The 127,770-nt window shown below is 43.7% G+C and overlaps 3 protein-coding genes across 15 annotated transcripts; 2 read left to right on the top strand and 1 right to left on the bottom strand.

The window, feature by feature from the left end:
• Window positions 1-8,061: 8,061 nt before the first annotated feature.
• nSMase (neutral sphingomyelinase) lies at window positions 8,062-47,947 on the top strand. Of its 4 annotated transcripts, XR_011222179.1 has the most exons (10): window positions 8,062-8,163; window positions 9,927-10,014; window positions 12,667-12,808; window positions 20,820-21,041; window positions 22,451-22,549; window positions 24,464-24,676; window positions 28,498-28,626; window positions 31,227-31,338; window positions 32,657-38,306; window positions 38,350-47,947. XR_011222179.1 is itself a non-coding variant. In XM_069301772.1 (9 exons), the coding sequence occupies exons 2-9, from the start codon at window positions 9,941-9,943 to the stop codon at window positions 33,052-33,054; spliced, it is 1,389 nt and encodes a 462-aa protein (XP_069157873.1). In that variant the 5' UTR covers window positions 8,062-8,163; window positions 9,927-9,940; the 3' UTR covers window positions 33,055-47,947. The 4 variants fall into 4 exon arrangements, 3 of the variants coding, with proteins under 3 accessions (XP_069157873.1, XP_045618331.1, XP_045618332.1); XM_069301772.1 differs by having other exon boundaries at window positions 32,657-47,947; XM_045762375.2 differs by lacking the exon at window positions 22,451-22,549 and having other exon boundaries at window positions 32,657-47,947.
• A 2,270-nt stretch (window positions 47,948-50,217) lies between these two features.
• LOC123770484 (apolipoprotein D) lies at window positions 50,218-82,708 on the top strand. Of its 4 annotated transcripts, none has more exons than XM_045762381.2 (8): window positions 50,218-50,411; window positions 63,869-64,002; window positions 70,501-70,589; window positions 72,579-72,671; window positions 76,138-76,364; window positions 78,366-78,580; window positions 80,502-80,594; window positions 81,351-82,708. In XM_045762381.2, the coding sequence occupies exons 1-8, from the start codon at window positions 50,298-50,300 to the stop codon at window positions 81,454-81,456; spliced, it is 1,071 nt and encodes a 356-aa protein (XP_045618337.2). In that variant the 5' UTR covers window positions 50,218-50,297; the 3' UTR covers window positions 81,457-82,708. The 4 variants fall into 4 exon arrangements, with proteins under 4 accessions (XP_045618337.2, XP_045618336.2, XP_045618339.2 ...); XM_045762380.2 differs by having other exon boundaries at window positions 78,354-78,580; XM_045762383.2 differs by having other exon boundaries at window positions 78,354-78,580; window positions 80,502-80,603.
• Window positions 82,709-93,540: 10,832 nt separating this feature from the next.
• Window positions 93,541-127,215, bottom strand: LOC123770485 (ataxin-2 homolog). 7 transcript variants are annotated; one of them, XM_045762384.2, is made up of 11 exons: window positions 126,935-127,215; window positions 106,567-106,672; window positions 105,739-105,946; window positions 103,945-104,066; window positions 102,296-102,519; window positions 100,931-101,325; window positions 98,362-99,659; window positions 96,894-97,050; window positions 95,496-95,677; window positions 94,735-95,371; window positions 93,541-94,477 (listed from the first exon to the last, which is right to left on the bottom strand). In XM_045762384.2, the coding sequence occupies exons 1-11, from the start codon at window positions 126,973-126,975 to the stop codon at window positions 94,425-94,427; spliced, it is 3,423 nt and encodes a 1,140-aa protein (XP_045618340.2). In that variant the 5' UTR covers window positions 126,976-127,215; the 3' UTR covers window positions 93,541-94,424. The 7 variants fall into 7 exon arrangements, with proteins under 7 accessions (XP_045618340.2, XP_045618341.2, XP_045618342.2 ...); XM_045762385.2 differs by having other exon boundaries at window positions 94,735-95,368; XM_045762386.2 differs by having other exon boundaries at window positions 95,496-95,659.
• Window positions 127,216-127,770: the final 555 nt, after the last annotated feature.

The following is a 127,770-nucleotide window of genomic DNA, read 5'->3' as shown; positions in this document are numbered from 1 at the left end:
CGCCTGGCAAGGAATAAATTGATTAACTGAGGATACGATTAATACAGATAACAGCCAGATAATTGTTGAGGAAGTGCCTTACCTTGAGGTTACCTTGAGGTGCTTCCGGGGCTTAGCGTCCCCGCGGCCCGGTCGTCGACCAGGCCTCCTGGTTGCAGGACTGATCAACCAGTGCAAAACATGTGTTCCTGTGTGAAAAATTGGGACCTCTTTACTTCATCGCTGTTTTATTAACTAACCTATTACCCAACCTAATCCATCCCAACCTATCCCAGCCCATTTAGGGGACTGGCGGCTGAGTGGACAGCGCTCGGTGTTCGTAGTCCTAAGGGTCCGGGTTCGATCCCCGGCAGAGGCAGAACAAAAATGGGTAGAGTTTCCTTCCACCCGATGCCCCTGTTCACCTAGCAGTAAATAGGTACCTGGGAGTTAGACAGCTGCTACGGGCTGCTTCCTGGGGATGTGTGTATGGGAATATTAGGATTAAGGCCCTGCCCAAAACGCTTCGCGTCCTAGAGGCTGTACAAGAATGTAAAAACTCTCGTATATATAAATAACTAAATAAATCCCAACGAAAATAAGAGATAAACGCCATGCGTACTAGTGGCTTTAAAATAAGAGATAAACGCTATGCGTACTAGTGGCTTTAAAATAAGAGATAAACGCCATGCGTACTAGTGGCTTTAGGTATTGTATGTACTAGGCTCTATCTATAAATCCAACATAATGTTTGTAAAATATCTATGTGTGTACTTTCCTGAATAAAATTAACTTTACTAGAAATGATGCGCTTCGTTAGTGTATGTAATTTTTACATTTATTTATATACAAGAAGGTACATTGGGTTTATCATATCTTGAGGTTATTTTGAGATGATTTCGGGGCTTAGCGTCCCCGCGGCCCGGTCCTCGACCAGGCCTCCATTCTGTTACACACCCCAGGAAGCAGCCCGTAGCAGCTGTCTATCTCACAGGTACCTATTTACTGCTAGGTGAACAGGCGCATCAGAGAGGGAAAGAAACTGCCCATTTGTTTCCGCCTTCACCGGGGATCGAACCCAAAGGCCCCTTAGGACTACGAACCCCGAAAGCTGTCCACTCAGCTATCAAGCCCCTATATCTGCCCCTGTCAGACCCCACATTAAAACATTGCCTAAATAGAGTAGGCCTACATGAGGCAGGGTTCATGGCGGGTACTTACCTATCCTCACTTACCTACCATTACCTTTACTTACAGAAGGGGCCTCGTAGCCTGGTGGATAGCGCGCAGGACTCGTAATTCTGTGGCGCGGGTTCGATTCCCGCACGAGGCAGAAACAAATGGGCAAAGTTTCTTTTACCCTGAATGCCCCTGTTACCTAGCAGTAAATAGGTACCTGGGAGTTAGTCAGCTGTCACGGGCTGCTTCCTGGGGGTGGAGGCCTGGTCGAGGACCGGGCCGCGGGGACACTAAAGCCCCGAAATCATCTCAAGATAACCTCAAGATAACCTAAAGGACTACACGGAAGTGAGATCTAGCTCCGTTCCCCCGCCTCCTGGCTGCGGGTCTTAGGTAGAAATACACGAGAACATTGTCATTGATGAATCAGTACGACCTCCACGTCAACAGAGATTTGTGATAACATTCAAGCAGAGTTCCTGGCTACTGACCAGCAGAAAATAACTTAAATATTTATATAATTCCAAGGTTTCCTTGCTGTCATTCTGCGTCATTGCCAATGTTCTTTTAGTTAATTTTATACGTAATGCTGGAATGATATAGTCGTAGATAATGACTAAAAGCAGTTCCTCAATATGCCCCCCTGGAGATATCTCTCATACCCTCTTCCAAATTATGAAATTAAACAAGTTAAAATTAAAATAATATATAAAGAATTGGCCACTCTAATGGCCGTGACTTGGGATGACTTTCTTGCTCGCAAGTGCAGAAACACTGAGTGCAACGCTTGCATTTATTTATATACCTGCTATTCATATGTCTTCAATGGGCAGCTAAAACAGTAGGTGTAACAACATTCTACTTAATGTATATACAGTAGTGTTTATTTTAGTAAGGCGACATTTGACAAGTCGCCGGCTTCCTGTCCTCTTCGTGGCCACTAGACTATTAGTGGCCCCTCACGTAAATACAGAGAATTGGAATACTCTTTTCACCCTAATATAATCGGTCCGAGTCCTTACAACCACCACCACAGTGAAGGTCAACTCATCAACATGGAGCGAAGAATTACATGCGGGGTCCCGCAGGGTTCAACACGAGGACCCGCAGCGTATTGCGATTCATATAAATCATCTCCCAGATGCTATGGACGTCATCATATCATCTAATATATATTTGGATTATCAAATTCTCTGGCTAGGTACCGATCGGAGGCTAATGTACACATTGTGGTCGTGTACATCTTTCCTCAATTTTTGACGGCTTTGGTTACATTTATTAAACACTTTACAAGCATGAAAACTTGTCAATCAACTGTTGTTATTGTTATAAACAGCCTCCTGGTGCTTCGGAGCTCATTAACTGTTTAATAATTGTAAACAAAGCCGCCAAAGATTGAGTAAAGATGTACAGGTTCGTAAGTGCTGGCGTAAGTGCTTTCGTGAACCTGACCCCAGGTTTGTGCCAGGGAAATTAAAGAGATACCAATAACAGTAATTATCTATAAAATACACATATGAATATGTAATTACTATGTTTAATTTGCACGCACGGATATTGCATACATTTATCACACTTATTATGCCGCCCGAGACACATACAACCGGCAACAGCTTCACAAATAATGTCTATATCCACAATTTATGGAACTGCCTACCCGCCGAAGCCGTAAATGCTAAGACATTATTGCTTCGGTTCAAAATCCAGGTAATCCCCATGACAAATGAGGACGGAATTTTGACAACCTGCCGGCTTCCTGCCCCTGTCGAGGCCACTACAGACAGATAGAGACCCTCAGGTAAATTCGGGTAAATAAATACGCCAAGGAAGAGACATATGAGGCTCAAGATATTAATTATATCAGGGGGATAGGCTATCCTATCTATAGATAGGCTATTCCTACTAATCTAAATTAATTATATCAGGGGGATAGGCTATCCTATCTATAGATAGGCTATTCCTACTAATCTAAATTAACTATATCAGGAAGATAGGCTATCCTATCTATAGATAGACTATTCGTATCCTCTTGTAGAGGAGTGCCTGTGCCTGGGAAGTCCATGGTTATCTTGAGGTTATCTTGAGATGATTTCCCAACCACTTGGGCTAGACGGTAGAGCGACGGTCACGCGTCATGCAGGTCGGCGTTCAATCCCCGACCGTCTAAGTGGTTGGGCACCATTCCTTCCCTCCGTCCCATCCCAAATCCTTATCCTGACCCCTTCCCAGTGCTATATAGTCGTGGTGGCTTGGCGCTTTCCCCTGAAAGTTCCCTTCCCTTGAGATGATTTCGGGGCTTAGCGTCCCCGTGGCCCGGTCCTCGACCAGGCCTCCTTTTTGTTACACACCCCCAGGAAGCAGCCCGTAGCAGCTGTCTAACTCCCAGGTACCTATTTACTGCTAGGTGAGCAGGGGCATCAGGGGTGAAAGAAACATTTTGCCCATTTGTCTCCGCCTCCACCGGAGATCGAACTCGGAATCGATTCTGTCTTATGGACTTAATCTTGTGATTTCATTGTGCAAGACTGAAGGAAGTTATACACGAGGATCTGGACAGACTAAGAATGATCTATGTGGCTACTAGAGTTAAACAGAAGTAAGTGTAATGATCAATTATTATTAATTATTAAGTGTAAAGTAAGGAGAGCTGGGAACAGGTGGCAGGATATCAGATAAGTTATCACATGTGAGGGATAACCCATCCTGAAGTAGGCCAGAAAGTCCTGATAGAGATTAATGAAACTAAATTTATCTGAGGACCAACATCTCTAGCAGCCTAAACGGACACGGAGTCTGTTGACCAGACCACACACTAGAAGGTGAAGGGACGACCACGTTTCGGTCCGTCCTGGACCATTCTCACAATCGACTTGAAAATGGTCCAGGACGGACCGAAACGTCGTCGTCCCTTCACCTTCTAGTGTGTGGTCTGGTCAACATACTTCAGCCACGTTATTGTGACTCATCGCCTGCACAGAGTCTATCACAGATTAAGAAAGTAGTTAGAAACAGAGCAATGCAGATGATGTACAGTGACCACAACACAGCAGTTGCTACATCAGGATCTGCGGGTTGGTACAAGAATTCAACCAACTACGAACCACTTAGTTTGATGAAAGTGAGCAGTAGAGCAACAGAAGTACACTTACATCAGACTGGGATACCCATGTGCATGGAGAATAGGCTTACAGGTTCCGGAAGATGAGAGGAAATGTCAGCACTGTGGAGAAATGCCCGACAGACCACTGGAACATTATCTAACACAGTGCACAGTTACAACCACAACAGACCACTGGAACACTAACACAGTACACAGTTACAACCACAACACACCACTGGAACATTATCTAACACAGTGCACAGTTACAAACCCATTAAGATTTCAACTTAGATTCAACGGAGCAGAAGAAGTTGTTAAACACACGGGGCAAAATCTTGCTGAAGCGACCATACGAGTTATAAATACTCATACTCCGCCCAAGTAAAACAGAAACAAGCAACATTTAGTGGGCCAGCCAGAGGCTTAGGACCCGCCCAGTGGGCCAGCCAGAGGCTTAGGGCCCGCCCAGTGGGCCAGCCAGAGGCTTAGGGCCCGCCCAGTGGGCCAGCCAGAGGCTTAGGGCCCGCCCAGTGGGCCAGCCAGAGGCTTAGGGCCCGCCCAGTGGGCCAGCCAGAGGCTTAAGGGCCGCCCAGTAGGCCAGCCAGAGGCTTAGGGCCCGCCCAGTGGGCCAGCCAGAGGCTTAGGGCCCGCCCAGTGGGCTAGCCAGAGGCTTAGGGCCCGCCCAGTGGACCAGCCAGAGGCTTAGGGCCCGCCCAGTGGGCCAGCCAGAGGCTTAGGGCCCGCCCAGTGGGCCAGCCAGAGGCTTAGGGCCCGCCCAGTGGGCCAGCCAGAGGCTTAGGGCCCGCCCAGTGGACCAGCCAGAGGCTTAGGGTCCGCCCAGTGGGCCAGCCAGAGGCTTAGGGCCCGCCCAGTGGGCCAGCCAGAGGCTTAGGGCCCGCCCAGTGGGCCAGCCAGAGGCTTAGGGCCCGCCCAGTGGGCCAGCCAGAGGCTTAGGGCCCGCCCAGTGGGCCAGCCAGAGGCTTAGGGCCCGCCCAGTGGGCCAGCCAGAGGATTAGGGCCCGCCCAGTGGGCCAGCCAGAGGCTTAGGGTCCGCCCAGTGGGCCAGCCAGAGGCTTAGGGCCCGCCCAGTGGACCAGCCAGAGGCTTAGGGCCCGCCCAGTGGGCCAGCCAGAGGCTTAGGGCCCGCCCAGTGGGCCAGCCAGAGGCTTAGGGCCCGCCCAGTGGGCCAGCCAGAGGCTTAGGGCCCGCCCAGTGGGCCAGCCAGAGGCTTAGGGTCCGCCCAGTGGGCCAGCCAGAGGCTTAGGGTCCGCCCAGTGGGCCAGCCAGAGGCTTAGGGCCCGCCCAGTGGGCCAGCCAGAGGCTTAGGGTCCGCCCAGTGGGCCAGCCAGAGGCTTAGGGCCCGCCCAGTGGGCCAGCCAGAGGCTTAGGGCCCGCCCAGTGGGCCAGCCAGAGGCTTAGGGCCCGCCCAGTGGGCCAGCCAGAGGCTTAGGGCCCGCCCAGTGGGCCAGCCAGAGGCTTAGGGCCCGCCCAGTGGGCCAGCCAGAGGCTTAGGGCCCGCCCAGTGGGCCAGCCAGAGGCTTAGGGCCCGCCCAGTGGGCCAGCCAGAGGCTTAGGGCCCGCGCAGGAATATCCCTGCAAACAAACAAAAAAATGCCTTGACGGGGATAGGAAGCCAGCGGCTTGTCAAAGGTCTCCCATTTTTCTTGTGAATTTTAACAGTAAACTAACTCCCAGGCACCTATTTACTGCTAGGTGAACAGAAGCATTAGGTGACCAAAAACTTGCCCAACCATTTCTATCGAGCTCGGGACTCGAACCCGACATTGCCGATTGTGAATCGAGAATGAACTCATCTGTGCTCCCGAGACGCTACGGGTGAAAAAGGATATGCTGTTGTCTGTCCTCGACAAGCCGCCGGCTTCCTGTCCTCGCCGAGGCCACAAGTGTTAGTGGCTCTTTGATAAATCAGGAAAGCATGGCGTGTTCAGAGAGAATTATCAGGGGGGAAAGTGCCAAACCGTCACGACTATATAGCACTTGAAAGGGGCCAGGACAAGGATTTGGGATGGGACGGAGGGAAGGAATGGTGCCCCAACCACTTGTATGGACGGTCGGGGGATTGAACGCCGACCATGCATCAAACAAAACCGTCGCTCTACCGTCCACCCCCAAGTGATTGATACGAAGCTTTGAACCCTTATATTGGCTACATATGACCTTTTAAATAAATAATCTGTCAATGTGTTTAGTATTTTAAACAGGCTTCCTGTCCCTGATAACAGGGCTCGATACTAGAGCAGGCTCTCGACCTTCCAGGAGAGCAACAACAATCAAGTGTAACATCAACCAGGTATCCTGGGGAAGGCCAGTCACTGGAGGAGGTCACTATCGGTTCAGAAGTCCTCTGGGACTCCCAATTACTATAGTCCCCCCTAACACACTGGGACTCCCATCTACTATAGTTCCCCCTAACACACTGGGACTCCCATCTACTATAGTCCCCCCTAACACACTGGGACTCCCATCTACTATAGTTCCCCCTAACACACTGGGACTCCCATCTACTATAGTTCCCCCTAACACACTGGGACTCCCATCTACCATAGTCCCCCCTAACACACTGGGACTCCCATCTACTATAGTTCCCCCTAACACACTGGGACTCCCATCTACTATAGTCCCCCCTAACACACTGGGACTCCCATCTACTATAGTTCCCCCTAACACACTGGGACTCCCATCTACTATAGTTCCCCCTAACACACTGGGACTCCCATCTACCATAGTCCCCCCTAACACACTGGGACTCCCATCTACTATAGTTCCCCCTAACACACTGGGACTCCCATCTACTATAGTCCCCCCTAACACACTGGGACTCCCATCTACCATAGTCCCCCCTAACATACTGGGACTCCCATCTACTATAGTTCCCCCTAACACACTGGGACTCCCATCTACTATAGTCCCCCCTAACACACTGGGACTCCCATCTACTATAGTTCCCCCTAACACACTGGGACTCCCATCTACTATAGTCCCCCCTAACACACTGGGACTCCCATCTACTATAGTCCCCCCTAACACACTGGGACTCCCATCTACCATAGTCCCCCCTAACACACTGGGACTCCCATCTACTATAGTTCCCCCTAACACACTGGGACTCCCATCTACTATAGTCCCCCCTAACACACTGGGACTCCCATCTACCATAGTCCCCCCTAACACACTGGGACTCCCATCTACCATAGTCCCCCCTAACACACTGGTCCTCCCATCTACCATAGTCCCCCCTAACACACTGGGACTCCCATCTACTATAGTCCCCCCTAACACACTGGGACTCCCATCTACCATAGTTCCCCCTAACACACTGGGACTCCCATCTACTATAGTTCCCCCTAACACACTGGGACTCCCATCTACCATAGTCCCCCCTAACACACTGGGACTCCCATCTACTATAGTCCCCCCTAACACACTGGGACTCCCATCTACCATAGTTCCCCCTAACACACTGGGACTCCCATCTACTATAGTCCCCCCTAACACACTGGGACTCCCATCTACTATAGTCCCCCCTAACACACTGGGACTCCCATCTACTATAGTTCCCCCTAACACACTGGGACTCCTATCTACCAGAGGTCCCCCTAACACACTGGGACTCCCATCTACTATAGTCCCCCCTAACACACTGGGACTCCCATGTACGAGAGTCCCCCCTAACACACTGGGACTCCCATCTACTATAGTCCCCCCTAACACACTGGTCCTCCCATCTACCATAGTCCCCCCTGGGCGAGAGCGGCGGGCGCCGTGCTCTGTGGTGCGGGAGGCGGAGGTGGCGCCGTAGCGGCGTGAGAGCGAGCAGGTGTTGTCAAACTGGCCTGGGAGGTGGACCGCTCGGCCTCCCTCCCTCCACTCTCCACTTCTATCCCGTAATTACGCACCTATCCTCTCTATACGCTCGCCTCTGTGTGTGGCCCGGGAGCTGAGGCTCGAGTGTGTGTGTGTGGTTTCAGACTTGGATTTCGAGTGTGATCTTAGACTTCTGATGGATCGAGTGTGATCTTAGACTCCTGATGGATCGGTTGCTCACTTCGACCTTCAAGGAGGACCTTAAGGAGGATCTTATGGGACGTCTCATAAGGAGGACCTTATGAAGACCTATAAGGTCTTCCTTATGGGACGATTGCGTAGTGGAGCGATTGTGTGGGGGTTTTACATATGTTTTTATTGGTTTATACCTTCTAAAATGTGTGTTTTATGGGTAGTTTATTGGAAATACGAGTGTTTGAGTCCTGTTTTGTATTTGGGTTTTATTCAGGGGCCAAAAGGAGTAGTCGTGATAGGTCATTGCTGATCTCTAATCAAACCTAAGCTAGCATAGCTTAGCGTAAGCTAATCTGTTGTATCCTGTCGTAACCTAACAAGAAATAAAAAATAGTCGTTTGTGCGTGCGCTCTGCGACATGTGTGACATCGGTGAGGTAGATCAGGCTGTATTCCCAGCGATTTTTGTATATTACTGCTTAGTTTGGCGATCACTATATATAAATCAAGTTATTTCGTCTACAGGCATTTAATATGATCCTGTGGTCCTGGGATCGATCCCAGGCGCCGGCGAGAAACAATGGGCAGAGTTTCTTTCATCCTATGCCCCCCTGTTACCTAGCAGTAAATAGGTACCTGGGTGTTAGTCAGCTGTCACGGGCTGCTTCCTGGGGGTGGAGGCCTGGTCGAGGACCGGGCCGCGGGGACACTAAAGCCCCGAAATCATCTCAAGATAACCTCAAGAAGATCCCCCCCCCTTCCTCCCCCTGTAATGTCACACTACTGTACACACTTTCCCCAGCGTGCAACCCCCCACAACAGTTGCCTAACTCGCAGGTACTTACCTTGAGGTTACCTTGAGGTGCTTCCGGGGCTTAGCGTCCCCGCGGCCCGGTCGTCGACCAGGCCTCCTGGTTGCTGGACTGATCAACCAGGCTGTTGGACGCGGCTGCTTGCAGCCTGACGTACGAGTCACAGCCTGGTTGATCAGGTATCCTTTGGAGGTGCTTATCCAGTTCTCTCTTGAACACTGTGAGGGGTCGGCCAGTTATGCCCCTTATGTGTAGTCAATGTCACTTGCAGGCAATGAGTCACAATAACGGGGCTAAAGTATGTTGACCAGACCACACACTAGAAGGTGAAGGGACGACGACGTTCCGGTCCGTCCTGGACCATTCTCAAGTCGATCGTCCAGGACCGACCGAAACGTCGTCGTCCCTTCACCTTCTAGTGTGTGGTCTGGTCAACAATCCCAGGTACTTACTGCTGTGAAGAGAGGCATCAGGTGAAAGAAAACGTGCCCTGTCCCATCCGGGGGTCGAACCTTGGATCCCCGATGACGCGTCGAGGACGAAGACTACTGTACCACAGAACCCTTATCTTTGTAATGACTTTACTGGAAGTTAAATTTTTGCTAATCTAACGAGTGGAATAATGACTTTACTGGAAGTTAAATTTTTGCTAATCTAACGAGTGGAATAATGACTTTACTGGAAGTTAAATTTTTGCTAATCTAACGAGTGGAATAATGACTTTACTGGAAGTTAAATTTTTGCTAATCTAACGAGTGGAATAATGACTTTACTGGAAGTTAAATTTTTGCTAATCTAACGAGTGGAATTCATTAGTGAATGTGTGTTTATTTCCAGAGTGAGAGGAGCAGATGACTGTGCCAGAACATGCTCAAAAGGATAACACGATGGCTGTGGAAATCAAGGTTTTGACCATAAATGTGTGGTAAGCCGAATTTTCTAACTTTTATGTCGCTGAATCGGTGTGTGAGAAATCATGCTAAAGGGAATTTTAATTAATAATAATAATAATAATTTTTATTTAGGTAATGTACATACATACATAAAGAGATTTTACAAAGTTTGTTGGCTTTATAGATAGAGCTAGTACATACAATGCCTAAAGCCACTATTACGCAAAGCGTTTCGGGCAGGTTCTCTTCTCTTAAACTATGCTTAAAGTACTATATATGTATCACATATGCTTAAACGTACATAACTATCTACGGGCTCACCATAGCCCGTGTTACTTGGAACTTTTTGTTCCATGTAGCGAATCTTTTAACAACAGCTTAAAAGTACCATACTAAAAGACCATTTATATTTTATTGGTGAATGAGTTTATTTGTATACATTTCATCCCCAGTAATATATACACTTAAGTTTTGTCTCGTCACGCCACCCGTTCTCTCTTCCTATTACCATATCGAAGTTCTGTAGCATTACAACAACCACCACTAATACACCGCAACTATACATCACTACATCATCCCTCCCCCCCCCCCAATTCTACAGCTACGATCACCCTACTGTACAGTCTCAACCTCCCCCCCCCCCCCCCCTCCCCAACACTACACCAGTGCAGCCACATCCACCCAACTCAACAACTACATCCTCTCAATTTCAGAAGTTAAGCAAGTCACTAATGTTAAGGCCACACCTAGGGGAAGAATTACTAGGAGACAATTGGTCAAAGTTGGCCAGCACTGTAGAAGAGCCGATCGGTTGAGCGGACAGCACACTGGACTTGTGGTCCTGGGTTCGATCCCGGGCGCCGGCGGGAAACAATGGGCAGAGTTTCTTTCACCCTATGCCCCTGTTACCTAGCAGTAAAATAGGTACCTGGGTGTTAGTCAACTGTCACGGGCTGCTTCCTGGGGGTGTAGGCCTGGTCGAGGACCGGGCCGCGGGGACACTAAAGCCCCGAAATCATTTCAAGATAACCTCAAGAAGAGATGTGTCAGCATATAAGATGATTGAGCCTTGCAAGAGGGGTTACCATGGTTACATGCTGCAGGGATAGTGAATGTTGCAATGCATGTGGTGTCTCGGTGTCGGAGATGGGAAGCCTGTTAGGTTTACCGAGATCCCACTAGGGCCATTGACTCAAATGTTCCCAGGCTACAACCTATTTAGGCTACACCTATTTAGTGTTATGTGAATAAAGGCATCAGGTGTAAGATGCACCTAGCTCAAGGATTCAAACTTCCCCAGCATGCAAGTCACAACAGTTGCCTAACTCCCGGGTACCCATTTACCGCAAGATGAACTCAGGTATTGGGTGTAAGGTCTCCCCCTAGGCCAACTACTGACCTTCCCCTTCACGCAACCCACAACAGTTTCCTGACTTCCAGTTAGGGAGGAAGTTAGGCAATACTATTTACTATTAGGTGAACAGAGGGGGGGTACGGTTCCTCCCTCCTGAGGAAGGAGGAACTGTACCTAAATGTGTGTGTCCTGCCGTGGGTATCAAGCTCAGGACCTTCCGGTTGTGGGCTGACTTTGCTGATCACAGAGCAGCAGGAACCTAACAGAAAATGGTACATAGCTGTTACCCAAAATGCAAAGCATTTGGCGTTACATAACTATCCTACACCCTGTGTTTTGATCCCAAATACAAGATACAGATATTGTCTGTTACTAATCTTAAGTTTGTGATGAACTATTGTCTTATGTTCTCCCCCTTTTGTTGTACAGCGTTCTACGTTCTGAGCTCGCAGTCGAGGGACAGAAGTGGTTGGGCATGTCCACCTATAGCAGTGAAATAAACCATGTGGGGGTGAAAAGCTTCTGTTTTCTGTCTTACATTGTGGTTTGTTAAGCTTGAAACTGTTGCCTTTTATGCATTATACTTGGCTTGTTAAAGAGGTGGTATGGATGACTATCCTTTGTGAGTGATTAGAGTGTATCGGGTTTTTAGAGTTCTTGTGTGTTTATTTAGTCATTCCCAACCACTTGGGGCGGACGGTAGAAAGATGGTCTCGCGTCATGCAGGTCGGTGTTCAATCCCCCGACCGTCCAACTGGTTGGGCACCATTCCTTTCCCCCGTCCCATCCCTCTTCCTTATCCTGACCCCCCCCTCCCCCTTCTAAGTGCTATAAGTCGTAATGGCTTGGCGCTTTCCCCCTGACAATTCCCTTATTTAGTCATCTTTATATATATTCAGTATCTGGTGTGTGTGTGTATATATGTATATATACATTCATATATACAGTACATACACATTATTGAAAGAAAGGACAATATGAAATAATAATGTTACTTAAATTATTTAGTCATTGACTGAGCAATAGAGAAGTGCTTTTGTCTTGTTTATGCATAGTATAGCAATGTTATGATTTAGAAGACAAGGGATATAAACACACCAGTATGTGCATATTGTGTACGTGTCCACATCCTGGACAATAGGTGCGGAGGCCTGGTCGGGGACCGGGCTGCGGTGACGCTAAGCCCCGAAATCATCGCAAGGTAACCCTCACTGTCATTGATTGCCAAACTGCATATACAATACACTAATACAGTACTCAGTTCTTGGCATATATTTTTTATTTGATTTGTCCATTCCAATAATTTTTATGCAAAGTTTAATTTTTTTAGGGGCATACCTGGCATTTCCAAGAACAGGGAAGCTCGCATGGAAGCAATTGCTAACCAACTCGTAACTGGACCGGATGAATTTGATTTTGTATTTCTCCAAGAGATTTGGTCGAAGGCTGACTATTGCTTTTTAGCTTCTAAGGTAAGTACAGTACTGTAATAAAACCATTATGATTTTGTTGTGAATTCTGTCACGTAACATTTTTCAGGTGAGGTCTCGGTGAATAAACAAATCACAAATTCCTGCATAGGTTGCACAAGGGCTGAACAAACTTAGAGATATAGGCATAGAGATGTGGTTGCCAGAGGAACACACACAGAATATTGTGGTTGAATATTGTGTGTCGCTTTCCAACTTCAGACTTGCTTTTAATTATGGATGGTGAAACACTAAAGAAATTGTTCATGATTTTTGTGAGACCGAAATTGAAATATGCAGCAGTTGTATGGTGTCCAATTCTCAAGAAGCTCATAAATAAACTAGAAAAGATGCAACAACATGCTTTAAGAACTGAAAAACAGGAATTACGAGGAGAGACTAGAGGCGTTAAACATGCCAAAACTCGAAGATAGAAGAGAGGTGATATGATCACCGATTACAAAATACTAACAGGAAATACTAATAGTCTGAATTGACAAAGAGGAATTCCTGAAACCAGCAGTTTCACTAAAAAGAAGACACAGATTCACGCTAAGAAAACAAAGGTGCCAAAAATATATTGGAAAATTCTCTTGTGCAAACAGAGCGGTAGACGGAACAAGTTAACTTTGATTCGTCAGACCAGATAATAGATCATTGATTGTAGTTCGGAATCTTACACATTTTCTATCAAAGACGAGATATTTTACATCATGTCAACATTAGAAAAATGAACAGAAATTAGCTTAGGATTATGGGGTGCACAATACACTAAAACTCACAGGATGAGTATGGGGTGCACAATAAACTACCGCTCACAGGATGAGTATGGGGTGCACAATAAACTACCGCTCACAGGATGAGTATGGGGTGCACAATAACTTCCGCTCACAGGATGAGTATGGGGTGCACAATACACTACCGCTCACAGGATGAGTATGGGGTGCACAATACACTAAAACTCACAGGATGAGTATGGGGTGCACAATAAACTACCGCTCACAGGATGAGTATGGGGTGCACAATAAACTACCGCTCACAGGATGAGTATGGGGTGCACAATAACTTCCGCTCACAGGATGAGTATGGGGTGCACAATAAACTACCGCTCACAGGATGAGTATGGGGTGCACAATAAACTACCACTCATAGGATGAGTATGGGGTGCACAATAAACTACCACTCACAGGATGAGTATGGGGTGCACAATAAACTCCCACTCACAGGATGAGTATGGGGTGCACAATAAACTACCACTCACAGGATGAGTATGGGGTGCACAATAAACTACCACTCACAGGATGAGTATGGGGTGCACAATAAACTACCGCTCACAGGATGAGTATGGGGTGCACAATAAACTACCACTCACAGGATGAGTATGGGGTGCACAATAAACTACCGCTCACAGGATGAGTATGGGGTGCACAATAAACTACCACTCACAGGATGAGTATGGGGTGCACAATAAACTACCACTCACAGGATGAGTATGGGGTGCACAATAAACCACCACTCACAGGATGAGTATGGGGTACACAATAAACTACCGCTCACAGGATGAGTATGGGGTGCACAATACACTACCACTCACAGGATGAGTATGGGGAGCACAATAAACTACCACTCACAGGATGAGTATGGGGTGCACAATAAACCACCACTCACAGGATGAGTATGGGGTGCACAATAAACTACCGCTCACAGGATGAGTATGGGGTGCACAATAAACTACCACTCACAGGATGAGTATGGGGTGCACAATAAACTACCACTCACAGGATGAGTATGGTGTGCACAATAAATCACCACTCACAGGATGAGTATGGGGAGCACAATAAACTACCACTCACAGGATGAGTATGGGGTGCACAATACACTACCACTCACAGGATGAGTATGGGGTGCACAATAAACTACCACTCACAGGATGAGTATGGGGTGCACAATAAACTACCACTCACAGGATGAGTATGGGGTGCACAATAAACTACCACTCACAGGATGAGTATGGGGTGCACAATACACTACCACTCACAGGATGAGTATGGGGTGCACAATAAACTACCACTCACAGGATGAGTATGGGGTGCACAATAAACTACCACTCACAGGATGAGTATGGGGTGCACAATAAACTACCACTCATAGGATGAGTATGGGGTGCACAATACACTACCACTCACAGGATGAGTATGGGGTGCACAATTAACTACCGCTCACAGGATGAGTATGGGGAGCACAATAAACTACCACTCACAGGATGAGTATGGGGTGCACAATAAACTACCACTCACAGGATGAGTATGGGGTGCACAATAAACTACCACTCACAGGATGAGTATGGGGTGCACAATACACTACCACTCACAGGATGAGTATGGGGTGCACAATAAACTACCACTCACAGGATGAGTATGGGGTGCACAATAAACTACCGCTCACAGGATGAGTATGGGGAGCACAATAAACTACCACTCATAGGATGAGTATGGGGTGCACAATAAACTACCACTCACAGGATGAGTATGGGGTGCACAATAAACTACCACTCACAGGATGAGTATGGGGTGCACAATAAACTACCGCTCACAGGATGAGTATGGGGTGCACAATAAACTACCGCTCACAGGATGCGTATGGGGTGCACAATAAACTACCGCTCACAGGATGAGTATGGGGTGCACAATAAACTACCGCTCACAGGATGAGTATGGGGTGCACAATAAACTACCGCTCACAGGATGAGTATGGGGTGCACAATACACTACCACTCACAGGATGAGTATGGGGTGCACAATAAACTACCCCTCACAGGATGAGTATGGGGTGCACAATAAACTATACTCACAGGATGAGTATGGGGTGCACAATAAACTACCACTCACAGGATGAGTATGGGGTGCACAATAAACTACCACTCACAGGATGAGTATGGGGTGCACAATAAACTACCACTGATAGGATGAGTATGGGGTGCACAATAAACTACCACTCACAGGATGAGTATGGGGTGCACAATAAACTACCGCTCACAGGATGAGTATGGGGAGCACAATACACTACCACTCACAGGATGAGTATGGGGTGCACAATACACTACCACTCACAGGATGAGTATGGGGTGCACAATAAACTACCACTCACAGGATGAGTATGGGGTGCACAATAAACTACCGCTCACAGGATGAGTATGGGGTGCACAATAAACTACCACTCACAGGATGAGTATGGGGTGCACAATAAACTACCACTCACAGGATGAGTATGGGGTGCACAATAAACTACCGCTCACAGGATGAGTATGGGGTGCACAATAAACTACCACTCACAGGATGAGTATGGGGTGCACAATAAACTACCACTCACAGGATGAGTATGGGGTGCACAATAAACTACCGCTCACAGGATGAGTATGGGGTGCACAATAAACTACCACTCACAGGATGAGTATGGGGTGCACAATAAACTACCACTCACAGGATGAGTATGGGGTGCACAATAAACTACCGCTCACAGGATGAGTATGGGGTGCACAATAAACTACCACTGATAGGATGAGTATGGGGTGCACAATAAACTACCACTCACAGGATGAGTATGGGGTGCACAATACACTACCACTCACAGGATGAGTATGGGGTGCACAATAAACTACCACTCACAGGATGAGTATGGGGTGCACAATAAACTACCACTCACAGGATGAGTATGGGGTGCACAATAAACTACCGCTCACAGGATGAGTATGGGGTGCACAATAAACTACCGCTCACAGGATGAGTATGGGGTGCACAATAAACTACCGCTCACAGGATGAGTATGGGGTGCACAATAAACTACCACTCACAGGATGAGTATGGGGTGCACAATAAACTACCGCTCACAGGATGAGTATGGGGTGCACAATAAACTACCGCTCACAGGATGAGTATGGGGAGCACAATAAACTACCACTCACAGGATGAGTATGGGGTGCACAATACACTACCACTCACAGGATGAGTATGGGGTGCACAATAAACTACCACTCACAGGATGAGTATGGGGTGCACAATAAACTACCACTCACAGGATGTGTATGGGGTGCACAATAAACTACCGCTCACAGGATGAGTATGGGGTGCACAATAAACTACCGCTCACAGGATGAGTATGGGGTGCACAATAAACTACCGCTCACAGGATGAGTATGGGGTGCACAATAAACTACCACTCACAGGATGAGTATGGGATGCACAATAAACTACCACTCGCAGGATGAGTATGGGGTGCACAATAAACTACTCACTGTCGGTAGTGGTAAACAAATCAGTAATGGAATAGGTTTTTGGAGGCTGGAGATAATTGATAAAAATAAACATTAGACATCTTTTCATTTTGGTTGTGATTGGCGATTAAAAAGTTTTTCTTAAAAAAAAATAATAAAAAATATAATTTTTGGCATGATAACTTTGTAATATAGATAAATGTTGTATGTTAAATCCTGCCTCATTAAGCTAGACAGGATGTTCTCCAATCTCTGCTAGGATAGAACGTTGGTGTTAGACAGGATGTTCTCTAATCTCTGCAAGGATAAAATGTTGCGTGTATGGTACTCGCCTAACTGTGCTCATCTAACTGGATTTACCCGCGAGAGTGAGGGGGGGATTGAACGTCCTAACTTCGTGTACAATTACATGAACTTCATGTAACTTCATGGATAATTATGTGAACTTCATGTAACATATTCATTAATGATGACACAAACCACAAACGACTCCGTTTCTCCATCTTCTGATTTGGGGTTTGGTCATAATATCGGTTCGCAGACAAGACAGAAATATATCTGACTTAGGAGGGGTCCCGGTAGTACAGTCGGGTTCATTCTCGACGCTCAATCGAGAATTCCGGGTTCGAATCCCGGAGCGGGACAGAAATGGTTGGGCACATTTCCTTTCACCTAATGCCGCTGTTCACCTAGCAGCAAGTAGGTAACCAGGAGTTAGTCAGTTTGATGTGGGGTTGGACAAGATGGATGGATTGCATGCATCAGTCTCTTGAGACTGATGGACGTCTCAACATCCGGGATGTCCCAACATTCCCTGTCGACTAGGGATGACCTCGATAAAAGCCTAAAGTCTAACATATATAAATAAACTCTGTCTTCCCATTCCGCGACACAGTGAATTATTAATTATTATTATTATTATTAAGTTTTTGTTAATTAGTGACAGCATACCTGTGAATGCTGCATCAGGCCAAGACTTTTTGCATCAAATAATTGTCAAGAATTACAAAAAGCTCCATCTCACTGTTGACAAATATACTATGGGGATGTAGGCTAAACACCCATGGAATCAACTATCCACCAAAGCCATAAATAGCCAGACATTACTTTAGCTTAAAATTCACCTGGAAGAAAATCTTTAGACATAATGGGTGGGTGGGGGAACTTTTGACAAGCCACAGGTAAATTCAGGTAAATACCCAACACTTAAACCCAGCAGAAATAGCTCTACATGGTGCAGGCGATGAGTCACAATAACGTGGCTAAAGTATGTTGACCAGACGACCACACTAGAAGGTGAAGGAACGACGACGTTTTGGTCCGTCCTGGACCATTCTCAAGTCAATTTTTTGTCGACTTAGCTCTACATTTCACCCTATGCCCCTGTTACCTTGCAGTAAAATAGGTACCTGGGTGTTAGTCAGCTGTCACGGGCTGCTTCCTGGGGGTGGAGGCCTGGTCGAGGACCGGGCCGCGGGGACACTAAAAAGCCTCGAAATCATCTAAAGATAACCTCAAGATACATGGTACACTGTATTGTATTCATGGGACTGTATTGTTGACTTGTATAAAAGTGGCAGCAAAGCCACTTTGGCTGATGGTACGAACATTGCACATAATATAAATCTCTGAAAGCACAATAAAGTAAAATTCATAACTGTTAGAAAACTGATTGACTAGATAGCTGTTTTAGGTGGAATTCTGCAACACATTAACCGCAACATAGAAGGCTGGCACATTTGCTATCCTGGATAATGTGCAGAGAACGTGTACTGCCGAAATTCATTCCGTAAAACTGTGGAGAATTGCATGGTGGGGAAAGGTCAGCTTAGGGGAACCTGGATAAGCATAAGAACAGGCCACCTGTCTCTGACAACAGGATTTAATGATTGGCAATGCTTAAAATCCCTCAAAATGTATTGTGGAATGCAGTTGAGAATCATAATCTACATCTGGAAAATGTTAAGGAGGTCTGGTTCCAAATTTGCTCAGTGTAATAACTACTTATATACAACAAGAGGTATGGCAGAATGAGCAAAATAACTCCACTGATAGATAAGCCTGCGATAAGTACACCATGGGAACTGTAAACAACAACCCAAGACTTTTCATCACACTTTGAAAATATGAAGGAAATTACCTAGTGAAGCTAGGTAAGCCGGTCGGCCGAGCGGACAGCACGCTGGACTTGTGATCCTGTGGTCCTGGGCTCGATCCCAGGCACCGCCGAGAAACAATGGGCAGAGTTTCTTTCACCCTATGCCCCTGTTACCTAGCAGTAAAATAGGTACCTGGGTGTTAGTCAGCTGTCACGGGCTGCTTCCTGGGGGTGGAGGCCTGGTCGAGGACCGGGCTGCGGGGACACTAAAAAGCCCCGAAATCATCTCAAGATAACCTCAAGATAACATCTCAAGAAGCTAAATTGTGTTAAAAAGTAACTTGATAATCACCTACAGAGGATATCTAATCAAACAGGCTGTGTTGTTGAATTCCCAAGTACCTGCAATACGTGGTGGTGCAGCCCTCGTGGCGCAGTCACAACACACTCGCCCGGCGCTTCACGAGCGCTTTGGCCTGGGTTCGTATCCTGGCTGGGGAGGATTGACTAGGTGCCAATTTTTAACTTTATGCCTCTGTTCATCCAGCAGTGAATGGGTACCTGGTTGTTAAATGATTTGGCGGTTCGTATTCCAGGGAAAGTTCGGAATAAAATAAAATAAAATAAAAACCTACTGTAGGCTACAGGTACCAGAAGTTTGGCTCATCAAGCCACTAACCAGAAAGCGTGCACTGACAAGGCTGTAGAGGGTCAGCAACTTCTGGAACCAATGGTAACTACGAACACAACCAGGCGAATGCATTTCAGTTATCTTCAAATGTAGCAAAGACACCATCTTGAGGTTATCTTGAGATGATTTCGGGGCTTTAGTGTCCCCGCGGCCCGGTCCTCAACCAGGCCTCCACCCCTAGGAAGCAGCCCGTGACAGCTGACTAACACCCAGGTACCTATTTTACTGCTAGATAACAGGGGCATAGGGTGAAAGAAACTCTGCCCATTGTTTCTCGCCGGCGCCCGGGATCGATCCCGAGACCACAGGATCACAAGTCCAGCGTGCTGTCCGCTCGGCCGACCGGCGAGGGAGCCAGTCGGCCGAGCGGACCATAGACACGATATTTCAATATGACCTTAGTAAAGTTATCACAGTGCTCTACTTCCTGCAGTAGTTTTCTACAGTGCTTTTCTCACGAGATTGGTAAGCAGGGTAAGGATAAGCAGATGATGAGTCACAATTACGTGGCTGAAGATATGATGACCAAACCACACGCCAGAAGATGAGGAGACGACGATGTCCGTTCTGGATCATTATCAAGTCAGTTGTCACAATTGATTATCACAATCGACTCAATAACGGTCCAGGACGCACCGAAACGTTGCCGTCTCCTCTTCTGGTGTGTGGTTTAGTCATCAGGGTAAGGACAAGTTTCGTCAGCTATATAAAGCATGGAGGTAACTATTTATTTGTATTCCTAAGAACACAAGAATAAAGGAAACTGTTGATGACCTACAGTGCCAGCCAAGGCGGCTCCTACATATAACCACCCAATCTCATTCATGCATGCACATATGTCTAATCTATGCTTGAAACAGTCTAGCGATGGCATGTCTGTTAAGTTACACGGTAATTTGTTCCATAAATCTACAAAGCCTAATTCGGAACTAATTCATTACCGATGTCTTTCCAGGTAAATAAAGTGTTGCCTTTTGCTCACTACTTCTTCAGCGGCGTTATCGGGTCAGGAATGTGCATCTTCTCCCGCTCACCGATCACCGAAGTCTACTTTCACAAATTCACCCTCAACGGCTTCCCTCACAAGATCAACCATGGCGACTGGTGGGGTGGCAAAGGTGTGGCCTTGTGCAAGAGCACGCGCTACGGAATTCCTTTCATCCTAGCTAACACGCACGTAAGTTGAACCTGCACGCCGCTCCCCGCTCCCCCTTCCCTGTTTTATTCTCTCCCACTAGCACCATGAATGTTTGAGTAGCAAAGCCCTTTTTTCTATGATATTTGTTGACTTTATTAACCTTATCCTCCACTGAATTTTTTTAAATGCATTTTATGTCAAATTTCTGTTATTTAAATTTACAGTACAACCCATTTTAGGATATTCCCTGACGATGTTTCACCATACAAGGGATCTTGGCCTGATTACTCGTCCACCAGGTCTTCGATATTAGATTATTTGAACACAGTATTAATTAAATAGGTGGGCTTATTGACCTTGATATTAACCACTAAATGGTACTACAGCAAAGTGCAATGCAACTAAAAAACATTAACAAATCAAATAGGAAATAATTGCATATGATGATTGTAACAGTGTAAAGGCTGAAGGTGAATTCATTCCTCGTATAATATTAGCATTAAGTAGCTGGGAAGGTGATAAGGTACATCTGAAGAAGAAAAACAAATGGCGTTCGCTTGTTGATGGAGGCATAAACAGAGACAGTAGGGAGGGAGGGAATTATCAGGGGATAGCGCCAAGCCATTGTGACTATATAGCACTTGGAAGGGGTCACGATAAGGATTTAGGATGAGACAAATGGGAGAGGAATAGTGCCCAACCATTGGACGGTCGGGGATTGAACGCCGACCTGCATGAATTGAGACTCGTTGCTCTACCGTCCACGCCCAAGTGATTGGGAACAGAGGCTGGAATGGATATGGTTTCCTGTCCCACACAAGCCCTTCCACAGTTAGTCTCATTATAGTCCCTAGTTTCCCATCTCTACTGTTCACCTATGCTAACAGTGAGTGGATGTTATGCTAACAGTGAGTGGATGTTATGCTAACAGTGAGTGGATGTTACGCTAACAGCGAGTGGATGTTACGCTAACAGCGAGTGGATGTTACGCTAGCAGTGTGTGGATGTTACGCTAACAGCGAGTGGATGTTACGCTAACAGCGAGTGGATGTTACGCTAACAGCGAGTGGATGTTACGCTAACAGTGAGTGGATGTACGCCAAAAGATATACACAAAATATGGCGGGGGGGGGGGGGGGGAGATAGCAAAATAGGCAGTCAAGTGACTTGCAGTTGTTAATAGCGTAGAGGGTTTGTTTACCGCAAAGACTCGTATTCTTGGTAGACTGTAGTTTTCCCGCTCGACATCTGGGGAAATTCTTATCGCCAGTGGGTTGTACTGTACCCGAAACATACCCGTTTATGTTGTGCACACACACACACCTCTTGTAATGCTGCATCTTGTTCCAAAAAAAAAAAAAAAGGGTTGGGAAGAAACATTATTTTGTACATAGCGGAAGTGGTTCGTTTTAGTTCTGCATCACAGTTTCTGTTGCTCTTTCCCACAGCTTCTAGGTGTCTACCAAAGTAAAGGTGTCACTGGACACCTATGTTGTTGTTCAAGAGGAAAGGAGAATGATGATGAAGAGCAACCAATAGTAAACAAAGTACCTTTATCTCATCTGCCTGTAGCTGTATTAGAAAGGATATATACTCTCGTATCCTTTTTTTGATTTTTTTTGGATGATTTGATATAATTGCCGCACACGCCTGATGCAAGTACCGCGTCCTGTACTTGTTGGCCATTTTTTCTTTTATTGTGTTTCTCTTTTGTTTTTGTTTTTCCTTTTTTTTTTTTTTGTTCTGGGTTATTTTGCTTTTAACTGGTAGTGTTTTGCCAGCTGTGTTGTCTTTGGGTTTCGTGTATCATTTTGCTCCGCGTAGCAGTGTGGTATCGTAACAACTATCTCAGGCTGTGTATTTTGAATATACTTTTATCCCCCCCCCCCCTATTCATAATCTACATCCAGTATGTATAATCCAGAGAAGAGGAATTTAGATTTGATGAATGCTATACACTTATAAAAATATAATGCTGTAATAATTTTGTTACGCTATATATTAGAATGTTAGTGGTTTATTAGTAGGTACAAATTGTATATTACATAAAGCCACTAGTACATAAAGCATTTCAGGCATAACTTATAATCCACTACTGTATTTTGAAACCATTAAAGAAAGGCTTTATTCACTTCACATGCGAAATGCTGCCACGAACGCGTCACAGTTGCCACATTCTACCGTTTGCCATTTCCATTCATGCTTAAAATCATCTAACATAAAATGCTTCCATAAAGTACTATGCTACCAAATGATGCAGTAAAAAATATTTCTTCAAAAATGTGATTTTTAACACTGTATTTTACGTTAGTTATTCCTGATTTGAGTGCTAATTGCCGTCAACAAATTGCGCTCAACGTAGAGAAAGTATTCACCTTGGCTTCGATGACGAGAAGCATAGTAGTTAGTGTGTGTAGGGAGCCGGTCGGCCGAGCGGACAGCATGCTGGACTTGTGATCCTGTGGTCCCGGGTTCGATCCCGGGCGCCGGCGAGAAACAATGGGCAGAGTTTCTTTCACCCTATGCCTATGTTACCTAGCAGTAAAATAGGTACCTGGGTATTAGTCAGCTGTCACAGGCTGCTTCCTGGGGGCGGAGGCCTGGTCGAGGACCGGGCCGCGGGGACACTAAAAAGCCCCGAAATCATCTCAAGATAACCTCAAGATAGATCGGGGTCTAGAGCCTGGAGCAGGTATACAATACTTATATCTCACTGTTCCTTGACGAGACTTGAATGCCATTTGTAATGGCATTTGTAATTTGTAATGGAATGCCTACTCGTTGTGTAACTCATTCTTCGTTTGAATTGCTGATTTAACATTACTTAAGTGTTTTGTGGTGCACATTAATTGAGAAATAAAATTTTTGTCACTAACAGTCCAATTTTTCAGTGAACAATTACACTGAAGCACCTTTTGCTATGATTACTTGTTTTTTGTGTTAACTGTCTGGTAGGCGATTCAAATTGTTAACTAATAGTTACAAATGGCAGATATTGCACCGCTTTTGCTATGCATGCTCCACTCTGCAGCTATTCTGCCTGATATTCAGTACTGATTTCGTAATGATCTCTATGGGATTTGTAAATGGTGGCCTTGGCCCCCCATTCACAAAGACGAAGCCGCTCCATCTATGGTACAGGACCCACAATTGAGTTTCTAAGAGTCAACCCATTCTTTAGGGAAATAGAAAGCTACACATCATAAATAATTCATTGGGGATAAATGATGATTTATCATTAAAACAAAAAAACATCTATATGACTGATTATCTGTATGTCCGGGAAAGGATTTCTCACATATACCCTCTGTAGAAGTACGATTTCAATTCCTAAGATAAAACAGGCGGATCATAGACAAATCAATAACCAAAAAAAAGTGGGTCATAAAGAAATGAAGAAAACACTTTGATTTTGTTGTATAATTGATAGTACATTGATTTTATTTCTTTGGAATTAACAGCTTCACGCAGAGTACAACAGAAAGAATGATGAATACGTTCACCATCGTGCTGTCCAAGCCTTCGAGACTTCCCAGCTGATCCGCTTGTTCCAAAAAGCCAAGGCGGTTCTCATATTTGCTGGCGACTTCAACTGCACACCCACAGATTTTGCCTACAGGATTGTCAAGTTCTATGGCAACCTGGTCGACACCTATACTGACAGTCCCACTAAGGTTAGTACTATACTTACGGCTACCTGGTCTACCAGGCCTGGTCGACGACCGGGCCGCGGGGTCGCTGAGTCCCGAAATCACCTCAAGGTAACCATAAAGTCTTGCCGAGATTGTCGTAGTGGTGTGTGTGTCAAGTTGTATGAAAACATGAACGACACCTATACTGACAATCCCACTATGGTTAGTACTTGCGGCTATCAAAAATTGCTATAATGATTTGTTTATAATCCCACTACATTGTAAAATAGTTGAGGCAAATTTGTATTATTTCGACTCACTACACACAGAGATCACACTAACGTGATGCATCAAATGAACAAATCCACAAGGGCCGTGACGAGGATTCGAACCTGTGAATCCTCGTAGCTCAGTCGATTAAGGCAGTGTCTGGGATGCTCCCGGACGCAGGTTCGAATCCTCGTCCCGGCCCTTGTGGATTTGTTCATTGTATTATTTTGGTTCATATTCATAAACACTGTAATGTGGCATTAATACTGTACAAAATATGTTGTCCTTCAGTATTGGGAAATGTTATATTTAAATACCAGCATTGAAATTTAGTTTTTCTTTATACTAGGTTAGGTTAGGTTAGGTTAGGTTGTTAGGTTAGGTTAGGTTAGGTTAGGTTGTTAGGTTAGGTTAGGTTAGGTTAGGCTAGGCTGTTACATGCTGTAGTTCTAAAATATTGAAGGACACAATATTTTCTATCGACCAAAAAATAAGGTGATGTCCTCACCTTATTTATCGATGAAGGGCACTTCATCAATAAATAAGGTGAAGAGCACCCTTCCCTCTAAACACCACCACCCTCTACCTCCCTTGCCCCCACAAATGTACCCACTGTCCTATTCTTCCCTATTTCCTCTACACCTCTTGCCTGGGAAAGGTGCATTTATGTAGGGGCAGGAATTTACCAGATCAAAGGGTGAACAGAGGAATGAGATGCAACCCACAGCAGTTGTGGGGGAGGGGGGTTTTGGGAAACAGGGTGCGATTTGGAAACCGGTTTACAACCCACAACAGTGGGAACCTGTTGACCAACTAGGGGTGCTATAAAATAGGATAACTGTTGGAGCCAATGTTTTCTAAAAACCGGTGCCGGACCAACCAGGCTGTGGTGGGTATGTGGGCCGCTCCAAACAACAGCCTGGTGGACCAAACTCTCACAAGTCAAGCCTGGCCTCGGGCCGGGCTTGGACAGTAGAACAACTCCCAGAACCCCATCAACCAGGTATATGTGGGCCTGCGGGCCGCTCCAAGCAACAGCCTGGTGGACCAAACTCTCACAAGTCAAGCCTGGCCTCGGGCCGGGCTTGGACAGTAGAACAACTCCCAGAACCCCATCAACCAGGTATATGTGGGCCTGCGGGCCGCTCCAAGCAACAGCCTGGTGGACCAAACTCTCACAAGTCGAGCCTGGCCTTGAGTCGGGCTTGGGCAGTAGAACAACTCCCAGAACCCCATCAACCAGGTATCAACCAGGTTAATGTATGACAACTTTAGGGATTTTGAAGACGTTCTGTCAAGATGATAGAGCTAACAAGATGGGGTACTGGTAATCGAAAGGTATACTACATGCAACGGTATACTATGATGCCCAAAAGGTATACTACATGCATCGGTATACTGTACCACGAGGCCCAAAAGGTATACTGTACTACATGCGGATGATGAGTCACAATAACGTGGCTGAAGATATGACCAAACCCCACATCAAAGGATGGAGGAACGACGACGTTTCAGTCCATGCTGGCCCATTATCAAATCGTGTGTGCATCGGGTATCAAGCCGGGTATACAACAGAAATAGCGGGATTAGTAGAGATAAAAATGGACAAGCACAGTGCACCTGTGTACACAGAAATGACAAGATATATCGGCTTCTAACTATATATATTGAGGTTTGGTAGAGCCAGCCAGTTTATGCCCACTGTAATAACATACAATAACTGTACAACAGTTTGCTGTTTTACTGGCTTTCAATGCCATTGTGTCCATGTCTCGGCTTTGGTCTCGGTGATTCTGGCAGGTCGGCCGAGCGGACAGCAGGCTGGACTTGTGATCCTGTGGTCTTGGGTTCGATCCCAGGCGCCGGTGAGAAACATTGGGCAGAGTTTCTTTCACCCTATGCCCCTGTTACCTAGCAGTAAAATAGGTACCTGGGTGTTAGTCAGCTGTCACGGGCTGCTTCCTGGGGGTGGAGGCCTGGTCGAGGACCGGGCCGCGGGGACACTAAAAAGCCCTGAAATCATCTCAAGATAACCTCAAGATAAGGTCTAAGCTTATTAATGTAATCCAAATTATATGGGGTCCACGCACATTCCAGTTAGCCTAACATTCTAGTTAGCCAAATTTTTACCTGGAATGTCAAAAAATTAAAACCACTGATGTATTTGTTTTTTTTTTTGTTCAGCAAAAATTTTGGTAACTCAATTTTTTGAGTTGTCAAAAACTTGAACTTGAATTTATTCGGAGTACCCAAAGATTCAGGTTACTGGAATTCAAATTACCGAGCTCTTACAGTTCTTGTGATATTGGCCTCTTGTTTCTTTGTGAATCTTGAGGTTATCTTGAGATGATTTCGGGGCTTTAGTGTCCCGGCGGCCCGGTCCTCGATCCTGTGGTCCCGGGATCGAACCCGGGACCACAGGATCACAAGTCCAGCATGCTGTCGGCTCGGCCGACTGTCTCGAGTCCCTTGAATGTCCCTTGGCATGGGCATTTGGCTGCCATTCTTTACTCTGGGCCTCCCTTTCCTAACGTTCTTCTTTCACTGTTCAACCCAGTTTGAATTTGTTTTGTGGAAGAGCCAAACTCTTCTACTGTATAGAGTAAACTCGGGGAGGTACCGACAAGACAAAATATCCTCGAGAAATAAAATTAGGAATAGAAAAAAATATCAGCCCAAGTTGGAACACAAAACAATGGAATCAAATTGAAGAAATTTAGATTTGGAAAAGAAATGGGTTAACAATGGTATGGAAATGTAGATCTGTGTAGGTTTGTAGATGTGTAGAACAAGCAGGGCGTGCCTTAGGAGCTGCAGGACCCAATTGGGAACGTTTTCACAGCCAGGTTCTATGAAAATTTTCACTGGCAGGTTCACAGCCAGGGTCTGTGTCAGTGAAAAGATTTATTCAAAATATTAATATTATTTTTGTTTAGAAAAACATTAAAAATGAAAGTGAACAAGATTGTTGGAAATTATTTTTGGGGGGTTTCTAAAAATAGACGTTTATTACAAAAAAACAAAGCATACTGTATTGTCTGACTCGTATCTGTATTTTATCATAACAAATTCATCAGACTCAATTGGAAGCCGTGGGTGCAATTGGCTTAAAGCCGGCCTTTGCCGAACAAGTTGCCAAGAAGCAGGCGATGAGTCACAATAACATGGCTAAAGTATGTTGCCCAGACTACACACTAGAAGGTGAAGGGACGACGACGTTTCGGTCCGTCCTGGACCATTCTCAAGTCGATTGAGAATTATCAAATCGACTTGAGAATGGTCCAGGACGGACCGAAACCTCGTCGTCCCTTCACCTTCTAGTGTGTGGTCTGGTCATCAAGTTACCAAGAAATAAATCGACTGGAGAGCATAGTTGGAAATGCACAAGAGTAGCATGGGTTAGATAAACATAGGAGCTGCCGGCTTACTTGGCTCAATAGGCCTTTCCTGATTCTTTTATTATTATGATCTTATTTATTATCATTCCCTTCTTTCCCCTCTCTTCTCTTACACTATTCACTCCCCACCTTGTATTCCTCTGTATGATACTTTTATTGTAAAAGAATATTTACAGTTCTGGACATATTTTCCAGGTACCGGGCTCTAATGGAGAGAGCAATGAAACTCCAGCAAACAGTTACACTAACGTTAAGGCCCTGATCGATAACCCCAGCGGCAACAGGATTGATTATGTATTTTATCAAGCCTCTAAAACTCACAAGGTAAGGGACTTGGGAAACACACACAGAGATCACACTAACGTGATGCATCAAATGAACAAATCCACAAGGGCCGTGATGAGGATTCGAACCTGCGTCCGGGAGCATCCCAGACACTGCCTTAATCGACTGAGCTACGTGTCAGTCTACCTGAGCTACTTTTACCCTGTCGTAGCTCAGTCGATTAAGGCAGTGTCTGGGATGCTCCCGGACGCTGGTTCGAATCCTCGTCACGGCCCTTGTGGATTTGAACTTGGGAAAAGTGAAGTGAGAAGTATTATCTAGCCAGAACTGAAACTGTCGTGTCTACGCTGACCGTTGGACAAAGTCAGACAAGTCGATGATCTAGAATCCTCTCCAGGTATTGCTGCTGCTGCTGCTGTGTAAACTGGTTATCTGTATACTGTATTTCCTCCATCCCCTACGTTTTCGTTCTATTTGTCATGGAATGTGACTTGGTGTAGTTGAAAGGAAAGGGAGGGGGGTGGTTATTGTAATATTGTGTTGCTTCCTGGTTGCAGACAGATACAGTAACCTAGTGGCTTGGTAGTTTGTTAGAGTGCTGCTTGGCTGTCTCTTTGATGCTAAGTTATGCCTGGAAAGGCTTTTGAGTTTATAAGGACACTGTCCATATTCTTTGCGGGATTGAGTATTCTCTAGTGTCTTCTTTTGGTACCAGTTTGATCCCAAGAGGAAAGTGAAGTGTTTTTCTCGGCTCCAGAGCGGAATGTTGACCTACACTATGCCATAACCTAACCAACAGGGAGCAACCAAGTCAGAACCCTGGAAACACAAACCGAAACTGTCTCTATTTTCCGCTTGTTACAACTTGTAATAAAGTTGTTAAATCTTGGCTTAATGTGTTTATGACGTATTAGAATGTTGTTACAACTTGTTATATTGGTTGTTATAACTGGTTAGGAGGTGTTAAAACTTGTTCGAACGTTGTACCAACGTCGTAGTTTCGGTGTGTGTTTGGCGGGAGAGCTCTGAAAGTGTGTTTACTGAGTACTTGTTTCCACCTTGTATTGCATACATTTATATATACTCAAAATATATATATTGCAGTCTAATGATGGCTGTAACAAATATTTAATTACTGTGTAGTACCAATAATGTGCTATGCCAAGGTTTTCTGTAATATGTTAGAACATAATTTCCTGTGTGTGAGAGATTTAACTGTTCATTTGATACCTTTATATACAGTATATATGAAATAAAGTTTTAATCCCTATAGTACAGTAGTACCTGGTTGATGGGGTTCTGGGAGTTGTTCTACTGCCCAAGCCCGGCCCGAGGCCAGGCTTGACTTGTGAGAGTTTGGTCCACCAGGCTGTTGCTTGGAGCGGCCCGCAGGCCCACATATACCTGGTTGATGGGGTTCTGGGAGTTGTTCTACTGCCCAAGCCCGGCCCGAGGCCAGGCTTGACTTGTGAGAGTTTGGTCCACCAGGCTGTTGCTTGGAGCGGCCCGCAGGCCCACATATACCTGGTTGATGGGGTTCTGGGAGTTGTTCTACTGCCCAAGCCCGACCCGAGGCCAGGCTTGACTTGTGAGAGTTTGGTCCACCAGTAGTAGTAGTAGTAGTAGTAATAATAATAATATTTTATTTAGGAAAAGTACATACATAGATGCAGAGTTACAAACATACTGTTGGATTTAGAGATAAAGCTAGTACATACAATACCTAAAGACACCAATACGCATAACGTTTCGGGCAAGTCTGTAATCTCATTAGTGTTTTGAAATTGGAGCGGGTGTAATAACCCTTCATTAAAACGCTTGGTTGAGGTGATGCTGAAGAGCACAGTACTAGTATTAACACTATTGAATATTTTCAATAAATAACAAGTTATCGGTAATTTTTGACACTGAAGCCTTAGCTTGAGGCTGGATACTACAGTACTGTGGAGTAAACAGGACTGTAAGATATAAGGAGCAGCAGGGCCACGGTGCAGGGAGTACCAGGGCCGTGGTGTGGAGAGTAACAGGTCCGTGGTGCGGGGGAGTAACAGGTCCGTGGTGTGGGGGAGTAACAGGTCCGTGGTGCGGGGAGTAACAGGTCCGTGGTGTGGGGGAGTAATAGGTCTGTGGTGCGGGGGAGTAACAGGTCCGTGGTGTGGGGGAGTAACAGGCCCGTGGTGCGGGGGAGTAACAGGTCCGTGGTGCGGGGAGTAACAGGCCCGTGGTGCGGGGGAGTAACAGGTCCGTGGTGCGGGGAGTAACAGGCCCGTGGTGCGGGGAAGTAACAGGCCCGTGGTGCGGGGGAGTAACAGGTCCGTGGTGCGGGGGAGTAACAGGTCCGTGGTGCGGGGGAGTAACAGGTCCGTGGTGCGGGGAGTAACAGGTCCGTGGTGCGGGGGAGTAACAGGTCCGTGGTGCGGGGAGTAACAGGTCCGTGGTGCGGGGGAGTAACAGGTCCATGGTGCGGAGAGTACCAGGTCCGTGGTGCGGGGAGTAACAGGTCCGTGGTGCGGGGGAGTAACAGGTCCGTGGTGCAGGGGAGAGTAATAGGTCCGTGGAATAACCATCGTACGGCTTCGATGTTTTATTCGTTGATTTAATTTGGATTTAATTATACATTTATTGGTTGTTCTTTTCAGGTTAAAACCAAAGTGTGTGATCAGCCTTGGCCACAGAGAGTTCCGCAGCAAGATTTCAGTTTCTCAGACCACGAGGCTGTTCGTTCTATTCTCACAATCACCCCTATCAAAGGTTAGTATGAAAACATCATTAATTCTTAGTATGAAAGCAATCGGTCCAGGATGGACCAAAACGTCGTCTCTTCATCTTCTGGTATGTGGTTTGGTCATCGTATCTTCAGCCATGTTATTGTGTCTCGTCGTCTGCATCATTAAACTCAGGGGCTCCTATTTATCCTTCAAAATTTGCATAGCACTTTAAGATGTTTGACCCTTGATGCACATGACGTCTTAAGATGTTTTCTGTACTTTGCAACATTTAAAACTCCAGCTGGTACACAGTGTACCCAATCGGGATTTGAGGCCTCTAGTAAACATCTACCATCTTGAAAAGTGACTTATAATGTTTGGGACTTTTTCCCCCGTGTTCAGGGTGTGGTTTTAACAATACAGGAAGACTAAGAAACCTTATTATAAATTACTCATTTCCTGTGCATAAGCCAATAATGGTGCATATAATCATCATGCAGAGCAAAAATTAACCCTCCAAGTGTGTAGACCAGACCACACACTAGAAGGTGAAGAGACGACGACGTTTCGGTCCGTCCTGGACCATTCTCAAGTCGATTGTGAATGGTCCACGACGGACCGAAACGTTGTCGTCCCTTCACCTTCTAGTGTGTGGTCTGGTCAACGTAATTTAGCCACGTTATTGTGACTCATCGCCTACATATGGCCTCCAAGTGTGGTTGTCATGTGTAGATCATTTAGTGCGATGCAGTCACCATCAAATGCAGATCTATGGCTTATGTCAATGTTTGAACACCATTGTTACTCATATGACTCGAGTAGCTTTGATTTGGTGTCTTTCAGAAGTCATGGAAGCCACAAAGGGATGTGGAGTCAGATAGGCTTCAGCTCCTGGCCCCCCCTATCTATCGACATGACAATGACTGCAATTATCTGGCCAACATAAAGATATGAACTATATATTGATTTTGGTATGACTTTGGCTTTTGCGTGCAGTTATGTTTGTGAGGGGATTGAAATTGAAATTGAAATTGAAATAAGTTTATTGAGGTAAAATACACACAAAGGGATGAGGTAGCTCAAGCTATTCTCACCCCGTTCAGTACATCGTGTTAATACATACATAGACACACATCACAAACAATAAACATATTACCAAACATTCTGAGAGATAAACATGTACATTTCCTCCTTCACAAGTAGTATGGTATCAGACGTACACACAAATTTGAGGGGATGGTGTTGTTCCAGCTCCTAACAAACTTATATACAGTACTGTAAGTGTTTGTTACACACAGTATGTATGTATGTATGCATGTATATAAGTCCATATATTATGTGACCGGTTTTCATTTTTGCAGAGGATGAGACGACAGAATCGATCACAGAGGTCCAGGCCCAAACTGACGCTCTGCTGGAGAGTTCGGCTGTGTGCGAGCAGGGCCTGAAGAAAGTGGCGATCAGTCGCAGGTTCTACATCACTCTGGCCATTCTTGTCACTGTTTTACAGCTGGGCTACCTTGTTGTGTTGTCTCTGGAGACGTCTCCAGGATTACGGATCTCTCTCGGCATATTGTCAATGATTTTAATGATCTTTCTTGTGTATTTCCTCTTTATGGGAACAGTTTTTTATCATATAGAATATAATGGGGTGAAGTCAACTAGACAGGCAATTAAATGTCATCTTGAAATGCTAACCGTGAAAAATGCTCAGATTTTTGAAGAGGAAAGAAAAAGGTCTGTATCATTCATAAAATGACTATCAATGTTCAAGCATGATAAATCACAGTGATATTACCGAGCTCAAAAGTAGTTCATTAGATGTGAATCAGCCTAAACCTTCTCCCGCAAGGTAGCACGTGCGACAATAATGAAGTGATAACAGTCTGAATGCTTGCTCATTTGGTCTACAATAATATAATTTTGTATCAACTTGTCCTTAGCTTCGTTAGGCCCCACTACAGTGTATTTTGTACCTCACTCCGAGCTTGGTTTTTTCCACCGACATAGGCAAGACTGTGATTGCTATTCTAGTTCAGTAATGTAAATATTGGGCTCTATTTTTGTAGCACCTAGTGTTAAGAACTCTTCTCGGTGTGTCGCAGTACTTGAGCAGCTTATGTTATAAAGACGGCACTTTTGTTTGTGGTTTGTCGACCGTTTCGCAAAATGTGCATAGATCGGCAATAAATATCACGGTATTGGTACAGTCACATGAAGAGGCCGATGTGCTATTCAGGACGTAAGATGCATAATATATGTATACAGTATTTAATTTAAACAAATGGAAAAGGTGGATTGTATAAATTATGTATAGCACACAATAGCTCTTTTTTATATATTGGAAGCATAGTGCTTCATAGATGGAAAATAAGTGATTGTATATTTTTATTGAATTATATACGGAAATGAATAGCAGAAAGTTTATTTTTGGGTAACTAAATCAAGTTGCCAAGTACCTTTAATATCATTAACTCTCTCTTTTCCTGTACAGTATTACTCTCTTGTTTCCAGGCAAATGCCTTTCCCCACCACTCAACAGTGGAAGACGAAATAACAGCGATATGACGTAAACGAAGTAACAATGACAATTTAAGAATAACTATGTACTTGGGGTCAACATTTATGTTGTAGGTGTACACGCAAAGTTGTGAATGTGTTCTAATGCATTGCACCCATTGTTTTCTTTACGTACACTGTTTGTGAGGATTTTTCTTTAAAGAGAGAGGCCAAACAGGATACCGATTTGTAGCACCATCTCGGCTTTTCAAACTTCTTTAGTATAGTCTTTTTTGACAAATAACCACATTAATACCGAAGGATATTATCTCAATGTTGCTGGCGATAATTCCCAACACTGATTTTGACACGTATGGTCGTATTGTTGAATGTTTCTTCTTCAGTTAGACCTAAAGTTATTTAAAGTAACACATTGTGATATAACGTGGCGTAAAAAACTATTTCCAGGATGGCTCTCCGAGGATCCACCAGAAAGTGGCATTTCACTACATTCAACGCTGGATTTCAGTGTTTCCAAACATGAAAAGTACAGTTCTGGTACAGCGTAGGTGTTAAACATTTGTAGCGTACAGTTTATAGCACGACACCCGCTTTCATTCACTCTTATATTGCCAGGCTGTATACAGTACTTTCACTTTAACTAACGATGAAGATTTGTAGATTACAGCCTGTAGTGCTCACTTGGTAGTTTTATTCACATATTAAATTAGTAGAATGTATGTTGTCATTTTATTAGCCAATTCCTAAATGTTAAATGCTGTTGATGTTCATCGTACTGGGCAAGCATTCTCTCGTATATTATTAATTCCTGTGAATAGATAATTTTAAGGGTCCGTGAGATTTTATTCCAAACCAAGTGTAGACAGCACTATCTTGATTATATTGGCCTCATTTTCTTTGCATCTATGTAACCATATTCACAAAAACATGTTCCGATAAATATTTACCTGAGGGGCCACTAATACTAGTGACCTTGACGAGAACAGGAAGCCGGGGGCTTGTCAAAGGTCCCTCTCCCATTTGCCCTGATTTTTTCGAGCTCTTTTTTTTTTTTCCAAATGATCTGATGGGTGTTCGATTGTGCTAACTGAGCAATGAGCTCTATCCATATGCAACACTGATCACAAACAATGATCAAAGAATGCAGAATAACTGTTTCGTTTCTCATTTCATACCTTTTATTTTTCAATGTGGTTATTGTGCACTGTATCATACGTATATATATATATATATATATATATATATATATATATATAGAGGTATAGTGGGTTGCATCTGTACAGATTTTGGCAATTGGTACGTTCTTGCAAAGCTGCTAACACGAAGAGCGTTTTTGGGCAATGATTGCAGAGACTAGAATTTCTCTAATGGGTTTTTGTATATGAAAAAATTTATAATTTGAATTAACATTTATAAGTGTGAAGATGATGGTAAAAAGACCTCACTAAATGTATTCTTTAACTGTAACCACGTTTTGCTCTTTTTGTAATAAGGTCGTTTGAAAACCCCAACAAAAATGCCCCTGTGAATTTAACACATTGTACGTATACAGAAATTGATATTTCTTTTCTCATATATATATATATATATATATATATATATATATATGGTTTATTGTATCAAATTGTGCAATTGTTAGCAATCATATGGACTTAATTAGACCATGTTTAGTGTCATGTTGTGGATGTAAACATGTACAGTACTCTACTGTAGTTTGAAAATTGTGCGATTTGAATGTGTTAATAATGTGACAGACACACACACACACACACACATGTGTAGCATAACAAATTAATAATGGTTAAAGGCGCAGTGTGAAATTTGACTACGTTTTTCAGCATTCTGGTCTAGTGTCCTCCTCATGTACAGCTTGCAAACTAGGTAAAAGATAAAGTTAATAACATTTTCAATATAGTACAGTACTAAAATAAAAATATATATATAAATATATTACAGAAATGCATTTACTAAATCTGGGTTTCATTGCAACACTTACGATGAATTCAGATTACGCAGTAAAACATTGTCCTATTAGTCCCCTGTTGCAAGTCACTCCTTTTGTTTTGTTTCGTATATTATAGCTTTTAATGACTGACCAAACGTAATATATAATATACACATAATATTTCTCCTCTTGTGTACAGTATACAAATATGTATTTAATATTTTGTTTTGTAAGTACTAGAGTTAAGCCTTCATACAATATACTTGCTGTTACCTACATAAATACTATAGCTGTGTGTTGTTAGTATTCTTGAACGGAATAATGTTGTGTTAAGAGGTACTGTTGCACGGTGGTTCGTGCTGCTGGTCCACAACTGTGAGAGGCCTCCAGTTTGATTTCCATGGCGGGGCGGAGGTCTTAGGGGTCTCTCTCTCTTTTCTCCTGTTACCTCCGTTCACCTAGCAGTTGAATAGGTACCTGGGAGTTTGGCACCGGTTGGCCAAGGCGAATTTTGATGAGCCAAGCAGGCTACTTCTTCCTGACAATATGATGCTAAAACTGCTATTTGGGCCCATTTATTTACATTGAGAATATCCACTGGTACTATAGGTGGGCGCAAACCTACGACCCCGGCATTGTCAGTCGCAGTAGTGGGTGTAAGTTCGCGTCCGCCTATAGTCCCAGTGGAATTTCTCGTTTATATATATCACGGTAATGTGATATGTACGTGTGTATATATTCAATGTTGCACTGAAATTGGTTTCGGGCATTGTATATATGTAATAATGTCTATGCAGAAAAGACTGGTGATGGTATACTGTCTTAGGAGAGAAATGGCTTCATTTATTCAGGATGCATTTTTGGTCATTTTTGTTATTGTGGTAAGCAAACCAACGTACAGTGTGACACACACATTCCCACTCATCCTTGTCATGGTTTAATATGGGTCCAGGATGGGCCAAAATATCTATCCCTCCACGTTATTTCCAACGTGTGTGTGTCGGGTGTTTTGTCTCGGCCATGTTATTGTGAATTATTCTCTGCATTATTGTCATAATTTTATAAGACATGTTTAGGTGAAATAAGAGCATTCCGTTTTGACGTTATTGTTCGTCTAGCTTCTCTTTGAGGGTTTGTTAGGGGCCTTCATTATAATTGTTTCATTACGTGGATTAATGGAAAGAGTATAGGCCTAGTCAGATAATAATCATATGAAACTGTGTTCAAATACATTCTTTTTAACACTTTAATGTTGCGACCGCTCCGTGCGTGAAATGTTCGGAGCATCTCAAGGTCCTGCATAGTGATGCCTAACATGTTTACACATTTTGAATTTTCTTATTTTGTGGATTATAGCTATAAATTGTCAAAAGTTTTGTAGATGAATTTGTTAAATTTTAGATGCAGTAAAAAGTGTATTGATGATAGATTATGTTCTGGCACTGAATATATGAATGTTCTTGAACATTTCAACATTCCTCATACAGTTTTGTATATATGTGAAATTATATACAGTATCAACATTCCTCATTTATTTTTCAACATAAACAAAAATTTGAAATGTATACACATGGTCTGTCTATATTGCTGTAAAAGGAAATCAAACATAACTTTCGTACTTTTTTAGTAGGCAATATGCAAAGCACTTAATTATCGGCTTGAGTGAATGTCGCTGATCAAGGTCATCTCTGGATGGTTCCTTAATACGTGTACTAATGTTTGGTCTTCTGATAAGTTCTACCCACAATGTAAAAAAAAAAAACGAGATTGGAACGTGTTTTAGCATTATTATTACTGTCAAAGTGCCGGTGACACGCTTTGACGTCACCAAATCACTAAAGTATTGATATACATAAATTTATTGCTGCCACTTTTCCATAAATTTGGAAATGCTAAATATTACTTGTCATCACTAAATGTAAATGGAATAAGCCATCAAATTTGGTAATGATTCCCAGAACAAAAAAATCCGAAGTTAAGCTTTGTGCTTTGTATATGATAAATAATTGCTCAATATGACATCTTTGATCGAAATGATGACCAAATCACGCATCAGAAAAAGAAGAAACGAAGGTGTTTCAGTCCATCCTGGACCATTATCAAAATTATTACCAGGATGGTTCAAAAGAACATAGATTCTTCATGATGACAAAACCACACACTAGAATATGAAGGGACGACGATGTTTCGGTCCGTCCTGGACCATTCTCAAGTCGACAATCGACTTGAGAATGGTCCAGGACGGACCGAAACGTCGTCGTCCCTTCATATTCTAATGTGTGGTCTTGTCATCATACTTTAGCCACGTTATTGTGACTCATCGCCTGCATAGATTCTTCGTTTTTTGCGGTGTGGATTGGTCGTCATATTTTCTGCCACGTTATTGAGACTCATCATCTGCTCTTAGATTAAAAGCATTTCAGTACTTGAGTAAATCTGAGCTCATACTGCAATATTATCAAGCGTGTAGCATTGAGGGCACTGAAGTCAAAATGTTAATGTATTCTTTGTATTACTGTTTGGTTTGGTTCATTGAGAAGCTTCAGGTGCAAAGAGGGTTAGTTGGTTTGGTTCATTGAGAAGCTTCAGGTGCAAAGAGGGTTAGTTTAGTCGAAGTCCTTGATTGGAAATGTTGTTTTTCTCCACTGTTCTTTGGTGAATCCGATATCTTATACTTTGCTTGTCTTGTGTCTCTTTGCTTTCATATTGATATCTTGCATCTTTTTGCTCTCGTGTTGATACCCTGTGTCTTTTTGCTGCCGAGTTGAGAGCTTGAGTAATTTATATATTGGAATATTTATATAATTTGAGCTACAGCAAGCCAGTTCGCTTGATTTGCCATTATGTCAAAAATCCATACTTTTATCCTAACCCAAGTAACCCATCTAAGCTACTCTATCGAGTCCAATACATAGACAAACATGAATATCTGTGAATAAATCCACAAGGGCCGTGACGAGGATCATCCCAGACGTAAGTTCGAACCCTCATCACGGCCCTTGTGGAATTACTCATTTGATATAATCACGCTGTTGTGATTTCTGTGTGTAATGAATTTTTTTTAGCTGACCAGACCACACACTAGAAGGTGAAGGGACAACGACGTTTCGGTTCGTCCTGGACCATTCTCAAGTCGATTGCGACCGAAGTCGGTCGCAATCGACTTGAGAATGGTCCAGGACGGACCGAAACGTCGTCGTCTCTTCACGTTCTAGTGTGTGGTCTGGTCAGCATACTTTAGCCACGTTATTGTGACTCATCGCCTGCAATTTTTGTTAGCTGTTTTTGTTTTTTTAAAGGGTTGCATTTGTAATGTTGGTTACCATGATGTTAAAAAAAAGTGAGCTGTTAGTCAAGAGGACGGGTTGATTATTGAAGGTTTCAACTTTTCTTCCAAACCTGGCGCCTCCTTCTGAAAATTACTCGTGTGTTGTTCTTACCTTGTGATAATTACTTGTGATTTCTTTTGATAATTACTTACTCTAGAGCCTTAAAAAAAGATGGAGTAGTAGAATCTTTTTAGTCACCATAGACAATAATAATTCCAGCCATGCCTGGTAATTTAGCTAAGTTTTAATACAATTAATACAATTTTCTCATTGTATTATACATAATACAAATTTTCAAATTGTATTATGAAGTGCTGTGGGTACTGTCTCGGTAATTCGAAGGGAGTCGCTTCCAAGAATGTTTGAGCACCTGGTGTGTTGGGCTCTTACCATACTCTTCATGCTTTGGTTGTGTGTGATGCCCCCGCACTGCCAAATGTTTAATGTACTTCCCTAGTTGTGCTTGCGGGGGTTGAGCTGTGGCTCTTTGGTCCAGCCCAATCCAGTGTGTTCGGTTCTTCATGTGTGCACGGAACTTTTTGTGTGTGTATTTTGGTGGATCTGATGCCTTTGACATTGATAAGTTCTTTCCTTTCTGAATTTGCATCTAAACTTGCCTTTCAGCCCATTGTCTTGATTTACAGTGTACAAAATAACGGTTATTCAAATGCACAAACCCAAGCCACACACACACACACACACCTAATTTAAGCAACCTGTGCATAGGAAATGAGGATATTTGTGAGCTGCTACTTGTCATAGTAGCCCTTATTTTGAACGTTTGGGGACCATAGTGTACAAAATGTGGCACGTTAGTTGAAAGCACAGGCTGGATATTTAGCACCTTTTAATATTCCACGACTGATGGTGCTAGATAGTCTCGTATAAAGTTCATGTGGGTAGGCTATAGCTCATTTTTAATAAATATGTAATGTTAATTATTATTATTATACAGAGAGTAATCACACTAACGTGATTGTGATTCATCACAGCTCCTACGGATTTTCTCATTACTGTCTTATTATTATTATTGTTGTTATTATTATTATTATTTCATTTACCGCGTTACAAAGCTGTTAGGTTGCGATCGTAACATTGCCGTGTTTACCTCCGTAACATTCTGGAGGCTGTCATCTGCCAAGTCGCAGATTGTCTAGGAAATGTTTCCCCCAGTGTTGGTTATTTTCAATGGGTTGTACCCAATGAATTCATCTTTAACATGATACAATTTATTTTGTAACTTTTTTTTGACACAATTTTGAATCTCTTATTTCTCTAAGTACAGTACTGTAGTGAGCTGTATTTTAGTTTAAAGTATATTAAGTGTAGGTTCATTGATTTTTTGTTGTTTTTCACTTTAAAATAAATTATGTCATTGGGATTTAATTTTGTTTTATATTGATGCCAAAGTTACAATATGTTCTCTGTTGTATAAACACATTAAAAAGTTCCGGAAAATGTATCGTTTAGACACTTTTCAACATTATCAGTATTTAGTATCAATCGGTATTTATTTTCTTAAAGTATAACTCTTTATTAAAGACTTGGATAAGGGGCCAATGTGGCATTATGCTGTTTATTTCTTTGTGTGTTCTTGTTGACGTTAATGGCATTTCTACGTACATTACACGAGCGTGTGTCTTGCTTTCCGACCGCCCCTCGCGGTCACCTGTCCCTCAATAGAATTCTTGGTGACTCGGATACTTTTGATATCGTTCGCCTTATGCGTTTTTGTTCTCGTATTGGCATCCTTGGTGATATTTAGCGCCCTCTGATTATTCCGCACATTTGATGGTGCTACATAGCCTTCCCGGTTTGGTGCCTTCTTTTGATAATTACTTACTTACTTCACTGCATTACTAAACAGCTAATGAATGACTTTGACATTGCACTCGTCTACAAATTTGCACCAAAAGTCTTATTCGTATTAATAAATAACGCAACCAACACATGTGAAAAGAAATGAAAGTGATGACGTTTGAGTGACGTATTAAGAATGAGAGAGGAACTCCCACTCTTGCTGTGGAATTATTTGATTAGGGGTCTGGGATGGACTGAAATGTCAGCTTAGGGAGCCGGTCGGCCGAGCGGACAGCACGCTGGACATGTGATCCTGAGGTCCTGGGTTCAATCCCGGGCGCCGGCGAGAAACAATGGGCAGAGTTTCTTTCACCCTATGCCCCTGTTACCTAGCAGTAAAATAGGTACCTGGGTGTTAGTCAGCTGTCACGGGCTGCTTCCTGGGGGTGGAGGCCTGGTCGAGGACCGTGCTGCAGGGACACTAACGCCCCGAAATCAAATTAAGATAACCTCAAGATAACCAAGATACTGTTCCACGTTTTCCAGCAGATAAGATGCATTATTACAAAATAACATTTAAGCTCAATGTTGTGTCTTACATGAAAGAACATGGTAATAGGGGAAACCACACTGTAAATTCACTTTCAATAATGAAACATAAACAAAATATTTTTTCCCACAAAATAGCTTTGTAAAATAGGTGTGCATCTTCAGTGGAGTTGTCTTGTATTCCAGAAATTAGAATATTGTATTAGCAAATTGTAGCCAAAAATTTCAAGATGCTCAGTGAACCCGCGTTTAAATTCGTTTGTTTAAAGGAGTTGACACTTTCTGTACTACGAAGAATTACAATTGCAGTAATTACTTAATTGGTTGAAACCGTTGGCTGTATTTTAACTTGGAATGATAGACTGGCAAACCCAGAATATATAAACACTATATTATGTATATAGAAGAGAGTATCTGTTTAAGGTTGGGAGCCAGAAGAGTGAGGCTAGTCTCGGAAAAATTGCAGGGCGATTAGTCTCTGTCCGAGGATGATCATAGATAGGTCGAGTCTCGTGCTCGCTCTTTGCAAGAAATAGCAAATGAAACTTCCATCCTCACTAAACTTCATCTAGCATATTATTTTTGGCATTATTAAATGTTAGTTTCTCGTCTGTAGTTTATTGACAAAGACAATATCTAGTGAAAATAGTCGCAGGGACGAAAGGAAGTGGGAAGAGAGAAGGCGGCAGCAAAGGAGAGGGGATAGTAGAGGCGGCAGCAAAGGATAGGGGGATAGTAGAGGCGGCAGCAAAGGAGAGGGGGATAGTAGAGGCGGCAGCAAAGGAGAGGGGGATAGTAGAGGCGGCAGCAAAGGAGAGGGGGATAGTAGAGGCGGCAGCAAAGGAGAGGGGGATAGTAGAGGCGGCAGCAAAGGATAGGGGGATAGTAGAGATGATGATGGTTGTAGATGGAGTACTTAGCAGTTCCTGGGTAGTGAAAATTGTTATAGCAACAAGGGCAGTATGCAGTGAGGATGATTACGGTGTGAGGAGGGCTGTGTGTGTCGCCAGATGCTTAAAATGATATGATGATGGTGAGTAGGGAGGATGCTTACAGTGATAGTGAAGATGGTTACAATGATGAAGATAGTTTCAGGGTGTCATGAAACAGATTATAGGGAAGACAGGGCACCATTAGTGTAGCTTTCATCCTGTAACTACATTTATGTAATTTCTCTGTCCTCTCTCTTTCTCCTCCCTCTCCTCTCTTCTCTCTTGTGTGTGTGTGTGTTCCAGTCATGTATGAAACATATTCCTCGTACATTTCTGAGAACGTGCTTTAATAGTGTCTCACACTGAATGAATCTGTCACATTAACTTTGGCTTTCACCTTGTATGTTGTATAATTTGAGTACTACATGTGTGAAAGTTTGTTCTTCTATTCAAAGAAGCTAGTACAGTATATTCATACATGTTGTATGTATGTATACTAGCTATTGTATGCCTGCTATTAGGAAGCCCCCTCATGCATTTCTTTATTTTTTACAATTACTGTATCTTTTATTTCAACTTCATTCAAATAAAAGTATATTTAGGTGCCATTTTATTTATTTATTTTTGGGTTTCTACTATCAATTCGAGTTATTTTTTATATACTGTATACCTGTACCATACATGTTACATACCTGGAGAGGATTTTGGGGAAGATTTTAGGCTCTCCTGTTTTAGAATGTTTGTGTTCTGTTATCCCTAAGCAAATATTTCTTCCTGCCACAATATTAACCCTTGCACTGCTCACCTATTTTCGACAAAAACATCTTGGTGCAATTGTCAAGGACATATTTTTGTTATTTTTTATAAATGTTCAGGTAAACTTAATGTCAAAATGTTTCCAAAGTCAACTATTTCCATTTCAAAACACAAGAGTAATGAAAACATTAAAAACACTAAAATATATGTTATACTCAAATTCTGTCAGTTGAAATGTAACCAATCACAGGCGAGTAGGCCTCTGACGTCATGCCAGACAGAGGAGCATCAGCCATGCTCCCAGCAGCCTCAGTTATCCTCACAGACTCAGAGTAGAAGGACCTCGGCTAGGCAGATATATACCTTGCTATCTCAGTCAATAAATATATACAGAAGCGACTACTGAGTCTACCTTCTACCCCGAAAAAGGCAAACGAATATATAGCCTAATTAAAAAAACAAAAAGCACAACTCTCAGAATGCCTAAAGGTCCTTTTCATAAAATGGTTAAGGTCCTTTTGGTTAAGGTCCTTTTCATAAAATGGTTAAGGTCCTTTTGGTTAAGGTCCTTTTCATAAAATGCTGCTTCCTGCTACAGTACATTGCTCCTGTAACTAAGGTACTGTATCTAAGCTGTAAAGTAATAGGGTTATTGTGAAAAGTACAGTTACAAAGTAACTGTACTTTGAGTTCAAGGCTATTTACGGCTTTACCGAGTACAAAAATCTAATTGGAAAGTAGCGCCAAAAATAATAATCTATTTTTATTATTAATCTTGTGACTGTATTATTGAAAAAAATTGTTGCATAATTCAGTATTTTAATTTGAAAAATTTCAAACTTAGTAATTATATATTTGTAAATGTAATGTTTTACATGTTTCTTATTTCCCTGTGCTTCCTATATTTAATTTTGTACTGTATACAGTATCAAGACTTGATCTATACTGAAGGATGAGTTAAAAGTCTTGTTTAATGGTGAATATTTATGCTGTAAAGAAGACTTGAGATGAGTGAGGATTAGTAATCAGCTGTGTGATGAGTGAGGATTAGTAATCAGCTGTGAGATGAGTGAGGATTAGTAATCAGCTGTGAGATGAGTGAGGATTAGTAATCAGCTGTGAGATGAGTGAGGATTAGTAATCAGCTGTGAGATGAGTGAGGATTAGTAATCAGCTGTGAGATGAGTGAGGATTAGTAATCAGCTGTGAGATGAGTGAGGATTAGTAATCAGCTGTGAGATGAGTGAGGATTAGTAATCAGCTGTGAGATGAGTGAGGATTAGTAATCAGCTGTGTGATGAGTGAGGATTAGCAATCAGCTGTGAGATGAGTGAGGATTAGTAATCAGCTGTGAGATGAGTGAGGATTAGTAATCAGCTGTGTGATGAGTGAGGATTAGCAATCAGCTGTGTGATGAGTGAGGATTAGCAATCAGCTGTGAGATGAGTGAGGATTAGTAATCAGCTGTGTGATGAGTGAGGATTAGCAATCAGCTGTGTGATGAGTGAGGATTAGCAATCAGCTGTGTGATGAGTGAGGATTAGCAATCAGCTGTGTAATTAGCGACGATTAATAAACATTCCAGTGCACTCTCCACAGGCAAAATCTGTTGATGTAACATTCTATCAACATGGGGTGATGTTGATCCTCTGTTGAATGGATGTTACTTGAACCTGTTTTGTCCACTAGCATGTTAAAGGGACTTGTGTGTGAGGAAGAGGTTCTGCTGCTGCTAGGTACTAGTGTATGTGGCGCTTGACAGCTGGGTGGACAGCGCTTCGGATTCGTAGTCTTGAGGTTCCGAGTTCGATCCCCGGTGGAGGCGGAGACAAATGGGCATAATTTTTTTCACCTTTATGCCCCCTGTTACCTAGCAGTAAATAGGTACCTGGGAGTTAGACAGCTGTCACGGGCTGCTTCCTGGGGGTGGAGGCGTGGTCGAGGACCGGGCCGCGGGGATGCTAAGCCCCGAAATCATCTCAAGATAACCTGAAGATAACCACAGAAGGGGGGCCTATTGTTACCCTGGGGGATATATACAGGATATTAACCATGTGGCAAGTATATATATTTTAAAATGATTTCATATGTTGGGAAAAGTATTTACCCTTTAATTATATTCCCCCAAAGAATATTTATGGATTAATTAATATTTAATGCAACCCACACATGTGAAATGAAAGTGAAGACATTTTCGGTCTGGCCTGGACCTTTGACACCTAGTTGTGCTTGCGGGGGTTGAGCTCTGGCTCTTTGGTCCCGCCTCTCAACCATCAATTAACAGGTGTACAGGTTCCTGAGCCTATTGGGCTCTATCATATCTACACTTGAAACTGTGTATGGAGTCAGCCTCCACCACATCACTGCCTAATGCATTCCACCTGTTAACTACTCTGACACTGAAAAAGTTCTTTCTAACGTCTCTGTGGCTCATTTAGGTATTCAGTTTCCACCTGTGTCTCCCATTAAGTGCTATCATGTTGGTATGTGTGCGTTGGGTTACTCAGTGTTGTAACTTATTCTGTGTAACAGTATAGTACTCTGTTAACATTCTTGCTTTAGAAACAATTTCGAGGAGCGAGTTGTCTTAATATGTACTTAACATGCACATTAATGTTGTAAATGCTAAATGCATAATCATACATGTCCATTAATAGTGCAGAATCCCATATTTGTAAGCCATGTTAGACTTAGTCACTTGTTAAATATTGAATTATCAGCTGTACTTGTGTGTTAATGAACTTTTCTTGGATTTTAATATCGGTAATCCAAGAAAAGTACATTAATTAACACACAAGTACAGCTGATAATTGATAAATGTTACTGGTATTGAGGGAGTCGTGGTGTGTCATGGCATTACATTATCTGCCTCATATGTAAAGGTTGCATTCATGCAGGTCGGTGTTCAATCCCCGACTGTCTACAAGTGGCTGGGTACCATTCCTGCCCTCCCCCCCCCTGTCCCATCACAAATCCTTATCCTGATCTCCCTTCCCAGTGCTATATAGTCTTAATGGCTTGACGCTTTCCCCCTGATAGTTCCCTTCCATTCTCAAGTGTCTCAGTGTGGAAAGTGTCTCCTCACTTCCAAAGTGTCTCTATTCTCAAGTCCATCTCCATCCTCCATTCTCAAGTGTGTCCATTCTCAATTTATTATGTCATACTTGTCTAGTTTCTCTTCTTCTTAAGCTATCCTTTAAGGCCTCGTCTGGCAGTGGAAATTGATATGGCGAATGAATTAGTATGATAATTAGGCTTGTAAAGATCATTATATCATTCCACAAACATTAAAGAATACTTGTACTGCATCAGGTACTGTAGTTTATCTAGAACACACACACACACACACACACACACACACACACACACACACACACACACACATACACACACACACACACACACACTCACACTCACACTCACACTCACACTCTCACACGCATTCACACTCACTCACATACGGCTTGTCACCTCATAGGGTTCTTTGTAATGATGATGTGTTGATAAACGCACACACGACCCTATGCAACCGGAGTAAACAGCTTATATACAACAACGAATATTCTGTGAGCAGATCTGTTCATTTGGAATAGTGTGATATTGTATGTCGCACCGTGTGTATAATAGTAAGCTATCTCTTGTGTGTACTTGTGTGTTGCTGCCCCTCTTGTCCCTTGTGTGTTGCTGCCCCTCTTGTTCCTTGTGTGTTGCTGCCCCTCTTGTCCCTTGTGTGTTGCTGCCCCTCTTGTTCCTTGTGTGTTGCTGCCCCTCTTGTCCCTTGTGTGTTGCTGCCCCTCTTGTCCCTTGTGTGTGTAATTATATGTTGCCCCTGATGTGTACGTATATGGTGCCCAATGTGTGATATCATGTGCTACCCCCCTTTGAGTGTAATTGTGGGCTACACCTCGTGTGTAATGAGATGCTGCCCCATCTCCCCCCCCCCCTGTGTAATAACATATGCTGCCCCCTTGTGTGATATATGCTTCCTCGTATTTACACTTTACGTATTTACACACACTGGTAAACTTAGCAAGTAGGAATATGACACATGTCAGGGGCACCTTGGATTAATAATCCTCTGGATTCACAACCCATGAACATTGGGTTCGAGCCTCTGGCCATTATCTGGTGGCAACCCACAAAGGCTTACTTCAGGAAGCCATTAAGGGCAGCCACCAGAAAGAGGAATTTCAGGCATTTCATTACATTGAAAGCTGGTTTTGTTTACTAAGTTACTGCGAGTCGGTGCCCCATATTTGACAATATATTACGCTATAAATGCCAATTTACAGTATAGTAGCACATTGTCAAGAATACTATCTTTTTAGTTTTAATGAATGGAATTGTTACAAGTATATCGGATAATAATAATAATGATAAGACGTTTTGTAATGTTGCTAAGCATCGTAGGTTGACTTATCAGCCCCCCACTGTATATATATATATATATATATATATATATATATATATATATATATATATATATATATATATATATATATATATATATATATATATATATATATATATATATATATATATATATATATATATATATATATATATATATATATATATATGGTGTAAAGACAAATTATACAATCTGTTTTATTTCGTGAGGTCATCAAAATGATAAAATAGGGCCTCAGATGTATTCTCTGTAGAATGCCTAACCTGGTAACATTGTTCAATTTGTAACAATGAATAAAAACATATGTTGCATTGCTGTTGTCACCTGTTGATTAATGGATTGCAGTATGCTAATTTGATGTGCACCATTACAGTGTTATGGAAACTAATAAAGGGCTCCATTGTACACCAGCCATGTTTTTTTTTATCAAAAGATATTTTTCCCACTATTTCTATATATTGTTACTTTGTCATTATAGATATATAGATATTATATAGAAAGGCACAAGCAGGCTGACAAGCTGCCCATTTATTTAACAATCATATGACCCCTTTTCTTCATCACAATTAAGTGAAACTTTGTGTATGAAAGGATATCATTATCGCAGGCAAAACACGTACAGTATAAGATATCATTTATCACAAGCAACACACACATTATCTAAGGCTGAAAGGATCACAATTAAACAAGTGTAACTAGTATGTTATCTAGACATGAGAAGATGATAGTTGAAATAAAATAGGCCTAGTGACAGACATTAACATTAATAACAAAAATGTGCCCCCAAAGTACTTCAGTCTGTGCTAGATAATTACTGGACGATCTCATAAGCCAGTTAGGCGCACAAAATATTTTCTGAAATACCCCATAGCAGTAATCTTCACCTATAATAATATGTGAACTACAGATAAACACATTGAACGATTCTTCGCGGCAGGGGATCGTATTCCAGGGACCATAGGATTAAGGACTTGCCCGAAACGCTACGCGTACTAGTGGCTGTACAAGAATGTAACAACTCTTGTATATATCTCAAAAAAAAAAAAAAAAAAAAAAAAAAAAAAAAAAAAAATACTTCATTCCTGGTATAGTCACTTTTAAAACAGAGATGTTATTAATAAATGAAGGTTATTCTCAATATCTTGAGGTTATCTTGAGATGATTTCGGGGCTTTAGTGTCCCCGCGGCCCGGTCCTCGACAAGGCCTCCACCCCCAGGAAGTAGCCCGTGACAGCTGACTAACACCCAGGTACCTATTTTACTGCTAGGTAACTGGGACATAGGGTGAAAGAAACTGTCCATTGTTTCTCGGGATCGAACCCGGAACCACAGGATCACAAGTCCAGTGTGCTGTCCGCTCGGCCGACCGGCTCTCTAATATAATAATAATGGTGACTGAAAGTGAGAACATGTAATATTTGCAAAATAAGGTCAAGAGCATGAATCATTGTCATAATTCTAAGAAAGATATCACTGCAACGAGTCACTGAGACGTTTGGATCTTAAGTACACAAACACAATTAGCTCGTGGCCAGTGAAAAGCAATATTAGCATAAGAGAAAATGGTAGAACAATGGGTGCCTTGGTGGCAGGCGAGCAAGAGGCTGTATACACACACGGGGTGTATATAGACACACACACATTGTATGTGTGTATGTGTGTGAGAAGGGGGTTAACTGTGTGTATAGAAGGGGCGAGAGTGTGGTTGTGTTTGGAATGGGGAGTTATGGGGTGGGGGGGGGGGGATGGGATGGAAGAGTGTGTGTATTCACCTAGTTGTGCTTGCGGGGGTTGAGCTCTGGCTCTTTGGGCCCGCCTCTCAACTGTCAATCAACTGTTACTAACTACTATCCCCTCCCCCCCCCCCCCCACACTCACACATCCCCAGGAAACAGCCCGTAACAGCTGTCTAACTTCCAGAGGTAACAGGGGGCATGAGGGTGAAAGAAACTCTGCCCATTTTGTTTCTGCCATCACCGGGGATCGAACCCAACCCCTAGGATTATGAATGCAGAGCGCTGTTCACTCAGCTATCAGGCCACCTAATTTAGATACGCTGAAATGAATGTATAATATGGACACGTTTATACAAGCAGTTGATTCTTAAGAGAGAGAGAGAGAGAGAGAGAGAGAGAGAGAGAGAGAGAGAGAGAGAGAGAGAGAGAGAGAGAGAGAGAGAGAGAGAGAGAGAGAGAGAGAGAGAGAGTGAGAGTGAGTGAGTGAGTGAGTGAGTGCACGGGCCAGATTCACGAAGCAGTTACGCAAGCACTTACGAACGTGTACAGCTTTCCTCAATCTTTGACGGCTTTGGTTACATTTATTAAACAGTTTACAAGCATGAAAACTTGCCAATCAACTGTTGTTATTGTTATAAACAGCCTCCTGGTGCTTCGGAGCCCATTATAACTGTTTAATAATTGTAAACAAACCCGCCAAAGATTGAGAAAAGATGTACAGGTTCGTAAGTGTTTGCGTAACTGCTTTCGTGAATCTGGCCCCTCAGCCACTTAAAATACTCTCACAATATCGAATAAAAACAAATATATTCGACGAGGCTTACAAGAAGGTCCAGCAGAACCGGAATGTACAAATTTCTCCCCTGAGGCGGAGCGGGAGACGGAGGAAAAAAGAATAAGAAAGAGGAAGAGGTCAAGGAGGCGCCAACCACCATTACTAGTCTTCAGTTGCTAGCTGGACTGCACGGCGAGAGGTTGTGTGTCTTGCTGCTGTCTTTAAGGACCTTGTTATACACCCAAGACGATGGTGGTGTGGTTGGTGATGGTGGTAGTGGTGGTGGTGGCCGTGTGTGGTGGTGGTGTCCAGGCCGGCTCCTGCCCCAAGTACCCCATTATCCGCGACTTTGACTTCCACAGGGTGAGTGTAATATACTAACTTACAAGGTGTGTTGACTTCCACAGGGGGGTTGGGTTGACTTCCACCGGGGGGGGGAGTGTTTTGACTTCCACTCGGGGTGGGGGCGAGTGTTTTGACTTCCACAGGGAGGGAGGGGCGGGTGTTCTGACTTCCACGGGGGGGGGGGAGAGTGTTTTGACTTCCACAGTGGGGAGGGGAAGTGTTTTGACTTCCACAGGGGGAGGGAGAGGCAAGTGTTTTGACTTCCACAGTGGGGAGGGCAAGTGTTTTGACTTCCACAGGGGGAATGAGTGTTTTGACTTCCACAGGGAGGAAGGGGGCGCGAGTGTTTTGACTTCCACACGCGGGCCTTGGGGGCGAGTGTTTTGACTTCCACGGGATGAATGTGTCTGGCCGCCTACTTAAGGTGCGTTGACTTCCACGGGGCCATGATAATGTGCTGACCTCAAGTGTTAATATTGGGGTCACGGGTCAATAACCTGGGGCCAGATTCACGAAGCAGTTACGCAAGTACTTACGAACCTGGGGCCAGATTCACGAAGCAGTTACGCAAGTACTTACGAACCTGGGGCCAGATTCACGAAGCAGTTACGCAAGCACTTACGAACCTGGGGCCAGATTCACGAAGCAGTTACGCAAGCACTTACGAACCTGGGGCCAGATTCACGAAGCAGTTACGCCAGCACTTACGGACCAGATTCACGAAGTAGTTACGTCAGTACTTACGAACCTGGGGCCAGATTCACGAAGCAGTTACGCCAGCACTTACGAACCTGTCCATCTTTTCTCAAACTTTGGCGGCTTTGTTTACAATTATTAAACAGTTAATGAGCTCCGAAGCACCAGGAGGCTGTTTATAACAATAACAACAGTTGATTGGCAAGTTTTCCTGCTTGTAAACTATTTAATAAATGTAACCAAAGCCGCCAAAGATTGAGGAAAGATGTACACGTTCGTAAGTGCTTGCGTAACTGCTTCGTGAATCTGGCCCCAGGTTCGTAAGTGCTTGCGTAACTGCTTCGTGAATCTGGCCCCAGGTTCGTAAGTACTTGCGTAACTGCTTCGTGAATCTGGCCCCAGGTTCGTAAGTACTTGCGTAACTGCTTCGTGAATCTGGCCCCAGGTTCGTAAGTACTTGCGTAACTGCTTCGTGAATCTGGCCCCTGGTTCGTAAGTGCTTGCGTAACTGCTTCCTGAATCTGGCCCCAGGTTCGTAAGTGCTTGCGTAACTGCTTCCTGAATCTGGCCCCTGGTTCGTAAGTGCTTGCGTAACTGCTTCGTGAATCTGGCCCCTGGTTCGTAAGTGCTTGCGTAACTGCTTCGTGAATCTGGCCCCTGGTTCGTAAGTGCTTGCGTAACTGCTTCGTGAATCTGGCCCCAGGTTCGTAAGTACTTGCGTAACTGCTTCGTGAATCTGGCCCCAGGTTCGTAAGTACTTGCGTAACTGCTTCGTGAATCTGGCCCCTGGTTCGTAAGTGCTTGCGTAACTGCTTCGTGAATCTGGCCCCAGGGTATTATTACATTCCATTCCCCCTGAAATTATAATAATAATAATAATTAAATAATTCATTGTGTTAGAGGGAGGGGGAGGGTGGGACAGGAAGCCATGTTGTATATAAAGTACATGTTAGACTTATACCTAAGTTATATAGTGGTTTAGGCTACCCAGAAGCGTCTGAACCTGAGCTAACCAACCTGACCTGATAGACTCATTAATAACTAATTATTTAGATAATTGTTAGACCCATATTATTTAGAATAATTAGACCCATTAAGCGTCAATATTGCAGTGGTTTTTATTTTGGTTAAACCGTCGTAATTTCGACGTAGTACATGCATTGAGAGGATAGGTTGAAATTGTTGGTCTTGATGGCATAATTGATGATTAGTGATGTAGTTACCTGAATTTACTTAACACTTTAGCGGCCTCGACGAGTACAGGAAGCCGGCGGCTTGTCACGGGTCCTTTGCCCTGTTTAAATTTCAAAATCCAACTGGAAGAGTCTTTGTCAACTCGGCTTCGGCGGGTAGGCGGTTCCACAGGTTTATAACTCTGTGAAGAAGCATCTTAGCCACTTGGGCTGGACGGTAGAGCGACTGTCTCGCATCATGCAGGTCGGGGTTCGATCCCCTGACCGTCCATACAAGTGGATAGGGCACCATTCCTTCCCCTCCGTCCCATCCCCTAATCCTGAACCCCTTCCCAGGGCTATAAAATCGTAATAGGTTTTATCGCTTTCCTCTTTTACGGGCTATTCATGCCCGTGCCGCCTCTTGGGTGGCTTAATCTTTATCAATCGCTTTCCCCTCATACTTCCCTTCTCAGTCCTACAAAACAATACTTATAAGTAATATTTTTTCTGGATAACAAAGCCTAACATTTAAAGTAACGGCAGTTAACAGCAGTAATTCAATGGGGTAGTTACATGTAGTTTGGCGGGACAGCTTATAACAGTGAAGTAGAATAACGGGGGGGGGGAAGTTTTAGTCAATTTCCTGTCACTGTTACAACGGCACTGTGACCGCACCGTCGCGCCATATGTCACAGTGGTTGGCCCTCTGGGTGTGTAGCTGTGGCCGGCGCCAGGTGTTCGAACACGCAAATATATATATATATATATATATGTGTGTGTGTGTGTGTGTGTGTGTGTGTGTGTGTGTGTGTGTATGTATGTATGTATGTGTGTGTGTGTGTGTGTGTGTATGTATGTATGTGTGTGTATGTGTGTGTGTGTGTGTATGTGTGTGTGTGTGTGTGTGTGTGTGTGTGTGTGTGTGTGTGTATGTGTGTGTGTGTGTGTGTGTGTGTGTATGTGTGTGTGTGTGTGTGTGTGTGTGTGTGTGTGTGTGTGTGTGTGTGTATGTATATGTGTGTGTGTGTGTGTGTATGTGTGTGTGTGTGTGTGTGTGTGTGTGTATGTGTGTGTGTGTGTGTGTGTGTGTGTGTGTGTGTGTGTGTGTGTGTGTGTGTGGGTGTGTATGTGTGTGTGTATGTGTGTGTGTGTGTGTGTGTATGTGTGTGTGTGTGTGTGTGTGTGTGTGTGTGTTCTCGACTGGCGGTGAAAACAATGAAATTGCTTACATTCGCCCTGTTTATCATTGCGTATCTCTTCCTTGCTAATTGTTTGTTGTGTGGTGGATTGTACTCATGGGGGGGTGGATCCACCTGAATACATGGGGGTGGATATATTCCACCCCCATGTGGATATTCACAATGTCAGTATATGTGTGTCTGCACATATCCATAGCCTCAACATATTCCTGTGTCTACACACACACACACACACACATACACACACAAATATGTGTGCTCCTGTGCCAGGTAAGTCCACTACGGGCTCACCATAGCCCGTGCTACTTGGAACGTGTTCCGAGTCGCTGAATCTATAACAACATGCTTGGGTTTCACTCCCTGTGGCAATTTGACTCTGGTTCAACCGTGAACCACATTAAGTCCGTCTGGGATTCCCGGTAATTCAATTCGGTTCGTTCACGACTCGTACTCTCGGAAACCCCGGGTTCGGATCCCGGGAGATGGGTAGGCACGTTTCCTTTCGCCTAATGCTCCCTGTTCACCTAGCAGTAAATAGGTATCCACAGGAGTTAGTCAACTGTTGTGGGTAGCATCCTGGGAAGTACGTCCGGGGGGGGGGGAAGACCTCGATATAAGCCTAATTTATACATACACAGGCTGCCTGTCCCCGACAAAACTGTATATTATAATAGGCTGCGTACTATTTGCTTCTATATGTATGAACAAATCATATAATTATTACATGTTATGTATTAATATCAATCCATGACCTATAATTTCGTTACTGTTATTATAATAACAGTCTGGTAATGGATATACCTATCCGTATACCGTATATAATGGATATACCAATCCGTATACCGTATATAATGGATATACCTATCCGTATACCGTATATAATGGATATACCTATCCGTATACCGTATATAATGGATATACCTATCCGTATACCGTATATAATGGATATACCTATATATGTCTCGGTTAATATAATATTTTATGTAAAATAAATGTAGCGGATCCGGGTGCATGGGTCACCTCATAAGTGAACGCCCTCCACTTGGTCTGAGTCTAATAGAACGTCGCATTTTGACGTATAGTCTACCTATCTTGAGGTTATCTTGAGATGATTTCGGGGCTTTAGTGTCCCCGCGGCCCGGTCCTCGACCAGGCCTCCACCCCCAGGAAGCAGCCCGTGACAGCTGACTAACACCCAGGTACCTATTTTACTGCTAGGTAACAGGGGCATAGTTTAGTTCATTTATTATAGGGTGAAAGAAACTCTGCCCATTTGTTTCCGCCGGGGATCGAACGCAGGCCCTTAGGATTATACGACCCCAGAGTGCTGTCCACTCAGCCATCAGGCCCCTAAAAAGACTAAAGAAAAAACCCCTCCCCCCGTGTGTACTCACCTAGTTGTGCTTGCGGGGGTTGAGCTCTGGCTCTTTGGTCCCGCCTCTCAACTGTCAATCAACTGGTGTACAGGTTCCTGAGCCTATTGGGCTCTATCATATCTACACTTGAAACTGTGTATGGAGTCAGCCTCCACCACATCACTGCCTAATGCATTCCACCTGTTAACTACTCTGACACTAAAAAAGTTCTTTCTAATATCTCTGCGCGAAGCTCTATGCGTTCTCGCAAATTTAATAAGTCTATATTGACTTATTAAATATGTGCATAGGTGACATACTTAACAAAATAGTTTCCCTTGAAAAGCTTCATAGAAAACACCGACCTTACCTAACCTACTTAGTATGTTAAGATAAGCATCTTATTGCTTCGTAATTACAATTATTACCTAACCTATAATAGGTATAGGTTAAGTAATAATTGTAATTACGAAGCAATAAGATGCTTATCTTAAGATATTAACAAGGTTAGGTAAGGTCGGTGTTTTCTATGAAGCTTTTTAAGGGTATCTATTATGTTTAGTATATCACCTATGCACGTAGTTAATAAGTCAATATTGACTTTACAAATTTGCGAGAACGGGTTGGTTAAATTGCCTGTCTTTATCTACCCTATCAATTCCCTTCAGAATCTTGAATGTGGTGATCATGTCCCCCCTAACTCTTCTGTCTTCCAACGAAGTGAGGTTTAATTCCCGTAGTCTCTCCTCGTAGCTCATACCTCTCAGCTCGGTGTGTGTGTATAAACGGTATATATATATATACTTTTCCGGGTGTAAACTTTCTCAGTATATAGTGAGAAAGTTTTCCCTGTGGAGTCGAGGCAGCCTCACGTATGTAAGCTCTCGGAGCAAACATCACGGCCACGCAGGAGAAATTTTTAACACCTTTTAACATGCGAAAGTTGATGTTTAATCAGTGTCCTCCATCGGTGGTGATGTTTAAAACGGGTCGCAGGGCGTGGAAAGTGGGTGACGATGTTCAGGGCGTAGAAAGTGACATTCAGGGAGCCTTGGAGATGAGCAGGTTGGGAGAACTGGACCCGGCATCTTGTAGAAAGTTTGGAGTGAGAGTAGTTTAGAGTGAGAATGAGATTGGGAAAAAAAACCAAGAGATAGAATAGTAGCCAAGTGTGTTTAATCTAAATTTCTTGACGAAATTGAGGATTAGGCTTCACGTTATAAATTACTTGAATAAACATGGCATTAATGACCTTAATAATCTAGTTTCATGTTCTAGAATGTTTCCTTAATCTAGTTTCATGTTCTAGAATGTTTCCTTAATCTAGTTTCATGTTCTAGAATGTTTCCTTAATCTAGTTTCATGTTCTAGAATGTTTCCTTAATCTAGTTTCATGTTCTAGAATGTTTCCTTAATCTAGTTTCATGTTCTAGAATGTTGTTTGCCCTCGAGTGAGCTCTGTCAGATGCTATATAAGAAAGTTGTGTTCATCTTCCAGTTATGTGATATGTTCCAGTTATATCTTCCAGTTATGTTCTCTTTGGTCCCTGAGGTCGAATTATGTTTATTGATTTTGTTAAAGCATGTATTACAGTTCTAGTAAAAATATATTTTTTGCCGTTCGCTTATTACAAGGGAAATTCAGATTAAAGACCTGCCCGAAATTGAAATATAAATAAGTTTATTGAGGTAAAATCCACACAAAGGGATGAGGTAGCTCAAGCTATTCTCACCCCGTTCAGTACATCGTGTTAATACATACATAGACACACATCACAAACAATAATACATACATAGACACACATCACAAACAATAAACATATTACCAAACATTCTGAGAGATAAACATATACATTTACTCCTCCACACTAGGACCTGCCCGAAACGTTATGCGTGCTATAGCGGCCTTACAAGAATGTAACAACTCTTGTATATATATAAATAAAATAAACAATTGTTGTAAGCCTTGTGTAAGGCATCGGATATGCCAATCAACTATATGACAATCGTCAACAATCTACCGTTATGTTGTGCTTCCTATAGTTCTACCACAGCGTATAACTTGCGATAACCGCCTGTCATAACTTATTCAAATTTGAATTCAAAATGATTACAAATCCTAAATTATTAGTTTTACTTGGTAGGCTTTATATATATGGCGCTGAAACAGGTCGGATATATAGATATGACCTCGTCAGAAGTGGTCTGCATACGCAAATCCTCTTAAAATTGTAAATAAGACTTCGAGGCATTATAAAGGGGGCGCCACCCCCCCCCCCCCTTCTAGAGTAGTGGGGCCCCGGGCAACTGTGCCAATAATAATAATAATAATAATAATAATAATAATAATAATTTTATTTAGGTAAGGTACATACATAAAGAGATTTTACAAAGTTTGTTGGCTTTATAGATAGAGCTAGTACATACAATGCCTAAAGCCACTATTACGCAAAGCGTTTCGGGCAGAAGATTCAATCAATATATAAGATTCTCATCACGATGAAAGATATTTACAAACTAATTCAAACAGCAATATATACATAAAGTTCTTGTAAGGTATAAATTAGTGAAGTAATATACTGTACAATGTATAATATCACACAGAATTATATAATTTGGAAAGCTGAAATAATAATAGAAATTACATGTGTGTTTTTTATATCAGTTAATTACAATTTAAAGTTTAATATTTTAAAAGAAATTACTTGGTAAATTTGAAAATAAAAAAATCACAGTATAATTTACATAATTTATCCCAATACAATTACAAAAAAAAAAACACTAAGAATATCTGTAGGAGCCGTGAGTAGGATTCGAACCCATACTCAAGGGGTAAATCCAAACAAACTCATTGAACAACTACGCCAGATTTTCTAATTAATTCATCACGTTAATGCGATTTCTCTGTACAAAACCCTAATCAGAGAAAAGTTAAATCAGTCAACCCTAGAAAAGTTTAGTTCAGGCGCTGAATTTTCTTGAAATCTTTCTCTCTCTCTCTTAGGAATCATCTCGAAATGTCGTCTTAAAAGCCAATTGCGTCGTTCAGCTTTTGTTTCCATGGTTACCTATTATTGGCATGGTTATCCCCTGTTACCTAGCAGTAAATAGGTACCTGGGTGTTAGTCAGCTGTCACGGGCTGCTTCCTGGGGGTGGAGGCCTGGTCGAGGACCGGGCCGCGGGGACACTAAAAAGCCCCGAAATCATCTCAAGATAACCTCAAGATATGGTCACGGAAAGGAGAAGTGTCTGGAGAGTCTTAGAAGACATTGTATTTCTTGTGAAGTCTGGCTGCCATTGTTTATTATCGTTTGAATTTGAATTTGAATTTTGAATTTGAATATTGTCGGGTATTTCTCTGGCGTGTCTAACTTCCGCGCCGACATTATCTCCATTATGCGTCCAGTAGATTGTCTTTGGGCTGTGAATGCGTCCAGTAGATTGTCTTTGGGCTGTGAATGCGTCCAGTAGATTGTCTTTGAGCTATGAATGCGTCCAGTAGATTGTCTTTGGGCTGTGAATGCGTCCAGTAGATTGTCTTTGAGCTGTGAATGCGTCCAGTAGATTGTCTTTAGGCTATGAATGCGTCCAGTAGATTGTCTTTAGGCTATGAATGCGTCCAGTAGATTGTCTTTGGGCTGTGAATGCGTCCAGTAGATTGTCTTTGGGCTGTGAATGCGTCCAGTAGATTGTCTTTGAGCTGTGAATGCGTCCAGTAGATTGTCTTTAGGCTATGAATGCGTCCAGTAGATTGTCTTTGGGCTGTGAATGCGTCCAGTAGATTGTCTTTGGGCTGTGAATGCGTCCAGTAGATTGTCTTTAGGCTATGAATGCGTCCAGTAGATTGTCTTTGGGCTGTGAATGTGTCCAGTAGATTGTCTTTGGGCTGTGAATGTGTCCAGTAGATTGTCTTTAGGCAATCATGCATATGTTAATTTACTTTAAATTAACATATGCATGTTAGATTATATTAGATAGTTAAAGACGGTTCTAGAGTGAAATCTAACATGAATATATTGTTTCAAGTCAATAACTAGGTATAGATAATTAACGTATGTAATTTATACTAGGCTGCTTCAGTTTGGTTACGGCAAAATTCATTTGTGATATCCTATTACTCATCCTGTGAGTGGTTTATTGTGCACCCCATACTCATCCTGTGAGTGGTTTATTGTGCACCCCATACTCATCCTGTGAGTGGTTATTGTGCACCCCATACTCATCCTGTGAGTGGTTATTGTGCACCCCATACTCATCCTGTGAGTGGTTATTGTGCACCCCATACTCATCCTGTGAGTGGTGGTTTATTGTGCACCCCATACTCATCCTGTGAGTGGTTATTGTGCACCCCATACTCATCCTGTGAGTGGTAGTGTATTGTGCACCCCATACTCATCCTGTGAGTGGTGGTTTATTGTGCACCCCATACTCATCCTGTGAGTGGTAGTGTATTGTGCACCCCATACTCATCCTGTGAGTGGTAGTTTATTGTGCACCCCATACTCATCCTGTGAGCGGTAGTGTATTGTGCACCCCATACTCATCCTGTGAGTGGTAGTTTATTGTGCACCCCATACTCATCCTGTGAGCGGTAGTTTATTGTGCACCCCATACTCATCCTGTGAGTGGTAGTGTATTGTGCACCCCATACTCATCCTGTGAGTGGTAGTTTATTGTGCACCCCATACTCATCCTGTGAGCGGTAGTTTATTGTGCACCCCATACTCCTAACTCATCGTCTGTAGTTTAAGTGTGCGAACTCACACACACGCACACACACACACACACACACACACACACACACACACACACACACACACACACACACACACACACACAGCCCGTACCTTGTCAAGCACAAGACGAAGCTGGAAAAAGTCCAAAGGTATGCTACTAGACTAGTCCCAGAACTAAGAGGCATGAGTTATGAGGAAAGGCTACGGGAAATGCACCTCACGACACTGGAAGACAGAAGAGTAAGGGGGGACATGATCACAACCTACAAAATCCTCAGGGGAATCGACCGGGTAAACAAGGATGAACTTTTCAACACTGGTGGGACGCGAACAAGGGGACACAGGTGGAAGCTGAGTACCCAAATGAGCCACAGAGACGTTAGAAAGAACTTTTTCAGTGTCAGAGTAGTTAGCAAATGGAATGCATTAGGAAGTGATGTGGTGGAGGCTGACTCCATACACAGTTTCAAATGTAGATATGATAGAGCCCAATAGGCTCAGGAATCTGTACACCTGTTGATTGACGGTTGAGAGGCGGGACCAAAGAGCCAGAGCTCAACCCCCGCATGCACAATTAGGCCAGTACGCCCGAGGCGGGGTGGTGTAACTGCTCGCGCGGGTTTAAAATATATATAAAAAACGGTTCGTTCCGTTTCAAACGGTTCTTAACGGTTCCTAACGGTTCTTAACGGTTTCTAACGGCTCCTAACGGTTCTTAACGGCTCCTAACGGTTCTTAACGGCTCCTAACGGTTCCTAACGGTTTCTAACGGCTCCTAACGGTTCTTAACGGCTCCTAACGGTTCTTAACGGCTCCTAACGGTTCTTAACGGCTCCTAACGGTTCTTAACGGCTCCTAACGGTTCTTAACGGCTCCTAACGGTTCCTAACGGTTCTTAACGGCTCCTAACGGTTCTTAACGGTTTCTAACGGCTCCTAACGGTTCTTAACGGCTCCTAACGGTTCTTAACGGCTCCTAACGGTTCTTAACGGCTCCTAACGGTTCTTAACGGCTCCTAACGGTTCTTAACGGTTCTTAACGGCTCCTAACGGTTTCTTCCCTTAAATTCGAACCCCTTCCCCCCTCCCCCGGGTCGCCGCCAGCCTGTGGTTGTTAAATATGAAATTATCTATAATTTTATCAATTTAATTTTAAGTTTTAACATATTCGTTTGTAGTTGATATTTTCAGCTCTTTTTAAATCCTGTTTATACGTCAAATCTGTTTTTTGTGGAGGGGACAGGGAGCCTGTTTATATATATATTATTAAAGTATATTTACACTTTAGGGGGGCCAGATTCACGAAGCAGCTACGCAAGCATTTACGAACCTGGGGCCAGATTCACGAAGCAGCTACGCAAGCACTTACGAACCTGGGGCCAGATTCACGAAGCAGTTACGCAAGCACTTACGAACCTGGGGCCAGATTCACGAAGAAGTTACGTAAGCACTTACGAACCACGGGCCAGATTCACGAAGCAGTTACGCAAGCACTTACGAACCACGGGCCAGATTCACGAAGCAGTTACGCAAGCACTTACGAACCTGGGGCCAGATTCACGAAGCAGTTACGCAAGCACTTACGAACCTGGGGCCAGATTCACGAAGAAGTTACGTAAGCACTTACGAACCTGGGGCCAGATTCACGAAGCAGTTACGCAAGCACTTACGAACGTGTACATCTTTCCTCAATCTTTGACGGCTTTGGTTACATTTATTAAACAGTTTACAAGCAGGAAAACTTGCCAATCAACTGTTGTTATTGTTATAAACAGCCTCCTGGTGCTTCCGAGCTCATTAACTGTTTAATAATTGTAAACAAAGCCGCCAAAGTTTGAGAAAAGATGGACAGGTTCGTAAGTGCTTGTGTAACTGCTTCGTGAATCTGGCCCCTGGTTCGTAAGTGCTTGCGTAACTGCTTCCTGAATCTGGACCCCAGGTTCGTAAGTGCTTGCGTAACTGATTCGTGAATCTGGCCTCCACTGAGGTTACCTCTAACCCCGTAATACTGACCTCCCACAGGACGTACACCCCACAACAGTCTAATTGATTGATTGATGACGTTTAAGCTACCCCGAGAGGTGGCACGGGCATGAATAGCCCCGTAAAGTTGTCTAACTCCCGGGGTACCTATTTAAAACTGGGTGAACAGAGGCATTAGGTGAAACGTGCTCCGAGGGGTCTCTCAATGGGTAAAATATTTCATGTGTTGGTAACGGTTAAAACGTCGTAAAATTGACGTTTTTTCTATGTACCGGAATATATAGGTTTGGCGGGTTGTGTGGGTTTGTACGTTGCTTTGTGCGTGTCTGGTGTGGCTAAGTGGACCAGTTTGATTGTTTACATGTGGCTAAGTGGACCAGTTTGATTGTTTACATGTGGCTAAGTGGACCAGTTTGATTGTTTACATGTGGCTAAGTGGACCAGTTTGATTGTTTACATGTGGCTAAGTGGACCAGTTTGATTGTTTACATGTGGCTAAGTGGACCAGTTTGATTGTTAGGCTTCAGGTGACTGGTAGTGTACTCACCTAGTTGTGCTTGCGGGGGTTGAGCTCTGGGTCTTCGGTCCCGCCTCTCAACTGTCAATCAACTGTTACTAACTACTGTTCCCCTCCCTCCCCCCCCCCCCACTTACACATCTCCAGGAAGCAGCCAGTGACAGCTGTCTAACTCCCAGGTACCTATTTACTGCTAGGTGAACAGGAGCATCAGGGTGAAAGAAACACTGCCTCATTTGTCTCCACCTAGGGGATCGAACCCGGAACCTCAGGACTACGAATCCGAAGCGCTCTTCACTCAGCTGTCAGACGCCTGCCTGCATGATATAATGAACTATAAACTCATAAACATGGTGGATGATGTCTCCCCCATTATATAAATTCGCTATTGGAGGCCATGTTTACAAATTCAATTGGCGCCATTACGGTTGTGCCGAGCGCCAGCAGCAACAGGCTGCTTGTGTGAACACAACTGTCTCCTTATGTAGGTCACCGCATCTCTCCCATCTGCTGGAGCGCTCTCCCTTCCCGCCCCTTCCACCCCTCTCTCTATGCTGTTATAGATTCAGCTACTCTGAACAAGTTCCAAGTAGCACGGACTATGGTGAGCCCGTAGTGGACTTACCTGGCACAGGAGCGGGGCAAGTAGCACGGGCTATGGTGAGCCCGTAGTGGACTTACCTGGCACAGGAGCGGGGCAAGTAGCACGGGCTATGGTGAGCCCGTAGTGGACTTACCTGGCACAGGAGCGGGGCAAGTAGCACGGGCTATGGTGAGCCCGTAGTGGACTTACCTGGCACAGGAGCGGGGCAAGTAGCACGGGCTATGGTGAGCCCGTAGTGGACTTACCTGGCACAGGAGCGGGGCAAGTAGCACGGGCTATGGTGAGCCCGTAGTGGACTTACCTGGCACAGGAGCGGGGCAAGTAGCACGGGCTATGGTGAGCCCGTAGTAGACTTACCTGGCACAGGAGCGGGGCAAGTAGCACGGGCTATGGTGAGCCCGTAGTGGACTTACCTGGCACATGAGCGGGGCAAGTAGCACGGGCTATGGTGATCCCGTAGTTTTAATTCTGCAATGCTGATTTTGTTTAAAGTGCTGTTGCTTACATATATTAAGATTATTTAAGTGAAATTTAGTTAAAAAAATGTGAGATAAAACATAGAGGGCTAAGTCCGTGTTTATCATGGAAGCCTAAGTTAATATTCACTAAACAGTTAAGACGAGACGACCTCGTAGCGCTGGGAACAGGTAAACAGTTATATTAGTATACTTGTAGCTCACATGAGGTATAACAGTGGTATATAACAGTACTACAAGTGGATGAATGGACATAACAAAGGGGATATTAATAGGGGTATTAAAAGTATCAACACAAGACAGAACACGAAACAATGGGTATAAATTGGACAAGTTTAGATTTAGGAAAGACTTGGGTAAATACTGGTTCAGTAACAGGGTTGTTGATTTGTGGAAGCAATTACCGCGTAACGTGGTGGAGGTGGGGTCCCTCGATTGTTTCAAGCGCGGGTTGGACATGTATATGAGTGGGATTGGGTGGTTATAGATAGGAGCTGCCTCGTATGGACCAATAGGAGCTGCCTCGTATGGACCAATAGGAGCTGCCTCGTATGGACCAATAGGAGCTGCCTCGTATGGGCCAATAGCAGCTGCCTCGTATGGACCAATAGGAGCTGCCTCGTATGGACCAATAGCAGCTGCCTCGTATGGACCAATAGCAGCTGCCTCGTATGGGCCAATAGGCCTTCTGCAGTTACCTTTGTTCTTATGTTCTTATGTTCTTATACTTACAGTACATGGGCCTGTGGTACCAGCAAGACAAGCGACAAGCGTCCTGGGAGGCGCCTGGAAGGTGCTGGAAGACTCTATACTCCAGGGACCGCAAGAACGGCATGTTTAAGATGAAGATGATCTTCAAGTCTACCATGTGAGTAGTTTTGGATCTGCTCAGCATCCGTTAAGTTCTGTTACTATACCAGTACGCACATATAGCCGCAGGATCAGTGCTGTAGCTGCCCCGTAACAACATAACCACAGGATCAGTGCTGTAGCTGCCCCGTAACAACATAACCACAGGATCAGTGCTGTAGCTGCCCCGTAGCAACATAACCACAGGATCAGTGCTGTAGCTGCCCCGTAACACAACCACAGGATCAGTGCTGTAGCTGCCCCGTAGCAACATAACCACAGGATCAGTGCTGTAGCTGCCCCCTAACACAACCACAGGATCAGTGCTGTAGCTGCCCCGTAACAACAACATAACCACAGGATCAGTGCTGTAGCTGCCCCGTAACAACAACATAACCACAGGATCAGTGCTGTAGCTGCCCCGTAACAACAACATAACCACAGGATCAGTGCTGTAGCTGCCCCGTAACAACAACATAACCACAGGATCAGTGCTGTAGCTGCCCCGTAACAACAACATAACCACAGGATCAGTGCTGTAGCTGCCCCGTAACAAATTAACATAACCACAGGATCAGTGCTGTAGCTGCCCCGTAACAACATAACCACAGGATCAGTGCTGTAGCTGCCCCGTAACAACATAACCACAGGATCAGTGCTGTAGCTGCCCCCTAACAACACAACCACAGGATCAGTGCTGTAGCTGCCCCGTAACAACAACATAACCACAGGATCAGTGCTGTAGCTGCCCCCTAACAACAACATAACCACAGGATCAGTGCTGTAGCTGCCCCGTAACAACATAACCACAGGATCAGTGCTATAGCTGCCCCCTAACAACAACATAACCACAGGATCAGTGCTGTAGCTGCCCCGTAACAACATAACCACAGGATCAGTGCTGTAGCTGCCCCGTAACAACATAACCACAGGATCAGTGCTGTAGCTGCCCCGTAACAACAACATAACCACAGGATCAGTGCTGTAGCTGCCCCGTAACAACATAACCACAGGATCAGTGCTGTAGCTGCCCCGTAACAACAACATAACCACAGGATCAGTGCTGTAGCTGCCCCTAACAACATAACCACAGGATCAGTGCTGTAGCTGCCCCGTAACAACATAACCACAGGATCAGTGCTGTAGCTGCCCCCTAACAACAACATAACCACAGGATCAGTGCTGTAGCTGCCCCGTAACAACATAACCACAGGATCAGTGCTGTAGCTGCCCCCTAACAACAACATAACCACAGGATCAGTGCTGTAGCTGCCCCGTAACAACAACATAACCACAGGATCAGTGCTGTAGCTGCCCCCTAACAACAACATAACCACAGGATCAGTGCTGTAGCTGCCCCGTAACAACACAACCACAGGATCAGTGCTGTAGCTGCCCCCTAACAACAACAACAACCACAGGATCAGTGCTGTAGCTGCCCCCTAACAACAACATAACCACAGGATCAGTGCTGTAGCTGCCCCCTAACAACATAACCACAGGATCAGTGCTGTAGCTGCCCCGTAACAACATAACCACAGGATCAGTGCTGTAGCTGCCCCGTAACAACATAACCACAGGATCAGTGCTGTAGCTGCCCCGTAACAACATAACCACAGGATCAGTGCTGTAGCTGCCCCGTAACAACATAACCACAGGATCAGTGCTGTAGCTGCCCCGTAACAACATAACCACAGGATCAGTGCTGTAGCTGCCCCGTAACAACATAACCACAGGATCAGTGCTGTAGCTGCCCCCTAACAACATAACCACAGGATCAGTGCTGTAGCTGCCCCCTAACAACATAACCACAGGATCAGTGCTGTAGCTGCCCCGTAACAACATAACCACAGGATCAGTGCTGTAGCTGCCCCGTAACAACAACATAACCACAGGATCAGTGCTGTAGCTGCCCCGTAACAACATAACCACAGGATCAGTGCTGTAGCTGCCCCGTAACAACATAACCACAGGATCAGTGCTGTAGCTGCCCCGTAACAACACAACCACAGGATCAGTGCTGTAGCTGCCCCGTAACAACAACATAACCACAGGATCAGTGCTGTAGCTGCCCCGTAACAACATAACCACAGGATCAGTGCTGTAGCTGCCCCGTAACAACAACATAACCACAGGATCAGTGCTGTAGCTGCCCCGTAACAACAACATAACCACAGGATCAGTGCTGTAGCTGCCCCGTAACAACAACATAACCACAGGATCAGTGCTGTAGCTGCCCCGTAACAACATAACCACAGGATCAGTGCTGTAGCTGCCCCGTAACAACATAACCACAGGATCAGTGCTGTAGCTGCCCCCTAACAACAACATAACCACAGGATCAGTGCTGTAGCTGCCCCGTAACAACAACATAACCACAGGATCAGTGCTGTAGCTGCCCCGTAACAACATAACCACAGGATCAGTGCTGTAGCTGCCCCGTAACAACATAACCACAGGATCAGTGCTGTAGCTGCCCCCTAACAACAACATAACCACAGGATCAGTGTTGTAGCTGCCCCCTAACAACATAACCACAGGATCAGTGCTGTAGCTGCCCCGTAACAACATAACCACAGGATCAGTGCTGTAGCTGCCCCGTAACAACAACATAACCACAGGATCAGTGCTGTAGCTTGCCCCGTAACAACATAACCACCAGGATCAGTGCTGTAGCTGCCCCGTAACAACATAACCACAGGATCAGTGCTGTAGCTGCCCCGTAACAACATAACCACAGGATCAGTGCTGTAGCTGCCCCGTAACAACATAACCACAGGATCAGTGCTGTAGCTGCCCGTAACAACATAACCACAGATCAGTGCTGTAGCTGCCCCGTAACAACATAACCACAGATCAGTGCTGTAGCTGCCCCGTAACAACATAACCACAGGATCAGTGCTGTAGCTGCCCCCTAACACAACATAACCACAGGATCAGTGTTGTAGCTGCCCCCTAACAACATAACCACAGGATCAGTGCTGTAGCTGCCCCGTAACAACAACATAACCACAGGATCAGTGCTGTAGCTGCCCCGTAACAACACAACCACAGGATCAGTGCTGTAGCTGCCCCTAACAACACAACCACAGGATCAGTGCTGTAGCTGCCCCTAACAACAACATAACCACAGGATCAGTGCTGTAGCTGCCCCGTAACAACAACATAACCACAGGATCAGTGCTGTAGCTGCCCCGTAACAACATAACCACAGGATCAGTGCTGTAGCTGCCCCCTAACAACAACATAACCACAGGATCAGTGCTGTAGCTGCCCCCTAACAACAACATAACCACAGGATCAGTGCTGTAGCTGCCCCTAACAACAACATAACCACAGGATCAGTGCTGTAGCTGCCCCCTAACAACATAACCACAGGATCAGTGCTGTAGCTGCCCCGTAACAACAACATAACCACAGGATCAGTGCTGTAGCTGCCCCTAACAACAACATAACCACAGGATCAGTGCTGTAGCTGCCCCGTAACAACAACATAACCACAGGATCAGTGCTGTAGCTGCCCCCTAACAACAACATAACCACAGGATCAGTGCTGTAGCTGCCCCCTAACAACAACATAACCACAGGATCAGTGCTGTAGCTGCCCCGTAACAACAACATAACCACAGGATCAGTGCTGTAGCTGCCCCGTAACAACAACATAACCACAGGATCAGTGCTGTAGCTGCCCCGTAACAACAACATAACCACAGGATCAGTGCTGTAGCTGCCCCCTAACAACAACATAACCACAGGATCAGTGCTGTAGCTGCCCCCTAACAACAACATAACCACAGGATCAGTGCTGTAGCTGCCCCCTAACAACAACATAACCACAGGATCAGTGCTGTAGCTGCCCCCTAACAACACAACCACAGGATCAGTGCTGTAGCTGCCCCCTAACAACACAACCACAGGATCAGTGCTGTAGCTGCCCCGTAACAACAACATAACCACAGGATCAGTGCTGTAGCTGCCCCGTAACAACACAACCACAGGATCAGTGCTGTAGCTGCCCCCTAACAACAACAACAACCACAGGATCAGTGCTGTAGCTGCCCCGTAACAACACAACCACAGGATCAGTGCTGTAGCTGCCCCGTAACAACATAACCACAGGATCAGTGCTGTAGCTGCCCCGTAACAACACAACCACAGGATCAGTGCTGTAGCTGCCCCGTAACAACATAACCACAGGATCAGTGCTGTAGCTGCCCCGTAACAACAACATAACCACAGGATCAGTGCTGTAGCTGCCCCGTAACAACATAACCACAGGATCAGTGCTGTAGCTGCCCCGTAACAACAACATAACCACAGGATCAGTGCTGTAGCTGCCCCTAACAACAACAACAACCACAGGATCAGTGCTGTAGCTGCCCCGTAACAACACAACCACAGGATCAGTGCTGTTGCTGCCCCGTAACAACATAACCACAGGATCAGTGCTGTAGCTGCCCCGTAACAACAACATAACCACAGGATCAGTGCTGTAGCTGCCCCGTAACAACATAACCACAGGATCAGTGCTGTAGCTGCCCCGTAACAACATAACCACAGGATCAGTGCTGTAGCTGCCCCGTAACAACATAACCACAGGATCAGTGCTGTAGCTGCCCCGTAACAACATAACCACAGGATCAGTGCTGTAGCTGCCCCGTAACAACACAACCACAGGATCAGTGCTGTAGCTGCCCCGTAACAACATAACCACAGGATCAGTGCTGTAGCTGCCCCGTAACAACAACATAACCACAGGATCAGTGCTGTAGCTGCCCCGTAACAACATAACCACAGGATCAGTGCTGTAGCTGCCCCGTAACAACATAACCACAGGATCAGTGCTGTAGCTGCCCCGTAACAACAACATAACCACAGGATCAGTGCTGTAGCTGCCCCCTAACAACAACATAACCACAGGATCAGTGCTGTAGCTGCCCCGTAACAACATAACCACAGGATCAGTGCTGTAGCTGCCCCGTAACAACAACATAACCACAGGATCAGTGCTGTAGCTGCCCCCTAACAACAACATAACCACAGGATCAGTGCTGTAGCTGCCCCCTAACAACAACATAACCACAGGATCAGTGCTGTAGCTGCCCCGTAACAACATAACCACAGGATCAGTGCTGTAGCTGCCCCGTAACAACAACATAACCACAGGATCAGTGCTGTAGCTGCCCCGTAACAACATAACCACAGGATCAGTGCTGTAGCTGCCCCGTAACAACATAACCACAGGATCAGTGCTGTAGCTGCCCCGTAACAACAACATAACCACAGGATCAGTGCTGTAGCTGCCCCCTAACAACAACATAACCACAGGATCAGTGCTGTAGCTGCCCCCTAACAACATAACCACAGGATCAGTGCTGTAGCTGCCCCGTAACAACAACATAACCACAGGATCAGTGCTGTAGCTGCCCCCTAACAACAACATAACCACAGGATCAGTGCTGTAGCTGCCCCCTAACAACAACAACAACAACGTTTCTAAACATTGTAATAATGTAAAATGTTTAAAACTAACATAATATTTGCTGGGATACGAGTAACTTGTTTTTTCAGTATATTATAATAAAGCTTCATATGACGTGTAATACACCGAATCAATACATGCCAGGGACGAGACGTTTCGGTCGGTCTCGGACCCCGTGCCGCTACTTTCATACGTATTCACCTAGTTGCGCTTGCGGGGGTTGAGCTTTAGCTCTTTGGTCCCGCCTCTCAAGTGGTGTACGTGTGGGTTCAGTTGTCACCTTATTGTGTCTGTGTCCGCTGGACTTATGATCCTGTGGTCCCGGGTTCGATCGCATGCGCCGGCGAGAAACAATGGGCAGAGTTTCTTTCACCCTATGCCCCTGTTACCTAGCAGTAAATAGGTACCTGGGTGTTAGTCAGCTGTCACGGGCTGCTTCCTGGGGGTGGAGGCCTGGTCGAGGACCGGGCCGCGGGGACACTAAAGCCCCGAAATCATCTCAAAGAAGATATTCAATGTATTATGTTCATATCTTCTTGAGATGATTTCGGGGCTTTAGTGTCCCCGCGGCCCGGTCCTCGACCAGGCCTCCACCCCCAGGAAGCAGCCCGTGACAGCTGACTAACACCCAGGTACCTAATTTACTGCTAGGTAACAGGGCCATAGGGTGAAAGAAACTCTGCCCATTGTTTCTCGCCGGCGCCTGGGATCGAACCCAGGACCACAGGATCACAAGTCCCGCGTGCTGTCCGCTCGGCCGACCGGCTCCCTATGTGCGTCTCTCATATAGTTTCAGTAATAACAAGATTTATTACGATATTAATTGTTCTTTAAATGTTTCACTGGTTGTTATATTGATAAAATAGTTGTCATATACTGTTGTAATTAAGTCTCGCTAAAATGGACAAATATGATCAAAATATTGTTTATCATAATAATTGACCCATTGACAGTAATATTTGATTTTTGTTATGATTATGGTTGTTTGACTTGGATATTGACCCTGAATGGCTCTATAACTGTTTGACCTTTCAGCACTGGACGAGTAGAGGAATACGACTCCCAGCTGACTTTACAAGGCCCAGCCAAGCCCTCGCTCATAAAGTACACTATTCCTCTTACTTGTGAGTACCACTCTTATAATAATAATAATAATAATAATAATAATTTTATTTAGGTAAGGTACATACATAAAGAGATTTTACAAAGTTTGTTGGCTTTATAGATAGAGCTAGTACATACAATGCCTAAAGCCACTATTACGCAAAGCGTTTCGGGCAGGCGTTTCTTCCTTGTTCCTAGTACCTTGAAGTAACAGGGAGGAAATTATCAGGGAAAGCAGATGAGATGATGAAGATTAAGCCAGCCAAAAGGTGGCACGGGCATGAATAGCCCGTAAGTGGTGGCCCTTTTGAGCCATTACCAGTATCAAGAGCTGATACTGGAGATCTGTGGAGGTGCGACTGCACCCTGCGTGACGGGAGATGTCTCCCGTGAATGTGTCCAGTGGCAGGGGAAAGCACCAAGTCATTACGACTATATAGCACTGGGAAGGGATAAGGATTTGGGATGGGACGGGGGGAAGGAATGGTGCCCAACCACTTTGACAGTCGGGGAATGAACGCCGACCTGCATGAAGCGAGTCCGTCGCTCTTCTGTCCAACCGAAGTGGTTGGGCCGTTAACATTAATAAGGAAAGAGTTAAGAGGCAAGTAACCTCCGCCCACCTGGAATGTTATAGTTCCCCTCTTCTTCTTCTTCTTCTGCTTCTGCTGCTGCTGCTGCTGCTACGTACTGAGGAGTTAGCGATCCACGTCATGTTAAGTGTCAACTGAACAAATCCACAAGGGCCGTGACGAGGGTTCGAACCCGAGTCCTCGAGAATCCCAGACGCTGCCCTAATCAACCATACCAAAGTACAGCGATTAGTTGGGCCTCGTGCGCATGGGGTCGCCAGTTCGAATCTCCTAGTGCCCAGGCGAACGAATATAGTGTGGTTGACAATGTTGAGAGATCATTATATATCTATATATATATAGATATATATATATATATATATATATATATGTCGTATATATATATATATATATATATATATATGTCGTACCTAGTAGCCAGAACGCACATCTCAGCCTACTATGCAAGGCCCGATTAGCCTAATAAGCCAAGTTTTCATGAATTATTATATTTTCTCAATTTTTTTTCTTATGAAATGATAAAGCTACCCATTTCATTATGTATGACATCAATTTTTTTTTATTGGAGTTAAAATTAACGTAGATATATGACCGAACATAACCAACCCAACCTAACCTAACCTAACCCATCTCTATAGGTTAGGTTAGGTAGCCGAAAAAGATAGGTTAGGTAGTCGAAAAACAATTAATTCATTAAAACTTGGCTTATTAGGCAAATTTGGCCTTGTATAGTAGGCTGAGAAGTGAGTTCTGGTTACTAGGTACGACATATATATAATATATTATATTTATATATATATATATATATATATATATATATATATATATATATATATATATATATATATATATATATATATATATATATATATATATATATATATATATCTCCATCTATATAAGTCTCCGTGGTGCAGTGGTAAGACACTCGCCTGGCGTTCCGCGAGCGCTATGTCATGGGTTCGTATCCTGGCCGGGGAGGATTTACTGGGCGCAAATCCTTAACTGTAGCCTCTGTTTAACGCAACAGTAAAATGTGTACTTGGTTGTAACAACGATTCTTCGCGGCGGGGATCGTATTCCAGGGACTTGCCCGAAACGCTACGCGTACTAGTGGCTCTACAACAATGTAACAACTCTTGTATATATCTCCGTTCTCGCACTTTCTTAACCCATTATAGGTATAGGTTAAGTAATAATTGTAATTACGAAGCAATCAGATGCTTATCTTAACATACTAAGAAGGTTAGGTAAGGTCGGTGTTTTCTATGAAGCTTTTCAAGGTAAACTAGTATGTTTAGTATGTCACATAGGCACATATTTAATAAGTCAATATTGACTATACGAAAGTGCGAGAACGGGTTGCAAGCTCCTCATACCCACAGTAGCCATTTAACATGTTTTTCCTCATGACAGTTATGGAGGACGAGTTCCAGGTGCTGGCCACCGACTACGAGAGCTTCTCACTCGAGTACAAGTGTGACCCCAACGGTCTACTGGAGAAGACTGGTGAGTCTCCAAGAGGGAGGAGGAGGAGATGTGTACCCACTTAAGAGGGAGGAGGAGATGTATACCTACTTAAGAGGGAGGAGGAGATGTATACCTACTTAAGAGGGAGGAGGAGGAGATGTGTACCCACTTAAGAGGGAGGAGGAGATGTATACCTACTTAAGAGGGAGGAGGAGATGTGTACCTACTTAAGAGGGAGGTGGAGGAGATGTATACCTACTTAAGAGGGAGGAGGAGGAGATGTGTACCTACTTAAGAGGGAGGAGGAGGAGATGTATACCTACTTAAGAGGGAGGAGGAGGAGATGTATACCTACTTAAGAGGGAGGAGGAGGAGATGTGTACCTACTTAAGAGGGAGGTGGAGGAGATGTATACCTACTTAAGAGGGAGGAGGAGGAGATGTATACCTACTTAAGAGGGAGGTGGAGATGTATACCTACTTAAGAGGGAGGAGGGGGAGATGTATACCTACTTAAGAGGGAGGAGGGGGAGATGTATACCTACTTAAGAGGGAGGAGGAGATGTATACCTACTTAAGAGGGAGGTGGAGGAGATGTGTACCCACTTAAGAGGGAGGAGGGGGAGATGTATACCTACTTAAGAGGGAGGAGGGGGAGATGTATACCTACTTAAGAGGGAGGAGGAGATGTATACCTACTTAAGAGGGAGGAGGAGATGTGTACCCACTTAAGAGGGAGGAGGAGGAGATGTGTACCTACTTAAGAGGGAGGAGGAGATGTGTACCCACTTAAGAGGGAGGAGGAGATGTATACCTACTTAAGAGGGAGGAGGGGGAGATGTGTACCTACTTAAGAGGGAGGAGGGGGAGATGTATACCTACTTAAGAGGGAGGAGGAGGAGATGTGTACCTACTTAAGAGGGAGGTGGAGATGTATACCTACTTAAGAGGGAGGAGGAGATGTGTACCTACTTAAGAGGGAGGAGGAGATGTATACCTACTTAAGAGGGAGGAGGAGATGTGTACCTACTTAAGAGGGAGGTGGAGATGTATACCTACTTAAGAGGGAGGAGGAGATGTGTACCTACTTAAGAGGGAGGAGGAGATGTATACCTACTTAAGAGGGAGGAGGAGATGTATACCTACTTAAGAGGGAGGAGGAGATGTATACCTACTTAAGAGGGAGGAGGAGATGTATACCTACTTAAGAGGGAGGAGGGGGAGATGTATACCTACTTAAGAGGGAGGAGGGGGAGATGTGTACCTACTTAAGAGGGAGGAGGAGATGTATACCTACTTAAGAGGGAGGAGGAGATGTGTACCTACTTAAGAGGGAGGAGATGTATACCTACTTAAGAGGGAGGAGGGGGAGATGTGTACCTACTTAAGAGGGAGGAGGAGATGTATACCTACTTAAGAGGGAGGAGGAGATGTGTACCTACTTAAGAGGGAGGAGGAGATGTATACCTACTTAAGAGGGAGGTGGAGGAGATGTGTACCTACTTAAGAGGGAGGAGGAGATGTGTACCTACTTAAGAGGGAGGAGGGGGAGATGTATACCTACTTAAGAGGGAGGAGGAGATGTGTACCTACTTAAGAGGGAGGAGGAGATGTATACCTACTTAAGAGGGAGGAGGAGATGTGTACCTACTTAAGAGGGAGGAGGAGATGTGTACCTACTTAAGAGGGAGGAGGAGATGTATACCTACTTAAGAGGGAGGAGGGGGAGATGTATACCTACTTAAGAGGGAGGAGGAGGAGATGTATACCTACTTAAGAGGGAGGAGGAGGAGATGTGTACCTACTTAAGAGGGAGGAGGAGGAGATGTGTAGCTACTTAAGAGGGAGGAGGGGGAGATGTGTACCTACTTAAGAGGGAGGAGGAGGAGATGTGTACCTACTTAAGAGGGAGGAGGTGGAGATGTGTACCTACTTAAGAGGGAGGAGGAGATGTGTACCTACTTAAGATTCCCGTTGTGAAGAACAAGTATTGTTAGGCATCTTGAGGGTCTCCAAGGTCAACAACTGATCCTCCCCAGGATGCAACCCACAACAATTGGCTGACTCCTGGGTACCTATTTACTGATAGGTGAACAAGAGGCATTAGGTGATCGGAAACATGTCTAAATGCAGGAATTGAACGTGGAACCTCTCGGTTATGAACCAACTGTGCTCGTCAATGCACATTTTCTTTGGCAAGGTTGTATTTGAAGTGCCGGTCACGTTGACCAGACCACACACTAGAAGGTGAAGGGACGACCACGTTTCGGTCCGTCCTGGACCATTCTCCTCGACTTGAGAATGGTCCAGGGGCCAGATTCACGAAGCAGTTACGCAAGCACTTACGAACGTGTACATCTTTCCTCAATCTTTGACGGTTTTGGTTACATTTATTAAACAGTTTACAAGCACGAAAACTTGCCAATCAACTGTTGTTATTGTTATAAACAGCCTCCTGGTGCTTCGGAGCTCATTAACTGTTTAATAATTGTAAACAAAGTCGCCAAAGATTGAGGAAAGATGTACAGGTTCGTAAGTGCTTTCGTGAATCTGGCCCCAGGATGGACCGAAACGTGGTCGTCCCTTCACCTTCTAGTGTGTGGTCTGGTTAACATACTTTAGCCCCGTTATTGTGACTCATCGCCTACAATGCTGGATACCTTAAATTACAACAACTCGACTTATTACTCGAGAGGTCGGGTTGATCTTTCTTTTTTTATCACTTTCTCGACTGGTACAAATGCGAGACATTTCTTCAGTTTTTTTCAATCAAATTCTTCCTCCTTTCAAGTTGGCACCCAAACAAAAGTGTAGCTCGAACTACTGACCTAGCTAATTTAGTTGACTTAGTCAGGGAGCCGGTCGGCCGAGCGGACAGCACACTGGACTTGTGATCCTGTGGTCACCGGGTTCGATCCCACGCGCCGGCGAGACAACCCGTTCTCGCAAATTTAATAAGTCAATATTGACTTATTAGTTGCGTGCATAGGTGACATACTAAACATAATAGTTTCCCTTGAAAAGCTTCATAGAAAACACCGACCTTACCTAACCTACTTAGTATGTTAAAATAAGCATCTTATAGCTTCGTAATTACAATGGTTACTTAACCTATTATAGGTATAGGTTAGGTAATAATTGTAATTACGAAGCAATAAGATGCTTATCTTAACATACTAAGTAGGTTAGGTAAGGTCGGTGTTTTCTATGAAGCTTTTCAAGGGAAACTATTATGTTAAGTATGTCACCTATGCACATATTTAATAAGTCAATATTGACTTATTAAATTTGCGAGAACGGGTTGGGCGAGAAACAATGGGCAGAGTTTCTTTCACCCTATGCCCCTGTTACCTAGCAGTAAAATAGGTACCTGGGTGTTAGTCAGCTGTCACGGGCTGCTTCCTGGGGGTGGAGGCTTGGTCGAGGACCGGGCCGCGGGGACACTAAAAAGCCCCGAAATCATCTCAAGATAGTCAACTCTCTGACCCATAACTCTCGCCATACAGAATCCATCTGGTTGCTGACACGTGAAAAGAACCCATCGCCGCTAGTGCTACAGAGGGCATACGCCATCATGCATCACCTGGGTGTCGACATCCGCAAGCTGGAGCGAGTTGACCAGACCTGCGGAGGCATTGACATTGACTTTGCACCCACACCCTATGACTATGACTACTACAATGCCAGCCCCCAGCCAGCTGACAACAGGCGGAATCACCAGCCTCAACAACAAGTAAGTTTACTGCTTCACCTCATTTATTTTAACATAGAAATCAGTTTTAGATTAAACCTCCTTGAAATATAAAAGTACCAGATTCACGAAGCAGTTACGCAAGTACTTACGAACGTGTACATCTTTCCTCAATCTTTGACGGCTTTGGTTACATTTATTAAACAGTTTACAAGCAGGAAAACTTGCCAATCAACTGTTGTTGTTGTTATAAACAGCCTCCTGGTGCTTCCGAGCTCATTAACTGTTTAATAATTGTAAACAAAGCCGCCAAAGATTGAGAAAAGATGGACAGGTTCGTAAGTGCTTGCGTAACTGCTTAGTGAATCTGGCCCCATATTTGCAGCATATAAGATGCATCTAATTGCCCGAACTAAAATGCTGTGTGTTAGTGGCTTTGTAAGAATGTAAAAACACCAATACATTATGACGTATGTACGCTCACAAACCCATTGTACCGTTTTGTAAATAAATAGTTTACAAGGATATTTTGAGAAACTATTAAGTGTTTCATGTAAATCTATTGAAATAATTTTTTATTTTTGTAAGGGGAAAAACATGATTTTGTGCATATAAATCAAAATAACCATTTTGTTAGGATGCATATTTTTGGTCTGAATCTATCTGCCGGCAAAATACAGTAATATAGTACTTGGGTGAACTAAATAGAACTAGAAATGAATAGTACTTGGGTGAACTAGATGAACTAGAAATAGTATGTCTTAGTTCTGAGACACAGGCGAGACCCACCTGTGTAAAGAGGAATGATTTATTCTCATTCTCATTCTCTCTCCTCTCTCTCTCTGTCTCTCTCTCTCTCTGTCTGTCTCTCTCTCTCTGTCTGTCTCTCTCTCTCTCTCTCTCTGTCTCTCTCTCTCTCTCGAGAATTTCCTGTATATAATAAGATACTGTTTTGATAGACAAAAATTTCAACAATTGGGGTACAGCATTTGTCCCAAAGAATCATCTACTCATCGAGATGTTAAGATTTGTGATAGGAACATTGGGCACGTTTCCTATCACCTAATGCTTATGTTCACTTGGCAGTAAATAGGTATCTGGGAGTTAGTCAACTGTTGGGTTGCAGCCAGGGAAGGATCAGTAGTTATTAAAAGAAAGCACCAAGCAGAGGAGACTTATGTAGCACCATCAGTGTCGCTGGATATTCAATAGGTACTAAATATCACTGAGGATGCCGCAACCCGTTCTCGCACTTTCTTACAGTCAATATTGACTTATTAAATAGGTGCATATGTGACATACTAATTTATTGTGAATATTTTAGTTTACCTTGAAAAGCTTCATAGAAAACACCAACAAAACACCGTCCTTACCTAACCTTCTTAGTATGTTAAGATAAGCATCTGATTGCTTTGTAATTACAGTTATTACTTGACCTATACCTATAATAGGTCAAGTAATAATTGTAATTAAGAAGAAGCAATAAGATGCTTATCTTAACATACTAAGAAGGTTAGGTAAAGTCGGTGTTTTCTATGAAGCTTTTCAAGGTAAACTAAAATATTCACAATAAATTAGTATGTCACATATGCACCTATTTAATAAGTCAATATTGACTATACGAAAGTGCGAGAACGAGAATGCCAATATGAGAGCAAATGTACACAAGATAGGAGCCGGTCGGCTGAGCGGACAGCACGCTGGACTTGTGATCCTGTGGTCCCGGGTTCGATCCCAGGCGCCGGCGAGAAACAATGGGCAGAGTTTCTTTCACCCTATGCCCCTGTTACCTAGCAGTAAAATAGGTACCTGGGTGTTAGTCAGCTGTCACGGGCTGCTTCCTGGGGGTGGAGGCCTGGTCGAGGACCGGGCCGCGGGGACACTAAAGCCCCGAAATCATCTCAAGATAACCTCAAGAAGATGAGCAATATTGAAGGTATAGGATTAACTAGGGATTCTATAGAGGGCCATTTAGAAAGCAATAAATGTGTATTTCAGTAAATGTGCATTTCAGTTAAGCTTATCAAACAGGAATATTACCAGTATGATGACTACTACACGCAAGAATACCAGCCCAGCAGCTCCCAAGCTCAGACCCAACTCCAGTCCAGCCAGCTCATCCAATCCACTAAGCCCATCCAGTCTGCCCAACTTGTCCAGTTAGGACAGTCTGCAGAGTCTCCATCTAACCACTTCGCTGTGTCTTATCCTCCTCAACACACTGACAGCAATGTTCGTCGCAGAACTCGCCCCAACAGGTATGTTTATACTCTACACACACAATATAACTAGCCACGAAGGTGCATGTAGCAGCTGCATAATTTTTCCTAATATTTTCAATTTTACAAATGGGATGAACCTGATACTTTAAACTTGGCCAATAGTGATTCCATGATCCTCCAGTCCTAATATTGTTTTCAATTTTACAAATGGGATGAACCTGATACTTTAAACTTGGCCAATAGTGATTACATGACCCTCCAGTCCTAATATTGTTTTCAATTTTACAAATGGGATGAACCTGATACTTTAAACTTGGCCAATAGTGATTCCATGATCCTCCAGTCCTAATACTAATACAAGCACATCTTTTACTCGCCGGCTTGTCAAGCACCGTGATGCTATCTGCATACCTTTACACTCCAGCTTTGCATGGTCTGTCAATTGGTTTATACAAATATTTCAATGGCAAGATGGTTTAAGTATTCACAGTAGAACATAATGAAAGTCTAAATGTTTAAGGAATAGGGCATCCTTGCTCTTTGGGAAAATGATGTTAATTAAATAGTGGATTAACACAGAAAATTGTTGATCCAATTTTGATAGTCGGTAAGAGCATATTTTACCTAATGGCTGTACTCCAAATCACTTTCAGTACTGTTGAACAAAGTACTGTATGGTAGTATTAAATTGAATATTTACAAAAGAGTATTTGGGGGACAATGGTATCAGAGGATATGGGAGTTGGAGTACCCTCCATTGTTGTAGTAAACTCATTGGTCACATCACATGTGAGAGAACCTGGGTTCCTATCTAGTCAGAATGGGACACTTGGGCAGTATTCCTTTATGCAAATACCCAGTAATAAATGAGGACCCAGATATAAAGAAGAGCTGGTGGATTGTGCTGTGGGAAAATGGTGCAGTATAATCAAATCAGGTCCGGTATCTTACCGGACCGATTTGATCTGGTATCTTACCCGAGGCCTATATCCCAATATCAAAAGTTACTAGTGACTGCCATCTCCATGGACACCTGGGGCCAAATTCACGAAAGCACTTATGCAAGCACTTACGAACGTGTCCATCTTTCCACAATCTTTGACGGCTTTGGTTACATTTATTAAACAGTTTACAAGCATGAAAACTTGCCAATCAACTGTTGTTATTGTTATAAACAGCTTCCTGGTGCTTCGGAGCTCACTAACTATTTAATAATTGTAAACAAAGCCGCCAAAGATTGAGAAAAGATGTATAGGTTTGTAAGTGCTTTTGTGAATCTGGCCCCTGATGTGCCAGCCTAGCACAGTACTGGAAGGGGCCCCCAACTCTCAGCAAGTTACTTTTTTAGCACAGTGGAATTACAAGAATGTGATAAGTCTGAGAAAATATTAATGCAATATGCTGGGATTGAACCCTTGTCTGCAGCTGATTAGGTTGTAGCATACTTAGCGGATCATGTTCCAGCATCCCTGTAGTATGGAAACTATTTGCTATTGAAGTTGGAGTATATTAATACTATACAGGGTTATACTCTATACTGAATTTCACATACTCAATACAGTATAACCCTATACATTAGATACAGAAAATGATTAATAGAGAAATATTTAATTACAATTTATTTTTTTATGTATTCTCTCTTGGTCAGAAATTCTTTAAATGTCCTCTAGTATATTTGCCTATGTATGAGCTTGTACGTTGGCCTACTCCAGAAGTTAACCTTAAATTTTCCTATTTGCACCGTCTTGTATGGCTTGCCCTCTTTGGCATAAAGAATATCTTATATGTAGCTGCTTGGATTAGTAAAAAAAAATATATGTACTGCACTCTTGTTTGATTTTTAGTTTATTTGACCCTCTGCATAATGTATTAATCTATTCACAGCATTGTTTTCCTGTAGTCACCCATGTCGGAATATTTCCTTACGTAGCGCCTGAAGTGTTCAATTGCCTTGCAGGTATAACCCTCCTCTCTCTAGCTCTGCACATGACTATGAGCCTCTCTCGTCTCCTACTGACAGCGACTCTGGCTACTACGGGCCTGATGGCAGGTAAATAACGTACGTGACTCGCAGGTGTTGCTGTCTGTAGCCTTACTTAACCTATTATAGGTATAGGTTAAGTAATAATTGTAATTACAAGGCAATAAGATCCTTATCTTAACATACTAAGGAGGTTAGGTAAGGTCGGTGTTTTCTATGAAGCTTTTCAAGGTAAACTAGTATGTTTAGTATGTCACATATGCACGTATTAAATAAGTCAATATTGACTGTAAGGAAGTGCGAGAACGGGTTGCACAATAGCCAGTCTTTTTAACATGTTAATTGTTCCCTGTCTTAGGATTCGCCTGTTAGTCCAGTAAGTACTGGACTAACAGGCACAGTTTTCTACAACAAATTTGTTTTTGTATTACGAGCGCTTGTTGTGTAATAGCGCGTTCACACACTTCTTTACATGCTTAATGTTTATCTGAAGTAGATAGAATTCTTTGTTTAACGTATTTTTCCATACAACTGTTGTCAGTGGTGTGTGATCCTTTCTTTACTTTCTTCTGGTTTAAGGAAATGTAAAGCTCTTTTCCATTTATTTGATTCACAATGTCTATTGTTCATATTCTGAAGAGTAGAAATTAGCTTGCTGGAAATACCCTACTAGTCAAATCAGCATATGTATATATAAATTACATACAAAAATCATATAAATGTTTCCCACTTAAGTATTTTAAATACCGATAATTTATTATGCCAAAATTTGAACCTCGTGTTTGTAATCGTGAAATGCTGTATATAAACGTTATTAATTTGCAGGAAACCCAATGTGAAGCGTCAGTCCATTCCCACTGATGAACGCATCACCCTTGGACAGTCCCTGGCCACCCGCCTCTGGCATGTCCTCCACTCCCGTGTCCGCTAGTCATCAGCCATTAATGACTTGTGACCAACTTTGAACATCGACAACCATGATGAACATTGAACATCGACTGTGACACATGCTGCCAGTCTCATCTTTGTAACCTCTGCCAGATTCACAAAGCAGTTACGCCAGCACTTACGAACCTGTCCATCTTTTCTCAATCTTTGGCGACTTTGTTTACAATTATTAAACAGTTAATGAGCTCCGAAGCACCAGGAGGCTGTTTATAACAATAACAACAGTTGATTGGCAAGTTTTCCTGCTTGTAAACTGTTCAATAAATGTAACCAAAGCCGTCAAAGATTGAGGAAAGATGTACACGTTCGTAAGTGCTTGCGTAACTGCTTCGTGAATCTGGCTTCTTGGTTCCAGTCTTCTCCCTCCCTTTCACATCTGCCCTGATCCTAGACTGTGGTATCTTGTGAGTTAGTTTAATTCTCCTGTGGATTCAATCTAGTATCCAGTGATGCTCAGTCTATAGTGGTTTCTGTGGCCCTCGGAATACCTTGCTCCCACACTGTTAAAAGCACCCGCAGCAAAGTTTGCGTATTTGTATATAGAGTTGCTCATCTTCAAGTTGTTAAATATGAATTTGCAAATTACAAATTACATATATTGTACTGTGATGGAAAGATATTGTTGAATTGGCATACATGATCTGCTCAATAAAGCTAACAATGAGCAATCTTTATAAGCAGGCAATGAGTCACAATAACGTGGCTGAAGTATGTTGACCAGACCACACACTAGAAGTTGAAGGGACGACGACGTTTCGGTCCATCCTGGACCATTCTCAAGTCGATGAGAATGGTCCAGGACGGACCGAAACGTCGTCGTCCCTTCACTGTCTAGTGTGTGGTCTGGTCAACAATCTTAAAGCCTGTATTTTGTTGGAAGGACATTTTAATTGACAATTTATGCAGCGTGTGATATCCTGTATGTTAAGAGTACAAATTTATTGTTGAAACATTGTTGACATTTTTGTATGGACTCAAGTTTTATCTTTTTGAATCTTACATTATTTGACCTGCTGGTTAGGTTGAATCTGCTTCTATACTATTTATTATTATTTATTTACGTCATACGAACTATAGGTGTTCAGCACGTAGCCAGAATATGTATATACTCTACTGTTCAACTCTAACATATGGCTTCACATTTATTTAACGCTGCTACCGTGTTATTCCTGGGTCTTCTATGGTGCTATTTTCACATGCAGTATATACTGTACAAAATAAAAGTAAATCATAAATGCTTTCTTCTAATTCCCCAAATTTCCTTCGTTAGTTTGAAAATTGCCTTTGTTATTAAATGATTTACGAGACTGTACCAATTAAGCAACAACATCTGTATTGAAACGACTGAGGATTTTATACAAGGGGCCTGACAGGTGAGTGGACAGTGCTTCGGATTCGTAGTCCTGAGGTTTCGGGTTCGATCCCCGGTGGAGGCAGAGAAAAATAGGCAAAAAGTTTCTTTCACCCTAATGCCCCTGTTACCTAGCAGGAAATAGGAACCTGGGAGTTAGACAGCTGCTACAGGCTGCTTCCTGGGGATGTGTAACAAAAAAAAAAGAGACCTGGTCGAGGACCGGGCCGCGGGGACGCTAAGCCCCGAAATCATCTCAAGATAACGTGTTGGGTAGAAAATGCAGGAAGGTTAAAGAGGAAACTTTGGCTTTTGGGGCAAGGTGACCACAGGAACATTGTCGGTGCGAGACAGTGCAAACTCTCGTGCATAAAATGTTGTTGTTCAGCGTTGGTAGAAACACTTCTCACCTTCTGTGGTTGAATGTTCAATAACTTACTGTGGAAATCGACAAAATCCCATTAGAAATCTACAAAATACCCATGTACTCAGCCTTGAGGTCCGAACTCCTGGAATCTCTATAATAATACAGAAAAATAACGTACCAGTAGCACGAGCGCTCGATGCAATATGGAGAGATATCATAAGCACTTAAATCAGCAGTTTTAACTACACAATAAAGGTAGCAAAGCATTAGCTAAAACCTTTACCCCACTTGTATTAACATCACGCACAAAATTTTTGAGTGATTAGGAATCAAACCTCCAGTTTTATGGAAAACAACAAACTTTACAACCCAGGTCAACGTGGATTTAGAGCAGAAAGATCTCGTCTTTCACATCAGCCGGGCTGTGGTGGGTATGTGGCCCTGCGGGCCGCTCCAAGCAACAGCCTGGTGGACCAAGCTCTCACAAGTCAAGCCTGGCCTCGGGCCGGGCTTGGGCAGTAGAAGAACTCCCAGAACCCCATCAACCAGGTATATGTGGGCCTGCGGGCCGCTCCAAGCAACAGCCTGGTGGACCAAACTCTCACAAGTCAAGCCTGGCCTCGGGCCGGGCTTGGGCAGTAGAAGAACTCCCAGAACCCCATCATGCAGGTATATGTGGGCCTGCGGGCCGCTCCAAGCAACAGCCTGGTGGACCAAACTCTCACAAGTCAAGCCTGGCCTCGGGCCGGGCTTGGGCAGTAGAACAACTCCCAGAACCCCATCATGCAGGTATATGTGGGCCTGTGGGCCGCTCCAAGCAACAGCCTGGTGGACCAAGCTCTCACAAGTCAAGCCTGGCCTCGGGCCGGGCTTGGGCAGTAGAACAACTCCCAGAACCCCATCATGCAGGTATATGTGGGCCTGCGGGCCGCTCCAAGCAACAGCCTGGTGGACCAAGCTCTCACAAGTCAAGCCTGGCCTCGGGCCGGGCTTGGGCAGTAGAACAACTCCCAGAACCCCATCATGCAGGTATATGTGGGCCTGCGGGCCGCTCCAAGCAACAGCCTGGTGGACCAAGCTCTCACAAGTCAAGCCTGGCCTCGGGCCGGGCTTGGGCAGTAGAACAACTCCCAGAACCCCATCAACCAGGTATATGTGGGCCTGCGGGCCGCTCCAAGCAACAGCCTGGTGGACCAAACTCTCACAAGTCAAGCCTGGCCTCGGGCCGGGCTTGGGCAGTAGAACAACTCCCAGAACCCCATCAACCAGGTATATGTGGGCCTGCGGGCCGCTCCAAGCAACAGCCTGGTGGACCAAACTCTCACAAGTCAAGCCTGGCCTCGGGCCGGGCTTGGGCAGTAGAACAACTCCCAGAACCCCATCAACCAGGTATATGTGGGCCTGCGGGCCGCTCCAAGCAACAGCCTGGTGGACCAAACTCTCACAAGTCAAGCCTGGCCTCGGGCCGGGCTTGGGCAGTAGAACAACTCCCAGAACCCCATCAACCAGGTATATGTGGGCCTGCGGGCCGCTCCAAGCAACAGCCTGGTGGACCAAACTCTCACAAGTCAAGCCTGGCCTCGGGCCGGGCTTGGGCAGTAGAACAGCTCCCAGAACCCCATCATGCAGGTATCAAGCACGTATCACAATTACCATTATAACAATCACAAGCATTACTTAAAAGAAAACAAAATGTAGATGCGGTATACACGGACTATGCAAAGGCATCTGATCAATGTGATCGTAAGAGTGATAGCCCATAAAATGTGATTAATATTAATAGGGTAAAAATAGGGTGATGGATTTTCCATTTCCCATCAAACAGAATGCAATGCAAGTCAAATAAAATTAAGTTCAAGGTCAGGGAAAAGCTCTGCACCTCAGGGCATAGTCCTTGCATCACTGCTCTTCCTCATTCTCATTTCAGATAGAGACAAAAATACAAGTTGCAGATCTTGTCATCCTATACAAAAAATACAAAAATCAGAATGATAACTCTAGAAGACGTTCCAAAATAAGACGAAACCAAATCTTTGATTGGGCATTGAAAAATAAAAAAAATTTAAGTGACAAATTACAGGTACAACGTACTTACGTAAAAATTAAAAACATGAAAATATACAGAGTATAAGATACAATCAGATCTACTCATAGGTGAAACACATCATATAAATGATCTGGGAATAACGATGTCTCTAGCCCAAATGTTTAGTGAGCATAACCAAGCAAATAGTGCCGGCCAGGAAAATGATAGGATAGATTATAACAATCTTCATATCTAAGAAATCCACCACAAAGCTCATACTATTCAAATATCTTGTGTTATGCCATCATAATTACTGCACGATACTCACTTGCCCTTTCAGAGCAGGAGAGATTGCCGAAATGGAGTACAGAGAAAATATACAGCATGATATTGTACAACATCGAACGACCGGGAGCCGGTCGGCCGAGCAGACAGCACGCTGGACTTGTGATCCTGTGGTCCTGGGTTCGATCCCAAGCACCGGCGAGAAACAATGGGCAGAGTTTCTTTCACCCTATGCCCCTGTTACCTAGCAGTAAAATAGGTACCTGGGTGTTAGTCAGCTGTCATGGGCTGCTTCCTGGGGGTGGAGGCCTGGTTGAGGACCGGGCCGCGGGGACACTAAAAAGCCCCGAAATCATCTCAAGATAACCTGGTAAATCACACCAGCAATCAGAAGGCCCGGTCAGAGACCGAGCTCCAGGGACATTGATTTTCAAAATTTCCAACAGGTGGTTAGTAGGTAGGTACATGATGAAGCACCTAAAATATTGGAAACATCTTAAAGCTCTCAAAATGTACTCTCTAGAAAGGAGACGAGAGGTTGCACATTACATACATGGAAGATACTGGAGGGGCCAAATTTGCACAGTGAAATAACAACATACAGGAATGAATGATATTGTAGGAAATGCAGAATAGAACCAGTGAGGAGTAGAGGTAACATAGGCACAATCAGAGAACACTGTATGAACATCAAAGACTATTCAATATGCTCCCAGCAAGCGTAAGAAATATTGTTACAAGCAAGCATAAGAAATATTGCTACAACAAAGGTACACTTCTAAAAAGACACCTTTCTGCAAGAAGTGCTGGACCAACCTGGCTGTAGTGGATACATGGCCTGTAGGCTGCACCAAGCAACAGCCTGTTGGACCAAGTTACCAAAAGTCAAACCTGGTCCCAGGCTAAGCATGGAAAGTACTCTCTCAAAGCCCACTTCAGCTATGAGCCAGGTACTGTATTATGATTGACAAAGGGGGGAAAAAAAAAAAGGATGGGCCTTGAAGATGCAGGACAGGTATAAATGGCCTTCCTTAACTGCAACATTTGCTACATTATTGGAGACAACCCCAAAATGGCTGTGCACCGAGTCAAACAATACCTAACTTTAAAATAAAACCATCTTTAAGCATATAAAATGGTATTTACTTCCACAAAACAAAATCATAGCACTAGGGAAAAATAACAAGGAAATCCATCAGCAGTGGAAATGTTCAAGGAAAAAGCCGTTTAGAATATCAAGTGAAGCCACAGTCTCCGTGGTGCAGTTGTAAGACACTCGCCTGGCGTTCCGCGAGCGCTATGTCATGGGTTCGTATCCTGGCCGGGGAGGATTTACTGGGCGCAAATCCTTAACTGTAGCCTCTGTTTAATCCAACAGTAAAATGTGTACTTGGTTGTAACAACGATTCTTCGCGGCGGGGATCGTATTCCAGGGACCTGCCCGAAACGCTACGCAAACTAGTGGCTCTAGAAGAATGTAACAACTCTTGTATATATCTCAAAAAAAAAAAAAAAATATGCAGTTGTAGTGGTAGAGTTACAATGTGCAATGTGTAGTGGTAAAACAAGGTACAATATCATATAATTGTGTTACTTGAGTTACATGGAAGTGATTCCAACTAGGTGTATAATATAAAAAAACTTTATACAAAAAATTAAGAAGGTTGAATTTAGAAATTAATTATGCACTAATCCATATTAATTTTGAAGCAATTCTTAAAGGAAGTAATTATTCAAAGACAGCACCGAGCTTTCCTAAATGAAGATTTAGTTAATGACCAGAGATATTACAGCCACACACACACTGTAGTTATCTAGAATTTGTTACTTTAAAGCTATTGTTAGGGGCAGCTACAGCACTGAGCCTGTGGTTGCTGTTAGGGGCAGCTACAGCACTGAGCCTGAGGTTATGTTGTTGTTGTTAGGGGCAGCTACAGCACTGAACCTGAGGTTATGTTGTTGTTGTTGTTAGGGGCAGCTACAGCACTGAGCCTGAGGTTCTGTTGTTGTTAGGGGCAGCTACAGCACGGAGCCTGAGGTGGTTGTTGTTAGGGGCAGCTACAGCACGGAGCCTGAGGTGGTTGTTGTTAAGGGCAGCTACAGCACGGAGCCTGAGGTGGTGGTTGTTAGGGGCAGTTACAGCACTTAAGGTTATGATACAAATTTATACAGTACATGACATGATCCAAAATGTAAAATTAAAATATATTTACCTGTAGCCTGTTTTGAGAGGAATTCATGCCTGGCTCAAGTGATAATCTGTTCTGTCAGACTGTTGCTTGCAGAAACTTGTATGATCTTTACCACCAGGCCGAGTTGACACCTACTGCACGAACTTGTCCAACTGTCCAACCTTGAGAGCCTCCACTTGTGTTCTCACGATATATCTTATATTTGGTGGAAGGCGGGTAGTTCAGCGTGGTTCCAACCTGTCACTTGTATTCTTCAACGGAACGATTCCACAGTATCCTACACTCCACAAAGCTATTTTATTGTGTCTAAATGGAATCTGACCTGCAAGTACCTTCCATGTATTATACAATATACTGTATATATATATATATATTCCAGTGTGTGTATATCACGAAAATAAACACGTGATTAAAAATGTGACAGTATCAGACCACGGAGGAAAATTGAAACAGGAATTTCCTTAAATACTTTCGTATATTAATACACCTTCAGAAGGAGTCCTTCTGAAGATGTATTAATATACGAAAGTACTTGAGGAAATTACCGTTTCAATTTTCCTCCGTGGTCTGACACTGTCATATATTCCAGTATTTGCCAGAAGATTGGACGCAATGTCTAATATTATTTGAAGATTATGTTAGCTGTAAGAACCACTTTATCCTCATCCACATGTAAATGCCCTGAGATTAAAAGAAACATGCTAATAAAATAATCCACAAATATCCTTGTCAAATATATCACATACAGAGGTGCAGCTTGTATGCCGGCATACACAGCATACAATGCCTCTCTCCTCCTCCATATCAAGTATATTTTGAGTCCTTTGAGATTGTCTCGGTAACTGAATGTTTTACTATGTTCTCGCTTTTATTTCGGATATCTCCTTAAAAGACGTGGTGAGAATCGAGCAGTTCCATTCACTCGAGCTGTATGGGTCTCCAACCCTGGATCCCATGCGTGTGAGAGGCCAAAGCTCTACCAACTGGGCAATGAGCAGTCTTATAAGTTTCCAAACGCAGCATCCTGCAATATATATAATCGAACAATCTTCGGGGGGGATAGCTCAAGTGATTTGAAAATGAGCATCGTGGCAGAATTTCTGGATGACGTAGATTTTATGATACAGATGGCTTTATGGTGAATGGGGGAACATGGTGGGGCAGAGTTCAGATAGAGGACTAACTGCCAAAGCATATAAAGTCTATTCGGAACATCCCAAATGACTGCAGGCGATTCTCTGGCCAAAGAAACCTCAGCTACTGCAGTACCCACTAAAGGATGCTGGATACTGAGAAGACTGACTGCTATGGCTCAGTTTTTGTGCAGCTCTCAAAGCTAATAAAAATACATGTAGTATACTGTACCGTAATCACATTACACAAAATAATAACGTAGGGGGTGGTAGAAGAAAATACTCAAAAGTGTTCAGGGAGACTCTGCAAGGTCTTCTCTGAACACCTTTTATTCTCTTCTGTGAGGCTATGGGTCCCCACACTTGGACCAGAGGTGGTGGTCCTAGTGAGGAGGAAGAGGGAGAGAAATACTGTACAGAGAGAGTGAATGAATGTCCGTAAGTGAATGAATGAATGAATTATCAGGGGAAAGCGCCAAGCCATTACGACTATATAGCACTTGGAAGGGGTCAGGATAAGGATTTGGGATGGGACGGAGGGAAGGAATGGCGCCCAACCACTTGGACGGTCGGGGATTGAACGCCGACCTGCATGAAGCGAGACCGTCGTTCAACCATCCAGCCCAAGTTGGCTAGTCGTCCGTGAGTGAACGTCCGTGAGCAAGCATGTGTGCGAGTGCCTGCGTACTGAACTTCCAGATTCACACCCTTCCTCAGGTATCACACACCAAGACATGAGAAAGAAAACACACCCTTATATCATTCATCTTTATTCATAGCATTTAGCTGTGAGTTCCCAGCTGCTATACATGGGGAGTTATCAGGTTTGTTTTTATTTTCTATTACTTTTGCAATCTTTTTCCAGTACTGGGCACCAAGCTTTTGCCGTCACTGCCAACTTTCCGGTCTGGTTCAAGAATGAGTGTGGCATCACCAGTTGAAACGCTTTCTTACATTTTTCCCTTGTACAGTAATTTGAATATTCTTGTCATTGTTACAAATGTTTATTACCTAACACGATAAATGTTTCAAGGCTTCAGCGGGTTCATCAAGAAATAATTAATATTATATATATACATATATATATTATATATACTGTATATATATTATATATACATATATATATATACATACATACCACAAATACACACACACACACACAAACAATATATACTTTACAGGATTTTCAAATGTCAATATGGCCTAAATTCATAATTTTAAATAAGAATGAATAAAAATAAAGGGAAGGTTACTACAAGAAGGATCCTGCATCATCCTTATTCCCCGTCTAGAAAGATCATCAGAGGCGCCTAGTCAGTAAGCTACCAACGAATAACTCGGTCAATAAATAACTTGGCATCGTTCACTACACAACACCCTGCCTTCACCTCGGGACGTGGTGGCATCATTGTCATCGTTCTAGTCAACGGCGGAGCGAAACATCAAGAACGCAAATAAAAGTCAAACTGACTGATTAAAGAGGTTAGGAGGATGTAGACAGCCGACCCGTCGCAAGGACGATGTAGACAGCCGACCTGTCGCAAGGATGACGTGGACAGCCGATCCGTCGCAAGGATGACGTGGACAGCCGACCTGTCGCAAGGACGACGTGGACAGCCGACCTGTCGCAAGGACGACGTGGACAGCCAACCTGTCGCAAGGACGACGTGGCTAGCCGACCTGTCGCAAGGACGACGTGGACAGCCAACCTGTCGCAAGGACGACGTGGCTAGCCGACCTGTCGCAAGGACGACGTGGACAGCCAACCTGTCGCAAGGACGACGTGGCTAGCCGACCTGTCGCAAGGACGACGTGGACAGCCAACCTGTCGCAAGGACGACGTGGACAGCCAACCTGTCGCAAGGACGACGTGGCTAGCCGACCTGTCGCAAGGACGACGTGGACAGCCAACCTGTCGCAAGGACGACGTGGACAGCCAGCCTGTCACACGGGTGACGTAAAGAGTCAACCTGACAGAACATTTTGTTAAGTCTATCGGATATCGGCAAAAGACGAAAGGCCAGCTAGGTGAAGAATAAAAGCACGGAGAAGGATAGTCATGTATCCCGAATCTTCCAGGTTAAGATTAAGTGTCTATGTATGCATACAATTATTTATAAAAAAAAGCTTGTGTAGGAATACCCTGGATGATCTGTTTAGCTTTCTTCTAACAGCTAGAAAGCCATTAAAAAAAATGACCAAGTTTAGAACTTGAAGACAAAAGTTGAGGAAATACAAGGCTGAGATAAATCATTGCCCAAAAGCTTAGCGCAAATAATTTCAGAGGAATGTTTAAAAAGCTAGAGTTTTCACAAATGCATATTCCCTCTGTGACCTTTCTTAAAACGTGTTGCAAATTATCGAGCATTTGGCTGGAGTAACTATGCAAGCAATTAAAGCATGGAGAAAACATATGATTTATCACTACACACACAAATCACAATAGCGTGATACATCAGATGAGCAGTCGACTAAGGCAGCGTCTGGGATTATCTCGGACGTAGGTTCGAACCCTCAGCACGGCCCTTGTGGATTTGTTTATAATTTATCATCTAAGAGCGAACCATAATAAAACAAGCGAAAGATAAACATTACCGACTCATCTCCATTGAAATTAATCTTATCCATAACTTTAACAGGAATAAAAAAGAAATAGCAAAAACACTCTTAAAGGAAGTACTTGATTATTAATTCTTATAGTGGCATGGAGCAAGCAAGAAATCTCCAAACCCATTAATCGCTCTATGGCTGATTTACAAATAAAAAACCATGCGACATTCATCCTTAGAGCGACCTCTGGTCCGAGGCCCTTGAAGATCCCTACCAAATATGTCGGCCATTCATCTCGACTTGGACGAAACGGAGTTACACGAGGCGACAGGATTAGCAGTGGACGTAACCGAAGAAGGGAGCGCGTCTCAAAGACCGGGCAAGAGCGAACGAGCACCACACACGCACACCGCCTCTCGTACACGCGCGCAAACACAAAGCATCCAACACTCATACGCTACACATAAATAACACTTCGAATATTCTCTCCCCCTCCCCAACCCCCCTCGAGCCCAAACTTTATTGCATGGCGTGTATGCACTTGGGCCAGATGCCCAGATACCAACTCTTTTCATTGACAGGTGTGTGAGAAATAAAAAGGTTACATTATTATATTTTGATCTAGAAGTTTCACCAAGTGATTGATTGATCCTGCAACAGCCATAACAAAACCAATCCTCATTGTAAAAAAATAGAAAAAAATAAATATAAGCAAAGAAACATTCACTTCTGTATATTAGGCCTTTGCATCACCAAACATAGCTGTCTTGAACACAAATATTCCCTTCACTTTTCCTCATTAGAAATTGTGTGTGTATATATTACATACATACATACATATATATATATATATATATATATATATATATATATATATATATATATATATATATATATTATATATATATATATATATATTATATATATATAATATATATATATATATATATAATATATATATATATATATATAATATATATATATATATATAATATATATATATATATAATATATATATATATATAATATATATATATATATATATATAATATATATATATTATATTATATAATATATATTTTATATATTATATATCTCCTGCCACATAGAGCCACACTATCCTATATGGCTTTCCGAAGCAACCCTCATCCTCAGACAGTCTCTCAAGGAGACGGCTACTCTACACACCTCACAGTTTCTACACCGATTGTGTTGACCAAAGCCGGCAACAGCATCAATGTCTCACGTACAGAACAGTGAAGCATCGAGATATTCACGGATGACGATGAGGTGGAATAGCTTTATACAAAAAATGTTTCTATGTAATGCATCAACAAATTGTAACAATAGAATTCTTTTTTTTCACTTCAATACAAAAGAAATATACACATGATGGTTTAGCAACTGAGCGACTAGTGAGGCTCGTCTTGTTTGGCGTAGAAAATAAACCCCTAGTCACGTGGGATAATAAAAGCTTTTTTTCGTGTGACTTCAAACCTCGAGCCCACCAGAACTTGAGGCTCACACTTGGTAACTTGACACAAGTTCTCCCCATAGTTTCCACAACAAAAACAAATCAATAGGACAGTGTGTCAAGAAAAACAAGAAGACATGTTGGCTCATCGACTTTTGAGAAGGTCATAAAAAAAAAAGAAAAAAAAGTTTTCAACGTTTCGACCCGTTACAGAAAATTGCAGCAGTGTCGCCATTTAACTATAGAGGGGCATGTAAACCTCGGATCATCAAGGCCTTGGAGGTTTTCAGCAAGGTTTGGTTCCAGATATTGCAATCTTCAATCCCAGCTAAAACCCCTTTCAAGAACGATTACATTTTTGAAGAGACGAGGAAGATGGTAAGAGTAATCACCTTCACCCCAGTTCAGTGTACCACTAATCGCTGGCATCTGGGATTAGACGAAGGTAAGATTCGGTGTAGATTTGTGTCTGTGTGCATGCAAGTGTAAATGTGTTTTAGAAAGGAAGAGGGAGAGAGGGGGGTTTATATATATATATGCCTTGAAATGTTTAGCAAGTCTGTATAGACCACGTGCGACAAGGAGCCCTCTGTATCAACTTGCGGTACGGCTCGACTTACCAAAGTCACAACATATATTCAATTTTAACGAGGCTTACTATAAAACATAAGGCAAATCACATTTCTGCAAGAGCTTTTTTTTTTATTAGGCTAGCTGTCTGACAGGCCCCCTCGTCAGTTTGTCTCTCATAGAATATTGCCTCGAGCATGAATGCATCACGTGCATACATTTATCAAAAAGTTACTAATGAGACCACCAGGGTTCATGTGATTTATTGACTTTTTGGTGTTTTGTTTACATTTCCCAGCTCTCCAGCCGCCCCCACCTGACAATTGGCACCAACGTCTCAAGTCTTTACAAGTTACCATGCCATAAAACCCTATATAAACTCTTCTAGACCGACTACTTTACCCTGACCTCTCCCCCCCCCCCCACACTTTCATATTATGGGTCTCTTGATAAAGCTTCTAACTCTCAACAATAAATATCGATCTCCACCCCTAACAGTACACACGTCAACCTCCACGCCTAACAGTACACGCGTCAATCTCCACCCCTAACAGTACACGCGTCAATCTCCACCCCTAACAGTACTTCAGTTGTGTAATCATTAAAGGAGCTCATATTGTTGCGGCGACCCGCCATTCACATTTGGGAGTTGAACCCTCGCAATACTAAAATGTATCTGAGAGAAAAACCTATGGGAGTATACCCGTAAAATAACCCCTTGCATAAGTCCCCCTTACATTTTGCTTATTTAATATATGTATAAAAATTTAGCAAATGGCTCCAGTTTCAAATGCTCCACACACAAACTGACACACCAACTATAAACAAGATCAATATATTAACCGATCTACACTAAATACATCTCTCAACACGACAACAAAACATCCCCCCCCAATATTCCTGCACGCACCAAGTCCCACCCTGTATGGAGGCCAGACACTCAGGCAGACACGACTGAAGGCTGGGGAGTAAGTGTGAATTTGGTGTTACTAAGCCCCAAGCTTCATTGGCTGTGATGGAGGAGGGGCATGTAGCGACCATGGCTGCTGGCTGTACCTGCGGGTACAAACACCGTTTTTCACCTCGTGAGCATCATCTCCCTTCACTTTGCCAGATATACCATGGTTCAGATATGGACCCAAATTCACAAAAACCCTATAATAAATGTCAATAGTTTATACAGATCAAATAGTGGCAATCAAATAGAAAGCAATATTCACTGAGGAACTACCTCATATTGTTGATAAAACCTCTTTTTTTTTTTTATCTAAACGATGCAGCACCTCAATGTGTGAACCGTGGGTGATGCTTACTTGAAAAGTATTGAATATGAGGAGCCGATGGTAAATGCTGTACACCGGCCGACGACGTAGGAGTGAAGCCCGCCATGGAGGAGGGAATGTGTGCCGTGGCAGAGTGTGGCGGCGGTCCCGAATGGTGCACAATATGTGGAGGCAACATCACAAACTGAGTGGCCATTTGCTGGCCCGGCCCTCCGTGATGGCCCCCGGCACCCGACGGTGGATTCTGACCCGGCCCCGGATACTGTGGTGCGTGGGGCGACTGTGCCGTGTGGGGAGAGTGCTGCGGCAAGTGTTGAGGCAGAGATGGTTGTCCTCCCATGTGTGGGTAAATGAGGGGCTGCGGCGGAGTTGGTCCAGGAGTCGAAGGTGGATTGGGCATGTTTGGAGGTCCGCTGCCGCCTCCTGGATTCTGTGGGGTCGGTGGCTGAGTAGGCTGAGGAACTGGGCCAGGTGTGTGCGCGGGATGTGGCTGGTGAGGCGGTAAGCTAGCCTGAGCCATGTACATTGTCTGATGGCCATGTTGCTGCGACTGCTGTTGAGAGTCGGGATTCTGGTGACACAAACCCATCGATGTTGGCACCATAGCAGTCACCATAGGCATACCAGCATGAGGAAACCGCAACATCATAGGCACACCAGGGTACTGCTGAAATACAACAGAAACCACCTTAATTCATAATAAAAAGAAATAAAAAACTTATCAGCAGTTAACAATTTAATCAGCAAATGCCACTAAGACGTGAAACAGGAGAACGTAACACGTTGCATACCTGGTAATGCTGTGTTTGAGGTAACATATTCTGTGCTATTGGGACAGCAGTCATGGCCTGCGGCTGAGTGTTCATGGGTGCTGGAGCCAGGATGGGCTGACCTGTTGCAGCTGCCACTTGCATCTGTGACGCGTACTCAGGACGCTGGTTATTACCCACTGGAACTGTGGAAAATGAAAACCCTGAATGGAGATTTATTTAACCCATTTATTACCGATACGTAGTATATTTTGGACCCTCGGTATCGCTACTCGAGAGTAAGGGGAGTCGAAATTGGTGAATATTTTGTTATAAGCACAATGAAATGACAAGTATGTGATTAATCAATGAGCAAATACTGTTGCAAATAATGAGCAATGTTGGCTGCCCTGCACGGGGGGGGGGGTAACATTTGTGTATTGTTAACTGTTGGCTGCCCTGCACGGGGGTAACATTTGTGTATTGCTAACTGTTGGCTGCCCTGCACGGGGGGGGGGTAACATTTGTGTATTGCTAACTGTTGGCTGCCCTGCACGGGGGTAACATTTGTGTATTGCTAACTGTTGGCTGCCCTGCACGGGGGTAACATTTGTGTATTGCTAACTGTTGGCTGCCCTGCACGGGGGTAACATTTGTCTATTGCTGTTGGCTGCCCTGCACGGGGGGGGTAACATTTGTGTATTGTTAACTGTTGGCTGCCCTGCACGGGGGTAACATTTGTATATTGCTAACTGTTGGCTGCCCTGCACGGGGGGTAACATTTGTGTATTGCTAACTGTTGGCTGCCCTGCACGGGGGTAACATTTGTCTATTGCTGTTGGCTGCCCTGCACGGGGGGTAACATTTGTGTATTGCTAACTGTTGGCTGCCCTGCACGGGGGGGGGGTGACATTTGTATATTGCTAACTGTTGGCTGCCCTGCACGGGGGGTAACATTTGTGTATTGCTAACTGTTGGCTGCCCTGCACGGGGGGGTGACATTTGTATATTGCTAACTGTTGGCTGCCCTGCACGGGGGGTAACATTTGTGTATTGCTAACTGTTGGCTGCCCTGCACGGGGGGGTGACATTTGTATATTGCTAACTGTTGGCTGCCCTGCACGGGGATTAACATTTGTATATTGCTAACTGTTGGCTGCCCTGCACGGGGGGTAACATTTGTATATTGTTAACTGTTGGCTGCCCTGCACAGGGATAACATTTGTATATTGACAACCCCCACCAAACTCCTCTTTTAAGCCAAACATTTGGTCCAACATCTAAGATGCGTGAACTTGTTCTAGGTACCTAGCAAAATTGAGATTACTGCTCAAAACAACTATTCTTCAGAAACAGTTTTAAGATTCTTTGCCACAAAATAAACAAACAAATAGAAGGGGGGAGGGGGACCCTACATATATAGAAATTTATGATACTTGCCTCTTTTAGGGAATCGCGGGGGCTGCTGTACAGAAAACGAGCCTGTGGTCAATACCATGGCCTGGTGCATCCCGGGCATCTGTAGTGGCTGATTTGGCGGAATCTGTGGTGTCTGGGGTGTGTGAGGCCGAGGAGGGGTGGTCGTGCTCGGTGAACGCTGTTGGAACGTTTAAAAGGTCACTGTTGTGTGAAAGGATTCTACAAAACATTGAATAAAACGACATGATAGCTTGGAAAATATGACATAAAACTATACTAGAATTTGGGAAACACTGAATAGTCAGAAAGTTGATCACATACGTTTAAAAGGTCACTGTTGCGTGAAAGGATTTTATTAAACATTGCATAAAACTAGATGATAGCTTGGAAAATATGACATAAAACTATACTAGAATTTGGAAAACACCGAATCGAGTTAGAAAGTTGATCACATGAGTATGACATCAAAAAGTCTCTTAGATATGCCAGCATACAACCATTACTATGAAATATTTAAAAATTCAACATATTTATAACAAATTGGAGTCCTTATACCATAATAATTATCAAAATAATATCCATTAACTATTTGTACATGTGTGTGGGTTAACACCTCACACTTCAAGTTAGTAATTCCCTAGAATTATCTGCAATGATTTTCTAGAATAAACTAAATGCCTAAATATTTCTGGCTAATATTAACAATTACGTCTAAACACTCGCAACAAACTTCACATCTATTCTGCATCTAACCCTTACACTGCTCAAATCACTATCTGTGATTACCTCCTCTGTTCTTGAGGTTATCTTAAGATGATTTCGGGGCTTAGTGTCCCCGCGACCCGGTCCTCGACCAGGCCTCCACCCCCAGGAAGCAGCCCGTGACAGCTGACTAACTCCCGGGTACCTATTTACTGCTAAGTAACAGGGGCATCAGGGTGAAAGGAACTCTGCCCATTGTTTCTCGCCGGCGCCCGGGATCGAACCCGGGACCACAGGATCACGCGTCTAGTATTCTGTCCGCTCAGCCACCGGCTCCCTAGATCTCCTAGATCACCTTGGAAACTGATGTATTATATTACCCAACCTGCACATCTGAAGAGGAAAGCTGACCACTTGATAATGGTCCCGGCGAGACCAACACTCATCCGTTCCCTTCGCTTTCAAGTGTGTGGCTTGGGCATCTAATTTTCAGTCACATTATTGTGACTTACTGTCCGCTTTGATATTATGACACGGCAAATTAAACCCCACACCAACTTTAACCCCCAGGCTACACAGCTATGAATCGCCGACAATTTGAATTCTTTAAAGCGCTTCCCAATATTTACAAAGAAGCAGACATACTTCTTACAAACAGTTTCCATTCAAACTTCCAACATACCTCAGAACCAAACGCGTATAAAATCAACACAAGTTTCAGTAACACGTTTGTAAACATATTTCCAAAAGATTTACCACAAACAAAGCATCAGGAGAGAATACTCACAGGACTGAAAGGCTTGGCATTAGGGTTTAAGACAAATTCCTTAGCATTAGGATTAAGCTTGGAGTGAGACACGGCGGCCATCTTGTCAATCTCCTCGAGAGGTTTACCGATTTCCGTGGCTGGGCTCATGGTCATCGTAGGCGTATTTTGTGGATGGTGAGAGGTTTGCGGGGCAGACTGAGGGGGTCCAGGAGGCATTGCTGTCGACACTGGAGGAGTTTGTCTCTGCTGCGGGTGTTGCTGGGGCGGCAAGTGCTGCGGTGGCAGATGTTGTTGGGGAATGGGTGGCGGTTGTTGCTGCAATGATTGTGGTGGTGGTGGCGGCGGCTGTTGCTGTGGTTGCTGCTGCTGGTGATGCTGTTGCTGTGGTTGCTGGTGCTGGTGATGCTGAGGGTGGGGTTGCTGTGGGTGGGGTTGCTGTGGGTGGGGTTGCTGTGGGTGGGGTTGCTGTGGGTGAGGCTGTTGTGGGTGAGGCTGTTGTGGGTGAGGCTGTTGTGGGTGAGGCTGTTGTGGGTGAGGCTGTTGTGGGTGGGGTTGCTGTGGGTGGGGTTGCTGTGGGTGGGGTTGCTGTGGGTGGGGTTGCTGTGGGTGGGGTTGCTGTGGGTGGGTTTGCTGTGGGTGGGGCTGCTGCTGGAGTGGTTGCTGTGGGTGGGGCTGCTGCGGGTGGGGCTGCTGCAGGTGGGGCTGCTGTGGGTGGGGCTGCTGTGGGTGGGGCTGCTGCTGCAGGTGGGGCTGCTGCTGTGGGTGGGGCTGCTGCTGCTGTTGCTGCTGTGGTTGAGGCTGAGGTTGCTGCTGTTGGGTCTGTGACTGTTGCTGTGGCTGTGACTGAGTCTGCTGCTGCTGTGGTGGTGGCGGTGGCTGCTGTTGCTGCTGCTGCTGTTGTTGCTGTTGCTGCTGCTGCGGTGGCACCTGTTGGTGATGTGTCTGTGATTTCTTGTCCGCTTGATCAGACAACTTGAAGTCCTCGCCGAACTTTCTCAACTCGGCAATTTGTTCTTCCTTCATACGATGTTGCTTGCGAGGTTCCCGCTGTTCCCGTGGCTCGGCCTTGCGGTGATCGCCCTGGCCAACGGGCGGCATGTGACTCGTGTGTTGGTTTTGTTGATGCAGCTGTTGCGGAGGCGGCGGTGGCTTCTGCTGTGGCGGCTTTTGCTGTGGTTGAACAGGGTGCTGGCCATCGTTGTGAGGTGGCGGCCCATGGTGCTGTCGATTGTGCATGTCTACCTTATTATTATGATTACTATTGTGCCGACCTTCTCGACTCGATTCATTCATAGATCCGTCGTGATTCCTACGATCTGGAAAAAAACGAAAAACAAAATATATAGAAAAATGGAAATACAATTTAGATAATGAGAGTCATTTGACTAAAGTTGCCCCCCCCCCAACAGGTGACAGCTGGTCTTTGGACATAGCCGCCGCCACCCCCCCCCCAAAACATATCAAAGGCGATGTTGTCTACGGTAAGATTGTTCGTCTCCAGACCAGTTAAAGTGATAATCTTTTAATTAGGTTTACCGCAAACTTACATATCAAAAGAGGAGATGTTATTCTATAAAATGACACTTAGAATGGATGCTGTACATGCAATACCTACAAGATGACAGGAACCTGGCAGCATCCTTGAGTTTCATCGCACAATTATGCATCCAGACTCTTGTACAGGTGCCAGACACTTGTAGCGGCACCACACACTTGTACTGGCTCCAGACTCTTGTACTGGTGCCAGACTCTTGTACAGGTGCCAGACACTTGTAGCGGCACCACACACTTGTACTGGCTCCAGACAATATAACATAACCAATATTGTTAAGAGAATTGTGCCAGTAAAGCCATAAATATCATGGTCGTCCTTCAAAGTAGAGAAAACTTAAAATACACTAAGAAGGGAATTAGTGGAGGTGGAATCCATACATAGCTTCAAATGGAGTTATAAGCCAATGCTCAATTGTCTTATCTACATGATCTGGAAGCTCTACTCCAGTTGACTGAAGGTTCGTAACCACAGAGCTAAAGTTCAACACTCTCTCAAGCACTATTAGGTGAATATTAGACTTTTACAACAACAACCACCCTTTGGTCTTGCCTAACAAGACATACTCTCAAGGTCTTCCTTATTCTTCCTCTAAGATTTCCATCTCCTAACCTCTCTCTCTCGCCTATTAATTGCCATTGCTGCCTTCCTCTCATCACAATCAACTTGATAATGGTCCAGGACGGACCGAAACGTTGTCATCTCTACACTTTCTAGTGTGTAGTTTGGTCAACACCTATCTTGTGGTTATCTTGAGATGATTTCGGGGCTTTAGTGTCCCCGCGGCCCGGTCCTCGACCAGGTCTCCACCCCCAGGAAGCAGCCCGTGACAGCTGACTAACACCCAGGTACCTATTTTACTGCTAGGTAACAGGGGCATAGGGTGAAAGAAACTCTGCCTAGTGTTTCTCGCCGGCGCCCGGGAATGAACCCAGGACCACAGGATCACAAGTCCAGCGTGCTGTCCGCTCGGCCGACCGGCAACCTATAATCTCAACTACTCTCAACTCCCGACATACTTTCATCTCTACTCACCATAAGACCCCTTTGCATCCCCATTAACTTTGGTATCTGTAGCGTGCGCGTGATGAGCGCCCTGCGAATTGTTGCGGTGCAGAGGAGGATGAGCAGCCGGGGAGGGCGAATGAGGCGACGGAAGCTGTGGCTGTTGCTGCGGAGGATACACCGGCGACACTCCCGCCAGGCTTCCCACGGGGCTGTGGCTTGCCGGCGGTCCCGGGTAAGACGGAGAGGTGGACGCCGGGGGATTGGGGCCTCCGTGATTGTTGTATCGTGGCCCTGTGGGCGGTGGTGTCGATCTCTGTAACTTGCCCCCATTCTTGCCTTTATTTCTCATCATGGGCGGTACATATTTACCGCCAGCCAGTCCTCCCGCAGCTTGCTCGCCTGGTCTCATTACTGCTGCATGTCTGCAAGCCAAGTTCAATATCGGCATAAATAAAATCATTCCAATACACAATACCCTACTAAGAATTAAAACAAAAAACCTATGAACTGAGTTAATACACCAGACTGAGGAGTGATAGTGAACAGGACTGCACAAAAATTATTATAATATTAGGGAGGATGGCATCAAGAACAAGGCAGCAGAATCATATACTGTTACAAGAAGATTCTCGTACAAGATGTGGGAGGTCGGCAAATGGAACCCCGACCCCAAAATGCAAGTCGTCAAAGTCCCTTCTTTTCACAATTTCAAGATACAATAAGCAATGTCGAGAAATGTAATTAGCATGCTAGGTAATAGTAATTACATTGAGCAGTAATTAATTTAATGCTCTGTGTTAACTCTGTAATGCTAATGTAATTTATCATTACTTGTAATGATAAATTACACGTCATAACACTCCACACACACCGCTCAATACACCAACACACACACACACCGCTCAATACACCAACACACACACACACCGCTCAATACACCAACACACACACACACCACACAATACACCAACACACACACACACCACACAATACACCAACACACACACACACCACACAATACACCAACACACACACACACCACACAATACACCAACACATTATAACACTACACACACACACCACACAATACACCAACACACACATTATAACACTCCACACACACACACCACTCAATACACCAACACACACATTATAACACTACACACACACACCGCTCAATACACCAACACACATTATAACACTACACACACACACCGCTCAATATACCAACCAACCCATTGCGATACTTTGACCTCGTGGCCCAGTCAGAGATCCCAGCCACGAGGTCATCGTTCCTTCCAACCCCCAACCACAAGAGGTCACCAACCAGCGGTGACCCCAACAACATGTAAACAATCACCCTACATACATTACATTAAATTAAATACGTACTTGTCTTCCTCGTCTCCATTCTCCAGTTCAGACTGCGCCGTCGACGTTGGCGATTTCAAAATTTCCGCCGCAATTCTCGACGCTTCTTTTTCCCGCTCTCTATATTCTGCGGTATTTCTTTTGTTTAGAGGGGTCGTGTACCCCTCCATTTCTGGCGTGTATGAAGTAGTTACTCCATATTTTTCTTCATTCTTACGAAACATATCATCTACATCCCAGCCATTCTGCCGGGAAAGAAAAAAACGGACTACTAAATGAACAAGTATGAGCGAGTGAGCCTGTAAGTACAAGCGTGAATGTTTCTTCTACTCACCTGCATATTGGCAAAGTTCATGCCTCCAGCTCCTAAGCCCTGCCTCCAAACCATTCAACTACCTATGTGACATGTCTCCATTATTGTACTTTGGGTATTTGCTGTACAATAGAATTTTAATTTCTATATAAAGCTAACCACTATTACTGTTCCCTTTTAATGGGTTCCACTGGCTCCCTTTGAAAATGCGAGTGGACTTAACTCTCCACCAGGGGGGGGGGGGAAGGATGATGTCTTGAACAGAGAAGGTATACTATCGTACGTTCCTCTCACACATTTGCATTTCCTATTGATCCTACAACAAAGCCTCCCACTGTATTCTCCCCCTACAATACAAAGTGTGCCCTTGTCCAATCTCGGTTTATTCTGTATGTCATCAGATCTTTTCTTTCCTGCGAGGACTTCCCTCAGTGGCTCCCTGAAACTAGCTGCCGAGTTACCTCCAGAGCTCCAGAGGGGGAGGGGGGGGGGGGCCCACTGAAGGGAGCTACCAGAGGCATTTCATTACATTCAACACTGGATTTTTGTCCCTATCCAGCATAAGGTGCCTGGTCCTCGGCTACTCAAATAGTGAGCCTGCAAAAATCACATTAATTGTTTTGGAAAAGCAACCATATGAAGTTAGTCTATAAAATGCCAAGTATCTTCTGTAGATGAAATACTTGTCGACAAATTAAAAAAAAAAAAAAAAAAGTGGCTAATGTTTTTAGTGCACACATACACACAGACTGGACACTTCAGTACTAGATATCATCCATGAATGGTATCACCCCTTCACTACACACAGAAATCACAATAGCATGATGCATCAAATCAACAAATCCACAAGGGCCGTGATGAGGGTTCGAACCTACTGTACGTCCGAGAGGATCCCACACGCGCCTTAATCGTCTGTGCCATGACACGGTTATTCATTCATTGGGCACCCTGTCATTTGTTTAAGTATTGATTTTCCGGAAACCCCCCATACTAGCACAAATCAAATTCGCGTAAAACGGGGAAAACTGGGTCACAATTTAAACTAGAGTAAATGATGACGATAAGAGTAACAAAAACCATCAATGGTAAATCTTTAAATTAATATCCATGTGCATACGTTTGTGCACACGTGCGTGTTCATCTTTATTACGGTTAAGTATAGGTGTGGAACGTCATCTACTTGGGTTTGCTGGGGATTGCTATGCAACGGCTCCAGTGACTGGGGCCAAAGCAGAGCTGCAAACGTCAGGAGAATATATCCTAAAAAAAATAACATATATACACAACACTATACAAATAATATCTAACTGGGCAATAATAGAGGGAAAAAACAAGAAGTGCGTGTCTGTCAACTTACCGAACTTTCATCTCCTAGTACTACGCTATCTTCAGACGCGGGTTCTCCTTGCCAGGGCTCCAGCGTCTTCTCTACTACTTGACCATTATAACGGCTAATAACTTGATCTACAGCGAACCCTTCTGAAAGGTCAAATGCCACATTAGACAATATCCACGTTGCTTCAAGAGAAAGATACCGCAGGCTGGCATGCCACAAGACGAAAAATAACGTGAACCTTTCCGAGTTCAAATGTCACGTTGAAGGTGTACAGTACAGTAACATGGTGCACAGTAAGTACAATTGGATACAATGTACACAGACTGGTGTAATTAGCATGTCTTGGTAGTTGTAGTGGTCGTAGTACTAGTTGCAATGGTTGTGGTGGTGCTTATAGTAATTAATTAAAGTGATTACCAAAGAGTAATTACAGGATGAGCTACGCTCACAGAGTTCAGTCTAAACAGAAATCTTTGTGTACCCGGCGTGTCCTCGGAGTAGGCTCCGAGAGTTCTTTTACTCGTAAAGCCCGGCCTGGAACCAAGCTTGACGCGTGATATCTTGGTCCAAGAAGCTGTTGCTTGAAGCATCCCACATATCCACCACAACCTGATAGGTCTAATATTTCTGGCAGTAAATGTCTAATTTTGTTCTGGCAAATCGACATTGAGGGGGCCCGGCAGCTGAGTGAACAGCGAACAGGGATCGAACCTGGAACCTTAGGACTACGAATCATGAGCGCTGTCCACTGAGCTGTCAGGTCCCACATAACCACAGCTTTTCACACTAAACAATCATTTTTTCTTCAGGGCATCAAATTCACTTTTCACAACAAAAAGCAGTTTTCATCCACTGTTTATTTGAAGAAAACACTAGATCAAAGCTTTCTATTTTTTGATACGATAACATTTGGATAAACAGGATAAACGCCCCTCAATTAGCATATATAGTACATCATTCCGAGGTCATTGGAGGTATTATACGTAAAACGCCAAATGATTTTTCCAGGAGTCACTGTTTTGAGACCAGTTGGAGAGAGATCAATGTACCATATTTGCCGCCGTTCAAGATGCACTTGTTTTACAAGGATATTTTATCGGGAAAAACTAAAATAATAATAATTTGAGTACATTTTGTCATACATGTATTATTCAAGTAGCTTTGTAGTGGAAAACATGGATTGTGTGCTTGTAAAACGTAGAGTGTGTGTGCTTGTAAAACATGAATTGCGTGTGTGCTTGTAAAATGTGGAATGTGTGCACTTGTAAAATATGGATTGTGCGCGCTTGTAAAACATGGATTGTGTGTGCTTGTAAAACATTGATTGTGTGTGCTTGCAAAACATGGATTGTGTGTGCTTGTAAAACATTGATTGTGTGTGCTTGCAAAACATGGATTGTGTGTGCTTGTAAAACATTGATTGTGTGTGCTTGCAAAACATGGATTGTGTGTGCTTGCAAAACAGGGATTGTGTGTGCTTGTAAAATGTGGATTGTGTGTGCTTGTAAAACATTGATTGTGTGTGCTTGCAAAACATGGATTGTGTGTGCTTGCAAAACATGGATTGTGTGTGCTTGCAAAACATGGATTGTGTGTGCTTGCAAAACATGGATTGTGTGTGCTTGTAAAACATGGATTGTGTGTACTTGTAAAACAAAACATAGATTGAGTGCATGTAAAACAACAAATACTTGGCTTGTAGTAGACCAAAAACATGCCCATAACACACATCATATCCAGACAATACTGTCCATCAAAAATATGAGCCTAACACGGATATATATATATACAAAACAGAAACCAAAATATCCTAACCTCTTGTTGCATATTCTAGATCGACATTGGCGACCTTAATAGTGACTATATCAGCTGCAGTGAAGATCATCTTACGCTTGATGGTCTCCGGGTTGATTATTGCGGTGTCTCCTCGGGGCACCGGGTGAGCCATATCTAACACCAAGTCAAAGTTGGGACTAAATGTCGTGAAGACGCCTTCAATTATATCGTTCGTCTTCGTTTGTATCTAAAACCATCAAAGAAACAAAAATATATATTATTTTATTGATTTATATATATATATATATATATATATATATACACACACATACATACAAGATGGTATACTGGGTTTATGAGAGTACATAGCATTGACGATTTTACATTCTTGTAAAAACTTATTTCAATTACATAGGGCATAGTTCAATAACGTGGCTAAAAATAGGACGGGCCAAAGTGTCGTCACTTCCCTTATCTTTCCGTACGTGTGCGCTGGGGTATTTACTTTATATGGTTATCTTCAAATCTAACGAAACCTTGTCATTCAAAACAAATATACTTTAATTACTAACAAGTACACAAAACAAAGAAACTGGCAAGATGAAAATGATTCAGTCTCTAATGTAAACAAAAGAATTAATGAGAAATGCAATTAATGAAATTTAAACCCAGACGGTTAATCGTATACAGTAGTGCAATAGATTAAAATCATGGGCGACGTATTTGATCTACATCTGCTTGCGAGGGTTGAGCTCTGCTCTTTCCGCCCGCCTCCCAACTGTCAACAAACTGTTACTAATTTTATATTATTATTTTTGATATTTAGATTAAAATCGTGAACAATGCACAACCCCGCAGACAACTTACCCTTACTGGGAGCCCCACCAGAGCTCCGACGGACTGCATGAAGCGGTGGTTAGTGTACACACCATCAGCCGGCACTTGCCTCTCCGCTCCTTTCCCACGACCGCCCCTGAAATATAAACTTCCTTTAGAATTGCAGTATATCTTTGAATATACTTAATGACAATAATACCACCATTTTTGACAGATGTTGTATTAACTCCTCAACTGCACATATTTAAAAGTGCTACTTCGAGGGGGGGGGGGCATCTATCTAAAAGGGAACTATCAGGGAGGGGGGGGGGGGGGGGGGGGAGAGCAGCAAGCCATTACAGCTATATAGCCTGTGGAAGGGATCGGGATAAGGATTTGGGCTAGCGACCGGGCCGCAGGGACGCTAAGCCCCGGAAGCACCTCAAGGTAGGACGGGAGGAAGGAAGAGTACCCAGTTACCAAAAATGGGGGAAGGGGGGGGGGGGAATCATATAGGGTGGTTCAAGCAGAGGAGGAAATCGCAGTTAGTTACTTGAACAGTGTAAGGATTATTGTTAATTGTTTTACTCGGTTACCCCCCAGCACACTCGTGTACTTTTACCTCCTCATATACGCAAGAAAAGCATTGTCTACTAAACCTATGTATCTGTACCAATAATAATATAAAAAATGAATTTAGTGCTTGACCAAGGAGCAAATGCTTATTCCTGTCTAGGCCACTGAAGTCACACTTATTTTAAGCAAGCGCATTATTACCTATCTGATACTACACTATGTAACAAATTTATTATTTTGTTTACTTCATTTTTCACCGGTTTATTTCATTTTCACAGGAAACTTCACCCAGTGAATTTTCCAATTGTTTATGCTACCAAAGTACAGTATAGAAAATGGGTGTTATTCTATCCTCAAACCTTGCTTTGAACTTTGTCTCGAACAGCTTGGGGAAGACGTCTGTTCAGGCACCTGAAGGCTGCCGACTCCTTATCTCGACCTGTGACAATTTGTCACAGCTCTAGATAAGGAGTCAGCTGCCTTAAAGTAACCTTCAGGACATCTTCACTAAGCTAAGGCAAATGTCTAAGCAAGGTGGGACACTTAAAAGCCCCGAAATCATCTCAAGATAACCTCAAGATAAGAAGGTTTGTGGGGGAGAATAATACCTATTACCTATATAATATTTTACCCATTACCCATATAATATGGGAATAATACCCATACCCATTAACCCAGAATAATAAACCCCACATTGTTTGAGTTAGGAAAACACTATTTGTCAAATATTGATACTGTTCTTAAAAGATCCCACATTTTGCACCCGTAAGATAACGTAAGCTTTTAAGGGTTGACAGATGTTAATCTTCTTGTTTGAGGAGCTGTTCACTTGAGACAGGTAAGCAAGTCCCAGCTGTGTCAGGGTACAAGTGACAGGATGAACAACCCAGCGGGTTTTCTTCCTTTTGGGGAGTGTTGTACATGCTGCTATGGCAGTGTGTCCACTCACAAGATGAGTGACGCTGCCCAATAAACTCATCCCTAGGGGCAAAATTTAAATGTTTTTTAAATTTAATACCCATCTTCTATACTTTGGAGGCATAAACAATTAGAAATTAACACTACCCATGGACAAATAGTGTTACATGGCGTTAATGCCTATCTGATATTGATGCCTCTGAAAATAAACTGAAAACCAACTACTGTACAATACACACAAGGACAATCAAAATAACAAAATATGGTATTACAACAAAATTGATGTTTATTCATGATATGTACTGCAGTAAACAAATACTTTAACCCCTGTACAATGATTCACTCTTGTCTGGTTTCAAAAACCTACTTGGCATGCTCTCATTCATAAAAGTTTAACTCCAAATATTTGTATCAAACGATGAAGCAAACGATAAGCACCCAATGACAGTGTATGTTATTTTGGAGTCAGACCTTGCCCGAAATGCTATGCGTACTAGTTTAGGCTTTAGGTATTGTATGTACTACCTCTATCTATAAATCAATCAGAATGTTTTTATGTGCATCTATGTATGTACTTTTCCTAAATAATATTTTATTATTATTATTATTATTATTATTATTATTATTATTATAAAGTCACACTGAACAAAAGAAGGTTTGCCAACTGATTTGAAAACCAACCTAACCCAGCCCGAGTGTCAAATGTGCCCAACTTAGGCTAATGCATCCTAACCTAACAATACCAATGGGTTTAAACAAACAGAAAAGGAGCTTCACACACAGAAATCACAATAGCGTGATGTATCAAATGAACAAATCCACAAGGGTTTGTGGATTCGGGATGATCTCCCGGTTACAATTCTTTTACCGTGTCGTAGCTCAGTCAATTAAGGCAGCGTCTGGGATCCTCACGGACGTAGGCTCGAACCCTCATCACGGCCCTTGTGGATTTGTTCAGAAAAGGAGCTTCTCTAATCATCTTTCGTATTATTTGACCATACCCCCACTATTTCACCTGCCTGAAGAGGCAGGTCTATCGGACTCCACACCACGGACACCCGAGGTAAGACGGTATTGGGTGACAAAAGACAATCTAGTCTCCCCAGTTATGCTTGTCGTACAAGTATTAGAGGATTAATAATGACCTCATTTTGCATTTGAATACGGCCGGAAAACAAGCTAAATATCGGCCTCAGTCTCTCGATAGTTTACACCGACTAAATATGGGTTAAATACTGAGGCTGTACAGTGGTATTGTACTTTTACGAGGTTGTTCTGGAAACTAGAAAATATTGGAGGGGGAGGGGGGGGGACAGGTAAACTTCGAACATGGATGAACAATTTTCTGACTAATAAAAAAATGAGGGCAGTGATCAGAGGCAATGTATCAGACTGAAGAAATGTCATAAGTGGAGTACCACAGGGTTCAGTTCTTGCACAGGTGATGTTCATTGTCTACATAAATGATCTACCCGATGGAATACAGAATTATATGAACATGTTTGCTGATGATGCTAAGATAATAGGAAGGATAAGAAACTTAGATGATTGTCGTGCCCTTCAAGAAGACCTGGACAAAATAAGTATATGGAGCACCACTTGGCAAATGGAATTTAAATATGAATAAATGCCATATTATGGAATGTGGAATAGGAAAACATAGACCCCACACAACCTATAAATTATGTGAGAAATCTTTAAAAAATTCTGATAAAGAGAGAGATCTAGGGGTGGTTCTAGATAGTTTTCTATCTCCTGAGGACCACATAAAGAACGTTGTGCGAGGAGCCTATGCTACGCTTTCTAACTTCAGAATTGCTTTTAAATACATGGATGGCAAAATACTAAAGATATTGTTCACAACTTTTGTTAGGCCAAAGCTAGAATATGCAGCGGTTGTGTGGTGCCCATATCTTAAGAAGCACATCAACAAACTGGAAAAGGTGCAAAGACATGCTACTAAGTGGCCCCCAGAACTGAAGGGCAAGAGCTATGAGGAGAGGTTAGAGGCATTAAATATGCCAAAACTAGAAGACAGAAGAAAAAGAGTAGATATGATCACTGCATACAAAATAGCAACAGGAATTGATAAAATTGATAGGGAAGATTTCCTGAGACCTGGAACTTCAAGAACAAGAGGTCATAGATTTAAACTGAATAAACCAAGATGCCGAAGAAATATAAGAAAATTCACTTTCGCAAACAGAGTGGTAGACGGTTGGAACAAGTTAGGCGAGAAGGTGGTGGAGGCCAAGACCGTCAGTAGCTTCAAAGTGTTATATGACAGAGTACTAGGAAGACGGGACACCACGAGTGTAGCTCCTGTAACTACACTTAGGTAATTACACAGTCGTAGTTGGCACAAGCGAGAAGGCGGTGGAGGCCAAAACCATCACTAGTTTCAAAGTGTCATATGACAAACAATCATAGGGCAGACAGGATGCCACTATAGCATAGTCTACTCCTGTAACTACACTCGGGTAGTTACAGGAGTACCAACTATAACTACTAGGAACTACAGTAGTAAGAACACATTATAAAGTAATGCCAATCTATAAAGCATTTAAAAGTTTCCTGAACCTTAAAAAAAAAAAAAAAAAAATCCTAAACCTTAAAAAAAAAAAAAATTCTACAAATATAAAGTATGCTGCATTAACTTTACCCGAGAATGTTTAGGCACAATGTTTAGGTGCATGGTTATTCTAGTTTCGACCTCATTATAAAAACATCAATGAATCTATCGACTCTCCTCTATTCCTTTTCCTCCTTTCTAACACCCTTATTCTTATCCTCATTGAATAGAAAATCTCAGTGCACGGTTCTAACATTTTTTTTGTTGAAGATTTACAACAGTTTCAGTCTCCGACACCACCGACCGGAGGGAGGGAGGGAGGGAGGGTGTCAGGGAGCCTCCGGGGCTCACCCACAAAAGTGGCATTTCATTACATTCAATGCCGGTTTTCTGTGAGGAGCCTCATCGGCTCCCTGAAGCTAATTACCCACAGGTAAGTAAAGCAGGGACTTACCCGGGAGGCGGCAGCACCGCAAGTCTCGAGACGAAGACGGACTCCAGCCCTCGACAGACGTCGCAAGGCCGGAGAGGTGGAACATTCACAAGATACCTGGCGGCCAGGACCTTGTTCGACCTCCAAAAACCCCCGTCCCCCGTGCCTGAATGTTAACCTAAGACATATTTCCAAAGATAGCAACGAGAGTAGCGTATTTCCTCACATCATGGGAACGAGGGTAGACCGCAGGCTGGCTAGACTTGATAACCTTGTGGACAACTTAAGAGACAAGCCCTGGAACAGGGAACCAGGGAAACTGCATCAACCCAGTGTTCCTTTGTTGCAAAAGCAGTGGCCTGCAGGCAGCGACGTAAAGCTGACACTACACAAAACATGATGCACTCCCGGCAGAACCAACCAAGCATCAACAACCCACGGATAGAGAAAATAAAGGCGTACGTGTCATTGCGGACAAGACAGGGCAGGATGAAGGATTCAAGATTAAGTAGAACATCTAGAAAGGGACACCGTAGAAAACTGAGTACCCAGAGGGGCCACATAGACAAGACAAAACACTTGCCCAGAGGCAGAGGAGAAAGGAAAGGGAATGCAGAAGGCATGGCTGAGGTGAAGGCTACAAATGGAGAATTGTAGGAGCTCCAGAAGTGCAGAAACATGAACCCCAGGAAAAAACATGGAGAGGTAGGCCCGAAAAGCCGAAGCACGACCCTTGCAAGCACAGCGAGAGGGCAAACTTATCAAAACAACCAACGATACCACAACAGGGATGCAGGAAAACTTGGCAATCCATGCACCTTCCCACCCTTAAAGCAGACATAACCCAAACCAGAGATATGTCACACCAAAGGGAACGTGTCGCCAATAAGAACAAGAGCACATGAACTAATTTAAAAATGCCCCCAAAAAGTGAGCACAAACACTCGACAGCCAAATGTGAACACAACTAGCAGTGCTGCCCAACGGCTGAGCTCAAAAGCTGGGGCAACTAGCGGAACCCCCTCCCCCTAGGAACCCCCATCAGCAGCCCCAGGACAGACCCCTTATCCACACCAACCACCTCTGAAAAAAAGGCAGAGTCCAGGGAAAAGCTTCAAAGAAGGAAGTCAGCTGGGTCAACCCAAAAGCTGTGGCGAGAAAATTAGGCACAACCACCACCGCGCCACAAATCGGAAGGGGCAGTCCCCGAAGTCACCCGAACCTCATCCTGAGCAAAACCCCGCCCCGACGCCCAAACCCTCAGACATTCGGAGACCAGAAGCAAGAGGAGCAGGGCAAACCACACCCACCAGGGAAGAAAGCAAGGGCACAGATGGAACCACAGTTGAAGTAACCAACGCCCCTAAATCCTGGTCCCTAAAACCCAAGCGGAGCAGCTCCGGGGCTTCCAACCAGGCAACCAACCTGGCTCGTCGCAACAAAGAGAACTAGCATACAATGCAGCCGCTGCCTAGCCCCAAACACCCTCAGACAAGGAATAGGGAAACTGAAAGACAAGCAGAGAACAAATCCTGCAAGACACAGGGTCGTAGGTGTCAACAGGCAGCATTACGGAGGCAGAACGGGTGATTGTCACTACGAGGCAGTGGCAACAATCTTCAGCATTGCACATGGCGAGTCAGGGTCTGGAAGATTCATCCAAGGTACCCCCAAACCCAACAGGGTTTTCCAAGTCCCGTAGAATACGTTAGCCCTACAGGAAGCCCAGGCACTGGGACTAGCTAAGCCAGTAAACCCTGTCTGTTGCACGCAAACTGACCACCAGAAATCACTGTGAAATCTCGGGGCTACAGAGGAGGATCACAAACACAACTTAGGCAGGTCTAATGGGAAGCTAGGCCGACCACCTCTGCCAAAGTCAAACGAATACGCTAAAACAAAAATAATAAAAAAATCCCCCGAAGCAACACACAAACAAACTGGTCACCAGAGAGAATCATTGTCCACCGAGTGTATGCAGGCTACGCCGGCTGCAGTGTGTATGCAGGCTACGCCGGCTGCAGTGTTACAGTGTACCCCACACAGCAAAAACCCACTCCTTACCCGGGGCAAGGAGGGAAGCCCATGACCCCCGACGTACCCTAAGCACGAGAACACCACCACGTGACGAAGCCCTCAAATGGGAGCGAGACCCGAACATTACAGGGACGATAACCTTGAAACGCAAGGGAAGTACTTACCGGGCACCCAGGAAAGGTGGCCCTAGGTAAGTACCCTAGGCCCTGAGAACACCTGGCCACCACACCACACATAGCTGGCAAAGCAACAAACACAAAAGCAAGTCAGTAAAGCAAGGCCAGAGGAGACTTATTGACACCAGGCACATCAGTCACAAACTGACGGAGTGAGCTTCCAGTTCGTCTGAGTGGGGGTCCCCCTCCCCCCTTTTTTTGGGGGGGGGGGGGGGCTAAAGAGCAGGTGTGCTAGTTGGATGAAGATATGCTCGTTTGTTTTATTTGGAGACTTACGAGCATTTGGACATAGGTTGCAATTTTCCCCAGTATAGGTGTGAATTGTTTCACCTACCTTTATGGGTGTGCTTTCCCTGCTCGATGGCAGACACGACATACTACTCTAAATGTAGAGTGCTCATATAGTCATTGCTCCATGCGTCTCTCTGAGGGGGCCAGGTACTGGTTCCTGGTCTCCGGTTGGCACAGAATTTCCCCGAGACTGATGACACCAAACTAACCTGGCACATGTCACAACTTTGGGTAGCCGACGGGGCTCCCCACAGAAGTACCCAGCCGCTGCACCACAAATGTCAAATTTGCCGTTGATTTTTCTATCAAGAGTATATGTACATCAAAATTCCTTTGGTACACTAAACCCTGGTGTATACATACAAATAAAAATGCAATTTTCATACATTATTGCATAATTTGTTGCATTTTGTGATGAGTTTTGGCAATATATATTTTTCTCCTTAGCCTAATCATAAATATATTTTGTCAATGCCATAAATATGTTATCAAATGACATAAATATATGCTATCAAATGGCATAAATATAGGCTATCAAATGCCATACATAAAACACATCAATGCCATTAATACACGATGAAAATGCCTGAAATGCATGATACCAATCCAGAAATACAGTGTTTTACTTGCTAAAAAATTGTATCCTCTAGTGCACCTGTGCAGAAACGCACTTCACGTAAGACGCACTCTCGCACACTGGCGAGTCCCATCGACGCTCGTAATACAACAACAACAAGAAACACTTTTCGTCCCCTCTTCCACACCGCAGCAACACCTCACAAGTGCAGTTTTACGTCGCGTTAACTCAAACACGGAAAAGGCGGCAGTGTGATTATGCACATACATAACGCCAAACGAGACAAAAATGAAAACAAAAATAAAATAAATACAATTTAAAATACATCACCTAGTTCTGCAATGTATATATAAAAAAATGGGGTAATTTTTTTTATATTTTTTCGTTATTTAACCCATAAACTGCGCAAGACATACGTGTGTGTTGTGCCTAGCTCAGTTTCTCAAACTTTTTCAAATGCTTTCAAATTTTTGTGCATAATCTACTAGTAAATGCTCCAACTTTGTCTAAATGATCACCAATGTCACTTGAAAAACAAGGAAATAAAAAATAATTCTAAAATTGAACATTGAAAACTTCAAATTTTGAAATCGGCTGCAAAAACATAAAATATCGCCAAATTGTTCATTTGGCGTTATTATGCTCTCAGAATAGCGTATGATCTTCATTTTCATGGATTTAGAATATAGGTTTTCAGTACAGTATAGTTTACTCTAAAAAAAAAAAAAAAATCGTCAATATGGCATTTGAAATATGCACGAAATTTAGACAAAAACATTTATAACTCCAAACCTTTAAGGTTTACGAAAAATCCATTCTATAGGGATTGTAGAACAGACAGCTGTGCTCACTATATGTAAAAATGGTGAAAATAGGTCAGAAACTGGAATTTTAAATGTGACTCAAAGTTGAAACTCTAGTTTGAGATAATTGAAGTCGAAGTTATCGACAATGAATAAGGTTCAATTCATTAATTCATTAATTAATTCATTTAATTCATCAATTAATTCATTAATTCACTTGTATGTTTAAATAAACATTGTTTGGCATTCGTACTCGAATATGTGAAAGTTGTAGGTCAATGTATGTTGAAATTAAGTCAAGAAAAAATATTCCCCCTCCCTCCCTCCCTTCCCCCGCCTGACAGCTGAGTGGACAGCACTTCGGATTCGTAGTCCTGAGGTTCCGGGTTCGATCCCCGATCAAGGCGGAGACATAGGCAAAATGTTTCTTTCACCCTGATGCCCCTGCCACCTAGCAGAAAATAGGTACCTGGGAATTAGACAGCTGCTACGGGCTGCTGCTTCCTGGGGGTGTGTAACAAAAAGGAGGCCTGATTTAGGGGAATAAATATGGATACTGTACTTTATACAAGTGATAAAGCCCTACTCTGGTCCCTAATCGTCAAAACAACCTAGAGACAAAGAAAACAGCTTGAAATTTGCGAAAGAAAATTCTCAAATCTGTGAAAAAATCAGTCCCAAAAAATTCAGTCCCAAGTTCTACCAGTTGTGACCGATTAATTTGTTGACAAATTTCATTCCATCTTCACATAGCTAGGGAAAAAAATAGTCCCAAAAAATTCAGTCCCAAGTTCTACCAGTTGTGACCGATTAATTTGTTGACAAATTTCATTCCATCTTCACATAGCTAGGGAAAAAATCAGTCCCCAAAAATTCAGTCCCAAGTTCTACCAGTTGTGACCGATTTATTTGTTGACAAATTTCATTCTATCTTCACATAGCTAGGGGACGGGTATGCACTCTCCAGGACGTAGAGGTTACAACAAAATCAGATAATAAACAAAGGAAAAAATTCCCCCTCCCCCCAAAAAAATTGTTTGGACATTGGTGAAACATATATTAATATTAGGCAATGTATTTATACAATATATAACAAAATAGAGCATAATACAATACTTACTCATTATTATTTGTGTAATTACGTATTACTCAGCAATGTTATAAAGGCACCAGCTGCATATCCACTTTGTGGACACTTCGTACTACTATTCTTCTTCTTCTTCTTTATGCATCGGACAGGTTATCTTCTTGAGGTTATCTTGAGATGATTTCGGGGCTTTAGTGTCCCCGCGGCCCGGTCCTCGACCAGGCCTCCACCCCCAGGAAGCAGCCCGTGACAGCTGACTAACTCCCAGGTACCTATTTACTGCTAGGTAACAGGGGCATTCAGGGTGAAAGAAACTTTGCCCATTTCTTTCTGTCTCGTGCGGGAATCGTACCCGCGCCACAGAATTACGAGTCCTGCGCGCTATCCACCAGGCTACGAGGCCCCTGGTGGTGCTTACATTCCTTTATTACTGCATTATCCCTCAATTCCAGTTAAATAGGAGCTATTCTTATCAACAAAACGTTCCTTTTAAAAAATTTGTCCAAAATCCTTTTCTGAAAATATTGGGATGAAACTTTCCCGACGCTGAAGCCAAAAAGTTGAAGATTTGTTTAACATTTATAAGTAATTAATACGTAATTCAAATATTTTTCGGTTCCCAGCCCGTATGCTGTAGCAGTTTAAGGGTTAAGAACAAGTAAACAAAGGGACACACATTTAGTGTGTGTGCTCTTTGTATCATTATAATCTGACCAACAGGGTGTTTGTCTTTCGTATTTAGGCCTGGTTGATATCTGGTTGATGGGGCTCTGGGAGTTGTTCTGCTGCCCAAGCCCGGCCCGAGGCCAGGCTTGACTTGTGAGAGTTTGGTCCACCAGGCTGTTGCTTGGAGCGGCCCGCAGGCCCACATATACCTGGTTGATGGGGTTCTGGGAGTTGTTCTACTGCCCAAACCCGGCTTGACTTGTGAGAGTTTGGTCCACCAGACTGTTGCTTGGAGCGGCCCGCAGGCCCACATATACCTGGTTGATGGGGCTCTGGGAGTTGTTCTACTGCCCAAACCCGGCCCGAGGCCAGACTTGACTTGTGAGAGTTTGGTCCAGGCACTCGATACATGCCTGTATAAAAGTGATGGATTGAAACTTCAAGTTGGATTATCTTTTGTCCAAAATGTTGGAACAAAACCTCTAAGGATGGGGTTCTCAAACTGGGGTACGAGTACCTCTGCTGCTCTTTTTAATGTTTATGTGAGCCAAGGATGCTATAATGCTTGTGTGTCAATCATGCTCTACTGAGTATAGACCTAAGGATGCTCTAGTGTATGTATATCGGCCAAAGATGCTCAAGTGTATATATCGGCCAAAGATGCTCAAGTGTGTATACATCGGCCAAAGATGCTCAAGTGTGTATACATCGGCCAAAGATGCTCAAGTGTGTATACATCGGCCAAAGATGCTCAAGTGTTTATATCGGTCAAAGATGCTCAAGTGTATGTATGGACCAAGGATGCTTTAGTGCAAATATGGGTTGGAGCGTACCTGGAGAGGATTTCAAGAAGTGTTCTACCCCCCAAGCCCACCTGAGGCCAGGCTCGACCTGTGTTAACTTGGGCTAACAGGCTGTTGCTTGGAGCAGCCTGCAAGCCCACATATCCACTACAGTCTGGTTGGTCTGGCACTTCTTGCAAAAATTGTCTAAGTGCCTCTTGAAGACATCCACTTTTGTTCCGGCAATATTTCTAATGCTTGCGGGGAAGGCATTATTCCTCTAAAATAATATTTTATAACGAAATTGGGTCCACTACTTACCCAAAGCAACTACATTGTCGCTTCGTGATAGAGCGCTTTACTCAAGGTTACACATTAAACGGCTGTGGACCTCTGAGGTTCAAATAGCGTTCTCTATGCCGATGGCACCTCTACTCTTCACTGGTTCTATTCTGCACTTCCTTCCGTACCTTTTGCTAAAAGAGCTCTAGTACGTGTATATAAAAAAGGGTGCTCTAGTGCATATATGTGGGTCAAGAATGCTCTAGTGCATATATGTGGGTCAAGAATGATCTAGTGCATATATGGGCCAAGGATCCCCTTATATATGCTTAGGGTACATTTATTAGACTATGATTTCCACAAAATCTCCAGCAAAAATAAACCTTAATACTGCTGTTATGTGAAAAGCTTTCAAGAAAATCTATTCACATTTAGTGATTATGTTCGTGTCATGACGATACTCGCCGACACTCTTAGGTGACATTTCAGTCACCCGTTTTTAACCCTTACAGTGCGTGTTTATAACTTTCTGCGTATACAAGCCTATTTTATTTATTTATTTGCTGTATTTTTTCATTGCTGGACAGGTAGAGCTAAAATAGTTTACAGAGCTTTATATATTTGGACACATCACTTTGTACAGAAAATATTTTCCCATACTAGTAAAAAAATAGTTTTAGACCCAACCTAACTTTACCCATGATATACACAACCTGTCCTTGAGGTTATCTTGAGATGATTTCGGGGCTTTAGTGTCCCCGCGGCCCGGTCCTCGACCAGGCCTCCACCCTCAGGAAGCAGCCCGTGACAGCTGACTAACACCCAGGTACCTATTTTACTGCTAGGTAACAGGGGCATAGGGTGAATGAAACTCTGCCCATTGTTTCTCGCCGGCGCCTGGGATCGAACCCAGGACCACAAGTCCAGTGTGCTGTCCGCTCTGCCAACCGGCTCCCCACTGTTTGAGAAAAGTACACATGTCATCATGTACATATGTACATGTAATGTGTTTTTCCTTCATAAACATGGGGGGACGCCAGGGGGTTTGGCGGGTGGGTTAATGAGCATTTGGCTTGTGTTGACGAGGACAAGTTAGACATATATTAGGAAAGTGTGAGGTATACTGTCTCAGAATGGGTATACAAGAAGGGGGTTACTAAACATATACCATACCATACAAAAATATACAGTCACTAAATGAGAATTTATGGACAAAATTACCAGTAAGCAGGAATATAGGTTGCCCCCTTTGATTAAAGTTATAATCTACTAACCCCACGTAATTTATCTGATAAAGAAAACCAGAAATGCAGAGAAAGTACCTATATAAAATTTGTTCAGTTTCCCATTATATGATTCATGAGTAACAAAAAATGGGAATAAAGTAGGGCTTGCACTTTTAAGTGTACCAACGGGATAGAACAGCCCGTCAGATGAACATTATTGTAGCTAAACATTACTTTTACTGATGAATAAATGAACACAGTACTTTGTTAATATAGTCCAGTACACAGTACAGTACATCTAAATTCTATAACGATGTATGCTCAACTAATTTCGCTGCATTCCAATTTAGCAGGAGCATGTTGGGATTTAGACCAGAGGTCGGGTACTAGAAATGATTATGTCATTCAATGCCATGAATTTCCTAGAACATGATCCCCGAATTGTTTTACATCCAGGCCCTCAATGACTGCCTTGTGCATAAGGATGGATAGTAAAGGAATGGTGTCAATTTATCAGGGGCCGTACAGGGTTTGAACTCTGAACGTTCTCGCTCGTTCGGCGAGCAGGTAAGGGCATTAACTGCCACACTTCAGTGCTACATTCCACTCAATGTGGGCTTGATCCCAGGCCGGTCTTGGCGAGAACAGCAGCTTCCCGAGAGCCACCCTCTAGATACGATCCTGATACGACCAGTATGTAAGCTTGACAATCCTTTTTTGTTTTGCTTACAGCGCAAAGCTGTACTAGAATTCAAGATTTTAAGGTCATACAATACTAACGTTCAGAATCCGAGTTCTAACGGGTATGTGGGCCTCTGGGCTGCTGCAAGCAACATCATTTTAGATCAGGTTACCACAAGACAAGCCTGGCCCCAGGCTGGGATTGTGGACGAAACGAACTCTTGGAACAGACTCCAAGTAATTGTGATTACTAAAACTGCATAAGTGAAGTTTGTTTCTGGTGTCTAATTGATCATCATTAAACAGGTACCTACACAATGATCAACTGAGCACAATATCTAAAAGCAATGCCAATTCAATGCCATCAACATTGATTTAATGTTCATTTAATGTTGTCAATGTTGATTCCACGTCGAACCAATGCCACTCTTGGATATTGTACACACACTGGCTAGAAGCTTATGGATTGCCAACGTTAACCAATTCTGATTTTACAAACTCGGTAGATTCCTGTTCCTAATGAATTCTGTCAACCTATAGTTGGGGTCAGATGCAACACAAACATATAAACGAAAGTGTCCTGTGAAGCAATCCAGCAATGTACCGTTGTCGCTGACCCAGAATTTCATGCCAAAGTATAAAAAAACACCAACATAGTATTTAAAATGTGAAATTTCCCCAAGTGGTTTTTCATATCAAAATGTGCACAGAAGTATGTTTTTTTGTGTGCGCAATAATACAAACGATGTTTGGCATGAAAGAGGTAACGTCAGATACAACAGAAATTTGGTTGTTCTGGACGAGTCCTGTACAAGTCTGTCCAACTGGGAAGGAGCACACTTTCTTGCCTTTAGAAATATACCTAAGAAAAAATTAAGATTGTGCTGCCACTGACATTTCCCCATATTTCATTTGTATTGGGAAAAAAAAGATAGAAAAAATGTTATAAGGAAAGGATTAAAAGTCAATAGAAACAATGCAATAGGTAACTATGAAAAAAAAAGCAATTACATTGATAGATATAAAGAAGTTTTAAAGAAGCTTTGGAAGGAAATTTGACTTAATCATTTTTACTAAGGAAAAAGTGGAGTCCCTAAAGTAGGCTTTTTTTTACCTTGTAAATAATATTGGTATTTTAATTGGTGATCTTCTTTAGAGACTAAACGCTTGATTTCTTGTTGGAGACGCTCCGTAGACCATAAGCAAACCTCCGGTATTGTTGGCATTAGAGACGCATGCAAATAGTCCTGCTTTAGAAAGACAAATTTTATCACAAGAACATTTGAGACTGAAGTGGCTAAAAATTCAGTCTATTAATACAAAGACTATCACACTTTACACAATAACACACTTCACTATTTGTAATTATACGCTTGTACGATGTATTATCGGCAGCTGTCTCTAGCACAAGCTGTGCTCGGTGCTGGACTATAACTGCTCAAGTGTTCAGCAACTGTACCGTTTTCTCAAGTCCCTTAAATTTTCGCCTTCAATTCAAGAACTATCAAACCTTATGCACACAATTATAAAATGGCTTACGGCATTTTCTGCATCAAGGTGGCAGGCAATATAGCTCTAAGCAGCTTCACAAGTTGCCACACTTCCCAACTCTCTCCCACCCTAATCTAATGTAATGTAACGTCCAGAAAAAAACCACCAAGTTACAATGGTCGAGTTGGGAATGGGGCAACTTGGTTTGAACCACGATACGCGTGTACAGGAACAGAACTTCCAAAAAACGTAGTGAAAAAGCGCCTAGCAGAGCAGGTATGGCTTGCAGCTGTCTATAATGCATCACAATATCGTGACTGAGGAATTTTGGGCCTGGAATCATTATGCATGTTCTACACGGCTCTGGAAAGCAGACGATGTTGGAAAATATGCAGCACTTTCTCTGGATTAGTTTATAATTTTAATGAATAATACCCTCCAACCCTAACCTAAGGAGTATGGCTACATTGGCTACAGTCCAATCAAGCACTGTGTTACCCCCTATTGTGAAACGGGCCCAATGAGAAACTCCGCTGATTGATGAAGATTAAGCCACCCAAGAGGTGGCACGGGCATGAATACACCGTAATACAAACTCCGCTATTGTATTTGGATAAAATTATTTTATCACTGCCTTGCTCATACCAAGCCATCTGTCAATGTATTTTTGACAGTACTGTAACCAAATACAGTACCACAACCACTTGTGTCCATCCAAATAGTGCAGTGGCCCCGAGGTTCTTAGGTTAGAGGTTACTATTCAGTTAACGATCATATTACAGCAGTCCTAAGAAAGAGCTGCACCATTAGGGTTCCTCACATGGTTCACTTCCCACACCTGTAATATGGAATCTTCTAAAAGCATGGACCCGGATTCACGAAGCAGTTACGCAAGCACTTACGAACTTGTACATCTTTCCTCAATCTTTGACGGCTTTGTTTACATTTGTTAAACAGTTTACAAGCATGAAAACTTGCCAATCAACTGTTGTTATTGTTATAAACAGCCTCCTGGTGTTCCGGAGCTCATTAACTGTTTAATAATTGTAAACAAAGCCGCCAAAGATTCAGAAAAGATGGACAGGTTCGTAAGTGTTTGCGTAACTGCTTCGTGAATCTGGCCCCTGGCTATTTCCATCTCTTATATTTTTGGTATTTTGACTGGCCAGATAATTTCACAAGAATGCCTGTAATGACTACAAGCAAGATAATAACTTCATACTTTCTTAAATATAAGTAACACAAAACTAGGCCCTTTACCAACCTCCCACCAGCCAATAGGCTCCAAAAAGGGTCCCAGGAAGCAACCCGATTACGTCAAAGAGTGCCGTCACGCCCCCAATCTGTCCTCTTAAAAATAACGTCGCTTTTGGCTGTTTAGCCGTATGGCTGAAAGTGGACGTAATTTGAAAATGAAAAAAATGAAAATTTTGGATTTTTTTTTTTTCAACAAAAGTAAGTTAAGGGTCCTCTGATAGGTTAGGTGGGCAGGAAATTCTCATAAAGTTTCAAAACGTTATGAAAAATGTTAATTGAAAGTTTCCTCTTCTAACCTTACCGAGTACGCCGGACGACTCAAACAGAAAACGGGACAGTATGTCACTTTTGCGAGTCAATTTCATTTCAAATTACGTCCAAATTTGGCCATAGTGTGCATACCAGCCAAAAGTGACGTTATTTTTAAGAGGACGGGTTGCACACCTTGCACGGGTTAGTATATATATATATATATTATACTGTAAAAAAAAAACACAAAAGTTGTGAGGTTACCATCTTCGGTGCAACTGTAGGGACCAATAGCCTCGGAGAAGAAAATAAAGAATATATATATATACAGTATACCGTATATATTTTCGTATTTGTTTAAAGAGCGGCAATGACATAGCGGGAGTACTATTGGGACCCTTTCTGAACGCTTCGCAACATCCCTCCAATGGTGTGCAGTCAAATTGTACACAGGCATTTCGACAAAAGCTTGTTTTCCAATTATCAAATTTGTATATACAGTGTATATATATATGTATATTGCTACATTTGGCTGTGTTAGGTTCGGTAGGGCTAGGTAGGTTTCAAATTCTGTTGGCAAACTGGCTTAGGTACAGAGTGACATGTAACCCCACCAACAAGACCCCCCCTCCCCCCTCCCCTCCTCCATGCGAAACACGAAACCTGCCCGAAGATAATGTGGAAATCAGCCACCGTGAATAGGGCCACGATTCTAATATTTGGGGATTTTAATCACAGGGGAAATAGACTGGGTAACGAGACACGGAGACCACATCTGGTAGACACAGCAGACAAATCACTTATTACAAAGAAACGGCAAAACCCAAAAACAGGAGCATGGGAAGAAGACCCACAGGCAACACTAGATCTGAAGTTTATCCAAAATGTGGCAAACGTCAAAACGATACGCGTAAGACTTGGGTAAATACTGGTTCAGTAACAGGGTTGTTGATTTGTGGAACCAATTACCGCGTAACGTGCTGGAGGTGGGGTCCCTCGATTCTTTCAAGCGCGGGTTGGACATGTATATGAGTGGGATTGGGTGGTTATAAATAGGAGCTGCCTCGTATGGGCCAATAGGCCTTCTGCAGTTGCCTTTGTTCTTATGTTCTTAAGAGACACTCCTTACAAGCTACTGACTTGCATTATCCAAATGGCACAATATCCAAGAGCAACACTAATTCTTCAATGCTGAATCAACCTCACCAATGTCGAGTCATCGTTGATAATGTGGATTCAACATCGAACCGCGCCGCCACTCTTGGATATTGTGCCCACTGGGATTGTGTTGGTATACATAGTCGAACTAAAGGAGTTGGTTAGAGTGAGAAACAAGCTGTGGAAGGCAGGAGATTTCAGACGTGGCGACTACAGGAATGCAGCAAGTGTAATGGGAGAGAGCAAGTTGGAGCAAGTCAGTCACCTATGGAGAAAAACAACAACAAGACTCCCATGTGATCAGGTTATACAGGCAGGAGGAAAGTCTCATAGAAAATGACAAGGAGGTATGTGAGGAACTCGACAAGAGCTCTCAGAAGGTCTTTACAAAAGAACCAAAGCAGAGCCCAAGTTTGCAAGATGAACTGTGGTCATAAGGAAATATAACATGTACTGAACATTAAAAAAAAAAAAAAAAAAATGGCGGAACTATATGACAAAATCAATTGGGCCAGGCTTCATATCACTATCAGTGTTCAGAGTGTCTACAAAGGTCATCTCCAATTAAAATGTTCCCCAAAAAACTGATTTCAGGAACAATTCTCCTGGAAATTCTGAAATATTCTGGAATTCTGAAAAAGGCCCATTTAGTCTCATTAATTAAAAAAAAGGGGGGGGGGGGGGGGGGACGACCAGTGGCACTAAATTATAGACCCATGTTTCTGACAACTATTCCATGTAATGGGCTCGAGATAGTAACCAGGTTGAGAATAGTACAGCACCTTACATGTGTAAACATTGGTAAGAAAACTGCAGCATATATTTAGTTGGGGGGAAAAAAAATCATGCTTGACAAACTTGTTAAGATTTCTATAGCGAGGATACTAAAATTAAGGCAGGAAAAAGGGTTGGATAAACTGTAGTTGCCTAAGAGTGTCAAAAAGCATCTAATACCGTTGCTCGCAAAAGGCTGGTGAACAAGATGGAGAGTGAAATCTAAGATAACCGGGAAGATGCTGAACTGGATAAGGGATACCTGAACAACAGTGGTGGTTTCGAGCTGGAGGAATGTGAGATGGGGGGGGGTTCCCCAGGAAGCCATTTTATGGCCACTACTGTTTCTAATTTTTGTCAATGACCTAAATAAGGCAACCGAGATGGTTTAAAGCTGATGAATAATGTAAAATGAAAGGAGGACTGCAGGAAATCCTCGACAAACTCCTGGGGTATGCAAACAAATGGTTAGTAGAATTCAATCCCAACAAGTGTAAGGTAATGAAAATGTGAGAGAGAGAAAGGAATCCAAGAGGTATCTACATCATAAGGGAAAGAAAACTACAGGAATAAAAGATAAATAGATTTAAAAGCAAATTCCAAAACCAACCACCAACATTATCAAACACGACGTTAGAAAGAACTTTTTCAGTGTCAGAGTAGCTAACAGATGGAATGCATTAGGCAGTGATGTGGTGGAGACTGACTCCATACACAGTTTCAAGTGTAGATATGATAGAGCTCAATAGGCTCAGAAACCTGTACACCAGTTGATTGACAGTTGAGAGGCGGGACCAAAGAGCCAGAGCTCAACCCCTGCAAGCACAACTAGGTGAGTACAAACAACCCAACACTGCCAGGATACAGCATGCTGACAAACATTCACAACCGAAAAACATAAAAAAAAAAAGGACTCATTATAATCTACACAACCTATCTTGAGGTTATCTTGAGATGATTTCGGGGCTTTAGTGTCCCCGCGGCCCGGTCCTCGACCAGGCCTCCACCCCCAGGAAGCAGCCCGTGACAGCTGACTAACACCCAGGTACCTATTTACTGCTAGGTAACAGGGGCATAGGGTGAAAGAAACTCTGCCCATTGTTTCTCGCCGGCGCCTGGGATCGAACCCGGGACCACAGGATCACAAGTCCAGCGTGCTGTCCGCTCGGCCGACCGGCTCCTCCTATATTGACCTATATTAGACCAATAGAACACAAGCATCCTGCAAATTCAGCATGGACCCTACACCTTGTGGAGCACAGAACCTTACTCAAAACATACAAGGATTTGCAACAAGATTAACACCAGACATCGCTTTCAGGCACGAGGAATAACCTAAGGAAACTAGATCTAACAAGATTAACACCAGACATCGCTTTCAGGCACGAGGAATAACCTAAGGAAACTAGATCTCTCAACTCGAAGAGGAGAGAAAGGCAGGGAATTATCGGGAGAAGCACCAAGCCTTTATGACTATATAGCACTGGGAAGGGGTCAGGATAACTCGGGATGGGACGGAGGGAAAGGAATGGTGCCCTTGTATGGACGGTCGGGGATTGAACGCCGACCTGCATGACGCGAGACCGTCGCTCTACCGTCCACCCCAAGTGGTTGTCTACTAGAGAGAAGAAACAGGGAAAATGTTCATGATATACAAGATACCGAGGTTAATATACAAGCAGGACAAGGACAGCCTCTTTAAATTGACAGAAATTAGGACATGAGGATATAGGCAGAAGTTGGAGGAAAAAAAGGGCCACCACCGCCACCAGCCCCCCCCCTTCTCCCCCACCACCCCCCCCTCCCCCCACCCCACTTACCACCACCACCAGCCGCCCTCCACCACCAGCCCCCTCTACCACAAAATTACCACCACCACCAGCCCCCCCTCTACTACCCCCTACCACCACCAGCCCTTCACCCCCCCCCCCTCCACCACCAGCCCTTCACCCCCCCCCCTCCACCACCCCCCTCCCCCCCCATACCACCACCCTCCCCCCCAGCAGGGAGACCAGCGGGGGCGTGAGTGTTGTGACGGGGGCCATGTGAGGTGTGCCAGATGTGGCCCCCACCACCACCCCCGCCCACACCCACGCCCTCCCCACCGGGGGTGAGAGACCCCAGTCACAGTGAGAGAGAGAGAGTGAGAGAGACAGCCAGAGAAGAACATACAAGACAGAGAAGCCAAAGGAAAAAAAATAATGATGCGACAAGAGCCCCCGAATCCCGTCGGCACCCAATCACCGGCCTCCCCCTTTTCCCCCTATTTAAACCCCTTAAACCACCCATTTCCCACCTACCCCGCGCCCATTCCCCCCTCCCCCTTAACCCCTAGCACCCTCCCCTTCCCCCCTCACCCGTCACCCGCCCCCGGGAGCCTCACCTGGCGGAGCTCGAGCGGGTTTTCCTCGACCTGGCGTTCATGTCTTCGGCTCTCCCTGGACGGGTCTGCCGAAATTCGCTGGGGACCGGAATTTTGATGGTCCTTTCTTGACAACGAGGCGACAAACAACGGTTTACGAGTGGGCAGGCGTGGCGGCGAGTGTTCCCGGGGGTCAGCGCGGCCTCAACACCCTACACGCCAGGCATAACGGCAAAACACAAGATTCTCAACACTTCCCCCAGGAGCTGAGTGCAATGGCACCTTTACATGAAGGAAAATATGTTCCAATACTCGCGCCCCGCAACGATTTCTGCCGATTCCTACTTTTATCCTCTTATAATATAACTCTAAATTATATATAACTAATAAATATATTTAATGATAGCCGAGAATGGGCATATTTTAGAGCGAAAAGCTATAATTGGCGGGTTTGGTGTTTGTTTTCATGACTTTGCTGGCGCGAGGTGACTTCCATCTTGTTGCCGTTGTCAGTGGAAGAACCAATAATTTATATAATATAATTAACCGACGACTAATTCAATGCCCACGAGAAAACCCTCTCGAAAATATATGCATTTGAACACCGGGCTGAATAAATCATCCATTATAGCCAGACAAAAGGAATATAACACGGATGAAATTGAGGGCATAGCTGCCATAATCCCACGAATTAAATGCTATACAAAGTGGCGGGAGTTCAAATCTTCCTCAAACTCTAATATCCATTTCACTCCAAAATCTAGCAAAAAAAGCAATATATAACAAATATATATATTGCCAGGTGACAGGCAGCTCACGAAATCTCAAAAACACTTAAAAACTACAGTTGCAGACGC

The sequence above is a fragment of the Procambarus clarkii genome, chromosome 46 (assembly GCF_040958095.1).
Source record: "Procambarus clarkii isolate CNS0578487 chromosome 46, FALCON_Pclarkii_2.0, whole genome shotgun sequence".
Lineage (NCBI taxonomy): Eukaryota > Metazoa > Arthropoda > Malacostraca > Decapoda > Cambaridae > Procambarus > Procambarus clarkii.
This window is presented reverse-complemented; position numbering and strand designations above follow the sequence as displayed.

Bases quoted from the DNA above. Each gene is read 5' to 3' on its own strand.
- nSMase (XM_069301772.1), top strand. From the start codon at position 9,941: ATGACTGTGCCAGAACATGCTCAAAAGGATAACACGATGGCTGTGGAA. The intron at 22,550-24,463 runs GTACCTTTATCT...TGGAATTAACAG, and splicing joins AGCAACCAATAGTAAACAAA to CTTCACGCAGAGTACAACAG. The intron at 31,339-32,656 runs GTTAGTATGAAA...TCATTTTTGCAG, and splicing joins CACAATCACCCCTATCAAAG to AGGATGAGACGACAGAATCG.
- LOC123770484 (XM_045762380.2), top strand. From the start codon at position 50,298: ATGGTGGTGTGGTTGGTGATGGTGGTAGTGGTGGTGGTGGCCGTGTGT. The intron at 64,003-70,500 runs GTGAGTAGTTTT...TTGACCTTTCAG, and splicing joins ATGATCTTCAAGTCTACCAT to CACTGGACGAGTAGAGGAAT. The intron at 76,365-78,353 runs GTAAGTTTACTG...CTTATCAAACAG, and splicing joins ATCACCAGCCTCAACAACAA to GAATATTACCAGTATGATGA.
- LOC123770485 (XM_045762384.2), bottom strand. From the start codon at position 126,975: ATGAACGCCAGGTCGAGGAAAACCCGCTCGAGCTCCGCCAG. The intron at 102,520-103,944 runs GTAAGTTGACAG...CTTTCCCGGCAG, and splicing joins TACTAGGAGATGAAAGTTCG to AATGGCTGGGATGTAGATGA. The intron at 101,326-102,295 runs GTACGTATTTAA...CTTGGCTTGCAG, and splicing joins AATGGAGACGAGGAAGACAA to ACATGCAGCAGTAATGAGAC.